Genomic DNA, 144179 nt, shown 5'->3' on the forward strand with positions numbered 1-144179 from the left:
GCTGACAGCAGGAATGTCAACCAGATCTGTCGCCCGTGCATTGAATGTTCATTTCTCAACCATAAGCCGTCTCCACAGGCGTTTTCGAGAATATGGCAGCACATCCAACCGGCCTCACAACCGCAGACCTCGTGTAACCACACCAGCCCAGGACCTCCACATCCAGCAGGTTCACCTCCAAGATCGTCTGAGACCAGCCACCCAGACAGCTGCTGGAACAATTGGTTTGCACAACCAAACAATTTCTGCACAAACTGTCAGAAACCGTCTCAGGGATGCTCAACTGCATGCCCGTCGTCCTCATCGGGGTCTTGACCTGACTCCAGCTCGTCGCCGTAACAGACTTGTGTGGGCAAATGCTCACATTCGATGGCGTCTGGCACGTTGGAGAGGTGTGCGCTTCACGGATGAATCATGGTTCACATTGTTCAGGGCAGATGGCAGCTGAGAATGTCCCAGTTCTTGCATGGCCAGCATACTCACCGGACATGTCACCCATTGAGCATGTTCGGGATGTGCTTGACCGGCGTATACGACAGCGTGTACCAGTTCCCACGAATATCCAACAACCTCGCACAGCCATTGAAGTGGAGTGGACCAACATTCCACAGGCCACAATTGACAATCTGATAGACTCCATGCGACGATGTGTTGCACTGCATGAGGCAAATGGTGGTCACACCAGATACTGACCGGTTCTGGGTCCCCAGACCCCCAATAGCGCAAAAAACTGCACATTCCAGGGTGGCCTTTTGTTGTGGGCAGTCTGAGGTACACCTGTGCACTACTCATGATGTCAGATCAGCATCCTGATGTGGCACACCTGTGAGGTGGGATGGATTATCTCAATATAGCAGATGTGCCCACTACCACACATTTGGACTGATTTGTGACCACTGTTTGGGAGGGATGGTTATATTGTGTATCTGGAATGAATTTTAGGTCTCTACGTCCATCCCATGGGGAATGGGAGCAGTAACAAAGGTGTTGCGTTTATATTTTTGTTCAGTGTATATTTTCATAGGTTTTACAGACATTTTTGTTTTTTTTACTGATGCAGATCTTCCACAGCCATTCATCCTTAACCAAAATAAATAAATAATAGATAAATTTTTACACATTTACAACTTCCAACTTTAGGCACTAATTTAAGCCTAAAGAGTCGCCCTTACAGATTTCTTTCATTTACTACAGCAGCTTTTCTTTCAATTGCGATACCTTTTCTTACATTAAAATATCCCAGAAATTAAAGGTGTTGTTAAGCTTCTGCACACCGACAAAAAGGATTTACACTGGTCTGGCACACATAAGAGCAATGTCGACTGTATGTGGCCTGCGATTTACATCTCAGGCCACGTCCCTGATCTAACGTGTCATGATCAGTAGGTGAGCGACCAAACTTGGCAGACAAGTATATCTCGGAACCCTAAGAGGGTTCTTATCTAGATCGCACATCATGATCATCATCATCGATTTGCCATGTATCAGAAATTATGCTCCTTGCCTAAAAACTAAGCATACTCACAATGCTTTCTGTATATAGAGACTGAAGTGGTTCAAACTGTATGTAGCATGTTGCCATTGCACGTTGCCATGGAAACATATCTACATTTAGTTGGATATGTATAAATGCTCTTTTATATTTTGTTCTGGTTTACTACTGGCGATACTGCAGACTAGATTCTAAAGTAATTGATTAATCTATTGGTATTTATCAGAGAAAATATTAAATTTCTCTTTTCACTTTGTTTTAATAGAAAAATAAATTTTAAAAGGCTACCAAACAAGTCCTTTTGGGTCTGACACAATTCCATAACGAGGGAGAAATCAAAATCACTTCATTTTTAAAGAGCTCTAATATGCAATGTCAGAATTAAACAACAACATTAAGAGTGGATTAAGCGGTACAACAGCGTTATTTTTTGACCTGATTTGCCGTACAGCTTTATATATCCTGTTCTCCTGGCTGCGGTACATAACCAGTCCATTGTGTGCAAAAAACAGTCAAATAATATGGTTTTAGATTTTATCTAGTCAGCCAAGTTAATATTTAGTGCAGCATTTTGTGCAAACATAAATTATTTGACAACAACAGGTGGGATAAAATGTAAAACTCATCATGATATTGTCTAAACTGGACAAAAATATGGAATGCATGACTCTGACTGACATTCCATAAGCTCTTATGGCATTTATCAATTTCTGTACTGCTACTTTATTTATTATGTTTATGTAAGATTAATCTAAAATATCTCTCCCTTATATTTGGACATTTATTTAAAAAAAACATTAGCACATCACGTATTTACAGTCATGAGAAAAGAAAGTGTTATTATTGTCATTGACAATGAAAAATAAATAAATAAATAATAATAATAATAATAATAATAATAATAATAATAATAATAATAATAATAACAACAACAACAACATGGTCTTTATCAGGCCTTTAAAATTAGATAAATACAATAACAGATGAGCAATAGCACACTAATCTGTGTCTTTTAATCTGTGTCTATACCTTGTAAAGCACTTTGTGATCTCTTATCTAGAAATGTGCTATATAAATAAAATTTTACTTACTTACTTACTTTACTACAATTTTTTATTTAACAAAAACCAGAAGTGTTTGACAAAATGACGTACACTGTCACTGCTTCTCTAGGAATTAGCAGTGTAAGTACCAGCGAAGTGCGCTTAAACAAATGCACTTTCTTCTTACTTCTTGACTGGATGAGATTTCTAGATAAAAGAAAATATTACTTATTCCTGACATGCAGCCTCTAATGAGTCTTTCAGTAAACACAAAACCAACACAATCTCACCCAAAAATCACTTTCCAATTGCAACTGCAGTCTTGCTGTAACAGCATAGCACAGTTCATCAATCAACTATAAATGAGCTGGGTTAATTAATAGGCAGCCAAAGGGTATCTATAAACATTAATATTCTTCACAATCACGACTGCATCCAGACAGCCAATTGGAAAGTGGTGAGATAGATGTATTGTAGCTGCCTAAGGGTTGTCAGGGGGAAAATGCAAGGTAGAAGAGAGGTTAAGCACCTTGGGATATTTGCAACCTCAACCTTGGGTAGTTAATTGAGGAGAAAACACAAGTGAAGTGTGCGTAACAGTTTCTAGTCTCACATGTGACTGTTGTCCCAAAACAAATTAAACCCTATAGGTATTTTTTTCCATGCAGCGTACCAGTTATTTTCAAACTATGGAAGAACATGTCAGTCACAGACAATTCACCAGAGACCTGCAATTCTCATATGCATGTAATTAGACATGACTTAGACTTTGTCATGTCTGATAACAAGCTGATTAAAAAAATTATCCAATTATGTCCTATAGTTGAGGTCTTACATGGCTCTAGGTAGAAGAGCAGCATTAAATCAGTGAAACTGGGCAAAGATGGTGGAAACAAATGTCTTATACTTGCTCTGTCTGAAACTTTTTGTCCTACTTTTATGTTAACATTTTGTGCAACTGGATCCTGATCACATTGCAAATTCATAGAGATAAGAACTGAATCCTTTTACTATTTTGACTGAAGTTAAAGGCAATTAGACATGAATTACTTAGCTTAATTAGAGAAATACCTCAGGTTAGCCGGGGGGTGCATAATGATTTAATTTCAAAGATGAGAAAGAAAAAAAAATATTATTGATGAGCACACACACGTGTGCACACGCACAATGCTTTATTTTCAAATAGGCAGTTGCATTCATTTATGCACTCATCTTTCATTCATATAATAAGGATTTAGCATTTGATGAGATACTAAATGACAGGCACCTGTCTGAGTTTTGGGCAGTTCTTTATTCATCTCCCATTTGATGGAGTTGTTGATGTGACAAACATCACTAGCACCATTGTTTAGAAATGTCTTTTTGCACCCCCATCTCAGTTTCATTACAAGAGGAAGCAGAAAGTTGATCTTGTAAGACAGCCTTCTGGGTTGCTTAATTTAATCAATAGTAGTTGATTAAAACCTTGCTCTCTTATCTCATACCCTGCACTTGTTATGATTGCCTTTGGGAACTGAAACCATATCTGCATATTTTCAGAATCTCAGAGGATGGATAATACAGTAGATAAACAGCAATATTTTGAAGTACATTTTAATTAAATATCAATGTTATAAATTATAAAATACCAAATTCACTAGACAGTTGCATTATTATTTTAGATAACTGCATTCAATATTAGGCAGTGGGTGTCTTTCCTGTTTATGAAAATAAATGCTATTGATTCAGCCCAAGTGGTTTATATTAAACGAAATCATGAATGTAGAGAGATGAAGGAAATTATATATGACATATTCTTAATTTATTGCTAATGAACAAACAGCCAGATGTCAGTGTAGCTGACCTTAAATGTGTAAAAATATAAAGTCACATAAGGTTATTTGTTTTTAAATAAATACCACTGAGTATTCATGCGCCTTCCCTTAGTCAGAAATGTGTTTTTTCTTTTTCAGTGACATTGAGTAATTTAATATTATCTCTAAAGTGCTGCTGTTGATTTAACTTAGCCTGCCAATATATTTCCAGATGTTTTCTTTCAGACCATATGTCATAATCTCAGATGTATACGTTATGCACAACGTGACAGGGCTGTATGTAAAGACTAATAAAATAGCCTAAAAGTAAGATTTGTTTTAAGTTATATATTTTCAAAGGGAAACTCTATGACTACTTTAAAAAAAATAGGTCAACAAATTTCAAGAAATAACGTAACACCATCAGTAGTTTTACTTTTCCTACTGTTTTGTGCTCAAGCATTAATCAGGTCGCACAATATAAACATAAACCTTAATGTGGAAAATGACTTTTTCATTTTGCTGCATTTTAGCACTTCAGTTGGAAAAGCAAAAATGTGCTTTCATGGGCTTTTTAAACCAACTGATTACTAAGTGCAGTAGTTAGTAGTCATAGCATTCGGTGCATTTATCTGGGATGGAGTCAACATACTCAAGTCACCAGGTTCATCATAATTAAAAATAAAATATGTCCTTCAGGGTGACAGTGTGCCTTACTGATTTGTTTTTAATAGATTTGCACAAAAATAGAAGTAAAATAAGCTGCATCAGGCTTTGGCTACTGAAGAAATACTTGTTTGTTTGTTTTTTTAGCTAAATGATAATGATTATTATTATTATTGTTAACTTTATGAAACAAGTAGTACCACTGAGGCTGAGATCTCTTTTTATATTTCTCTTTTCTTTTATCTACCTACTAAATTTAAAGTGGGTCTATAATGCTTGTGATTCATGGTTCAAACTAACTATTTATATACCTGTATCCTTTAACACACATGTCTTCTCTGTCTTGACTGCTCCATAAGTCTCCCTGTTCTCATTAAGCTTTATTTAAAGAACTGGAAGCTGTGAGTAGGAGGGAGGATTGCAAAAAGGCAAGCAAAATAAAAAGTGTCATATGTGTAAGTAGCCCAGCATATAATGTGTAATGTGTTGCTCAAACTAGAGCCACAAGATGGCATTAGGATTTGTGCCTTGTATTTTGACTCTCCCTCATAACCTTTATTTAACCAGGTAAAAACAAAACTCTTGGATTAAAAATCTCTTTTACAACAGTGTCCCCGGACACAAGGACAGCAGTACACATACATACACATACAAATCCATAAAACAGTTAAGTACAGGCAAAGAGTAGAAATAATAAATAAGTAAAGCTGTCAGGGGCTGGGTCTTACTTTGTATTGTTGATTTCTCATGTTAATATTATATTAAAATCATGTGCTATTCTTAAGTTAAGGGTCGAGTTGAGTTATTTTGTATAACTTATGAGATAATGATATGTTCTAGTATTATTAGTAATTGAGTTGAGTTTTAGTCTGGTTTTTTCTGTGCTTCCCCGTCTATGTAGGTTCCTTGTGTCTCTCTCCTCTGTGTTCCTCTCCCTCTCTCTCTCCCTCTGTCTCTTGTGTCAAGCTTGCATGTCCCAGATCATGTCTCTCCATGTTTCCTGTTTTATTTTGAAAGCCTTGTTACTATGTTCATTGTGCTTTGTTTTACTTTCCCCTGTGGCGTCATGATCATTTGTGTCAGCTGCGTCTCCCCAGGTGTTTCCACTTCCCTCATTTCCCTCCTGTCTATTTAAGTCCTCTGTTTCTCTTTGTTCATTGATGGTGTGTCTGTTTTCCTTCCTCCATGTCATACTGGATTCCAGGTACCTCATGATGCTGGTCAGGTTATGTTCATATTTCATGTTCACAGGTTTTCTCATAATAGTTACTCTTGTATACCTGCTCAGAAGCATGTCCAAGACTCGCTTATCATAGTTTTCACAGTCTAGCTTTTCCCAGTTTAGGTTTTACTTTTAGTTTTGTCTCTGTTCATTTTTGCCTTGTTTTGTATTCGTGTTTTTGGCGAAATAAACGACTCATTTTTTGTTAAGATTCCATTCCGTCTCCTTAAGTGTCTGCACTCCACTAACACACCGGCTGCTCTGCTATGACATAAAGTATAGAAACAACCAAGCTCTAACTTTAATGTCAATAATTTAATATCCTAGTAAAAGTAATTGTCTAATGCCAGAAACAAAATGAATTATAATGAATTACGCAAAACATTTGCTGCCTGAATTAACTGCATTCAAGTTTAAAATGTAAACTAATGTGAGTGTGTAAAGATGCAAAACTGAAGTGCTTGTCACATGTCAGCACAGTATCTGTGCTGTTCCTAGGACTCCACCCTTCTGGACACAGATCTCAGATGTTGCTCCTGGGATCTGCTGGAACCACTTGCCCAGTTTGGAGGTAACCATTCCAGTTATCATGAGGACTACTCCTGCCTCCACCTTCCACATCTTTTTCTATTTCTTCTCTTTGCTCTTGGTATTTCTCAAGCTCCTTGTGTTCCCACATCCTGATTTTACTGTTATTACCTGTGTCTATCACTACAGCCTTCTTCCTCTGCCTGTTATCACCAGTATATCTGGTTGTATACCCTGCCTGCTAGCACCTTGCACCAGGCTATTATGTGCTGGATTGTCTGAGGTTTTGCCTGGTGTTATAGACCTCAGTTTGTATCAGTCTTAGATGTTAAAGCTCATTCCTGTGCTGCCATGGTTAGTGCTTCTGTGCTGTCTTTCAATTTGGCTTTGTCCAACCATTGGTAGGAGAAATGGTGGATATTGAAAAATCCTATATGTCAATAGTATATGCCGTGCAGAGGCCTGTCCTTCTATGACAGTAGTTCTTGCTCTTATTCTTTCGTTCTGCTGCCTGAGGTATTCAATTAAATTTTATTTATATTATAAGGCAGACCCTACAATAATACATACAGAGAAAAACCCAACAATCATATGACCCCCTATGAGCAAGCACTTTGGTAACAGTGAGAAAGAGAAACTCCCTTCAGTGCAGATTCAGTGCAAAAAGGTCTATTAATACAGTGAGTGAGAACAGTGATTGAAGAAGAAATACTCAATGCATCATGGGAATCCCCAGCAGCCTACACCTATTGCAGCATAACTAAGGGAGGATTCATGGTCACCTGATCCAGCCCTAATTATATGCTTTAGCAAAAAGGAAAGTTTTAAGCCTGATCTTAGACAAAAAAGTAGAGATGGTGTGTGTCTCCTGAATCCAAACTGGAAGCTGGTTCCAGAGAAGAGGCCTGAAAACTAAAGGCTTTGCCTCCTATTCTACTTTTAAATACTCTAGGAACAACAAGTAAGCTTGTGGCACAGGAGCGAAGTGCTCTAATGTGATACTATGAAGTCATTAAGATAAGATGGGGCCTGATTATTTAAGACCTTGTATGTGAGGAGCAGGATTTTGAATTCAATTCTGGATTTAACAGGAAGCCAATACAGGACAAATCTGCTCTTTCTAGTCCCTGTCGGGACTCTTGCTGCAGCATTTTGGATTAGCTGAAGGCTTTCCAGGGAGTTTTTAGGACTTCCAGATAATAATGAATTACAGTAGTCCAGCCGAGAAGTAATAAATGCATGAACTAGTTTTTCAGCGTCACTCTAAAATTAGAAATATCTTGAGATATTGCACAAACGGATTAAAAGCAGTGCTACATATTTGTTTAATATGTGCGTTGAAGAACACATCCTGTTCAAAAATAACTCTGAGTACAATAACCTGAATTTAGAAGCAGAAAACAAGAGGTCATCCAGGTCTTTAGAACATTCCTGCAGTTTAACTAACTGGTGTGTTTTCTGGCTTCATGGATGGATAAATTTGTCATCTGCATGGCAGTGAAAATGGATGCTATGCCTTCTAATGATGCTGCCTAAGGGAAGCATGTATAATGTAAACAGAATTGGGCTTAGCACCGAACCCTGTGGAACTCCATAATTAACCTGAGTGTGTGAAGAGGACTCTCCATTTACATGAACAAATTGGAGTCAACTAGGTAGAAAACCACTGCAGCGCAGTACCTGTACTGCCTGCAGCATGTTCTAATAGAATATTATGGTCAACAGTATCGAACGCTGCGCTGAGGATAAGCACAGAGATGAGTCCACTGTCAGAGGCCATAAGAAGATCCTTTGTAACCTTCACTAAAGCTGTTTCTGTGCTGTGATGAGCTCTGAGATTCTTCAAAAAAGAGCCCCCTGCAGATGATCAGTTAGCTGTTTGACAACTCTTTCAAGAATTTTTGATATGAAAGGAAGATTGGCCTATTAGCTAAGACCGCTGGGTCTAGAGAGGGCTTAAGTAACAATTTGAGGTCAACAAACAAAACCACCGCTATTGGTCTGACACTAACCCACATTGGATGGATCCCTCCAAGACTGTTGGAACAACAAAAGTGAAGGTTTGGTGTGGTATATGGGGTACAACGATAGTGGGTCCATTCTTCATCAATGGAAACCTCAAGGCCACTCGATATTTGAAATTGCTACATGATGTGTTTCCCTCTTTATGCACTGAAGCTGGCACATTCCCTGAGTTTTTCCAGCAGGATGGTGCACCACCACATTATGGGTGCCAGGTCCAAGCATTCCTAGATGAACAGTTTCCTGGAAAGTGGATTGGTCGTCGTGGGCCAGTTGAATGGCCCCCAAGGTCTCACGATCTGACCCCCTTAGACTTTTATCTTTGGGGTCATCTGAAGGCAATTGTCTATGGTGTGAAGATACGAGATGTGCAGCACCTGAAACTACGGATACTGGATGCCTGTGCTGGCATTTCTTCTGCGGTGTTGCTATCAGTGTGTGAAGAGTGGGAGAAGAGGGTTGATTGACAATCCAACACAATGGGCAGCACATTGAACACATTTTATAAGTGGTCAGAAACTTGTAAATAACTCAATATAAATGGCCCACCCTGTAGTTCTGACACTCACTAGTCCTCAGCTTCCCTTCATCTGTTTAGTGTACAGTTTCAGGATTTGGGATGAAAGCCTCCATGCACGTAAGGAGCTTTATTGTCTCTTACTGAATAACTACAAAGCAAAATGCTAATAAAATGCAATGAGGAACATATTTTTAACCTTTACTGGTGAAGTTGACAAACTAGAAGAAGACATGGCAACATAATCATTCACAGATTGGTTCACTTAAATGAACCAATATGTGAATGATTGTACTAAGAACATTATTATTATTTTTTTTTTAAACTAAAGTAAATCCTGGCTACCAGTTTTTAAGTGACATAAAGAGAAATAACATAATCCTGATGAAATAAATAATGTCACTGCAATTTATGATTTATTAATTTTCATTTCGTTTTATTTATTTACTTTAAATCGGTTTCTCTAACTGCCCAGAAAAAAATGGAATCTCTAAATTAATTTTCCTCAGAGGCCACTGGTAATGATCACTTTCATGCAAGGTTTCCCTTTAATTCTGGAAGTACTACAGTAGACTTTGGCTCAAAAATACATAGAGAAACCTATTAGACAGAACTGTTACATTTAAGTTATTTTAAGTAATTTCTGTTCTTGCATATTATTACATATTGCTAACTTTTAAAAACTTCAAATGGATGACTAATGTACATTTTTTTTTCTCTCTCTCTGTTGACATTACATAAAATTTAACTGATTCTATCATTAATTGTTTTTTCCAACTATGATATTGTTGTGGTGTGGTGGCATTTTGTACAGTGGATTATTTTTTTTTTTTTTTTTTTTACACCTGTCCATATAGGATACAAACTGGACTGCACTGCTAACAATGACAGTTCTGTTCTACTCAAGTGTTTCAGAAATGCATGAAAATGCTACATCAAGCCAGCATCCGCAAGCAGTTGAGTGTGAGGATACTGGCTGAGCTTTTATGCTTCTGCTAAATAAATTAATAAATACAATCCAAATGGCTTTTAAAACATGTTTTTCTTTAGTAATAATGGTAACTCAATTAATGAGAAGTATAGTCCACTCGGTGTAAGCTGATCACGAATGCCACAGTTTTCCTTTGCCTTGGCTGACAAATTGAAGTCATATGAAGACAAATTATAAATTTGTTAATCCTGTGTACTATTGGCCATCAAGTGGTATTGTTAAATGGTAAGACAAACCCTCTCTGTTTGTTAAAGGTGTTACTTTATTGAGGTGCGGGCTCATGTTGTGGTCATGCTGGAGAAGTTGGTCATTGCTCATGTGAACTGTAACACGAACAGTGCATTTATACTATAACCATTTATACTGTTGCTTTAGGTGCATTCTACTCACTGCAATTGACTCTTAAATGATAGGTGTCCCAACTCAACCTTTTTTTTTTTTTTTAAATAAGTTTGTTTCAGAATTTGAAAAACATTTATACAATCTGTCTTTAATCCATCTCAGAATCTATCCCTCTCTACTCACATATACCTAAAATGTATTTAAAGACAAACTACTCGTGCACACCTGCTTTCAGCCTATAGCTGCCAGGCCAGTTCCACAATAAGCCAAAATGACACAAAGAGTGACATAATTTATAAAAAGGATGACAACGGCAAACACAAATTTCCTGTCAGCCTGGTCACTTGTCATCTTTTAACCTTGGATCCTATGAATAAAACTATGAAATTATAACAAGGAGAAAGTATTGGATGTTTTAATAGAACTTTAGCTTAACGTCTGTAGAGTTATCAGAAGGAATTCAAAATAAAGACAAACTTTGCAAAACTGACGGGCAAAGTTCCAACAGCCATAGTTACAAATTGACTGTTGGACAGTTTGCTTTTTGAAACCCACTGCTATCATTCTACCTCACTGATTTTGACAGACCGGTTCCATATATTCTCCTCACAATGTGCACAGACCTATTGTTGTCACAACAACCTTGGTTCAGCAATAAAAAAAATAAAATAAAAAAAGTATATAGTTGACATGGCTCTGCTGTCCAGGGCATGTCTGTGGAAGACATGGCCAACTGAAGTATTACTGAATCAAACTTAATATGAAACCCATAAAAATTGTGAAGTTATGTGTTTGCTTCCATTTCCACTCTGGCCTTGATATGAATCTTTTTCAAAAAATCCTTTAAAGTTGTGCTGAAACTGGATAAGCTGTCATCTTCAACACTGAGGTTTAAATTGAAGAAGTTGATGATAAAAATACTGTAGGAAGTTTGAAGTCTTAATCTTTATTTATTCTTTTTTTTTTTTGTTAAAGCAAATTAACTTAAACTTTCGTTTAATTTTAAGTTTTAAGAAGTTATTTGGTTTTTTGTTTATAATTTTCCACAAAATAAACGGCATATGATTTTTAAACAATGGAGTCAGAAGTGCGTTCTAAAATAAACCTCCCGTTGCCACCCACGGCCTTTTCTTGGACGTGTTTGGAACATAAAAGACCGTGACAATAGTTCTCAATGTCTTCATACAATTTGTTCAACAGAGGAGATGCCCATGGCATACACTGCCCACTCATCTTCTCAGTGTTCCAACTTTTTCACACACAAAGACAAAGCTTTAGTTTTGGTCAAATTGGTGCAAGTATCTGAGGCTGGGATATCACACCTATTGTTTATTTCTTAAATATTGCCCATGACAATATAATGATAACTTTTATAGAGAACAAGTAAAAAAAAATAAAGAATCCATATAGCATTATATTACTCTTCTGTATACCTCTTTTGAATGCTGACATTTCACAGTACTTTTTTGTATAATATCAGGAGAAAGAGACGTTAAATGCAGACCCCAAAAGATTCAGTGGGTCAAGGAATACACCACTAAACCTATTAAAGCAGATTTAGTTTTAATAGCTCTTCTAATGTTTTTTTTGTTTTTTTTATGTTTGTGTTCCTGGCTGTTAGGTTTGTAAAAGTGGTGCAATGTGCTGGCAATACAGAGCTTGAGAATGTTCTTTCAATGCAATAAAATGTTAATGCCTGTGTAGGCTAAAATGAACCACCATGGGTCATTCACAATAAGCCCAATCCATTTGAGAAAGGCAGCGCTGCACACTCTCCATTCATAATATACCACACCATTAGTTCTAATGGATGTGGGAAGATATCTGCGCTCCAACAATAATGAAAGAGCTGTTGTGGAAACATTCAACCATTGCAGAACTTGAGAAATAGATTGCAACAATGAAAATCTCTGTGAAGTCTATTTGACTCAACAAATCAATCACCATTTTTAACAGCACAGTACAGTATCTACGAACACAAACCTTTTTGTGCTCTATGAAAATCCAGATGGATCCATAGAATAGAGGCATTAGCGGCAGAAATGAATATGTCACCATCTGTAATGTCCAAATCTTTATATCCGCTTCAGAGATATGAGTGGTTTATATCAAACATGACTGCCACTATCCACTCTTAAGTATTTTTAACTGTTGCCGTTGAACAACACAATTAACCTCCAACTGTTACATTTAAATTTCACTGGCCACTTCCTAGTTGTTTTGTGCATGTCTCACCTCAGGCCCGAGATGCTTCCAGGCGGCTTAGCTGGATAAATATGTCAGTATGCTCCTTTTCCCTGAATATTCAGTTTGTGACAAAACATATTAAATAAATTGTACATAAATATCCTAAATGACAGTATACTGCTGACTGTTGGTCAGTATTCTCTAATACAAACCATATGAATATAGTGGTGACGAAGTCCTAAACAACAACTAACCCTTTATGATGTGACACATAAAGGGATGTTTTCATCCATAAGAACCACACATTGAAGAAGGTCCTGTTAAAGTTTCAACACTGACTCTCCCAAAGTTTCCCTGACATTAAAAATGGGTCTGGGCTTTTATTAATTAGGTTTTAGCACAAAAACATTTCTCCTAAGTTTACAGTCACACTAAAGAAAAGTCAGTGGTTGCTCCTTGATTGCGTTTCATTTTTTTTTTTTTTGCCCTTGGAGACCAGCTGCAAGTAGGCTGGCAGCAGTCACTCTTAGACAGCTTACTAAAAGTCTGAAAGTAACTGAACTGCCACCTAATTTATAAATGTTAATAGATTTCCAACACACTGTAAGCAAAATCAGCCTATTCACACTAGTGAGTGCATCTCTTTGCAATGGGAGATTTGTCTCAGGTGATTTCCAGCTGGTTGTATTCTGGTTATAGTCCTATATAAAAAGCTGTCAGGTACTAGTGTAATTTCCCTTTTAAATTGTCCTCCTGCAGCAACTACTGTATGTCATTATTTGCAGAAGAAATTCATAATTCTGTTTCAAATCTGTGAGGTTCTGGTTGAGTCTGAATGTGATCACTTAATGTGGATTTGTGTTTTAATGTGAATTACTCTGTATATATGCAGCAACAGAAGACAACGAATTTGGATTTTTCTCAGATTTACGTAGTTAATCGCTGTTTTACTCCAAAAGGCGACCTGACTCCATCTTCTTGCTGTTTTACTGCCATCTTAATGCACCAGACAACTGGCTGTGAGTCACAGATGAAGCAACCATTTGAAAGGCAAAGAAATTTCAGGTTCATTGCACACGGTTACAACACTTTTGGTTGTGCTGCAGTGTGTGACTGCAGGATTGGAAATGAATTGTGAAGGTTTAAGTTGATAAAAGTACTGTACACATATGATCTTTATCTTCATAAGTACCTTAGTGAAACATGCTGTTAAGGTTTTGAAACTCCTGTTAAAATAAACAAAACAGTCAATGACAGTCAGTTGAATTAGGAATGCATTTAACACTATGACCCTTGTTCAAATCTGATGTTTTTACAACCCATCAAGCCACCCTGGCATCCTCTTTTGGTTCTCTCATAATCACTAGAGAGTTTTTGTTCAAAACACGTTTTTGTTATTTCCCCAAATGATTGATATAATCTCCAATTATTGAAAGCGCATAGAATCTAAGTCATCTCTCCTTAAGCCAGACCTTCCCAAAGTGTGGGGCCCACCCCCCAGGGGAGGCGCAGAGCCATTGCAGGGGGGGGGGGGGGGGGCGCGGTATGAAAAGGGGGGGAAGAAAAAACAAAACGCTTGGACACTGCTAGCACAGGGCGCCCACAGAAATGCAAAGCAGGAGATGAAGTATCGCTGAATATGTTTCCAAACCAATTTCCTTCTAAGCCAAAGACTAGAAAATATGGTGAAGCATATCTTCCCTTTGGCTTCACCTGCACAGGGTCCGAGGTAGGTCTCCCCTGCAGAATTGGTTTTCCCTGCGTCGGGAGCAGCGCCGGGCTGTTTAAATCACGGACAAACAGCATCCTACAGTTGTTTATGTTTTTAAACCCATTTTGCACAGAGAGGCATTTTTTGAAAAATGCATTGATAGCAATGTTAAATATTATTACTTATTATTAAATAATCACACCGTGACGCCTCTGCCTTTCTAAATGGAGGGACAGTAACTGCGTGTGTATATGTTAGCGTGTAAAACCTGAAGACGGTAAGATTAACAGTAATAGCAATTCATCTCGGTAAACAATGACGTGGCGCACAGTGTGACGTGAAAAAAGGCACATACCTTTGACGTTGCGTGACGAACTCTGTACTCCTCGTCCACATGTAAACAGGAAAAAGGAGTTTTAAAAAATCTCCGTTTTCGGTGATTCGAAACGGCGTTTACGTGTGGACGAAACAGCTGCGTTTTCAAAAATATCCGTGTAGGTGTGGGCGTAGCGTAAAAGAGTTAGTAGTTTACTTTCTTACTACCTGTAATTTATTACAGATTACTTGTATTTGCTTAATTGTTTACTAAATGTTTGAGGTGTGAAAGAAACCGCAATGGAGCAAAATATTGGTGTGTGTGGTTGGAGGATGTGGTTGTGCGTGTGCACGCGTGAGAAACGAACATTTTTCTTGTAAAACAAAGGGGGGCCCAGCAAAAAAAGTTTGGGAACCACTGCCTTAAGATAAGTTTCAAACAATGCAAACACTAACTTCTCCAGAGATGGCTATGGGTGTAATACAAATATTATACAGTTCATGTTGCAATCACAAGTAGCCCTTGTGATCTGCGATAAGTCTGACCCCTTTCCATTATTACTGTGTGAAATGTCTCAAAGCAGTGGAAGTGAGAAGCATGCGTTTAATGTGGTTGCACTTTACTGGCTTAGATTAATCTACGTCTTTCAAAGATGCTGATGGTGACAAAGGATGAAAAATATAGATTCAGCATTTACTGAGGCTGCACTGTCCTAATTGCAAACCACAAAGCACTTTTGGAGCATAGCAGCCTGTTTCCTTGACCGTCCCCTGACAACGTGAAACTTGTGCCACTGTTACCCCAACCCTCAAAAACACTTTTTTAAATCCAACTTCCCCTGATCCCTGACTCTCGTCCCTCTTTAAAATGTACTAAGCAAAGGGCAGATCACCAAGCAGTATTTTAATAGTTAATTTGGGAGGACATATATACAGTTTATTCTAATTTTTTGTAGCGCAACACTGAAATACTGTAATTTTGTATCTAAAGGTCATTATTTGACTGCTCATCTTGGATGCTGGTGGCCCATGTAATTTGAACTCTATTATCTTGTCAGACATTCTTAGAAGTCATAGGCACAGGTCAATTATGTACCCTGACACTTTTCACAAATTGTCTGGATTTGTGAAATTTCCTGTCAAAATTAGACTTTAGTGTAGAAGGAGTCGCTTTGTGAATTGCAGGTTGGATTTTTCTGGAGTTCCAACACACACAGAAAGATTTGGATTGGGCGTCTCCCAAGGGTATATGACAACATTACAGGAAATGCAAACCAAATTTATCATGGGTATATGAAATTGAACTGCACTTGTGACTTTTTGGAGAGCGGTCCAAGCTCTTTACAGGTTTCTGTCTTTTTGTCTCATCTTTCCCAGTGTGGACTTAGTATCTGTCAGGTCATTATTTACCACTGTTTCCAGTCATGGTTTGTACTTGATGTATCATGCACTTTTTATCTGATGTAATATTGAGGTATTGATGTAGTATTTTGTGGGATAAATGCTGCAACCCAAGATGCAATAAATGATGGATGGATATCATAACTGAATTCTTTCATGTACAAAATGTTAGAATTACAGCAAAGTGTTTTCCTTTATAGTTCCATTACTAGTTATCCAAAAAGATCTTCTAAAAGCCATTTTTACAGATATGCAACTACTGTAGTGGACATCATGAGTACCAGAAAGGAAATACACCTAAACGTTTGTTTTAATGTATGATCATGTATGGAAGGATCAATGGGGGGGCAAAATAAATAAAATTATATATAAAAATTCCCCTCTCACCCCTGTGGGTGCTCTTTTGTCCTTCAAACTTTGCTGTTCCTAGGACTGCACTCTACTGGACAGATCTCAGATGTTGTCCCAGGGATCTGCCAGATCCACTCGCTTAGCATTGTTGCCTTCACCCTCCACATCTTCTTCCTTCTCTCAGCCCTTGGTATTTCTCGAGCGTCTCGGGTTCCTTCTTCCTGATGTTGATATGTATGTATATATTTATTATTTTTGTGTTCCGCTGTAAGACTGTTGAGAAAATCAGTACACATCCAGCAATATAAACACATGCCAGAATACCCCATACTGCCTTTGTTGCTGTTGCCACATTAGGTGTATCCAGGATCACACTTTGCCATACTCTCTCTCTAACCCACGCACGCACGAATGGCTGGCAAAGTTAGTAAATGCAGTGTCACCAGAGAATTTTAAATGCCAGTATGAGCTGGAATTCACCTTGAATTAGCTTATTTTCTTTATAAATATTTAATCACCTTAAGCACTGATCTCACTTGTTTTAATATAACGATATTTTTACAGCCGAGCTTGCTCTGAGTGACACCTTGTAAAATCAAACCAGTTAACCAAAATATCTCAGTTACATTGTGCGTTTTTCTTTATTTATCTTGAATCCTGAATAAGATGCGGTGTGAGCACAGACTAATAACAGGAAGACATGACAGCTGTGACATGCAGGGCAAACCAGATTTGAGCACACAAGAATACTAAAAATCTTTGTGGCGGTTTGGGATTGCGAATGAGCCAGAGGGAACAGACTAACATGTTTCTGCATTCAAATATGAGACAGGAATACTGATCGGCTCTTCACACTGCAGCTTAGTTTAGTCTCCTTAGTGCAGTTGCATAGTCTTAAGTGAGAAGCCCTATCATTAGGCATACATTTTACCATGTTGACAGGAAGAGAGTGACTGGAAAGCAGCCTCAACTCTGATTCCACAGACTGTCTATGTGGTCCAAGAAGCAAGCACAGTTGGGAGTGACTGAAAAGCAGATTATTACTTTCATCCTCCTCCGAAATCTTTGAAGCTATGCAACAGTAGGCACAGTCCTTGAACCTGAGACGCAACAGCCAGCTTTAAAATGAGAGAATTCAGTCTGCTTTGTATTCACACAAAGTATCTCGTAGAAGAAATGTAAATTTCAGATGCACAAGACTGCATCATTATTCCGGTCGGCACATTGTTAAAAGCAGGCAGACGGATGTAGATAATTGGTTTGCTTTGCAGTTACAGTATTTAAAAGCAAAGAATTGCGTCAAAGAACAGCAAAAGGGTTGAGTTTTTAACTTCGCTTATCTCAAGGTGGCCAGGCAATTAAAAAAAAAAAAAAGATAGTCCAAGTTTTCTGGAGCATCTCAATGATCAAAATCATGGGGTAAAATCCATACAAGGTTCCTAATGGTGTCAGAAATCTGAGATGAGCTGTGAAATTGTTCTAAATTGTTGTTACAATGACAGATGAAGAAAAGGTTTGTGACACAGTTGGCAAGAAAGACTGAATTTAGGCTCAGTTACTACAATAAATATATTGTATTACTACTACTACTGCTACTATTTGTAAGTTTGTTTTCTGCTTTTTTGCATGTTATTTTAAACATTTGGCAGTTTAAACAATATCATACAATATAGTTTGTTTATTAAAATAACTAGAACTTAAAGTTCAAAATCTCATGATCTCCTAATTGCAAAACTCAAATATATCAATGAATTTGCAGGTACTTGGTCCAGCTCTTGTAGCTGATCTATATTTTGTTCTGGTGGATAGAGCTTAATGAAACTTCATAGCCTCTCTCTTACATGAGTAAATGAGAAATTAAGCATCAGAGACAGTTTCTCATTTCAGCCTAATTAAAGTTTTAATTGCTTGATGTTGAGCACAGCATGTTGTGAAAAAAGCAGACTCACCATTAGGCACACCAAGAATCAAAAGAAGCACTGAAAATACAAACAAAAATATTACACGGCAGCTCTTTTGCATAATTGGTCATGAATAGTCAACTCCCCCGAATTTCTTGACAAAATGAAAGGGGTGGGTCCATGTTTGTAAACACATGCACTTTGACAGCTGTGTTATGTGCATGTTTATCTATTATGATTGAGCAGTGTATGTATAAGACGGCAATACTGAGAAATACCATAGGTGGACAAAAGACCTGGGAGGCTAATCCTATTAGTTTTGCCATCTCCAGGAATCTACATTTCACACGGCTGGGTTGAAGCTAATGGCTGCTGGGTGTGCATGCCAATCTCATTAGAGCCAGGTGTTGGGATTCAGCTCGCTATTCCTTCTTTTCCTTCTTTGGCAGTGTGTATGTGCTCTCTAATGCTAAGACCTGACAGTGGCTTGCTACAGTTTCTTCTCATCCTGAGCCCAATGGACACCCGTTGTGACAAAAATTGAAGACTTTCAGATCTTTTGTGATCACTCAGCCCCATCTTCCTGCAGCTACTGGTCACCCTGTAAAGGAAAACTGCAGCAACTCATTTATGTTTTCCATTACAAGTGCACCTGAACTTATGGCCTACATTTGGAGTAACGTTTGCTGAATTTATTATTATTATTATTATTATTATTATTATTATTATTTTCATGTTATGCTTTTTGGAAAATCAGCACATTTTGCTCTGAAGCTGATTTGTTCTTGGATGGATGGATGGCAACAATACTGTCATTTTTAAAGCAATGTTATTCATTTTGCAGAGTCTGTTTTATATTTTATCCTGACAACTCTTTGTGGCTTTCATGTACATCTAAACTCTTGTTTAGTTAATTATTAACATTTCAAATTTAGTGATGGCACTAAAACTGATTTATGGATGTTGACTGACTTGTTCACTGATATTAATCTTGAAGTAAAAAATTTCTAATCCTAAGGCAATCTAGCACATTTGAATAAAAATCTTCAATGTTGTGTAAAAGGTGAATGCTGCAGTTAAAATTAAATTTCCTGATGCAACACTGTAGACTGCATTCATTCAAGGCCATCTGTCTTGAAATGTAAATCTTAGTCTGCCTCAAAGTAACTGAGTGAAATCTTTTTAGCCAAGGCCTAAAATATATATCAATCTAGTAGTTGCATGCTACTGTACAGGCGACACTTAGTTTTGGTAATATCTGTTGTAAATTTGGAATATAAAACCGAATATTTTCTTGCAAATAAACCACATAAAAGTAGCAACAATAAACTAAAATAATAAACTATTCTGGCAACAAAAAGATAATGTGTTAGATAATTCAGTGCTAGCGTTACTGGTTGCTTATCTTTTTTGTAAATACTGTGTTTCAAAGTTTTGGGGGAAAAAAAAAAATCCTGAGTCTTCAAGTCAAGGAAAGCATGCATGCTATACCACTTCCCTCGTCACCTGTATCTGAGTAGAGGACAATGAATTGAATGTGCTGACAGCTATACGTAGACAGCACCAGTTGTCATAGAGATTAACTGTCAATCCAGCTACCATCTGGCATTAAAGTCTGATGTACTATACATCCCTCAGTGACTTCCACACATTTTAATGCGCCACATAAAGGCTACTGCAATTCCTATACTGGCAAGGGCACTGAGCATATACAGGCACAATAGTTCAGTTGCTGAAAGATCAAACAATAGTAACAAAAGCACCTCAGCTTTTTCCTCCAGCTTCTGCTTATTTTCATCGTAATTAATTGCACTTCAAGAACAGCCAAAAATAATAGAAATGTGATACGTACATTGCTTAACAAATTTATTTTTATGACCACCTCCCATAAAAACAAGACAACACAAATACTCTAGAAATCTTTTATAAAACTAAAATTAAATCTTTTATTTATTAGGCAAATAAACTAAATTTTGTGATCATACCCAAATTTGAGCCTGCACAATGGACTTCTCTGAGAAGTCGGAAGTTAAACAAGCAGAACATTTAACCACTACAACTATTTTCAGGAACGTGAGTAAATAGCTGTAATTTGGCACCTTAGTAAAAAACTTTTTTAAAAAAAGGTAAAGTATTTTACGTTTTTAGCTGTTCTTCTTCTTTTTTTCTTTTTTTTTTTTAAGGCACGTTTAACATTCAGCAACAATTATGTTTTATAAATGGAAAATATCTAAAAATAGGGATTGGGCATACTGGTGGATTGTGTTAATTTAAGAAAAGTGTGGCATTAACCTCACACTGGGCCTGTGGTCTAATCAGTGTGTTAAGCACTATATCAGTTTTAGATTTAGCAGTAGGTTAGACCAACATTATCCTTATGAATGTTACTTCACTATTGATGATTTAGAATGATGAGTGCCAAATTGTTGTGCTGACATAGTTTAAAGGAGCACAAGATGAATATTGTATTAATTCCTTTAAAGAAAAAAAACTTTCTGGAGGTTCATATGTATGATAGATGTTGTTTACTTGGTAAATAGGATTTCTAACTACATTCATAGCAGTCTATCCAAATCACTATGAATGGGCTGTACGATGTAGCTACTGCATGTCAAATGAGCACCATTTCAGGACTGCAGACTCATCGTCCTAATGCAGTCAGTCTGCTAAGTAAAAAGTGAGGAGGAGTTTTCCTTGCCTTGCCTGACACATCTAGAATATTACCATGAATTCCAGCTGGAAGCCTCATAAATCATCGGGGCCTATAGGACAAAGGGGATCACATGGCACCCGAGTGCAGGAGATGCTAAAGGGTTCAGCTTTAGTAACGATAAGAGCCTCCATTCAGAGAGCAGGGTTGTGGGAAGTAGATTATCAGTACAAGTGAGGTCAGGGGATGGAAGTATAATTAATACTGTATGAGTTAAACCTATGACATGCTTCCCCTGCTATCCACCACTATCTGATTTAAGCAGAAAGGACGAAGGAGAAAATGTGGGTGGAGAGAAAGCACAATGGGTGGGTGAGAACTGGAGGGTGGGGGACCCTGCGAGTAGTAAGGAAATGCTTCTCTCTCCCTTTCCAGAGCTCAGTATTGCTCTGTCTCTTCTTATTAGAAAGCTAATGCAACTGTCTGTTCTAATACTGGAGAGCAGCTTTTATTCTTTTTTTTTTTCCTCCTTCACAACCTTTTTCTATTCCGTTCAGCACTAATCTGTGCTGTGGCAGCAGATGATAAGACGGGGCACATTCGCTTACTCTCTGTGCTTTTTACGAGCTTTGTCTAGGCACAGACCGTACAGTCATTTGTTTCAACAACTTTACAGTAGAATTTGAGTGAAAAAGGTCAAAACTTTTTCAGGTGAATTTTTCTGTTGAGTTTCTATCCTAATTCTTTAGAGGTTTTCTGTTGATATTGCCCTCCAAAACCTGAAAGAAAGTAGGAACTTCTTTGTTTTAAGCACAAAGAAGCCACAGTTTTAAGGCTTCTGAAGTGCACAAAGTGTTGGAGCTTATGGAGGTATTGTTCTCGGAGACAGAGGATGAATTTTAGAGTGAATTTAAATCTTCAAGCTTAACTTTTACTGGCACTTGTATTGTAAAGATCAAACATGTCTTACTGGACCTTGAATGCAAACTAAGAATCCCCATCCAGAAAGAAAGAAGGGATTCATGAGGACTTGTCTGTAGATAATTCTGATGTAACTCCACTTCTGGCTTAATGGAACTGCAAAGCACTGAGAAAAAGACAATTAGCTGTGATAAATTCACATTGTGTGCATTTTCTAAGTTCTTCTTTGTAAGAACAGAAGCGTAATACCTTAAATGTAAATGTCAGTTTCTCTTCACAGCTTTAATGTTTTTGCCTCTCCATAAATGACTGCATTGATTAACATGCAATTATGAGCAGCAAATAAGGAATTAGGCTCTTGATAAGAAAAAAATAATAGGAATGGAGTGATGTGCCACATCGGGGAGTTCATTGTAGCTAGTTCACTCTGAAAATGTCTTCCGTGGCACTGTTTGTGAAAATAAAATGGTGTGCCATGTTAGTAATAAAGAGGAAGCACTCTTCACAGTTCAGCAGCAATGCTGACAAAACAAATGAATAATCTGGACTGAGTATGTTGTTTGTAGATTACCAAGCCTCCCAGGGAATAAGGTTTATAGTTTTCAGAACAATGTACAATTTAGCTTTTTTAAGTAAACGCAGACCTTTTCCAATATACTTTCCATTTGGGTTTATTGCTTGACAGAAGAGAATACTTAAGAAGTCTGTCACTAAATATCACCTTATGGGGAAAAACAATGAAAATGCCATGCGATTTATATTGATGACATAAGAGGCTTCTGACCGGAATTCACTGCCAGAGGTTGCGAACAAGTCCATGCACAGCAATTATGCACAAAAGAACACCCCACGAGACCTGAAAAATACAGCACACCCTGTAAGTGTCCTGATCAATCACGTTACAGATGTTAATGCCTGAAGATAAAGTCAGAGCTGATTCAAGGTGAGAACACTACAACGCTCTGTCAAGGCCACACAGCACTGCGAGGTGAGGAGGAAATATGCTTTAGGTAAGATCTGGGACAGCCAAAGTTGAAATATCTCATTGATTTAAACTAATCCTTGCTACTTTTGTGATCTGTTAAAGGCAGTGTTGACACGTGGGTTAAAGCTGTAAGTCAAAGGTACTGCAAGCAAACCTTGATGACATTTGAACACCTTCTAGAAATGCATTCAGTGGTAACAAAAGAAAAATCCTTATTCAGTATAAAACCTACAATATATTATATCCAGTGGCCTTTCTTACAAGTAAAAAAAATCAAAAGGTGTCACTTAATGTCGTGGAAGCAACATTTATAGGGGCAGTCTGTGGCCAGCAGACACATTAAAACTTTGATGTCCTGTTGTGCAAGACATCCAGGAATCATGAGGCCCTCATAAAGAAACCAGTTTGTTGAAGTGGATACCCCAGCGTGTCATTTGGTACTCGTCAGGTCCTCTCTTGCCCTCGTGGCATGATTAAACTTTGGAAGAGTCATCAGATTTGCTGGCACTTGGAGATTAAGCTGATCTCAGACAATCCCTCAAGCAGAGGCAACCCTCCGCCATTGTAATTTTATGCTAATAGAGAGATAACTTTCACATTGTAGCAGGCAGAAATTCAAAATTCTCTCTCACTCATTGCTTCTTCCTCTCTCCTCTCAAAGTCTCACTTTGTCTTCCCTCTCTTTCCGCTATTCCTCCTTTAGATTTTGATAAAGAACCCCTCTGGACACTATTTAGTTTCAGTCAATCTAATCTTGTGTGTGGCTCTATATGATTGTGTAACACTTTCTCAACCTTTTGTAAATGTAGTGGATATACAGGATAGTTTTAAAGGATCACACAGGAAGCTTAAAAGCTTTGTTCCTTTATATTTGTGTCTCGTTTGTTTCCTTGTACATAAGCTCCAGTTGCTCTCTCATTCAGTGTGTTTTGAACTTGTGCATTTTCTGGATATCAGCTGGTTTCCAGGTTCAAAAGAGTTCATTCTGTACTAAACAGAGGTTGTTTTTTTTTAACAGTTCTTTGAAGTATAAACATTGCTATTTTTCCACTGCAGTGCTGTTTTCTTAAGAAACAATTGTGTCTGTGTTTAGAAGTTATCACTCAACATTGGCCACGAGACTGGCTAGCAACCGGTTGCTAGGGAAACATTGTTCTCAGAATGTTGGTGACTGGTTGCTGAAGATTTTTGGTTGGTGCTGGGTGAAATCAGACAACCAAGTGCATTGTCATGGTTGCAAGTAACTCTGACTTGACTCTGACTCCCTAAGTTTAAAAAAACAGGTGGAGTTCATGACAGTGATGAGAATGTAATAAGTTTGGTTCTCCTCAGTGATTTGAAATGAAATGGAGACTTTTTACAGATTTTGCAATTCTTATGGCTTTTGGGAAAAAATTCTATGGATTAGCACAAGTTTTTAGGACGTTTGAGTCCCATTCATTGACTGTAGAAAACAGTCAATGGTCCCATTACATTTGGCATAAATCTAACACAGCGTGTTATAAAATGAATATCATATCAACGGTCAAACACAGCGATAGTACTTTAATGCTTTGGCTGCTTCATTCCATCTGCTTCCAAACAATCCTGAAAGAGTCCAACCATCAGTTTGTGTCCCGAGATTTAAGCATGCAAGTCCACCTTTGAAAGGCAAAAAAGAATATTTTCTTTTTCTCCATTATTTATTAAATTGTGTGCGTCTTTATAAAAAATCTTTCCCTGCATTTTCACTGCTTTTATTTTAGTGCCGGTTATTTAAAGCATAAAAATTGTCAAAAAAAGACTAACTAATTTAGCACTTCATGCAACATGCATAAAGTCAAACCCAAATGCTGTCTGTAGGTATGTTAAGCCAAACTAGCACAATTCTGCTGCTAAGAGAACAATAATACTATACTGTAGTTTGAAAATCAATTCATCATATGTGAGGGAGTCAAGACAGATATCTAAACATGGGCATGTGTACTTTTCTTTTATTTGCAAAAAAGAAAAAAAAGCCACACAAATGCTTTCACATTTGTTGTAATGATGTCATTATTGTTAAAATGACTGATAATAAAGCCGATCGGTGACAGATGTGGACTGACACAGCTTGGGGGAAAGAAGAGATAGCTGAAATATTTTGACTTCTCTTTAAACCACCTGTAGCGTCAGCCAGATGGTGGAGTTGAAAGGGAGGGTGTGTTGGGAGGGACATCTCACTGATTATGTCCCTATTCACTTGAGGGTGCATCTGGTGTATAAAGAGTCTGTTCATGCTGCCTCTCCTCAAGCAGTAACCACTACTTTTTTTTTTCATTTTTAGAATGTCGAATATGAAGCGCTGTGTTTTTGCAATAAATTAGGCATAATGAGAGTGTCCACAAAAGCTGTCATGAAATAGACTTTGTTGCATTCTTTTGTTGAACAGTAAGCTATCTCATATTTAGAGCTGAACAGCGCCCTTTTTTTTTCTTTGTTTTTTTTTGTTTTGTTCTGTTTTTTGTCATTCATGATTGTAGTGTGTCTTATAGGTAATGCACAACTGTATTCATTCATTCACTTATTTAATTTTTTTGTAAACGTTTGCTGGTCTTCTCAGATCAAAAATGAAAGTAATAGTATCTTCGGTTTCGAAGATAATTCTCGACATTAGATATAGCAGCTAATAAAATGATAGCACTGATGTAGTATGACTAGCTGTGTTTTTGACCTTTATATCCTTTCACACAGTGTTATTGTATGACCGTAATTTATATCTTTGTAATAACAATGTTTCAAATGTCACTGCAAAGGAAGTGTTAAGGTGAGAAAGGGTTCACACAACCTACAGACAATAATTACTTGAACTGGGAGCGTTCCAATCTCTTATGGAGCTTAATGCTGAATCTCAGTTTATTGTTACATTGTCCACATTGTATTTTAATGTTAACTCAGCACTAAAATAAAAGCAATAGTATTTAAATAGGGGTTTTCTGCTCTCACTGGCGACTGCAATTCCTTAACGCTTGGTGATTTCTGCGGCAGAAGAGACACATGTAATGCCACTGAATACATAACAGTAAATAACAAAGTGTTTGCTAACAGCGTTGTTATAATAATCTAAAAGGTCAGTGTGTTTAAAAGTTGTTGCAGAAGAAGAAAAAAATATCCTGCCTTTTTAAAATCCCCTCTACACACGTTTTAAGACATGATAATCTGTTTAGAACAGTAATTTGTTGTTTTGGTCATTTTCCACAGAAATATTCTATTAACCTCTTTAATATAATCAATGAGCAATTTTTAATATGAAATGGGTCTACCAGCCGGGGGGGGGGATATGCAGTGTTTCAACTAACCCGTCTCACTAAAAAAGCCCTTTGCATAGCGGCTGATCCCACACACCCAATGCAAAGCTTCTTCAAGCTGCTGCCGTCGGGGAGGAGACTGCGGAGTCTCCAGGCCAGGACCAGCAGGCTGAAGGACAGCTTCATCCATCAGGCTGTCAGGAAGCTTAACTCCCTCCCGATTCTGCCCCCTCTCCCCTCTCTCCTCCACGGTCTCACTGAACTCTGTCACACACACACAAACACACACTCTCTCTGACTCACTCACTGGCCTGCACCAGTTACCAGTCACTTTGTGGAGCATTGGACTGCCATTACCTCATAAGACTTTGTTGTTACACTTTCTCTTACCGTACATTACCAAATCTCCATTTGCACTATTTGCCTATTTGCACTACTCTGCCTGGTTTATTATATTGTATATTATATAGCTTTCTTGTTATATGTAAAATTGTATTTATTTAAATTTTTACTTTTTAATTATTTTACTTGCATTTTTTAATCACTTTTATATTTAAATATATTTAAATGTTCATTTGCTATTTATCTAGGGAGTGAAGAGTAACGCAATTTCTATTCTCCGTATGTCCTGTACATGTGGCAGAATCGACAAATAAAGTTGACTTGACTTGACTTGACTTGATAAATTCAAAAGTTTCTCAGAAAAAGATGTGTCCCTAAAAGAAATGTGTTTGGTTGAAAAATCTCATACACACACACACTATGAAGGAATTGATTCAGTTGTAAATGCAGACCTACCACAGCTTCACATGGCAACAGCCCACTCCAGTGACAGCAAAACAATGCACCCAGCAATGCCACCACACTGCAATAATGGCTCAGGGAATGAAGCTGAGATGGCAAACCCATCAGATCACAAGGAACCTGAAGCAACTGTGCTGAAAGAAAAATCTGCAGGCTCCACCCTGACACCAACAGCTCCAAAAGAATCTGAGATGGCTTACTATACAGCGTAAGTGCAACAATGCCTATGTCATGACTGCTTGATGGACCTCTATCAGTCAGTTGTTTTGCCACAAGGGGGACCTGCAGTGCACAGTGTTAGGCTGGTGGTTTTAATGCTGCTAATCAGTGTGCTCTACACAAATATATATATATATCTGGCATAAAACAGCTGCAGTGATTTAAAGAAAAATCCAACATTAAAAAGTCTTTTTCAAGGGGGTGTTTCTTACCATGCAGGTCTAATTATCTGATTCCACATCGTCCGACTAGACAAAATATTAGCACATCTTGCTAGCATTGCCCTACTTTCCACCATGTCATCAGGGTTGAAAAACGATTTCATCTACATCTCCCTTCATGAGTGAAATGGGAGCAGAATCAATTAAAGATCATAACCTTCAGCTTATCAGTCTATTTCATCGGACTAGCAGGTGGTCCTGATCATCTTTACTTTCTGTATACTTGAGAAGCAACAGACGGATGCCAGGCATAAACACTGCAGCTTTCTGGATAATTTGTTTTTTAGGTCTAGAGCTACAGTAGAACAGAGGCTCTAATTTGTGATATAATGAAAAGAGAAGCCTAAACTGCCCCATTGACAGTAGAGGTTGCTGAAGCAGTAGATAGCATTTCTGGACTTCTAAAAATGACGCCTACAATTTCATACTTAAATGAACTTTATTATATTATGGGGCACATTCCCATCAATCATAAAAAATATGCATATGCATACACACCCTGAATTAATTTGTGAAAAAGGTTTTCTATAGATGTGTGTAGATTCAATTTAAATATTATCAGTAAGAAGTTTGTGAATGTGCAAAGTATATTTCAGTGAATGTAAGAAGTTGTGTATTTTTTCCAGTTCAACATGGGGGACTCAAGCGCAGGACTCCAGAATCAGCTGAACACAAGCATTTAAAGAGTTCACCAGGTGTATATACAAGAAGTGCAGGGCAGTGCTATATATAACAATGTGGGGAACGGGGCTGCAGGGGAATCCAAAGGGGGGGAATCACTCGTTCTCCAACTCTCCACACTCACGACCGCAGTTCCTTTCTCCACACTTGACACAAAGATTCACACTGGAAAGGTTATCCAGGAGGTCTGTAGGCAAGGAAACGAGAATGGGTTACAACATTCACAATAGACACTTGAGTTAGCTTGAGCTGTAGCTTGACTCTCACTGACGCATCGTAGACAACGATCCAGCGAAGACCAGCAGACTCCTCCTGGCTTAAAAAACCGGATTGACTGCATTTTTAGGTAAACAGCTGCAAAAAACTTTGTTTGCAAAACAAAAAAAAGAGAGAAAGTTGTGTTTTCAAAATTGGAGTTCAAGTTATTTTTTCTTCCAATAGTGTTAATATACTACACAGGTCATAAACAAGATGTTTTTAAATTTTCATTGTAAGTGGGCTAAAGCAGTTAATTAAAAGTAGTCTAACATAAATGTAAATGCTGTAATTTGATTATTTTAATAAACAATGTAACTTGGATGGGTTCGATGCTGGTGTGACCACAGTGCACGCGTCTAATGTTGCTCACAGTGGTCCAAGGGATCGCTCAGGGAGTTTGTTTGTTCGCTCAGACACATGAAAAAATAGAGGGAACATTGCTTGGCACCTTACACTCAGTGAGTTGATTCTGAACTCTGTTCTAGAGCCAAGGTCTGAGCTGTAAACCATTTAGTTACAATATTTAAAATACAGTTAAGGAATTATCAGTAGATTAGGCATAGAAAAGAGAAACTTACCAGGAAAGAAATGAGTAAGAAAAAATATTTCCATACACTGCTGCCCACAGATATTATGGGATACAAAGGGTTAAGACTTCACTTTTTTAGACCCAGAAGGTAAGTAAGTCTGTCTGAAAATTATTTAAACAGAACAGTATAATGGACTGGTCTAAATAAAACAGGTAGACAAAGGGAAGGGATTTAGAATTGCTGTATGCGGTTAACTGTCTTACAGGTTTCAGTTACTTGCTTTTTTTCGCAGAGTGAATACTTGAACATTTTGAGTACACTTCTAAACTTGTGAGGATTCATTTTTAAATTTAAATCACTATTATGGAATGTATACACGAACTGAAGCGTAAAAGAGGAAGTAGAAATAGAAATAAAGGAAAGGTAAAAAAAAAAAGTAACATGAAGCACTTGAAGAACATGAAAGGGAACACAAACACAGCCCAACATCACACAGGAAAAGGTGCACGGTCAGAACTTTTACTGACACAGTAAGTACTACATCAATATCTAACACAAGTCTACATTGCAACATGGGCACATTTCACTGGCCTCTAACCAGCAGGCCATCCTGTCATCCCAAGAGAATACAGACTTCAGGACTGTCTGGACAGTACAATTGTAAGAGATGAATAATAAGGTCATCACAAGAAGAAGAACAGGACTGAAATGACAGGTACATAGGTCCTTGCCTCTCTGGACTTGTCACTTTTCCTTTTACGTACGGAAATATCACACATCTCTCTTCTGCATGTTTGGATCCAAAGCTTTGTATTTGTTAGTTTATCGTCACGTGTTTATGTTCAGTTGTGTTGTCTTGAGGATAAAGTTTCAGGGAAAGATTAGTAATACTCCCTCTAGAACTCGCACAATAACCAGAAATCAGATGTGAAATAATCAGTTCCTGTTGGAGGTTTCCTTCTATTATAAAGGGAGTTTTTCCTTCCCACTGTCACCAAAGTGTTTGCTAATAGGAAGTGGTATGATTATCTGGGCAGTGTTGTGGTGATTTGACACAATATAAATACAACTGAATTGAATGTGAATTGTACCCATCAAGCAGAAAGATAGCAACTGTTCCACACCACCTTGTTGCTGATTGGTGGGCTATACACAAGGCTAGGGCTAGAAGGCTATAGTGAGCCGTTAGGGGGAAGAAAGTTATTGCAAAGATTATATACAGTGACATTCACTACATATTTGCATTTAGCACAAAACAAAATGCTGTCTTGAATGCCTACATAAATTTCTTATCTGATAAGGGTCTAAGAAAAGTGTAAATGTGCACTGACGGATGCGCACTGGGTTAACAATATAACCAGTGAGAGAATGCAACATTTAATTACATGCTCTGCTCTTTCTCACTCAAGAGGGGTTATTGCCTTTTTTAAGCAATAAAAAACACAAATTGAACTTTAATCAGATGTAGGACTTAATTTTTCTAGTCTTAGTTACACAGATCAAACTTGTTGTTTAAATACAGACTTGAAAATTTCATCCTCTAAATTGACTACCATAATATTTATGAACTGATATTAGTCAGCCTGTTGTATAGAGATATTTTCTAAATCCACGAAGTGCTTTGTGCTCTGCAAAAAGGAGTGTTATGTTATAATATGTATACTTTATTATGGGCTAAAGCACACAGTTACTGTTCAGTTGTTGGAGCAAAGAAAAGTGTAACACTTTCATTTCCAGTAGAACGGAGTCGTCATGACTTTTTATCCAACAAAACCATTAAGGATAAAACATAATTTTTGCCCTTCTGCCTGTGCACCTGTTAAAGTAAAACATAATTTTAGCCTCTTCTGGAATCCATTATCAGACTGCTAAAGAATGCTTAAGAAATTTCAATGAGAGAAAAAGGTCAAATGGGTGATGGGAAATTAAGCAAACCTTAGGCGTCTTGGAATTACAAAAATAATAGTGTCCACCGTATAGTGATAATTATCCAAAAATTAAATGGAGGGCTCACATTGACTGCCATTCCTTTAAGTAGTCAGGCTAACACTACGCTGAAATCATTTATTTTGCCACAGGTGGAGCATAATACTATGTGCATTAAAATTTAATATTATGAATTAAAAGTTCCCTTTGGTCCTCAATAAATTCTTTTGTTAAAATGAAATTAATCAGTTTAATTAAAGTTAATATAGAGCTATGGATTCAATCATTAACCCATCCAATGGTAATGTCAAGGATTCACTTCCTGTACTTACTTAATGATCAGCCTATATAATTGTCTTTCATGATTCATATAAGAGAGGTGCATTTTAAATTGTTAAGTACTAAATTGAATTACAAGAATAGTAATGCTTATATATATATTTGGGGCTTATGTCATGTACTCAAACAAGAACCAGGTCAGTTTTTTTCTTTTCTCAAAAAACACGAAGGAAGACAGCTAGAATTTCCCCAAAGGATGTTTAAAAGACAAATACCCACTGATTCTGATTAGGATTCTTGGCACAACAATAAGAAACTGTCCTTATAGCTGATATCTGATAAAGCCTACCCATCAGGTAGTCCAAGTGACTGTTCCATTACATACCAAGCATTTGACCATCATTTCAGTCTGGTCAGTTAATGTGATGATGCTAGAAATTTGTCAACACCTGTGTGCCACTGTCTTGGCTGTGATCACACAACTATTTGTTAATTTACAATGCAATTTCCAAGAAAATTATGAAGATTTTTGTCACCAATTCCCAGTGCGAAGCTCAGCTATTGTCACTGCCAGCCCCTTAGTAAGCCTTGGCAAAGTACATACTGCCATTTGTCTCCTCTAACACAAGTGAAGTTGCCAGCTAGTGCTTTTCATTTGACAGTGTGGGGTTTCAGTGGAGGGCTTCACATCAGTTACTTCTATTTTGTCATGACAACCAGCACAGTTTATACGTCTTTTCTGAAAATAATGTACTTCCCCTAATTTTAAGGAAGGTGGCAAAAGCATGTCAGGCTGTAGTCGACTCAAAAAAAATGGCCAGCATTAATGGAAAATTGTGGGTTGCTCATGTAGCATAGTTAACCATGAGTATGCATACTCATGGTTAACTGGTGAGAGAAGCTAAAATCTGAGGTAATATCAGAGAATGATATCCTCAGATTGTTGTATATTGTTCACCTGTAGCAAACATGGCAACTGTAAGCTATATAATTCCAAATGCCATTTATTTTATAGCAAAAATGTTATGGATATTAATTAACATTTTGTTTTAGTTACATTTACACTCTGTTTAAATGAAGAAAACTAATAGGCTAAAGGTGTTTGATTCAAACAGAAATATGAGTAAATGAATAGTTAATTAGAATTATGTATAAAGCATAACTGTCAAGCAAAGATTCACAGCCTTGGCTAACCAATGAAGAGGTATACTAAAGATAGAAGCCTGAAGAATAAACCAGCATTTTTTTCACTAAACCATCCACGGTGTACTCTCAGTGGCAGGGGAACAATATGGGGGAAAAACCCACCAAGGCTACAGACAGAGCGGTACTGGAAGAGCAAATGGGAGAAGAATGCAACACGTAACATTGCTCAGTAGCTAGTGGAGCTAAAAGCAGACCACAGCAATCTCCCTGAACAGGATCCAGCAACCATCACAGCTGAATTGAAAGGAATTGGCAGGGATACCAGAGGGGTAAAACACCAGCTACCAATAGATATAGCAGTCTCTCATGACTATAAGCTTTGTACTAAGGCCTGTGTACTGCCTGAATTGACTACAAGGAAGCCTATGTAACTCAATGCCCCACACATGGATCCTGGAATGCCTAGAACTGTATCCATGGAGATGTGGCAAACAAGCCAATAGTATGAGTTCCCATTATGTGCGGGATTTACCAAGGAGATGCACTATCCCCACTGCTGTTCTGCATAACCCTGAACCCCCCAGTAAGGTCATTAATAAGGCTGGCTACAGATACACACTACAGAATAGAGCAAACATCAGCCATCTCCTCTACATTTATGTCTTCAAGTTGTATGCCAGGGGTAAACGAGACATCGATTCATTTATCCACATGATTAGGATTTACAGCAAAGACAGTGGAGTTTCATTCAGACTAGAAAAGTGTAGTCGGAAGCAGGGCATGTGGCAGACAGAAAGTGGACCCAGATCCAGGACTTGGAGTCACAGCTTTATTTGCTAGATACAGGCAGAAACAACTAAACATAAGGCGGAGCACACTAACTGAAAAACGAAAGGCTGACGGACCAACGGGAGACCACGCAACATGAGGGAGAAAACAGACTGATGGAAGCCGCACACACAATGAGGGAGGACGCAACAATGAACAGAGAGATGGACAATATTTACATAGGAGGGAATTAGGGCAGAGTGAACACAGCTGAACAGAATCTGACTCACAAGACAGTGGAAGCAAAACTGAAGATAACTCACACGAGACAAGGGATTGGAAAAATAAAAGAGGGAGTGACTAACACAGAGACGACTAATTCAAATCAGTGTTATTTACATAGTGCCAAATCACAACAATATATTACAGCATATATCATATATCATCATTTGTCTAAAAAAGCTTACAGTTTCTTAACTGACAAAAAAATCACTATCAATTAGATGTTACTGCCTTTGCCCTTTTTATGTGTAAATGGTCAGAAATCGTTTCCTGTTTTGACATTGTTTATTTAAAAAAAAAACAAAAAACTCAGGGCCACAGCCAGCAGGTTTTAAACAAGCCATGCCATGGTTGAAAAAAGCAAAAGAAAATCTAGATCAATTATTGTTGTTGTTTTTTTAAAACATGCATGATTTTCATTAAGTATCACACCACCATTATTAATAAAACTAAAGAGTGTACAAAATGAAACCAGGAGTAACAATTAATTTTTTTCTTGAAATGCTTAGATCACAGGAGTATTTGAAAGAGTAAAGTGAAGCCATTATCACATCCAGGAGGCCTTGCTTTGTACTTTAAAGAGTTAGTTGATGTCTCTCCCAGTACAGAGGAACTCCAATTTTTCATCTTAGAAAACATCACCACCAAATCGAGATGTGGAGGGAAGAACTATTCAGTGAACTCCCAGGCACCTGTCCAACCTCAGTTTAATTGAGATGGGTTTCAATGACAGAGTATTACGTTACCTTGGCATCCTTTGCGTGGTGGTAATTGTGTTGTTTGCCATATGAACAGAAACCTAGTCACGTAATTGTGACCACAGTCATTCTCTCCAGCACCATAACAGTACACTGACCCATGATGCATTATCACATTAATGCCATTGGTCATGTCTGTGCAAATCAATCTAATCAGAGACTGGTGGTCTGGGACAAAGGGAAACCTGCAGCGTGTTTAACCATATTAGTTATGTCTACCTTTTAAAGTTTAATGGTCATGAAAGCTATTATATGCCCCTATGCTTCTTTTGGTCTGCTGTTATTGTGTACATGTGTCAGCCAGTGATGCCCTGCAGCCAACAGTTCTAAGGAAACATATTAAGGAAACAGTCAATGCTTTTTTGCGGTTCATGTTTTTTTGCCATCACGAAATATGCAGCACAGTTAATAGATCGTATTCCAATAATGCTGTTGCTTTAGTTTCATTAGAATATAATGGTTGCTGCTGGATAATAATGCTAACGCCAGCTGCTTATTGATGCAGCAATAACAATTACTGCAGTTTTCTTGCTTCATATACAAACATATTTGCATTCATTTGACATATACTGGTCTTTCTAGACTTATGTAAAGTCAAATTTCAGCAACACCAATATGTTTTTTTTTTCTTTGAAGTCAACTCAAACTTCTCTCCAAACCCATATTATTTCTGAACAAAATCATATAACAGAGTGTGAAATTACCCAGAGGCCCTTACTGTCTGCGTTCTGGGACTGAGCAGGCATTTGAGGGCACTGGTGCATTCTGAATGGCTGCATGCTGGGCCTGTGCCATCTCTGAGGATTACATGAATTAGAATAAGGTTTGCTGAAGATATCCGGGACACTGAAGAAATTTCACACAATAAGTGTTTCTGCTCAGTGGGTGCATTTCGTTCCCGAGTGAATGTACAAGCAAAACAGTCAAATGGAAAACAAAAGAGAGATTAAACAACATCCAACATCTAAAGTGACTCTAGAGGTTACACTGTACGTACAGATGTTTTTATGATTATTAGATATAAGGCATTAAGTCCCTCTAAACCCTCTAAGCTAAACTTGGTACTCACTTCACAGGTCCATGGGGAAAAAGATGATTCTGGGATATTAAAAATGAAGAACAACATTTTATTTTTTTTATTTTTTTCTGGATAAATATTTACATTTATAATTGAGAGTTTTTGGTCATTAGTAAGGTAAATATGTACCTATTTGTGTACTTATTTGTCAGAGTAGTTGCCTGTAGCTCACTCTGCACCCCATATCACAGATCTAGTGTTACACTTGTGATAATTATAGTGAAGATTCTCTCTGACCAATCAGTGGTATGCAGCTGAGCTTGCTTTGAACCCTGGCTAAGGTGCATTGTAGCAAGATACACTCAGGAGTCATAATGTAAGGTACAATTATACAGTGGCTTATTAACGCAAATATCTGATATCTAAATATCAGCCAATCACATAGGAGCAACTCAAGATGCAACTTGGAGACACAGGACAACCTGCTAAAATGTAAACCAAGCATTAGAATGGGGAAGAAAGGTGATTTAAGCGACTTTGAATGTTGCATGGCTGTCTGTACGGTTTACAGAGGATGACCTGAAACAGAGAACATATCCTGTGAACTCCAGTTTTTCTTGTTCATACCGGAGGTCAGAGGCACTGGACTGATGAGTTCATAGTAGGGGTGGGCGATATAAACGATATACGATAGAAACAATATAAATGTGGCCAACGATAGAGCGGTATAGTCAAAATCTCTATCGCGATAGCGCATGTTGATGATGTCATCAAGCTGCGCTTGTTTTGGTCGAAAGTATTGCAGTGGCTACAACCATTATCATCTGCAAATTATGCCGATAGTCATAGCAAAGAGATGAAGCACTTTTGAAATATGGGGAAAGCCAAAAACTGCGCTTCCTCCACTTCCGTAACATTGATACATTAATGTTGGCCAAAGGAGCTTGCAAAGAAAAGCATCTGGACTTCTTTAAGTTACTTGAAGACGTTTCACCTCTCATCCGAGAAGCTTCTTCAGTTCTAAGGTCAAATGGTGGAGAGTCCCAGATATAAACCTAGTGGGAGTGACCCCCCACAGAGGGACAAAAGGACCCCCTGATGATCCTCTAATCGCCTGAGCCAAGGTGTGAAACTGGGTGTGGGTCCCAATCAGCCAGAGTTTCGGGTGACTTCATCGTGAAACCTGGCCCCACCTTAACATGCGAATTCCTGAGATCAGATGGCCCAGGATGTGAGTGGGCGTTAAGGCGTCTGGGAAGGGATCTCAAAACTGGATTATAGATGGCAGAGAGTTGGTGTCGTAAACCCCCGCCTCTGTTCAAAGATGGTCGCTCACAGTGGACATAGATGGCTTCTTTCACTCCTCTTTCAAACCATCTGTCCTCTCTGTCCAAAATGTGAACATTGGCATCCTTGAAAGATTGCCCTTTTTCCTTAAGATGCAGATGGACTGCTGAGTCTTGTCCTGTGGAGGTGGCTCTTCTGTGTTGTGCCATGCGCTTGTGAAGTGGCTGTTTGGTCTCTCCAATGTTAGAGGTCTGGGCATTCCTCGCTGCACTGTACAGCATACACCACGTTGTTAAGTCTGTGTTTTGGCGTTTTGTCTTTCGGGTGATCCAGTTTTTGTCTGAGCGTGTTGCTGGGTCTGAAATGCACCGGGATGTCATACATTAATGTTGAATTCTCTCGCAGCTGTTCTATTCCCATGTTGTTGCAGTATATTAATAACTAACCTCGTATTGTGGATGAATAATCTCAGTTGTTCCCCTGACTGAAGTTTGGCCCGTGTACAGCATCCTGCTATGCGATTGCATTTGTCCCTGACCACCAGAATCCCTCACGTTAACTTTTATCGAGTGGAAAAAAGGTTGGCGTTCATCCTCCAGCTTCACTGTGCTAATGTTATGCTAACATATCTGTGTCACTAGCAATCACGTAGCACAACATTATATACCAGGTAGTCCAACTACAGTAACCCTGCAAACGCCACTGCTGTTTAGTTTTCTGTCTTCATTTATGTCGGAAGTGGTAGCAGAGCTGTACGTTTTAATTAGTTTCAAAAATCTCTCAGTCAGAACATGCTGTGTCATGTTTAGGTGGAAACTAGCGAGCTAATTTCCTGTTAACTTCTAACTCCGTTAAATTTAATAAATTCTGTTTTCATGGATGTTAAACTTAATTGATACACCCGATAAAGCAGCAACGCTGATGATTTTATTAAAGATTAAAGAATCCAGACCGTTTTTAACTCTTAGTGTTCGTTTGACATTGGGACCTGAAGAGGACGGAGTTTTGGACCCAGATTACTCCGCGAAGCTCCTCACTATGGCAGCCGTAATGCTCTGACAATCCATCAAGCAGTGCGGCTTACCAAAGTTGTACTAAAACATTTAACAGGTTTCTGCACGCCCAAATCGGTTCGAGGTCAGTAAGCACAACCAGAATTCATACATAAGGCACACTCTCGATTTTTGAGAAAATTAAAGGATTTTAAGTGTGCCTTTATAATGTGGGAAATACGTTATACAGAAGAAAAGAATATATCGCGATATATATCGTTACCGCACATGCTTCAAATTATATCGCCATATGAATTTTAGGTCATATCGCCCAGCCCTAGAGAGGGAAAGAAACAAACACAAAACAAGGCACATGGTAACCGATGGGCTACAACAGAAGACTACGGCAGGTGCCGCTCCTGTCATCCTGGCAGTAAAGAACAAGACACTAAGGTTACAATTTTAAAAGTTTCATTCAAAATTGTCAGGCTAAGGAGCTTTGATTTCTGCTGCAACATTTGGTAGTACAGGGTAAGTCAGAATATGGTATAAGCAAGATAAAAGTATGGACCCCTCCTATCTTCTGTCAGTGTTTCTGGCTGGTGTCAGTAGTTTAATGGTATTGGGGGATATTTTCTTTGCACACTTGGGGCCCTTTAGTACCAATCTGCATAGTTTAAAGTCTATAGCCTACCTGAGTATTGTTGATGAGTATGCCCATCCCTTTATGACCAACGCGTACCCATCTTCTGATTACTTCTTCCAGCTGGATAAAGCATCATGTCACAGAACTCAAATGATCCCAAAATGGTTTCTTTGACGTGGTAATGACTTCACTGTATTTAAATAGTCAAAACATTTAAGTCCAGTTAGAGATTTGTGTCACAGATGTGCAGCCAACAAATCTGCACCAGCTACATGATGCTATCATACCAGATCCTCGTGAAAAAGGTAAAAGGGTAGCAGCAAGTGCTACCTAATGAAAGGTACTATCCACACTGAAAAAAGGAAAGTAGAATGACTGTAGTCAAGTCATTCTATTTAGTGGAAATGAGGCTCCTCAATATTGTACTGTGCTTCAGACAATTAAAAAAACAAAACAGAATAGACAGACAGGGAGCAGAAGGCTCGTAGGCTGATAAGCACTACCACTAGTATTGTGGCCAGCTTAATTAGCCAAGAGGAAATTGGGCTCTAGTCCATATCAGTTAGCTCCAGTGAAGCCAATCTTCTAGGCACCCCTCAAGGTGAACAGCCATGGTATTGGCTGTCTATAACTGACAGCCAATTTATCAGAGTGGGTTCAAGTGAAATTTGGTGGCAAAGTATCTTGGTTACAGCCATTTGCAATTTCATTTCTTTATTCGAGCATCAGGATTGTTTATATTATACATATCACAGTAGAACAGTATTGTAAAGCATTTACAACATCTGCATTGTCTGCACATGCAGGTAAGGTAATTTCTTTTTTTGATCAGAAGCAGTTGGGTTTTGTTTTTTTTGGTTTTTTTTCATCAAATGTTACAACACTGCAAAGTAGCAAACAAGCTAAAACCACACGAGGGAATAAACAAGCAGCAGGTGCTCAGGGCTGTTGGGCAGTCTGTGCTTTATTCGTTTTATTATTCAATTTAGTTTTTTTATATGCATGTACATGTAAAGAGGAATGAAAGAAATGCAAATTTTGCAAGGAAGACAAAAACCCATGGGTCTTTAAAAAACAGTTCACTTCAAAAGGGAATTTATGTATTAAGCTCACAAATCATGACACAAGTGAATTGGACATCAGTAACTGAATCATGGGACTCTCTAAGCTTAAAGACACAGTGGAAGAAAGGAGTGTGTGGTGTTGTTCTTCTTAAAAATTGGAGTGCAAAGGGAGTGCAAGACTCAAAACTAAAGAAAAGCAGTGAATCAATATGGCTTGATCAACAAGCCTTTCAACCCCCCGCAGACATAGCACAGTCATTTTGTGTCATGGGTGAGTAAATATTGCACTTTTTGTTTCATAAAGGCCAGAAAATGTGGTAGTGCTTTGTTCTTGGGTGCACCTCCAAGGTCCTGAACCAGCTGGGAGAGCACTTTCCCTTCCAGCTATTCAGCTAAATCTGGACTGTGGCAGAAGCATTGTGGAACAGCTGTAACTAGTGCTTCTTGGCACACAAACCCTCAAGAAGTGCTTGTTAAACGAATTCATTTAAGGGAGCGGGACCAGCTTAAGATGCACAATAAGGATCAGTCCTTGTTTTCTAAACCCCACCAAACAGCTGAAAATAAATGCTGCTTCCCCACTGGAAAATCCAATATGCTGGAAGCCACACAGGGCAATGCTGTATTAATGAACTGTGGAACATATATAATTTCAGGCATCAAAGTGTTGACATTTTCATATGCATCAGAATAGATTTTTTTTTTCAGTTTTAGGTTTATGAAAGTCTAAAGATGTATTCAGATGCAGCTTGCAAAATGTGTAGTCAAAAATAATAAGTTATTAAGCTAGGAAGCAGGCTGAAGCTGAAAGAGGAGGAGTGAAGATCCTCTGCAAACATAGACAAAGTAATTGGATTGTGACAAGTGAGCTGTGGTAATCCTGTGAATTTTGCAGGTGTTTACATTTTTCCGTGTTATTTCCCTGCAGCACAGTCTAATAGGAAGGACATTATTGCCGACTATGGATGACCAGTTGATATTTCCATGAGCATTCATCGCTAGAGCAAAGTTTATTATGCATTTACATTGATTGTTTTGACTGAGGGCAAAGAATATTAAGCAGTTTGTGTGTCAGTATATATGTTAAATGTAATGGTCCTTGGGTTACAGTTAAGAGTTTTTGTTTACTTAATTCTAGTGCGTTATGTACTTGATGTTTGTTAGCTTTTTGGACTCTTCTTATTTAGTGTAAACCTTCTTGTGCGCATGTTATGAATCCATCTCCTGGTTTGTTTCCTGTTTTACTCTAATAGGTTTCACATTTATCTTCTTCCCCTCCTGTTTCCAATCCCCACTTAGCGCTCAATATATAACTAGTCCTATTTTCCTATTTGGCTTTGTCCAGTTTTCGTGTGGATTTGTTTTTATAGTTTGAAAAGATCCAAACAAATCCAAAAGACACAGTCTTCTTGCTTTTTCAATTATTTCAATGCCGTTTGTTCAGTGGTACTTTCAGCAGAAATCAAGCACGTAATGCTGGCTGTGTTGTCATCCTCCAGAAGCTTTGCTCTGACAGTTTCGTGCTAAGTTCATGTGCTGTGTAAACATTCTAGCACACATGCAATAGCGTTTTGTAAGTATCCACAAAGTATAATAAATATGTAACGGTAGGGCTGCATTCAATCTTGTCTCTTCCACAAGATGGAACCAGTGTGACAACTCACTCAGACTCTCTTTGTTTCATTTGACATTGTCAGGCTGTCAAAAGCATCGCATAGGGATCATATGCTTGTTTTGTGTTTGTATTATAACACAACGTAGTTCAAATTAAGTCTGTACAACACATACGCAGTTGTAACTGAAAATCACTACAGCATTTCTGAAGTTTTTTACTGAGGTCCTTTACTGATATTTTCTTTTAGTCCAGTTTGTCCTAATAACTAACATTTCTTCTTTAAATCCCTCATATTCTCAAGAAAAGTTTATTAGGTAAATGAGTTCCACAGTAAACACCCTGTCTTCATTAAGATGTCCAAATAAAGGACATTTAGACTTTAGCTAAATACTGTATATGGATGGCTTATGTGTGTGTTTGGTATTAAACTCAAGCTTTCAAGCTCATTTTGGTGTGTTTTTGTTTTCCGATGTTCACATTCTTCCTTTTCGTCTGATGTCTGGTAGTGTTCAATTACCATCACACCTGTCACAAAATTAGATGACTCCTTGTTGAAGACAACACGAAGTATGATGCCGTTTCTGCTTCTCCGCTGCTGATATTACCCAATTACATTTCAATCAAGGGAAGCATGTGTGGAGTATAACAGAAAATTGGCACTGATTAGCATAATTCTTTTTATTGAGATTCCCTAGAGCTCAAACAAAGTAAGCTCATAAAGCAACCTGCATAGCCAGAGCTAACGTAATATACTTCTCAAACTACTTTTAGAGAAAGCGACCTGGAGTGAATTTAAAGGAATTTTAAGAAGCTTGTTCAGTTTAAACCACCTGGGACAAAGTTATTCTTGGTAGGCCAACCCAGACTGTAAAAGCTGAAGCCTGTAGCGTTTTCACCATTTGGTTAAAATGGGGCCATTGGCATCAAAAGACACAAAAGGCGAAGACTATTCCACATCACTGCACAACATTTCATGGGAAATATACCTTTGTTTTCAGCTGAAGGATTTTCCCTTCGTCTTTGTGTCTTTGTTTTTTTTCCCCACTTGTTAAAAATTTAAACAATTCAGACAAAGCCTGAAAAGCTCAATCTACCATGAAAGAATTGAAAATGCCCACTAGGAATTCATAAAAGGTAGCCTGACAAAAATAAATAAATAAATAAAAAACACTGGGGAAAAAACCCCGTCATGTATACACATATTAGCTGTGTGATTTTCTGCATCTTTGGGACAGGCAGCCCTATAGATGGTGTATATGTAGAGTCTTTCAAGCAGAAGACACACCAAGGAAAAGAGAAAAGTGTTGCGAAGGTGGTATCTCACCTACACAACCATCCATACAGAAAATGCTTCAGAAAAAATTATTTTTGTTACCATCATGCGCAAAAACAAGTTGGATGTCTTTGTTTATTGATCCAAAAATCCTATTTCACAAGTAGATAAGCATCCAGTCCAACTGAACTAAGATATGTGCTGGGATGAAAACCTTGGGTCAGTTATTCAGCCTGTGACTGTGGGAATAAATATGGCAGACTCAGGGATCTGGAAAGTAATTGTCAGTCATACCAGGTGGATTTCTGTGGTGGCAGGTGGTCTTACACCTGCCCACATAAAAGTGCCTAAAAGAAGCTGATTTGGCCTATTTGGGATGATCAGAAGAGACCAGCTGTTTTCAGTGTCTTTAGGCTTTACAGATGTCAAATTATTTGTATCATGTTGAAAATATTACCTTGCACATGTTTGCATTATCTTGCAGCATAACATAGACAACAAAAATAAAGCCAGAGTAAAAAACAACAACTATATATTTCACTGGCTTTTTTCATGTTAAATGAGAGCTTTTTTTTATAGGGTGTCAGAGAAAGTAAAACTATGTACATATTCTACATTTGGCAACTGAAACAATTGATTTTAATATTATTGATATGGTCCCTATTTATGAGATGCATATATATATATGTCCTGATTTTGGACCACTCTGATTATAACCTTCCATACACCTGACCAAGCAGCTTCTTTCCTACTTCCACTGTATTGATTACTTTTGTATGCCAGACGTATCCTGGAAGAAATCCTGGTGTATAATGGGCATTGCATTATCCTCAGTATGTGGTGTCTTCATCCATGTTGGGTCCTCCCCGTTGAGGCAGGAGTAATTGTTTTTCAAAATGTAAAAAAAAGATACACCACAACTTACTATATGCTTTATATACAATTACATTTTCAAGTAATGATGGCGGTCTGCAAGTTTTCATCATCACCATAAAATCGGGCATGAGTAATGGTAAATTGCTTTTTAGCTCTCAAGATGGAATTGCATAATTATGCCAAAACATAAAAAAAACAAACACTGAAGGCACACAGGTTCAATATTTCTACTGCAGATTGTCCTCTGATTACCTATAGAGCAGGGGTGTCAAACTCAAATACACAGTGGGCCAAAATTCAAAACTGGAACAGAGTCGCGGGCTAACATTAATATTTATTGAAATAAATTTATTCCTCCAGATATAAGAATGAATCTTTTCTTATGGACACGTTTTGCTGAAAAACTGAATATGGAACATGCAAAGCTTAATACTAAACAATATATATATTAGCTGTATAATACCAGTAGGCCAGCTCTAATAGTAATTTGGTATGGCTTTGCGGGCCAAATGTAAGTAGGCTGCGGGCCAAATTTGGCCCGCGGGCCAGAGTTTGACACCTATGCTGTAGAGGCTTTAGAAAGGCAGTTACATTAGCCTTAAGCCAGACACAATTTCAAAGTTGACAGCTGATCACACTGAATGACAAGCATTGTGGAATAAACCTACCCAATGAGGACAGTGAGTTTCACTTTTCTACCTAAAGGCAATAAGTTACATATTGGGGCGATCGTGGCTCAAGAGTTGGCAGTTCGCCTTGCAATCGGAAGGTTGCTGGTTCGAGCCCTGGCTCTGACAGTCTCAGTCGTTGTGTCCTTGGGCAAGACACTTCACCCATTTCCTACTGGTGGTGGTCAGAGGGCCCGGTGGCGCCAGTGTCTGGCAGCCTCGCCTCTGTCAGTGCGCCCCAGGGCAGCTGTGGCTACAATGTAGCTTGCCATCACCAGTGTGTGAATGGGTGGACGACTGAATGTAGCGTAAAGCGCTTTGGGGTCCATAGGGACTAAGTAAAGCGCCATACAAATACAGACCATTATATTTTCCCATTTCTCCTGCTGCATTCACTGTAGCAAGAGGCAACAATGCTCACATGGAACCAACTGGATGAAAAAGGGTCGCCATGTGTTCAAAAAGATATAGGTGCCGTTCAGCAACAGCTTTAGATTTTCTTTTTTTTCCATTTGATGTTTGTCTTTGTGAAAACATGACATGCAGGTCAAGTGGAGACAGAACACGGATCATTTTCTGCTCATTCAAAAAGACCTCCGCCTGACATACACTTGACATAAAGGCACAATCTCTGATCCAGACATTAAAAGCTTCAACAAAAACATTCAAAAGGAAATGCTGAACTTATCACTCCCAAATTGACTGACAGGCTTTGCGTCAGCAGTATTTGGTTTTTCACAGGAGGCTAACAGAACTTACACACATTTCTTAACTCACAAAACAACTGTAGTCTTTATGAAACAAATATGAATTAGCATAAGCCAATTAAATATTTAAGCCAAGTCTAATATCCGTGTATCTGGCCTACAGAGTTGCACAATTTAGAGGCTATTGAAACAATGCTTCAGGTCTCCTGAAAAATGATTCAGTTGTCTAACATATACCTACACGCCTATAATTTATGATAGATTAAACCGATAAAAAAAGGGGAAAGGAAGTTGTTCATTTCACAAAGACATTCAAAAGGAATGCTAGAATATTATGGACTTGTTTGGGAGATGCTATTAATCTTTGCATTATAGTTATATTTCAGACTAAGTGTTTTATCATGATGCCAAGTGCCTTCAAGCTTTCACCAGCCATTCAGTCTATTTGAAGGTGAAAAAACATGCTGCTGTGTAGTTTGACATCATTGTGTGCATCACACTTAACATGGACCACAGAAAGCAAAGGAGATAGCTGTCCAAGGAGCTCATAATAGAATAGAATAGAATTAGAATAGAATAGAATTCAACTTTATTGTCATTGCACATGCACAGGTACAGGGCAACGAAATGCAGTTTGCATCCATCCAGAAGTGCTTTAGTGATATAGATATATTACAATATATATTAGCAATAATATAGATATGTAAGTATGTTACAGAAATGGGTCTATTATGGTATGTTATAATGTACACAGTATGAAGGTATGTTGAGAATATTCTATAACTATAAGTATGTACAGGCTGTAGGGAGTACAAGCTATGTACAGGCTATGAACAGGATATAAATATGAAATAAAAAAACTATACAGAAATCTGAGATATACAGTTATACAGAAATGTGAACTATGCAAGTTATAAACAGTTGTAGGATTAAAAATTATCGTATGTACAGAATGATTATTTACACAGAACTATACATAAGTGAGATATGTGGATAATTTCCACAGAGGCTATATAAAGTGCTAGTGGTTGTGAGTGGTGGTTCAGTCCATGTTATTATTGTGTGTTTGAGGGTACGGTTGTCCATTGTGTGTGTGTGTAGGTGGTTGTGGGTGTGTGTATGTCCAGTCCATGAGTTTAGTGTGGGTCAGATGTCAGGAGGCAGAGTTCAGGAGTCTGACAGCTGTGGGGAAGAAGCTGTTCCGGTACCTGGTGGTCTTAGTCCGGAGGCTCCTGTAGTGCCTCCCAGAGGGCAGGAGGGTGAAGAGTCCATGTGATGGGTGACTGGGGTCTTTGATGATTTTCCCAGCCCTTTTCAGACACCGCTTCCTGTAGATGTCTCATATATATATATATATATATATATATATATATATATATTGATATATATATTGATATATATATATATATATTGATATATATATTGATATATATATATTGATCCATGTCAGTGTTAAAGACTATAACCATCTCCAATCAGCTTCATTTTCCTGTGACCACGATTGCCAGTATTATTAAAAGGTTTAGGGTTCACTGGACTATATCCAGCCTACCTGGATGCAAGAGGAAGTGCAGACGCATACCAGGTGTTGACTGATCAGAAGGAGCTCCAATGACATCATCTAAAAGCAGGTCAGGGTACGTCACTTCTTGATCACACCATCCATCACATTTTGAAAAATACTGTAGTCCACAAAAGAAATATCCAGCTAGAATTCACTAAAATGCATGTTTACAAGCCCCCAAATTTTGGTGTGAATATCTTTTAGCCAGTCACTTCATAACAGCTCTATGTTTACAGAAGGAAACATGGAGCTTAAAAAAAAGAAAAGAAAACATACCTAGTGTCACATATCTGCTGCTTTGCTGCATCGGGCCAGAGAAACTTTGAATGTGTGCAAGAGACAATGAAGTGTCAGGAATACCAAGACATCCTGGACCAAAACATACTACTTAGTATCAGAAAGGTCAGTCTCAGTGACAGGTCATCGGTCCTCTAACAGGATAATGACCAGAGATGGGCAGTAACGCGTTACTTTAATCTGATTACTTTTTTAAAGTAACGAGTAAAGTAAGGGATTACTATGGTATTAGTGTCCGTTGTGCGTGGGAAGAGAACTTCTTTTTACAGCGAAAAAAAAAAACCCTAAACAAGCACCGAGTGCGCTACCACGTAATGGGAAATTCACAGAGAAACTCGTGGATTCTTCCACTGACCGCTGCGGCACACCTGCACCAGGGTAAACCTCCGCCTACCCCACTACTGCTTTACAGGTGAAAATAGAGCAAAAGGACTGCTAGTCTTTGACTTTATTTATTTTCTGCTGTGTTTTACTTGCATCTATTTGAAAGACTGAGAGTGGCTGTAGCTCAGGTGGCAGAGCAGGTCAGCCACTAATCAGAAGGTTGGTGGTTCGATCCCAGGCTGCCCCTTGGCTGCATGCCAAATATCCTTGGGCAAGATACTAACCCCGTGTTTGCCTACTGGTGGTGGTCAGAGGGCCCGGTGGCGCCAGTGTCTGGCAGCCTCGCCTCTGTCAGTGCGCCCCAGGGCAGCTGTGGCTACAGTGTAGCTTGCCATCGCCTGTGTGTGAATGGGTGAATGACTGAATGTAGTGTGAAGCGCTTTGGGGTCCTTAGGGACTAGAAAAGCGCTATACAAAGGCAGGCCATTTACCATTTTAAACACAAAAAATATTTTATTTTATGTGCTGGAATGTGCAGAAAATAGGTTTAAATGTTATTAAACTAATTTATTCAAGTCAGAGAATGGTGCATATAATTTAATTTTTGCTTGATGCATAAAGTTAAAAGATTAAAACTGATAAAACAAGTTTTAAAAAGAGACTTTTCCATTTGATTACAATGATGGATTATGTAGAAAAAGTAGAATTGGGCTGAAAGATCTATCGCTTTATCACCTATTCAGGTTGTAAATTGTGTTTTTAAAACTAAGTAACTAAGTAATTAATTACTTTTGAAAATAAGTAATCAGTAAAGTAATGGGATTACTTTACTTTTTTGGGGAAGTAATCAGTAATCAGCTACTGATTACTTTTTTCAAGTAACTTGACCAACACTGATAATGACCCATATCATACAGCTGACAGCGCTCAAGAATAGCCTGCCACGAGCCCAGATCTTAATCCTATTAAACATTTATGTTAAGTGTGGAGGTAAATAACCATCCCTGATGCAATGATTTTAATCTTATTAATATCCAATGGAAGTGCTTTACCTTCCACTTTAGTTGGGTAAATACAGCTAGTGACTGTTTTAGTTTCTGTTTTTGCTTGTTTTTTTGGCTGGACACTGTACAGTGCACATGTTGTGCATTCATAAAATGTTTGGACTCTTTTACTTTGTCTGCATTTTATGTCAGAAGCTGTGCTTAATTTTTTTCCCATAATGAATCTACACACATTACCCCATACTGTGCTTACCCCTATTTGACACTCATCAACAGAATATGCACTAATACACTACAGATATAAAGTATAAAACTGAAGTTTTTAGCCTTTAGGATAGCATGGCTTTTTATGCACTAAGTGAAAGCATAAGCATCTGTCTTTAACTTGTGAAATATGAATCTTTTTGATGATAAAAATGCAATTATAATTCAGTATTCAGTAAGTCCTGGATTATCATGTTACTATTAGCAGTGCAGGGCACAGCAGTATTCTTGAGAAAAGAGAAGTGTTAGCCAAGCATAAACTAGTAGCAGACTTATAAGAAGAAGAAAAAGAATAATTTAAAATCAAGTCTACATAGAAAGTTTTACAACACTAGAGAAGTCTTTCGAATGAGTTCAAATGACAAACCCCCTTACTCTGTTTCAATTAAATATCTGGAGCAGACAATGAGTTCTCAGGCTGTGTTTCACTTTCAAGCAAAAGTCATTAAATGAATGGAAGAATTCATGGTTACCACTGAACTCTATAGCCTTGGAGCCCTTCGACTGAACCCCACTGAATAAGACTTCAGAAAGAGTTCAATCGTTTTAGACTGTGTGAAATGAGCAAACTGCTTTTTCATATCAAGAGATTTTCTATCCTCTCCATACAGACCCATGATTTTGAGTGCCACAGGAAAAAAAACTTCTAATTTCACTTGTAGAATTACATCCTCTAGAACCTATAATTACTATAATCTCTTGAGGCCAGAAATGGTTTCTCCCAAACCATTAACCTTGGGCACCTAAGCCTCTGCTGCAGTATTTATACCTTTATTTTTCAAGGTTAATTGTTTTGCTGACCAAACATACTCTTTATCAGCACTCTCCTCCTGAACATACTGCCATGTAGTCTTTATTTTACCCCTCGCAGCCAGCTGTAAACGAAATGGGCTTTACAGCTGTGATTTCAAAATGGCCGATCAAGGGTTTTAATCAATCCACTGTATGTGTTGCCATCATTGTTGCAGTTAGAACAAAGATTTGATTAATCATTCTAAATGTAAGTTGTACCTGCATGTCTCAACACTGTACGCTTCTTTATCACAACGGTGAGTTGAATTATTTGACTATTCATCTGACTCTTGCTTCATGCCATCATATTTATTCTTCTGGCCCGCAGTGTATCTTCGCAGTTCATGAATGATGTGAAACTCTGACGTTTCAGTTTAGCCTAACTCAAATAGCCATGTTGCATTCTTATTTATTTTAACTTACACCAGCCAATCCAGATGTGTTGACTCCTCCAGATGCATCTTAAAATGAAATTAATCTCTGGGGATTTCCATGTAGAGATGAGTTGTCCATCTGCCATCGGAAATGTGCTTTATCAATCAAAACCACCATACTAATGATCATCTAGCAGAAGCTCCAGCAGTGGGGAATTGTAGTCCCCCTGGCGCAGTCATTTGCGTCGATCTATGACCACAAGCGCATTTGGCCTCCTCTGCAGCCCTAATGGCTGTGCTGCTTTGTCGCCCGCCGATCTGCTCTCCTCAGCTAAGATTAATTTTCCCCTTCACTGTTGAAGTTGAAGTGCCTGACAGTGTTTTCTATTTATCCCCAAATGAGGAGGAGCCAAAAAGAGTGGAAGCATGCAGAAATCATATATTGGAGTGGGAGCACTTTAAAAAAAAGCAATGAAAAAGTGGCCAAGATAACATGTAATTAGGGCTGCCACAAACAATTATTTTGATAGTCGACTAGTCACCGATTATTTTTGTGATTAGTCGACTAATCAGATCATCATCCATTGGACGTAAAACGTACAGCTTATTGCACCAGCAGCATCTGCTCTTATACAGTGGGGCAAAAAAGTATTTAGTCAGCCACCGATTGTGCAAGTTCCCCCACCTAAAATGATGACAGAGGTCAGTAATTTGCACCAGAGGTACACTTCAACTGTGAGAGACAGAATGTGAAAAAAAAATCCATGAATTCACATGGTAGGATTTGTAAAGAATTTATTCGTAAATCAGGGTGGAAAATAAGTATTTGGTCACCTCAAACAAGGAAAATCTCTGGCTCTCACAGACCTGTAACATCTTCTGTAAGAAGCTTTTCTGTCCCCCACTCGTTACCTGTATGAATGGCACCTGTTTGAACTCATCATCTGTATAAAAGACACCTGTCCACAGCCTCAAACAGTCAGACTCCAAACTCCGCCATGGCCAAGACCAAAGAGCTTTCGAAGGACACCAGGAAAAGTATTGTAGACCTGCACCAGACTGGGAAGAGTGAATCTACAATAGGCAAGCAGCTTGGTGTGAAAAAATCAACTGTGGGAGCAATCATCAGAAAATGGAAGACATACAAGACCACTGATAATCTCCCTCGATCTGGGGCTCCACGCAAGATCTCATCCCGTGGGGTCAAAATGATCATGAGAACGGTGAGCAAAGATCCCAGAACCACACGGGGGGACCTGGTGAATGACCTGCAGAGAGCTGGGACCAAAGTAACAAAGGTCACCATCAGTAACACACTACAACGGCAGGGAATCAAATCCCGCAGTGCCAGACGTGTTCCGCTGCTGAAGCCAGTGCATGTCCAGGCCCGTCTGAAGTTTGCCAGAGAGCACATGGATGATACAGCAGAGGATTGGGAGAATGTCATGTGGTCAGATGAAACCAAAGTAGAACTTTTTGGTATAAACTCAACTCGTCGTGTTTGGAGGAAGAAGAATACTGAGTTGCATCCCAAGAACACCATACCTACTGTGAAGCATGGGGGTGGAAACATCATGCTATGGGGCTGTTTTTCTGCCAAGGGGAGAGGACGACTGATCCGTGTTAAGGACAGAATGAATGGGGCCATGTATCGTGAGATTTTGAGCCAAAACCTCCTTCCATCAGTGAGAACTTTGAAGATGAAACAAGGCTGGGTCTTCCAACATGACAATGATCCAAAACACACCGCCCGGGCAACAAAGGAGTGGCTCCGTAAGAAGCATTTGAAAGTCCTGGAGTGGCCTAGCCAGTCTCCAGACCTCAACCCCATAGAAAATCTGTGGTGGGAGTTGAAAGTCCGTGTTGCTCAGCGACAGCCCCAAAACATCACTGCTCTCGAGAAGATCTACATGGAGGAATGGGCCAAAATACCAGCTACTGTGTGTGCAAACCTGGTAAAGACCTATAGTAAACGTTTGACCTCTGTTATTGCCAACAAAGGTTATGTTACAAAGTATTGAGTTGTATTTTTGTTATTGACCAAATACTTATTTTCCACCCTGATTTACAAATAAATTCTTTACAAATCCTACCATGTGGATTCATGGATTTTTTTTTTCACATTCTGTCTCTCACAGTTGAAGTGTACCTCTGGTGCAAATTACTGACCTCTGTCATCATTTTAGGTGGGGGAACTTGCACAATCGGTGGCTGACTAAATACTTTTTTGCCCCACTGTATAACTATCATTAGCTTTCAGCTTTAAGTGTTTAAGGTCTGTGCTAACTAAAAATAAAGACAAGATGATAGTTTATTAAATTTTAATGAAATTTGCAGATTGTTTCCGTGAAGTTTAATAAACTCCTTGCTATCTAAAATATAACAGGACACCGGAGTATATTCTCCAGCATCTCACACTTCTGATAATCAGCTGTCTGCTTGACATTTATCCAGCTGTGTAAAAACTATAACTTTAATCTCAGCCAAACCGATTTACTCAGGAACAAATAAAATACTAAAAAAGCCAAACAATAACATTTTTAAGTTATCTAAGTGACTTATGTATGTTTAACCTGAGTAGCGAAAGACGGCGGTGGGTTTGAAAACGATTTGCCGGGAGTCCGGTGTTCTCACGGCTCTAGTGACCTTGCCCCCGGCTAGCTATCGAGCTAGTGGGTAACAGATGTCTCCGGAAACGTCGGAGCGCTTTTGAAAATATGCGGTGTCTTGATAAACTGAGCAGATATTTGAGGTTTACACAGCTACATTCTCGCCTGAAAATATGTTAAACGTTTATTTTGTGACCCAAAAAGAATAATAAGAGTAATATTAAAACTAACTAGCTGCCGCCATTGTTGGAAACTGAACTGGGCGCTATGAATTCTGGGAAAGAGCTACTTCTTCTTCTTTGGGGTTTAACGGCAGCTGGCATCCTTGTACATGCAGTGCTGCCATCTTCTGTTTCAGTCCGTTATTACACTCTTAAATCCTACTACTCATTCCTGCGTCTTTTGGGATCTTACAAAGCTTAAAACGACGCGTCGACTATTAAATTAGTCGTCCACAATTTTAATAGTCGACGTAATCGTGACTAGTCGACCAATCGTGGCAGCCCTACATGTAATCGAGGTTGATCAAAGGTTTGTAACGTGCCATGTCATCTGTAAGTTAAAATTGACACTTTACTGAATTTACCAGCATATTTGAAGAAAGAACCAGTGCAAGTACAGAAGTAACTGCTGCTTTCCTGTTATTTATTTATTTTTGTGTGTTTTGGTTTAACTGTGACAACCACATAGTGGAAATTAAACCAAAAAAAAAAACAGGTGTAGAGGTCTTCCTTTGATTTTACTTCTTGGATTTCCATCTCAGTAGTCATGCTTGTACATAACCATGAACCCAATAGTTTATTGTTAAGTGCTGGTTTCTGTTGCGACTCATCTCAAACAATACGATTATCTTTCTGTGCATGTGTGTTTGCCTTCACCACTAGAGTATCAAGTTCTGTTTAACACAGTCGTGTTTTATTTGCGTAAGCAAGACCACAACGATTCTTAAATGCATTAACCTACCTTGATTTCGGTGCACTATAACTCTCTGAAATGTTTTACAAAATGGGCTCAAGCTAATGAGTGTTTATATGAAACAGACAGATGAATAAATGATAAATGAACAATGAATATATAAAACTTTCAAAAAGCTTTTCTTACTCTTTCAGTTGTTCTAAACCCAACCCTTTCAAGACATAAGCTATCACGTCTAATTAAAAAATATATATATATTCTGGGTAGACACTGGTAATTCAAATCAGTGACTATTAATATTTTGCAGTGATAGATTCAAATAGTAACAAGCTATGGCTTCTGCATTTTATTATATTTGTACAAAGAAAAAATGGCTATTTACATATTCTTACCCTGCTAAATGTTGTCGGCAGACATACGAGGTAAGTAAATTGGAAACTGAATCTCTTTTGGGTAACTGTGTTTGTCTCTATGTCATCCCCCTGACTGACTGGTAAACAGTCTAATCTGTAAGGAAGAAATGGATAAATGGATTTTTAGAACGGCAAAAATAAATTCTACATCATGTTTTGCCAACTGCTTAACTTATTGGTGGTGTTCAAAGCCTGGGTGATTTATTTTAAAGGTAAAGCAGATGTCTCATTAAAGACTGGTATCCTTATGTTCAGGAGAACGCTTGCCTTGTGTGGGCCATCTGGAATAAGACCAGATTTTCATTACTGTACAGCTATCATGAAAAAGTTTAGCAGTGTTTGAATTCTGTAAGGTGTAACCATATGTCAATGAAACATCTTAGTTTTTTGGTTTCAGTTGCTTGCAGTTTCAGTTGTGGTTTGGTCTCTGTGTTCAGTTGTCCCTGTGTTGTGGTTCATAATGAATTCAGAGAAAGTCAATACTGAGTCTATCATGAGCTGTTTTCAGGGTAGTCAAAACTTCGAAAAAAAACCTCTCAAACAAAGTTAGGAAAGTCAGGGTCGTTTCTGCCTGTGCATTGAGGGTGGTTTAGTTAACTCATCCTGACTCACTGCATATTGTGTCACACTTGTGATAGTGACTCTGTGGGCTGTTTCACTCAAACTAATTTAGTACTAATCTGCAGGCTGCTTTCTTCGTTTTTGCCAATACTGTGTCAATAAAATTGCCCTTCCTGAGTTAAAGTGGACATCACTATAGTTACTTACAAGCTTAGCAGTGCCAACAAAGTGTCAGGTTTTCAAGTAATTGAGTAGTTCCTGTGCACCCAGCTTCAGGCGGTGAGTCCATTGTCCTTTGCTTTTCTTTTGTTTTGTCCTCCTGTCTGTTTATGTTTAAATGGAATATTGTTTTCTATCCACATCTGTGTAAACACAGATCAGTTGGTAGCCCATATTTTATTAGTTATTGAAAATACATACAATAATACAAAGACCACAATACTTATTTTATAAAACCTATATAGTCCTTTAAATAATCCATAAACCACACTGCTTTTAGGAAGTGTTACATATTTAATAGGTAATTTATATGGTTTGGGTTCTTTGGTTTACAGGGGGTTGGAAGCCTGTGCCGATGATGAGGCACTGATGGCACAGTAATGAGAGCAAAAGGATACAGACACAGGCCTTGGGGGGAGTACGATCAGAAAAACACCAGACAACTCCTCTGTTAATGTGTTTCCTGTGCAACATAAGACAACTAATAAAGCTGAAGAGAAGCGACACCATCTGTGCCCACATTATAGGTGCAAGCCAGAATTCTGTACAGTTGTAAGGGATGGTCTCCATATTGAGGATGTGGTATATGTAGATATTATTGTTAATGCAAAAAATTTTTTTTTCTTAATTTCATTTAAATAGGAGGAGGAGGGATAGAGGAATTGAACTGAATTAGTAAATGTAGAGTATTAGATAGGAGGAAATGTTTTTCTAGAGAAACTGTGGTACTGCATGAGGGAGTCATGAGTGGCAGAGAGGTATCAGATGGTGGTGCAGGACATGCATGAGGACAGCAAGACAGTGGTGAGATGTGTGGTAGGAGTGAAAGATGTGGTCAAGGTGGGATTTCATCAGAAACTGGCTCTGAGCTCCTTCTTGTTTGCAATGGTGATAAGTTGACACATGAAGTCAAGCAGGGAGTCCATGGGTTAAGATATTTGCAGATGACATTTTGATCTGTAGTGAAAGTAGGGGGAGGTAGGCGAGAGCTTGAAGAGGTGGTGGAGGAAAGAAGAGGAATGAATGTCAGTGGAAAAAAGACAGAATACATGTGTATGAAAAGGGGGTATGGGCAGCTAGAAAGGGTGGAGTTGTCACAAATATGTGATTGAAAAATGGCATCAAGCCTGGTAGTGCTTTAATGTACAGGATGGGGGATTGACAAAAGATGAGTGACAGAGCTGGAGAAGGTAGAATTGAAGATGCTTGGTGACGTGGAAATAAGTATACCAGAAGGACAACTCGGGTTGAGTGGTTTGGAGAAAAAAAAGTTAGAAAGGCAAGGCAGATGTTGCCAGATCACAACAACAGTTGCCTCAAGCTGCTTTTTATTGTAAGGTAAAGACCCTACAATAACAATAGAATGACGGAAAACTACATCCGCTGCTCTTATTATTTAATGTTTGTTTTGGAACATCAAATAGAAAATGCTACTTTTGCTGCTGAAACATAGTGAATACATAGTGCCCACTACTGGACCGCACTTTGATCCAGAAAATGAAGTCAACTACTGTAGGTGAGGTAAGCAGCTTCACATTTGCTGATGGGTCCCTGTAACTATCTGTTACAATCACTGTTCTTGTTTAAGCCTTCAAACACACTGCCTATACGTATTTGTTAGCCACAGACTATAAAGTAAGATTGTGTCTTAGTTTCTTGATAGTGTAAACACATCTCATGTATACAAAGGATGTTGTGGTATATAAACACGTGTTTGTCTTTTATTGCTCTACTTGACTAGTTGCAGGTTATTGACTAAATTTAAAGGAGCTTTCATATTTGCATTTTTATTCTTATATTTGATATATTCTAGCTTCACTTCTCTCTAGTACCAGCTATAAACTTTAACATTATCAAACAGCTGCATATGGAGTTGTGCTATATAATGTTTTTTTCCATCATCGTTATTGTGTTTATTTGTTTATATTTTTTAGTTTCACTCCTGTTCAATTGTGTATGGTGGTGCAGCATAAATAAAGCTCTTGGACCTTGGACGAAATAAGAAATATTCTTTGCAGCAACTGAGAAAAAAAAGGACCAAGAAACTATATTCTATTTTTATTAGAGAATAGGATATTGGGGAGAGCTAAGCCAGCAGGTGAGTGAGTCAGATGATGTGCAGAGAATAGCAATTCCTCCTCTATATTAGATCTTAATTCTTAAGTAGGTAATGAACTTATAGTGGGGTTATTGTGACACAGTCTAAACAGTATCAGTATAATTTTTTTTTTTTGTCAAAGTTTGACTTTGACTTTGACTGATACCTGGCATGGCTGATATTGTGCTGTTTCCTGTCCCTTTAAAGTGGCATGTGGAGTTTTTGTGGCCTGGTAACTGCTGATGTTAGCAGTCCACTTAGTCATGTACTAGGTCAGTCAGGAAAACGGCTACAGAGAATTTAAAGGCTGAGAGAAATGAAAAAAAAAAATCCCAAACATTCACATTATCTTAGTGCATGTGCGGTTGGGACCGTTCTGCAATAGGAAAAAAACCTAAATGCAAATGCAGCTAGGAAGCGTTCTAAAGGGGAGGTGAATTTAAACACTTTCTTGCCAGATGCTGAAAAGGTATAATTACGTAAGGCACCACTAAGTGTAAATATGTCATCACGACCCCTGAAAGTAACCATTACAGCAATTTCAACACTTACTTACTATCATACTGATGGTAAGCATGCTTTTTTAGATAAATCCCTGATTTATCTTAGCCTTATTAATGCTAACACTGTGTCGGTTTGGAAGTGACATCAATCAAAGCCCTTAAACACGACTAAAATATTTGTCATTCACCAGTCTATGAATATTTTTTTCATTTTAAGAAAAGTTCTTGGCTAAAAAGCTGAATTATATGAGACTGATAAAAGCTAAATTAATAATCCTCTCAAGTGAGGGTAAATTAAGAAACAAAGGCAGATACGGGATACAAACTGAATAAAGTAAAAATGCACCTTTAATGGTGCATTTTTACTTTAATAAAGGTCCAAACAAAAGTCAATATAAAAGAACAGAAACATAATCAGGGAGAAGAAACAGCTGGCAACAGTATGATAACACAAAAAACAAACTGAGGCTTTAAATAGACACATGATGTAATTAGGGGAATGGGAAACTGGGCTACATGGCTGAAACTAATCACAAATAAGAAAGCAGGGGAACCAAAACTAAACACAACACACACAAGGACAAGCGCTACCAAAAATGAAACAGACCAAATGTTGGGCACACAAGCAGGAAAGAACACTGAAACTTAGAATACTAAATTACAAAACTGAGAATAAAATCATGAGGAGAAATAAGCTAGAGTAGAAAACTCGAAATGACCAGAACAAACAAAGCAGAAAATATATAATAGAAAAACAAAACTAAAAATTTAAACTCACAATGGTAGAAAACATGGTTCTGGCTCCAGACTTGTAAAACATTAAAACTGCTTGGAATTTACTTTGTAGCCCCCTTATAGTGCTAAAACAGTCCCTTTTTTGTCCAGTTCCACCTTTAAGCCATTTATGCTGTAGGTTCTGGGCTTAACTTCCATAGATGCACATTCCATAGATGCACATTCCATAGATGCACTTCTGGATTATGGTTTAGGGAATTTTGGAGGAGAAGTCAACACTTTGAGGCAGGGTCATGGTCTGTGGGTTTATTTTGTGAGATTTGAGATTTTGTTTTATCTTTGTAGTTTTTGGTTATTAATGTTATAAAAGAAAATCTTCTGTTCTCAGTGTTATTGCTAGGTTTGTAGTTATCAGTCATTTCTTCACTTTTGAGCTTTCACTCATATTTTAGTAGTATTTTTCTCTGTGGTTCCTTTTTTCTGCCCTACTATGTCTTCCCCCTGTGTCAAGTGTTTTCTTGTGTCTGTGTTTCCCTCTTTAGTTATTGTTATTTATTTCCTCTTTTACTTTACTAGTATGTATCTAATCCTGTCATTCCAGAGTCACAGTGCCTGTTTACCTGGTGTTTTCCTGTTTACCCCTTTTTTTCCATCTGTCCTCAACTTCTAACCCTCCACATGAGTCTACAAACTCTGCAGCAATGACACCTTCATGTCTTAGTCAGTGTATATTTTCAGCAGTTTACAGCTGGGCTGATCCCCAATCTCTTCAGTGCCTAAGCGGGTAGATGATCTTGGGTAGATGCTGAACCCGAAACAGTATGAGTGCGAGTTTATAGAAGAAAGAGCAAAGTATTAATAAATAAAAAGCGCCCTGTTTGATCTTGTCTGTGTGAGGCCCTCAGTGTAAAACACTAACTGGTCAATAAGACAAGTAAGAATGACCCACAATGTTTATTTCTCATACACATTAATGAGCCTTGACTGTTCATGACCCTGTCAAACCTTCAAAAGGGTCGTGAAAACTGCCCAGCGCATCGCCGGAGCACCACTTCCTGCCATAAAAGACATCTACAGGAAGCGGTGTCTGAAAAGGGCTGGGAAAATCATCAAAGACCCCAGTCACCCATCACATGGACTCTTCACCCTCCTGCCCTCTGGGAGGCGCCACAGGAGCCTCCGGACTAAGACCACCAGGTACCGGAACAGCTTCTTCCCCACAGCTGTCAGACTCCTGAACTCTGCCTCCTGACATCTGACCCACGTTAACACATGGACTGAACATACACACACACACACAATGGACAACTGTACCCTCAAACACACAATAATAACATGGACTGAACCACCACTCACAACCACTAGCACTTTATATAGCCTCTGTAGAAACTATCTACACCCTCACTTATCTTAACTGCACTACTGTATAGCTCTGTGTAAATAATCATTCTGTACATTCGATAATCTTTAATCCTACAACTGTTTACAACTTGCATAGTTCCCATTTCTGTATAGCTGTATATCCCAGATTCTGTAAAGTTATTTATTTCATATTCTGTATAGTTTTTCATATTTATATCCTGTTCATATCCTGTACATAGCTTGTACTCACTACAGCCTGTACATACTTATAGTTATAGAATATTCACAACATACTTCATACCGTGTACATTATAACATACCATAATAGACCCATTTCTGTAATATACTCACATATCTATATTATTGCTAATATATATTGTAATATATCTATATCACTAAAGCACTTCTGGATGGATGCAAACTGCATTTCGTTGCCCTGTACCTGTGCATGTGCAATGACAATAAAGTTGAATTCTATTCTATTCTATTCTATTCTAAAAGTCGTTCTTGTGCAAACCACTTTGGTATATGCTAACTGCTCCATTTCAGAAAAACCCCACAAGACCTCCCTTTTTGGAAATTCTCTGACCCAGCTGTCTAGCCATCACAATTAGGCTCTTGTCAAAGTCGATCAGGTCATTATGCTTGTCCATTTTTCGTGCTTCAACACATCAGTTTCAAGAAATGACTGTGCACTCGCTGCCAAATATATTCCACCCCTTGACAGGTGCCACTGTAACAAGATAATCAATGTTATTCACTTTACTTGTCAGTGGTTTTAATGATGGTTGATCAGTGTATACTCAAATAAATGAGGAAAAACACATACTCATGAACTGAGAGTGGACATACTCGTTAATTCAAAGTGGGCACATTTGGGAGACAGGCTGCATTTTTAATTTAAATCTCACATACAGAGTGCAAAAAGCGATGTGACAAGCACCATTTACAGATCAAAACATTATCTTGACAAAAAATGTCCATCCTGAGTGACTTTCAAATCGTCAAGTGAAAATGTCAGATTATTAGAGGTAGATGTTTAAAATGAGGAGACGATCCTGTTTACTCACTGGCAAAGTGCCTCTAAACTTGTAATACCTCACTTCCCGTGATATAACAATAATTTCTTAATGGTTTAAAGTGCTGCGGACATGATGTAAACATTTTTACATACATATAACTCCCATAGATGTTATGTGAGAAAATATGATGAAAATGAAAAATGCTTGTATTTGTTGTGGCACAACTGCAGTACACCTTTGGCATAATGGTACTGTTTGTCTTTCACTATATGAGAATGTTTCTTTTATTTGTAGAGTCACATGACCAGCATGGCATTGACTGATACATTTTCTCTGATCTGCGAAAAGGTTGCTTATTCAGTCTTAGGTCACCTAATCTACATAAGTATATACACATGCAAACCTTGAGAAGTTTGAATATTGGCGGACTTTTGTAATTACTCAAAAGATTATGTTCAAAACCTTGTGTCGTCTTATCACATTCATTTCACCCAGAGTATATAATTTGACTTTAGAGACTGAAGGCTATATAAGTTTAAAGAATAGAAACATTTGTAGCCAAGCAGTGGCTAGATGTGAATGGGCTGACCTTAAATTTTGCAACCATTGTGACTTACAGAGTAAGAATTTAAATTATTTGCCATTGCACTGACTTTTGGTATTCAAAGAAACATCTTTCAAACTACCAAATGATCATTTTCAGCATAGCAGACTGTCATATTTCCCACAGGATAAAATGCTGACTTTGGTGTTCCTAAAGTGGATTGAGTAAGAATTCCAATATCAGGCTGTGTGATGCTTGATTCTTTGACAAACTACTAACATTAGCAGATCCTAGGCCTCAGTCACACAAGCCTAGAGAGTGCCTGCCAGTTGGTGAATGGTTGGTGGACATTGCTGTGTGTGCTAAAAAAGTTGCACCGTTTTGAATCAAGTGATAAGGCACAACTTTTACTTTGAAGGTGGCTAATAAAGCATGCACAAAGAGGGTTTTGGCACAGTACCTGTTTTATGATTAATTCCACCCAGCGATGGCCATCAGCAACCACCCACCGCTGGTTGGGGGATAAACATTTTTTCTTAGTAGCCTGTGATCATCAGGGTGTCTCTGACCAGTATCTAGAGCGATGACTAATTGAACAGTTTATGAGTAATAGTCTGTGAACTGACCTGAATCATCTTCATTTTATTTTTTTTAATAAGCAAAGTGATTTTTAATTTCTACTTTTTTCCCATTATGTGTTATTATCCACAGGAAATAACTGTTTTTGTGTAGTTGACACATCAATGACTAGTTTCTTCTTCTTTTTTTTGTCTGTTTTTGTTCTTCAGTCTGGATTACAATACTTTCTTGCACAAAGTAATGTTTCAAATGAAGTACACCTTGCCTTTTCAACCTTCAGTCAATATTTTTTTCTGCAATTCCAATATATTCTTTAGGCCATTCATTTGAATATTTATTAGAGGTAATAGAAAATAGAGAATTCCCCACTGCTTGCAGATCTGCATCTTAATCGAGGTCATGCCATAGTTTGGCATTTCCTTTAGTGCTTAATAATATAAGTGTTCCCACAGCTTTTGAGGGCTCGACCAGAAACTCTGTATAGAAATGACCAATTGTGTGCTGCCAAATACTAATAATATATTTAAACAGTTGTTTTAAATGAGACAAGGTCGCATTCAGAATGTATTTTGCTTTTATTTTATTAGGTTCTGTGATAGTATATGAGCTTTGGTATTACAAAATTACAATTTTATATTGTTGGGCATCCATGTTGAAGATGGTCAAAAGTTCAAATATTGAGGTCAGTGTATCAGCAAACCTCTGAAGACTTATGCTCAGGCGTCAGAAAGCTTCAAACACGCAGTTTCAGACAGTTTCACGTAGTTTTGTCTGCCCTTGGCTGCAAAAAGAACTAGAATAACTGTGAATAATGCAAAGCAACTCTAGTAGAATCTAAGAATAAAAATATGGAGCTGGGAATGAGCACAACACATTTCATTTATGGCCTGCTAAGCCCAAGTCAAAAGGTTGTTTCTGTTTCTGTTTCCATAACAGCATTCTTATACTGACCTTCAGTGTGAGCTTATATATCATCTATAAATCTGGTTAATAGTGAGTAGAATGAAAATAAATATGTTTCCCCAATACCTGACCAGCATGGATTAGCTTTTCATGAACAGCTCATGTATATATTAGTATCATGTGAAACATGCATATTCGTCTTTTAGAAAAAGGGTTCATCATGTTATTTATACCATGTGTACTGCATCATTGACTCTTGGAAGCCAAACTGTATAATGGAATGATTTCCTGAAGCAAGTATTGATTGTATTATTTTTTTATGTTTTATTTTCTTTAAGCAAAAAAAAATAATAATAAAATTGCATGTTGACCATTTCAGCTGCTTGCTTTTCGGAAAAAGCTTTTCTTTTAATATAATTATTTATTAACAAATGTCTTTTGCAACTGTTTGCTTGCTTCTGACCACTGGAGAATTTTAAAAGCAAATATGATCTATATTAGATCTGTTTTTAAGGGTGACTCTTTTCTGTAGCTCATTTCCAAGTTGTATGAATGAAGATTTTCAAGATTATTTTGGGTTTTTTTTTTTACACCTTAAAAATATTCAAATGAAGCTTAACCAGCCTCTTACCAAGTCATTCAGAAGGTTCTGAAACTGCTTTTCTAACATAATTCAGCCTTTGAAAGCAATAATTATTCTCAATTAATTACAGTTTCAGCACCATAAGCTTTGAGATTGTGCGTTGGTCTGTCAGTTTCCAGGTTCTGCGGTCCTCAGTGTCCCTTTGCCGGTTCGAGCCCCGGCTTGGACAGTCGCGGTCGTTGTGTCCTTGGGCAAGACACTTCACCCGTTGCCTACTGGTGGTGGTCAGAGGGCCCAGTGGCGCCAGTGTCCGGCAGCCTCGCCTCTGTCAGTGCGCCCCAGGGTGGCTGTGGCTACATTGTAGCTTGCCATCACCAGTGTGTGAATGTGTGTGTGAATGGGTGGATGACAGGTTGTGTAAAGCGCTTTGGGGTCCTTAGGGACTAGAAAAAGCGCTATACAAATACAGGCCATTTACCATTTTACCTTATTAAGCCTGTTAGATTTAAATTGCTCCACATATGAAGACTTTTGAGAAAGTAATAGCAAAATGAGACCTTTCACCTTGGACTGATGGAAGAAATTAATTCTGACCTAAAATAACTACATTTGATTGACAGGTTAATTGAAGATCACTTCCCACCATGTGCCAATGTGGTGGAGTATTCAGGATAAACCATAAACATTATATAGTATAGTATTTATATAGTGTATATTGTTATTATCTGTGGATTTAGATAACTGCGCACTTCAGAGTTTTTTCAGCATCAGACTAAATCTGAACTCTGATCACTTAACTGCTTGAATATTTCAAATATTTTCAACCTGGATAAAATAATTATAATTATAATTATTATTTTAGAAAATAACATCACTGTCTGGAAAAGTAGCTCCACCAACAAGCTGTACGAGTATTTACAATCCATCACTTACAGTGCACTCACTATATGGCAACGAGTCACTCTTGCAGAGCTTTGTGTACTCCCATTCTCATTTTATAGCACGGTGGCACGGTGGTTAGCACTGTTGCCGCACAGCAAGAAGGTCCTGAGTTCAATTCCAACATCAGGCCGGGGTCTTTCTGTGAGGAGTTTGCATGTTCTCCCCGTGTTTGCGTGGGTTCTCTCCGGGTACTCCGGCTTCCTGCCACTGTCCAAAGACATGCAACTTGTGGGGATAGGTTAATTGGATAATCCAAATTGCCACTAGGTGTGAATGTGCGAGTGAATGTGAGTGCGAATGGTTGTCTGTCCCTGTGTGTTAGCCCTGCGACAGACTGGCGACCTGTCCAGGGTGTACCCCGCCTCTCGCCCTATGACAGCTGGGATAGGCTCCAGCGTCCCCCTGCGACCCTGAAAAGGATAAGCGGAAGCAAATGGATGGATGGAACATCAAAATTTGGGGGAAAAGGGGGGAAAACACATTACAGCCCACTTTCAGTGTTCATAAACTAACTTTATAGCCTGTATTTCTTTTGGGACTGTGACTGTATGCAAGTGGAATGAGGGATGCAGTCCATTTCTAGCAATTCTAAATATGTACTCTTTTACAGTATGTACCAGTATACGCCAGTTGTTTTGTCACATTTAGTCCCAGAGAAAATAGTTCATACTGTCACCTATAAATGTGGTGAAATTCCAAGTGCAGGTATCTGACATGTGGTACAATTTAATAAAAATCAGGATTCCACCGAGTGAAATATGTAATGCTATTGCACATTCAGTGGCGTGCACTGGTTTTCATCAACTAAAGCACATCCTACTTTCTCATTTTTTTTGTAATTTCCAGAGCTAAGAACTCCCTGTCCAAGTACCACAATGTATGATTTCGCACTTTAACAGTTATTTGAAAGACATCAAAAGAGATGTAACTGAATTTCTGGACAGGACAGATAGGCCCAGTGGATGGATTTTTTTTAAGGCGATAAAACATATGTGTATCTCCCAGTTCTTCTTAGAGTCTGGTTTAGAGGAAAAAGGGAAAGTGCCCAGACCTTTGCTCTAAAAAAGGTGTGTTGATTTAGAAGTTTAAAGATCTTATAGAACAAGGCATCTTCCTTCCTTCTTCCACACAGAAGAAAGATATAAGTGAGCGTCACTAGAATAGGAACCCACTACAGAAAGAGATGATTAATTAATCTCTTTACATTAAGGCGAGTCAGTGGAAAGAGATGATGACATTTACATTTACAATTACAGTTGCAATGGCTCTCACTGTAGATCTTTGCAGAATGCAGGCAGTCCTAGGTGCAAAGAGTTTCCTCAAGATGCTACACAATTACAGCTGTTCCAGCTAAGTAATTACATTGCCTGACACAGCACACAAGGTTGATCCAAACCTAATATACTTGAGGATCTTAAGCAGCTGTTTAGCAAATATAACAATAATATTTGTTGAATAGCTTATAAAAACACGATTGTTTTGGAGAATGCCATAGTTAGTAATAATAATCATTTGCAACATACATGTTTCTATCACTTGTGTTTCAAATTCACAGACGTTTAAAACATTCAAAGTGCATTTGCCCAGCCTAGGAAAGAGATTTCTCTCTGAACATATGTGCAAGGGGTGAGGTCAGCGCTCTCACAGCAGCACCATGGAGCCCCATGGAACACACTCAGATGCACCCGCACACACACACAGGCCCTGGTCTTAATCACGGCAGCAGAGAGAACTAAACATTCGGTGTGATTACACTTAAATCCCTGGGTACATTAGAGTGAAACCCTGAAGAACATGTTGCTAAAAGTTCTTCTGAGAAAGTGCAATACAGGTCTGTCTCCATATTGCATTAACTGTAAAATGAATTTATCAGTCAGTGTAAACATTTAGTGACACCCTAATAACGAGTAGTTAAAGTGGGATAAAGATTTAAAGGTTTTGCTTTAACTCTTTATTATCAAATTATTGTGTTGTTCTTTGTAGCAGCTTCAGAAAAAATGACAGCATCAGCATTTGAATTGCTTGTCTATATTTTTTTTCTTTCATTGCAGTAATGAGACTGGAATTGTTCTATGTGCCTGTGGCACAATTTCAAATGGGTAGAGGGCCAGAAATGATCTATTGTAGGTATTGCAGGTTTAAATTAAAATAAATGAAATGAACAGTACAAATTAAACTAATAATATCCAATAATATAAGCAAAACTGACTACAGTAAATAATCTACCCAACCAGCCGTTGAGTCTGTTCCACTTATACTTATCAGGGTTGTGGGGGGGCTGGAGCCTGTCCCAGCTACCATATGTTAGGAGGTGAGGGTACATCCTGGACAGGATGCCAGTCTGTCGCAGGGCTAAAGTAAGCTACAGCAAAATATAACTGTTGATACAAAACAGAATAATTTAATTTACAATGATAATATTTATAACCACATACAAAAAGCACATAATTATAGATATTATATAAAAATCAGAGTAAACACACAGTCTGCAGTTTCTCTAGCCTTCTTGGCAGTCTGTTGCAATTCCATATACATTTTTTGCATTATTTTATTACTTATGTTAGCTAATAAAATAATGCAACTTTTAATAGTTAAAATTCTAAAGGACAAATAGGTTTAATATGCACTTTCAATTTGTGTATTACTCTTTACTTTCACAATTCTGAATGAATCACAACCAGTATATCGTATTCTTTGGTGGACTAGAAAGGATAATGCTACAATTATCTATTCTATTAGTTATAAAAAAGCATCCATCATGTCTAACTTTCTATTGTGGCTAGCACTAAAGTTGTCAGTTTGCTTTTAAGTTCACCAATACTTCTGAGTCAAGCTTTGTCTCTTGATAGATATGAAGTCTAAGGGAACCCATTAAAGACAAGACTGCTAGCAAGTGTTACACCTTCAGGATTGTCGGCATAGCAACTGCAAAACCTTTCTTGTCTCTTTTTAGAAAAATGTGACCCCAGATCTAGCTTTGAAATATGATTGTTCTGTGGTTAGTGCATCTGCTCTGGTCAGTCCATCTGACTTCATATGCTATCATTAATGCCTGTGCAATATGCTGGATGTTTATTATGTCTCATGGTCCCTTTTATTGGTTATTTTTATGCATTATTATTAAAAATAGATTTGAGGTCCTACAGTCTGGAAGATCTGACTGTGTTCCATTTTAGTTCAACCACAACCCCAGAGCATTTTCTTTTTAAGAAACCACAAACATATACAAAATTCTCCATGCCAGATTTCCACCTATAAGATCTTTTATGAATCTCTCAAGTAGACCAAAGTTAATTATTATACAATTAGAAATCACATCACACAAATACCCATATCAGCTGTTGGCAGTGTGTGAAAGCTCACACCTTGCAAGAGCTAACTTAAAGTTCAATTCAGTCAGATTAAAATGAACTTACATTTACTGCTCACTATGTATAATTTTTTCACCACGTTTACCAGGCCCAAAAATGCGCTAGTTCCTATTAATTTCTTACACTAAGGTATAATAGTCTGATCTGTATTCATTATCATTTGAACCTTTCTCACATGCTGCCCACCAATCACCGCCGGTTCCCAGACCAAATAAAATAGTATTATGGAAACACAGACAGATTTAATGGGTCTTGGTATTAGCCCTTGGTAATGATTGCTATTAGCAATCATGTGCAGATATTTTTGCAAGACAGACCTTGCATCAACTCAAATTGAGTTGCCATTGTAAGATTTTTTTTCCTGTCAGAATCACTTTGGATTTTATTCATTAAACAAAATCCTTTTTCAGTAGCACCTCTGGGACCTGCACTGTCTGGAACAGTAGCTCCACCCAACAAGCTGTGCGAGTATTTACAGTCCATCACTTACAGTGCACTCACTATATGGCAACGAGTCACTCTTGCAGAGCTTTGTGTACTCCCATTCTCATTTTATAGCTAAAAAGGTATTTTTTTTAGTTCACTGTTCAACAGAAAAAATGAAGATTTCAGCTGTGGCTGTTTGTTCTTTGAGTGTTTTTTGTGAGTATGAATGTCCATTTGGAGAAAGCGATTAAAAAAAATCAGTCAGTGTAACCTAACAAAACAAAATCTATAGTATCTTATCAGATAACAAATTTCTGTTAGAGTTCCAGAAATCTAAGAGGAAGTGGAAAGGCTAATTACCAGACAAGCTTTTTGTAAAGTGGTGCATGTTGCTAAGCATGCATTTTAACCTAAACCATGATGTTGCCCTTTTCAAATGCCCAACGAAAGAGAGTTGGCACAGAGCCCTTAAGGCAAACTTCTTCTATGTATTAGCAGTCAAGGATGAATTGATACTGTTTTGGTTTTTGAGATCACTGACGTCATAATTCTTTTAACAATTCCGAAGCAAATTAGGATGAAATGTCGCACAAATTACCAGGTGCCTATTAGAATAAAAAATAATGAAAGGGATGATGTTTTATATAAGTCGGAAAACTTAGGCTGGCCAAGAAAATCATGATCTTATCTCTACAATCTTATTTCTCTACACAAATCAACATTTATCAATCTAAAACGTCAAAGTTGTAAATTAAATTGAACAAGGAATGGTTTAAAGCAAGGGCGATAACCCCCCCCAAATGGTTTGTTCCAGCTCGCCCCTCCCCTGCTCTGGCTCTAGCCCTTTCTGCCAGATCGATGGTGGCTGAGACGCAGCGGAGCGGAGGTGTAAGTGCCTGGCTTAAAACAGGACATATTAGCTGCATTTAACCTTCAGTTACTCTTTATATAGTTAAGTAGGAGTCAGACCATGTTTCTTTTTAGCTGAAAAACCTTACACCCAGGTAACCTGCAGTGTTGGAAACGTGTTTTCCGACGATGTTTGCTACCCTACAATCCGTCCTGCTCTGTAGTAAAATCAGCGACATTTGACCGTCCTGTTGCTCCCATTGAAATTTATATAGCCTATTTAAAATCGAAAACTTAAAATTGTCTGTAGCCTGCTGTTGTTACCACTGTCCTGTTTGAAATGGAATGAGAGAAGTTGGTTATTTTGTCATATGTGCATGTGCCAAGATTAAACCGAGGAGCAACATTCAGGTAAAAGTGTAAGATCAAATGATCCGTCAATCAAGAATAATGTTGGATCAGTGTTTCAGTATTTATATATTTTATTAGATGTTCATGTGGTTTGGTTATTTGCCTTTTGGTTGAAAGTACACTGAGAGAGGACTTTTTTTTTTTATTAGTGGTCTTAATAGTATTTGTTTTTTCATATTAATGTAATTTTTTACATCTAATTGAATACAATCTATTTGTGTATGATTGTAAGTCAAAAGAGGGAGAGAGGAAAGAGGGGAACATGAGGAGAAAGTACAAGGTCAGGAAGAACCAGGTAAGAAAACAGACAGGGAACAGTGACAGGGACAACAGAAACTGTTAAACTGCTTGAAAGACTTGATCACCAAAAAGTGACAGACAGATTTGCCAACCTCAAGGTGAGCCGACATAGGTTAAAATAAAATAAAAAATCTGCAGAGCCTGCAGTAAAGATCTTTTCATACATTGTACCATAGGCAAAGTTGCCTCCATTTTTATAATTTTATTTATCAATATTTTGTACATTTTTACATTTCAAGGACTCTATTTTTGGAGTGTATTTTTATATATCTGTATTGTACTATACATACACATTAAAAGTGAATCTGTCCAAAAAATGCACTCTGTTTACTTCTTACTCACTCATCATTCATCATTTTCCCCCAGTAATTAAGGTTGGGATATGTATTTTTTTTTAATCCATTCTTCGTTTGCAGCATTTAAATAACCTTTATCTGATTTGATGGTTTTGTTACTGACTTTTAAAAAAGTGTTTTGCTTTTCTTTCACAAATATGGGGATTAAATTGTGTTAAAATGTACAAAACAGTGATGTCATGTTTTGTTACGAGGACCCAGGCACAGAGAGACTTGATGAATTTAAGAATCTTGCGATTCAATAAAGAAATTTGCAGACTTGCACAGAGATGGTAAAATTATGATGACTGATAACGGAGACGAAGACAACAGACGACGAGGACAGGGAGGAACAGGGGTTTAAATGCACCAAGGAAACAGTCATAGAGAACTTGGGATAACTGGAGACATTTAAGGACGCAGGGACTGACAGACACGGGGAAGACGTCTCATCGTGACGAGTAAAGTTTATCTTGCCTGGCTGGGCAGCTCTCTGGGTGCTCAGCACCCCCAAAGCTCTGATCCTAGAATCGCCCCTGGTTTAAAATATAATAGGATTGCTGCTGCTACTGTATTTTTAGTTACATCTGAATCTACAAAATGAAGAGCAAAATAAGATTGTATTTTCACTTTGCTATCTCAAAGTTCCATAATTTACAAGCGATAATCTACAGAAGATATTATCCCCCCTGGTCAACACATCCCTGCCTCTGTTAAATTTTATTTATTTTCTTTTTATTCCTGGAGGGGATAACAGTATACACATTTTTATCCCCACTGATAAAATATGTCTTACTTGAGGGATAAAAAGATACATATTTGTATCCTCCATTGATAAAAATATAGGCTACATTTTTATCCACCTGATTTTTAGGCTGAATCATGAAATAGACTAACAAACCACAAAAAAAAAAAAAAAAAAAAAAAATCAGAAATTCACTTTCTGCACTTTCTTTTAGATCTCCCTGCTTTGATGATGAATGGATTCCATTTCATTCCAACTATTTATTAAACCATCTCTGCAAACTACTGCTAACTAAAATGAGAAATGAATCAGATTTAGATAGACTCACAAAAATCACACTAGAAGTGCTTCCACTGAGTGCCATAAACGTGGTGGTCATCTATAGCAGAATTCTTTTCAAAGGTGAGTTTTGCAGCTCATTTCAACTTGGTGAACTGCAGTCATGCACTAAGGCTGCTGTCTCCCACCAAACAGTTAGAGAGTCTAAGTTTGCTGTAAAGGGACTCTGAAGCTTGCTGATGGTGCAGGGTGTGATGGGCCAATTTATTGCCTCTATCACAAGTTAGGACCTACAGTTCACACTGTAGGCTCTCACTAGTTCTAACAAACTGCAGTCATTTTCACATATTTATTGACTCTCAAGCTCACAAAGTCTGGTGTTCATCTCAGTAAATGGAACAGGGTGCCAGAGAGTTGCAGATGTGGGTACAAGTGGGTGATGCACTGCAAATGACGCTCTGCAGGAAAGCAGAAATAGCCCATCATCAAAGCAGATTGCTTTCTTTGGAATCTATTGTAGTGGAGAATTAATTTATTATTATATTAAAAAAAAGTCATATTAAATATTGGAGTTAAATGGCACAGCTGGTCAAATAGCACCCAGTGGAAAGGGGTTTTAATTCTGGCATGTTAAACTGTTATTATGTTTGATTGGATCATCTGTGTCTGATGTGGAAAACAGGAGACATTAGAATATTGTGCATATTAATTCCAATTAAAAAAACAAATCTAAAACCAAACCAAAAAACAAACAAACAAGCAAACGTTTTGTTAAGTTCCTGTTTTCATGAAAAGAAAACATCTCTCCCCTTTATTTTTTTCCTACAAATTGCACCTGTATTGCACCCTGTGTGTGTGTGTGTGTGTGTGTGTGTGTGTGTGTGTGTGTGTGTGTGTGTGTGTGTGTCTTTGTTTATGTTTATCATTGTGGATTCCATAAATTGAAGGTTCAATTTTGAGAGTTGAAAGATTACACTCCAATTTTTTCCACCTTCATTGTAAGCATTTGAGTATTCGCTTTGTGCCTTATGTGCTTTTGTTTATTGCTGTTTTTTTTATAACCTTTTGTCCAGACTGCCATTATATATAAATGATGAATGGAGGATTCAATTTTAAAGTGATAGGATTAATAAAAGAGTTCTGTATTCATAGATTCACATACAGCATTTGATGAAAAGAATATATATAGTTTGAAAACTGCGATTCTACACAAAAGTGTTTCCATTTTACACAACATTGACTGCACTCTAGCAAAAAATACACGTCAAATTTTTTGCATTTTTACAAGATTAGTTTGGGTTTGGATAAATAATTTTGTCCTTGTAGTTATGTAGTTATTTCAGTGCAAAACTTTTATAGTGTTTTAAAGTTTGCATAGGTGTTCTCTACTGAGATGTATAAAGGATAGTAACTATATGCTTCCACTTTTACAGACAGCTTTAGGACTATGAAAATCTGATAGAAATGACTGTTAAACTTAGCGTCTACGTTTGTCCTTTATGCCCCCTTTAAGTATTTAGAACACAGAAGAAAGTAAAACTGATTGAAATATTGCAAAAAGGTGAAGAAAAGGAACAATCTTGTTTTCCCACAGAAAATCTTTCAAAGGGAGACATGCACAGCTATGTCTGTTTGTCCGCTGGGTGCTTCTTTCTGCAGTCACACATTTCTTTTTCAGCGATAAGACATTTCTCCTGCAACTTCCTAACAATGCTGAGTGACTTCATAAACTGAACACAGTGGGGGCTGAAAGTAAAAAAAAAAAAATAATAATATATAACACCCAAATTTAAGTAAAGGTGCCATGATTCAACTGGGTTTTCTGTGGTTGCATAGCAACAGTGGGGGCTGAAGTCTAGCACTTTCCCCTAAGCACTCCTATTTGGAAGAGAGGGTTTTGTAGCAGCACTGCGTAAACCCTTTACAATGCACTAAAAAGACAGACTTGCCTTTTTATGAAAGAAAGTAGTAAGAAAGACTCAGCATCGCACACAAAAAACTTCTGAAACAACTAAAAGCTTTATGAAAGATGGAGTTAGAATTGCTAGATTCAAATCTCAGTCACATCCTGATGAACTCTTTACACAACAGGGTTTTATAGCTGTCCACTGGTCCCCTGCTTATGAAGCCAACATTGTCTCCAACAGTGAAACTCAGTGTGACTGAACACTGTATGTATCGACAGAATAAAGCATCTGTGTTTGGATAATAAGCAGCTTACCCAGTGAGGCCATCAGTTCAGTTTCCAAAAAATTTACATGGAAACTAAAATGTTTTTGTGTCTGTGACGTTTTAGCCACGTGAATGCTTTTGCCCTTTTTTTCCAGCTGTTTACACATACAAGGCCAACTGTGCTAAAGACATTTTGAAAGAATCCAAACCCAGGGCTAAAATGGTTTCAGACAATATTCTAATTGTTTCTAGCAGAGCGTTCTCAATATGAAACCAAACGCCTCTTCCAGATGGCTTCCCAGTCTCACCTGGCTCTTCTTATGCATCTCTCAGCACTTCTAAAAGCGTTGGGAAGGAGGCCAAAGCCCCACATCTTTCCAGGAAGAGAGAAAATAGTTAGCCTTGGAGTTCAAGTCCACAATCATCCAATCTGTGTACTACAAAGAAAACACTTAAGGTAAATGAAGCCATGCACAGACAGTGTGATGAATCGTTAAAACAACAACTAATAAAGAGTAAACTTAACAAGGTAATGCCCCCCTGTCTGTATATAAAAACCTTTGATCAATCACCCCTCTCCATTGCTTTCCAAGATGCGTATTCTTATTTTTCTTTTCAAATTTAAACCTTACCTCACAGAGAAGCTGACACACAACATCCTCTGACTACAAAGATGATATAAACCCAGTTTATTGGTATATCCACATTTCATTAGGCTTTAATTTTTGAGCCCTTAAAGGCGGTTCATTAGACTTTTTTTAGACGGCTAAATTTAATTAGATACTGCCAGCTTCTAATTCATTTAAGTAGCCTTAGGAGACTTTTACTTTTTCTTTACATGGTTTAGTTGTTTTCTGGTTATCAAATGACTTGAAATGAAATTTGTGTCCAAAATGCTAAATTACATATAGGAGTAGCTTTTTTTATATCTTGTTATAAATAAAGATTATTGACTATCTGTATAATTGACTGCTGAGTTTTATAGAACAATCAACCATATTTGTTGGTACATCAAATAATCAGTAGTCATTAGTCATTAGTTATGTAAAAAACTTGTTTGTAAAATCTTCTTTGTAAGTTTAATCTGTCGGACAAAGAATGCATGTTGTATTTACTCTGGTTATCTTTCTCTAATATTAAAATTTGTTACTAATCTCCATGAGAAACATGCAAGAAATTAAGAAAGCAAGAAGGGGAAAAATATTTTTTCACAGCAATATATGTGTAAAAATAGTTTAATAATAATGGATTGGATTTATATAGCGCTTTTCAAGGCACCCAAAGCGCCACTATTCATTCACTCTCACATTCATACACTGGTGGAGGCAGCTACAGTTGTAGCCACAGCTGCCCTGGGGCAGACTGACAGAAGCGAGGCTGCCATATCACGCCATCGGCCCCTCTGGCCAACACCAGTAGGCAAGTAGGGTAAAGTGTCTTGCCCAAGGACACAACGACCAGGACAGAGAGCCCAGGGATCGAACCGGCAACCTTCCGGTTACAGATGCGATTCCCAACCCCCTGAGCCACGGTCGCCCTAACATACGGATCAGTATCTAAGGTTTGACTCTCAACATCCACTGGAGTCATCATTTAACTCCTAAAAGTCTGCACTTCAGACACAATTATTGATTCTTTGATTTGAAATCCTCTGTGACCGTGTGCAGAGGCAAAATAGCACAAACTGTGTTTTTATCCATACCTCACTCCCAGGATACCCTCACTAATTTCAAATATCCATCATTTCATGTGTATTTTATTCACTTATAATGCACACAGCATTTTCTATGAGCTGCTGCGTTGCTGAGAAAATGAGTCTCACTTATTTACTGTACTTGTTTGAGCTCATTATCAAAGCATGCTGGGTGAAAAGGTTATTCAGGTATCTGATCAAAATTGTCATGGAGCACACTGTGTTCACAGGTACAATATAATGCACACTGCACTGCACATGTTTTGTTTTTGAGCTGGAACTGGCCCTTGTGCCAGCTCTTAAGCCAAGCTGCTTAACCACACTCCCACACACTGTAAATTCTGTTAGGAACAACAATTATCATCTCTGCAATGAGCTGCTATATATTGTTTTTCTTCTTGGAGATTTTCATCAACAGAGAGCAAAAAAATCTTCTGTACTGGTTATAATCCTCACATTACAACAGTTGCCTCCATCTAAATTTTATGCAAATCAACATCGGTTCTCTGAGGGGGTTTATTTACCAAATATTGGGAACCGTCATCCAAAAGTACAGAGGTCTCTTCTCCTTAGAGTTGACAGTTCGAAGAGTTTACAAAATTGCATAATTTTGTGTCACCTTTATATATATATATATATATATATATATATATATATATACATGTATATACATACATATATATATGTATACATATATATATATACATACATATATATATATATATATACATATATATATGTATACATATATATATATATATATATATATGTTTAATTTACCCCTCTAACCAGCAATTCTCCAAATGTGACCTTAGCTAATTAGCTTGCAATTTTGATGTGCACAGTAATTGAAAAATAGCATTTGCCTTTCATGTAGTAGAGTTAAATACTTTATAACTAATTATCATTACACAGTTATTTAATGGGCTGGGCAATTTAAGGGAAATTTAGAAGCAGTGTTTAAACAGCACATTTATTTTGAAAAATAAAAGTGTCTCTGTCTCACAAAACGTAGCACCACATCTGCCTTTTTCTGATTCATAGAGCGTCTCTACAGCATGTACAGTACAAAATAAGATGTGAAACATGCAAATTCTCAGAAAGTGAGAATAAGATTTTAAATCACTACATACTGATGAGACTCATTATATTCATTTTCTTCAATAATATGACTAAATATTTCCATTCTGGGGATTTAATTGTATAATTGACACTGTCATTTACAGGAAGTTTTAAGAGTGCAGCATTGCAATAATTCGTCGTTGAAACAGGAGAGCATAATGATTTAATGTGTATATCTTTTTTCCCGTGTAAGTACACTATCCAGCCCTCCAAAAATGTAAGGTCAGACGTGTTTTTGAGCAACTATAATGTTTCTCTGGGAAACAGGTCAAAACAGGTCTTTAGTCAAAGAACAAAGGTTTTTGGGGTTTTTTTTGTTATCTGCCTCATACATTATGTTCTAACAACTTCAGGCTACTACCAAAGCTCTCCAAGTGGAGATAAAAACCTGACCTTATACCCCTATAAAAAAAGTAAAAGTAGAAAAAGATAGTAATTAGTGTTGTGCATTAAAACATAAACAAGACAACTGGACAACTGGATTATCAGTACTAGTTTCCTTGATAAATATTTACTAACATAGCAAAACTGAATGACCCTCCTGTTAAACAAATTTTACAGTAGAATAGCTTCGGTCAGCTGCTACTAATAAATGGGGAAAAAATTACATATGCTAACAGCAATTGTTAGCAAATATAAGCCATTTAGATTTAAACAAACATAATCTGGGCAGCATTGCCTCGCTCTCAAAACTACACTGTATGTTATGTGAACTCCGTTGGTGTACATGCATATTTGTCTTAAAAGCCCCAGGGATAACTTCCTTTGCAACCATGAACAATGCATAAACACTGTTTGTGTTCTTTTCCCCCAACTACTCTTATCTAAATTCACAGATTTAGTTTGACTATGAATGAAAAAAACTATTTACAATAACACTTTAAATTAAACCCTTAAAAGGAACAGTGCATGAAAAGCATGCACCATAATAATTGTTCCCTCTTCCCTTCTTGATGTACTGTTCTTCTGCCTCCCTGGCCGCTGTGTCTGTGGGGATGGTGTTCGCTCTGTGTTGTAGCGTCCTGATGACACCCAGTTTGTGCTCCAGTGGATGATGAAAGTCAAACCTTAGATACTGATCCGTATGTGTAGGTTTACGGTACACGTCAGCCTTTAGATGTCCCCCATTACTGATGGAAATCTCACAGTCTAAGAAGGCTAACCTGCCACTTTTCATATCCTCCCTGGTGAATTTTATGTGTCGGTCCACCGAGTTAATGTGATCCGTGAAATGTGGTACGTCCTGAGATTTGATTTTCACCCAGGTGTCATCCACATATCTGAACCAATGGCTTGGTGGTGTTCCAGGGTAGGATAGCAAAGCCCTCTTTTTTCCACTTCTTCCATGTACAAATTGGCCACGATGGGTGAAACTGGGGAGCCCATGGCACACCCATGTTTCTGCCTGTAGAACTGACCCTTGTATGTGAAGTAGGTGGAATGAAGACACAGTTCCAAAAGCAAACACACTTGGTCGATGCTGAGAGTGGTCCTGTTGCTGAGGTTGGTGTCATCCTGTAACCTCTTACGGACTACCTCCAGCGCTTCCATGACTGGGATGCAAGTGAAGAGAGATGTAACATTGTACGAGACCATGGTTTCATCTGCCTCCATGATGACATCTCTCACCTTCTCAATAAAATCCAGGGTGTTCTGGATGTGGTGTTCAGAGCTGCCCACCAGCGGGTTGAGGATCAAAGCCAGAAACTTGGAGATGTTATAGGTGACCGAGTTGATCGTGCTGACAATCGGTCTTAAAGGTGCACCCTGTTTATGTATTTTTGGTAAACCATACAGGCTTGGTGTAGATTCCCCTGGGTATAGCCTGTGGTATGAGGTCCGGTCAATAGCCTTGTCTTGTTCTAACTGCTTCAGACAGTCTATCACCCTCTTCCTGTAGCCATTTCCTGGGTCTCATTTCAGGGGCTCAAAAATATTTTCATCACTGAGTAGTGACAAAATTTTCTCATGATAGTCTTTCTGGTTTAGCAATACTGTGCACCTACCCTTGTCTGCCAGAAGGATGATAATGTTGTTATGTTGTGATTGCAGCCATTCACCAACTCTCTGTGAATGGTACTCATGGCCATTGATCAGTGGTCTTTGATCAGTGGGTTTTGATCAGTGGATTTTGATCAATGATCATGAGAATTTGCATAATTATGATTAAGGAACTGACCTCCCAGCCCATCGTTCCTTCAGTGGGTTGGTTTCAGTCATTATGCAAATGCACTGTTTATACGATTTGGGGAAACCTGCAGTCAGCTGAGACTGAAGAAGTCACCTGGATGAGTGACGAAACGTTTCTCCCACAAAACGCTACGTCCAGATGAACAGAATCAACTATTGGAGAGTTACTTTCCTGGATGATTGAGAATGCATCAAGACACCTGTAACTCTGTCATCGTTGTTTCATAAAAAATACATAAACATGGCACATAGAGTTACATTTTTAAGATTGTCTGAAACCTTCATTTTCCTTTATTTGATATACACTGGCAAATGAGGCTTCAATTCTAGCATTTGTCCAACAGTATAAATATTTTTATAGGATAAAACAGGATAAAATTTTTATTTTTATCTTTTTGTATTTTCATTTTAAGACGTCTGACCAAAAGCATGATATTTACATTATTTTTACTATCTGCACAATCTCATACACACGCACACCTTCATACATCAAGTTACTTTTTGCACAATGCTGTTTTTTTGCACAACCCACTGACATTGGTGCGCTTTTCTATTGCACTGTTGTATCTGCACTGCCTTGTGTCTGTATAGTTCTGTTCTGCCTGGTGTTGCACTGGGGTTTTTTGCAATTTTTGCACACTTGAACTTTATGTAGTCCCGTGTTGATTGCCTGTTATATGTAGCACCATGGTCTTGGAGGAACATTGTCTCGCTTTATTGTGTACTGTACCACTGCACATGGTTGAAATGACAATAAAGCCACCTGACTTGACTTGTCTAATTAGTTAAAATTTGACATGAACTGTATGCAAGGGTTTAAATAGACTGCTATAGTGTGGAAATAAATTCCAAGTTAATTTCCACAAAAAAAAAAAAAAAATACCCTAAGCCTGACTTTAAAGACAATGTGACAACAATGAAACTCTTTAAAAGGAGTCAAGTTTCTGGTTATCATTTTGGTTGGCGATAATTTTCTGAACATTTTATAAATAAATAAGGTACAATTGAGAGGAGGAGGAAAGACGATAAAAGATAAAGATAATAACCTACAGTTAATCGACACTTCTGATTTGTAGTCTATCAACATAGATTGTTACAAAGTCTTCCTTGCCTCAAACATTCAATCAGCAGTTGGTTTAACATAAATCTTGAGTGTCAGTCCAGGATATGCATAAGTTCAAAAGAAGAAGAGGAGTTTAATCTAAACAAACACCTTGTTCTGATGGGAGCCAGGGTCACACCAAGTTTTCAAAACCACAGGCCCTGTATAATTGCCTTCATGCTCAAGCCTCTGCCAATAAAAATACCCAGCAGTTACTTGGAGCAGCAGCAAATGTAGTTCATCTCAGTAGCTTTTGTTGCATTGCCACTGCAGATTCCCCCAGCATCCCCTTTTGATCCCAGTGCCAGAAAAAGACATAAACACTAATTCATATAAATGCCACTGTTATTCAGACCATCAAAGTTAGCATGGATTCTGTGTGACAGTTAAACATGTAAAAGTGAGCTTAATCCTCAAGATATGAAAAGAAAATTATTCCTCTATAATGAATTGTTGTGTATCAACCTTTCTGTCTGGGGTTTGTTGCCTCTTTTACAACTATTTCAGATTCACAATTAGTTTATTTATTTGGTTCAACACATCTAGCCATAGTAGAGATGGTAGATATTTACACACACTTGCCCATAAAAATGTCCTGCATGCAGACCATCTCATGAAATAAGCAGCAACTCACTCACCAACTGTCTGATAATCTAGCAGCTGGTAAAGTGCGCATGTGACTCAGCGAAAAGGTTTCTATCATTTTAGATATAACACATTCCACCTACTTCTTCTCCTCCAGTGCCTTCTGACAAAACTACTACAACTATATTATACTGGCAAATGTATGAAATGTGCTCGGGAGATTGATACCAGCTGACAAACAAAATCTGTCATACAATTCATGAAATATTAAATAAATTATTCTTTTTACACATTTTACCTGCAGTGTTATGTGTTACATGTTCAGCTGCTCAAACAAGATGCACGAAAATGAAAAGATCTTTCAAAATTTTAAACTATTCATTATTAAACATGTGAAAATTTAAAATATCGAATTTTTTTTCATAAATTAATGACAAAAGCAAATTAATGTTTAATTTTCATCATACTTTTGTTTGTTTGTTGTTGTTTTTTTTTTTTTACCATTGTGATGAATATTTTCTTCAGTGTGCTGCATAATAAAAATCTGTGAGGATCAGTACTATGGTGTTCAGTTCTCAGCTTGAAGGTCACGTCTGTCTTTCAAATAAGGGCCAGAGGGCACAGAGTCTTGGACAGCAAGACACATCCAAAGGGAGTTACCACACATAATGGGCTCTAACACCCGCTGCTGAGAGAACGGGAGTATTTGCTTTATTGACTGACCTTGCACCCTCTTATTCCCTGCAGGACAGACATTGATTGTGTATGATCTGTTCTGGCACCCGAGCATCTTGTTGACTGACGCCAGGTTAAAGAAGCAATTAAAATGTATGTTATCTTAAGCTGATAATTATTAGTATATGCCATCCTTAACCCCAGAGCCACAAGGGGGTCATTTGACCCATTGGCGACTTAAAAATTGTGCAACTCTGTTGAATTAAAACCCCACGATCTCACTTTTAATGGTGTTTCCCAAAATGAGGTTATTGGTCAAATGCTGAAATTTGAGTTGTGCAAGATCAAAAGAAGAAAAAATGTGGCCACTACCTAGAACCTCCATGTACATCAGGTTGACCCCATAAAAACCCCATAATGTAAAACCGCTACCACTGTTGACTAGCAACATGATTATTTACACACATTTTGATGTGATTTATAAATAAATACATACAGTTAGGCTAAGGGTGGGATTTGAGCGAGAGTGGAGCGAGGTAGTGCGAAACATGTGGAAATCTGCACAAGCTAGCTGTTTTGAGCAGCGGGGGAACTGGAGCTGATCTGCACAGTCTAGAGTGTCTTTAACTAATCAGAATAAATGAAAGGTGTGAATTCCAGAGCAGAACAACCAAATGGGTTGGACTGAGAAGAGTTGAAGAGGAGGTCAAGAATTGCAGACAGAGGTGTAGCCATGTGGACGCTGGATGAAAGACTGCAGGTTTAGTGATCAAAATTCTACTCACATAGTGCATTGTTGAATTCTTACACATATTGGCATATTGCTTGGCTTTGTGCTGCTACAGTGTCTTTGTGATGCCATAATAAAAAGAGCTGTTTCTTGAACCATCACATAGAGGAAAGAAATGAAATTATTCATCCAACACATATAACAGATGTTGGAATCCTTAAAATCACAGTAACTTAAAATAAAATAAAGGTGTGCCTATAAACTTGTGCATGTACATGCCTGCTTCTAAGTAAAATCACTGTGACTGACGGAAGATCAAACACTTGATTACTGACTTAATGTATTTGACCTATGTTCAGTTAATTATTTGTTTAGTTACAGTCTTACGCTCGTTCTTGTTGCTTTCCAGTTCCTATGTACATCTGCACCTCTGTAATGTTTCCTTTGTTGAAAGTAAGTTTCTTTGGATTAGTTTTTCTTTATCATCTTATGGCCTTTTGCTGTATTGCACCTTGGCTACTTCAGTTGCCGTTTGTTTGGTGTCTTTGTTTAATTTAGTTCCATTAAGGTTTATCATCTTCTTGCATCCTGTCCACATGTCTCTTTGTCCTTTTTGGGTTGAACTGAAATTCCCTTAAAGCCCTGTTTCTTTTGTAAGATCAATTCTTAGCAGCTTGGGCCATGTAGAAAAAGTTGATAAAGATAGTGTGTGTGCAGACATTGATTACAAAAAGCTGTACTGCTCTTGGATTCCTTGAAAATGACAGCAGTTGCTCTTGATTTATGGGGAATATTCAGATACTTGACAACATTTTCCGACAGCTTTCCAAACTAATGCAGCACCAGAAGTACTGACTGAATATCTGCATTAGCATGGAAAATAAAAAAAAAATAGCCTTTGGATTTTGTAATATAAAAACACCTTCAACTACATCTGAGAAAGCTTTAAAAAGCAAACAGCAAGTTCAGCAGATTTGACAAGAAGGATAAGGAGCATGATAGATTACATTGAGAAAACAGCACAGCTCAGAAATCTATTGAAATGCATCAGCCACTGGATTTATAAATACGAATGTAAATTAATTTTATTCTTTTCATGGAAGCAGAAGTAACAATAATGTGTACGGTATGTATTTCACATGCTTCAGTTGTATTACATGCTGTTAAGGCTTTTTTCTTACTTTCTCACAGAAAACTAATTAATTCAAAGATTTCATTCAATTTCAGACCAATATTATTTTTATTCATTTGTTTTTTTTTCTGCCCTGCTCTGATTTGCTTTCCTGGGCTAGTTCCATAAAATAGATTAAGAAACTCTGTGTTGATTAACTGTGAGATGAGAAAATTATTTTTTTGTTTTAGAACAAATGATCAGACTAAATTAAACAACCCCCTGTATGTTCAAAGTAAGTTAAGCACATGTGTGGGGAATTAAAAAAAAAAAAGCCATTGTCAGCGGTAGTTTGATCCTAGGATTCACCATGGTAACCTGTGAATAAAGATCAGTCTCCATCATTTTAATCCAGCAGAGTGAGAAATATGAATGTAGGTCAGTATGGATAATGATGTACATCTTGTAGACAATTTGCAGTTAAACTCAGTAATCCAGATTTTAGATACTTCTAGTGGAAAAGATGTCTAAATTCAAACTTGAAATTTTTGATATCTATGATATTTATCAAAATGTTAATTGACAATATTTAACACTTTACCCACCAGACAACTGTTCTGAACTTGTCACTCAGGTTTCATGAATCATTTAACTTCATTAGTTACACCGGTCCAGCTGATCTCTAATCAGCATGGTAGCAACTCAACCCAGTTAGGCATGCAGTCGTGGTCAAAATGATCTGTTCAGAATGGGGTGGAACGGTGATTAAAGTGTCTTTGAAAATGGCATGGTGGCTGGTGTCCAGTGAGGTTGTCTGAGTATTTCTATTTTAGAAAGTACTGATCTACTGGGATTTTCCCAAGCAAACAATCTCTAGGGTGTACAGAGAACGCTCTAAAAAGAGAAAACATACAGTGAGATGAGATTCTCTGGGGAAAATGCCTTGTTTGTGCCAGAAGCCAGAGGAGAATGGACATACTCCTTTGAGCTAAGAGGAAGGCAACAGTAACTTAAATAACCCCTTGTTGCAAAAATGGCCTCCAGAGGAGCATCTCTGAAGAGCCAACCTTGAAGCAGATAAGCTACAGTAACAGAAAACCACACCACATGACACTACTGCCAAGTAAGAACAGGAAAAGGAGGATTCGTTGGTCTGATGAATCTCAATTTCTCCTGCAACATTCAAATAGTAGGATCAAAATTTAGTGTAAACAACATGCTGTTGGTGTGAGGATTATTTCTTAGCAGACTTTGACCTCTTAAATCAATTAAGCATCGTTTAAACATTAGACCTTACCTTAGCACCATATTCATCACCTTCTAAGCACAGTGTAACCATCTTCTGATGGCTGCTTATGCCAAATAACACACCATGTCGCAAAGCTCAAACCATCTCAAACTGATTCCTTGAACATCAAAATGATTTCACTGCACTTAAATGGCCTCCACAGTCACCAGATCTCAATGCAAAAGAGTTCCTTTGGGATGTGGTAGAATGGAAGATTTCGATGGTTGATGTGCAGCTGGCAAATCTGCAGCAAGTGGCACGATACCACTTTTTTATGTCCGATACCGATGCCGATATCATAAATTTGGATATGGGTGTCGGGGGGTTCCCGGAGGCATCTTCCTTGGGGGGCTCAACCCGGGGTAGCGGTCATGTCCGGTTAGGGGCTCTGTTGGCTCTCAGGTGACTGTTTCCTCGTGGCTGCGTGCAGCGGGGCTAGGGGAGGGTCTGTGCTGACGGACGTGGGTTACTGAACTGGTAGCCTGGCTGCCCCTGGGTGGGTCCGGGATGGGCGTGAGGTTCTGGGGGAGCTCCGTCTGTGGGATGGGGTCCTGGCCGGGCCTCGGGGGCTTGGGTCCTGGTTGGTGTGTTGCCGGAGTTGTGGGCGGGTGGGTGCATGGGGGCCCAGCCCTGGCGCAGGGTGCCAGGGTGCAGGGTGCCGCCGGTGCGTTGAGCCACCTGAGGGGCTCTTCAACTGGTGGGGGAGATTGTCACATCTTGCAGGAGCTTTCCTCTCTTCAGGAACTCTCTCTGCAGGAAGGGGAGATACAGGAGAGGTGGAGGAAGATCTCAGCCTGGGCGTCTATTGTCTTATGTAGTCTGGAAGATGAGTGGATGGTGGGGTGGGTGCAGTTTTCTCTGTGGTGGGGTTGGGTGGACTGTCCCGGGCTCTGTGGGGCCGGGGGGCGCTGCTGCACTGGGCCCCAGTCTGGATGGGCCTGGGCCCCCTTCCCCTGGCGGGTCGCGGAGTATGGGGGTGCCTACTGGGGTCAGCGGGGGAGCTGGCCCCAGGGAGGGGTCACTTGCCCCTCCCTTCCTTCCCTCCCCATCTCCAGCTGCCTCCCTCTTCCCGCTCCACCACAACCACCCACACATGCAGGGCCTTGGAGTAGGGGTATGTTACCAGGGTGCAGAGGAGGCTACCCCCCCCCCCCCCCTGTCCCCTTCTGGCTGCCTCTGCCTCAATTTTATCCCACAACTTAGACATTCACATTACTCACACTCTCATTACACATACATATAGGATCTTGGGGGTGGGCACGATACACGGAGTCCAAGTTACCATCAGGGTGTACACCCCACCCCTGGCGTCGTTGCCCACCACTTACCTGCTGCTCTCTGGCAGGTAGCTCCATGCCCTCCTGGGTTTTAAATGCACCTTAGAGCACACATGCATCAGCACTACAATGAGCGGGTGGAGGGAGGTTTGGAGTCTTCTCTCACCCCCGTTCTCTGCGGCCTGCTGGAGCGGGGGGGCTAGGAGGAGGAGTTGGCCGTCCGACTGCGGTCTGGAGTGTGGGGCCTCCCTGCTGCTGCGGAGTCGGTGCGGTCTGCCTCTCCCCACCGCAGGGAGAAGGGTAACACCACCTGGGTCTGGGTGCAGTTCCCCCCTCCAGGGGCAAGGGTACCTAGACCCGGTTCGTAGAGTACGCTTGGGGAGTGTGATCGTGTGTACAGCGTCTCTTTATGTCTGTCTCCACGTTGGGTGAGTGTTGAGTGAGTGCATATGAGAGCATGAGGGTGGGAATGGATGTTTGTGTCTGTGTGTGCCTGTATGTCTGTCTCTATATGTCAGGTTGGGTATCAGACGCCACCTCTCTGGGGACATCTCAGGCCCTCCAAGGTTTGGAGGCCTATCTCCCCCCACCACCACTTCCCCTGCCAGTGGCGGACTCCCTCAGACATCAGTGCGTTGGTGGTTCTTTGTGTCTGGGGATGGGCGTCCAGGTACACACCGGCTCACTCCTTGGCGGCCGCTTATCGGGCCCTGGAGCCTGGGGCTCGCTCGGGCCACTTCGGAGGTGGGGTGCCCCCGGCCTCTCGGCCTGGGGCTCGGTCACTCAGGTACAGCTGGCTGCCGGCGGAGCTCACGGGCGCGTCACTGCAACTCCCCCTGGCTTCTGCTCCGCGGCTGCTGAGTGAACCCTCATCTGGGACTCTCCTCAGCTCTCTCTGGGATAGTGGCGCGGCTGCCCCTCTGTTGGTCTTCCTTGGTCTCTTGTGTCCTGGGGGCCTCTGGGTGTCTGGAGTTTTGATCTGGGGTATATTAGACTTAATAGACTTGGTCTAGAACGTAATATTAAATAAATTCTAACAACAGATTATCAAGCTTAAACGTGCTGCTGTTGTTCAGCCGCTGGTTTCCTCTTTCTGGTGCAAAGTGGGCCAAAAACAAAGAAGAGAGACGGACTCGCGGCAGAAAAGCCGATCAGCTCATCATTAATCAGTTTCATGACTGAAGTAGCAGCAGGAGAGGGAAGGAGAGAGAAGAGGCAGCTGCTCCATATATCGGTTGTTTAGCTTAACGTGGGAATGCTTTACAAACATTCAGAGATGAACTTACACACTTGCTTTACTTCTCTCTGGGATAACTTCCTCTGAGATGAAATGCCGGTTTGGTAGCGAGGCTACAAATACACACAGCTGCTCTATCATGTGAGCACACTGCTCCTACGTGCTACGTTTATGGGCCGAGTTACGCCGTGTCGCAAGTTTTGTGAGGTGCTTTTTTGATATTTAATGGATCGGATTACATTTTTTATTTCTCTCCGATATCCGATCCAGTAATTTACGTCAGTATCGGACCGATACCGATACGTAATATCGGATCGGTCCATCTCTAGTTACTATCGCACCAATATGGACCAGTATATCTCAGGAATATTTACAGCACCTTATTGAGTCTATGCCATAAAAGATTAAGGCTGTCCTGAGGGAAAGGACATTAACCTGCTACTAGAAAGGGGAACCTAAAAGTGACTGATAAGTGTATAGAAAAAGAAAGGGGAGAACATTTTGATTTCAATACTACAGCATAACATAAAAAAAAATTGTTTGCTGGAGTTATCTGTCAATGGCAAGGATTGTGTTAATAATTGGATATCAATGTGTGAACTCAATGCAGCAAAAAATTCTGTTAGAAAACATTCAGAATATCTGAATATCTGAGTTTTCACTAAAGCTGCATTCTGGAAAAGACTTCCTAAATTGAGGCCTGCTGATTACTCTCCCAAAACAGTTGGATCAATAGTGGTTGCTTTAGAGAGGGACACGATTGTTTGAGGAATCGAACTCGAGAGGAGTGAACAGTGTTGCCAACCTAGCGACTTTGTCGCTATATTTAGCGAGTTTTCAGACCCCTTTTTTTCTAAAAAAAAAGTCGCTAAAAAAGACGTGAAAGCGCGTATCGCTTTTACTCTCAACAAGCAGCGGGTGCTGTAACGCAGTCAGTTCTTCTTTTACTCTTATGCTGTTTTGTGGATCACAAGGTTTAAAACTACTTATAAACACACACACAAAGTAACTCCACCAGAGTGCCTGTTTCGGGTCACTTTTGCCGGTCCAAGCCCGGGTAAAGGAACAGGGTTGGAATTGTGACATTAAAAAAAACAATAATTGCTAAAAGAAATTAATTTGTAGTTCTAAATAAACTCTAAATGCATTTAGGACGTTTTTTACTCACTTTATGTCTCTTCCACAATGTTATTTCTCTCTCCAACAACATAGGTTACAATTAGATTAGCATGACCAATTATGCAAATTAAGCAATGATGTCATTTAGCGACTTCCAGCGACTTTTAGGACAACCAATAGCGATTTTCCTTACTGAGGAGTTGGCAACACTGGCAGTGAAGTGTTAACTAGCTCCACACTTCTTTATGTTGGTACATAAAACCACATAAAAAGTTGTTAAATATATTTTTGGTCTTTCAGTACAAGTGTCAAGAGCAGAAACCTCTAGAATTGGGCCACACTAAATCAAACCAAATAAATCTCCCAACAATAAGCATAATGTATATATCTAAATATAGTATTGTGTTGAATTAACCCATTAACATTGGAGCAGATATTTGAGATCTTGGCAGGGGAAAAATATATATTGTCGTTATTTAGTAACATTAAAATACTTTAAAACATTTAATTTGCAGTTTCTTTTAAGTAAGATTTTACTGACATTCAATAATTCTTTATAAACACCACATCTAATATAAAGAAACGATAACATTTGGTAAGTGCAAGAATAGTATTTGCAAAAAAACAAATAGATAATAAATAAACTGGGCCAACATGACATACCAACATGCTACTGTAAGTTTCCTTGGGCCATTTTTAAGTAGAGATCTGTAGTCCAAATTGTTCCCGATTCACCCAAAAAAAGGAACTGCATCTGCTGAACACCTGCATGAACTGACATTTTTAATTCTTTATAACAGGAAAAGCACAGGAGTACCTAACATTAATAATGGCCCTGTGCCATGTGTGTGTCCCACCAAGCCTGCTGAATAACCAAGGCCTTTCAACCAGCATAGCTGAATGGATTGCAGACATTTTAATGTTAATAGCTACACCTGTATTTTTCCAGCTATAACATGTCAAAATATCTACTGTGAAAATGGCCTATTGTGTAAAGACTGCAATTACTTCACTGCACTGTTCCAGTCATCTCAGTAGAGCTTCAAATCCTGTGAGAGTCGGTCCAAGAGCAGCAGCATCTAACATTAGACTTTGTATTTCTATTTGCAATATACTATGCACATGCATTTTTTTCTCATTTGAGAAAAAAAAACAAACGTCTATTAGGACTTCAGCTGACAATATAATGGCTCATAGCACATCAGTAAATACACTATTCTGAACATTCTTCTTTCTTTCTTCGCTCTCTCTCATTCTTCTATCTATACTGCATTTCACTTTTTTATTCTAATAAGCTTATTAACATATAGTATTGTTATTTTTAAAGCCGAGAAAAACTCACACTTTCAAATCTGCTATAAACAGGTGTTTTTCTACACTTTCAATTCCAGGTGCAACTGCACACAAAATCTCATGATGGCATGTTATCAGCCAAGGGCAAAATACCAACCTTCTCACACTCTGCCTGTCTCAGAGACAAGCTGTGGAATTGTTGAGGTGCACCAGAGTGGAGGCCAATATCACACAGCCACGACGAGAGAGAAGATGCCTCCTGACATACCTGGCTATTCAAGTATTTCCTGTCCCATATCCTAAACATCTGAAATCTAAAAACACACTTTCCAGCTGAATGAATGAAGCTTGCAGAGGGGATACTGATCACAGCAGGAAAAAAAAAGTGAAAAGACAATGAAGCTTTGTGTTAAAAATTGTGTTAGTTAATCACTGAAGTGTGTTTTCCCATGTACTTTCATAATGTTTGTGTGTCATACTTTCATTTCAGTTGCTAGATTGGGAACCTGAGCATTTTACAAAGTTTGAAAAACAGATGTCTCATTAGTAAAATCTTGCACGATTCAAGATTCATTCAAGATTGCTAGACTCATTCCACATCTCATGAGAAGCAATTTTATGAACAACTACCCAGCCAAAATTTAATAGCCTACATTATCTGACAAATGATGCAGTAGTAAATGTGCGTGTATGTGTCTCTACATTTCTGGAGATTTATCTTGATTACTATAATAACTACATCCATTACGTTCATTGCTAAGTATTCAGTAATAAACAACATTTTATTTTTATTGACCGGAGCTTCTATTTTATTCTATTGACCTGATTCTGTAAGGGAAAAATATCTGTAATTATTAGATATTATCTTTCAAGAATATGTATGTCTTGGAAAATGTCTTTGTTTACATCAAAGTGATGTAATGACAGACTCTCTTCATCACTAGCAATTAAAAGGATTTGATTTCATACAATAACAGTGCACAATTATTTCTGGTGAATAATGACTGTAAATCATTTAAAAATATAAAAACAATGTTTCCCAGAATTTTCACAAATTTCAAACATACTTTTCTATTTTGGTTTTACGGAAAAATCAGGTGAAAAATCTATTTAATGAATTTTTGAATAAGACTGTAACATCACAGGACAATTGAAGCCCTGTGAATACTTTCTGGATGCACTGAATATATAGTAAGAATCACCAGAATTGTAGCCAGATTATTGGAATCAGCAGAATGAGAGATCCATAGAGATCTATAGAAATGACTCCTATGCAAAGATATCATCTTGCTCATCGTTTTCATCTGCTCTCATCATGACAAACCTGGCTGGTGTTGAGTGGCTGAGCACGTTCCAGTAAGTAAGGGCAATCTAAGACACTGGGGCCAGGACTGATTTTAGCTGACACTTGTAGTCCAGTAATTCTGCATCATCTTTCCTGTAGCTAATCTCTTTGTCACCTTTAATGCTGAAGCGGCCAGATTTTTCCATATTCTGCATGGCTGGTAACTCAATTATATGAGGTGCCGTAAGGGACATTATTACTGAAAAGCTCTCACACACACTACTGAAATGCTCTCACACACACTACTGAAACGCTCTCACACACACTACTGAAATTTTACCTCTCACACACACTACTGAAATGCTCTCACACACACTACTGAAACGCTCTCACACACACTACTGAAACGCTCTCACACACACTACTGAAATTTTACCTCTCACACACACTACTGAAACGCTCTCACACACACTACTGAAACGCTCTCACACACACTACTGAAATTTTACCTCTCACACACACTACTGAAATGCTCTCACACACACTACTGAAACGCTCTCACACACACTACTGAAATTTTACCTCTCACACACACTACTGAAACGCTCTCACACACACTACTGAAATGCTCTCACACACACTACTGAAATGCTCTCACACACACTACTGAAACGCTCTCACACACACTACTGAAACGCTCTCACACACACTAATGAAATGCTCTCACACACACTACTGAAATGCTCTCACACACACTACTGAAACGCTCTCACACACACTACTGAAATGCTCTCACACACACTACTGAAACGCTCTCACACACACTACTGAAACGCTCTCACACACACTACTGAAATTTTACCTCTCACACACACTACTGAAACGCTCTCACACACACTACTGAAACGCTCTCACACACACTACTGAAATGCTCTCACACACACTACTGAAACGCTCTCACACACACTACTGAAACGCTCTCACACACACTACTGAAATTTTACCTCTCACACACACTACTGAAACGCTCTCACACACACTACTGAAACGCTCTCACACACACTACTGAAACGCTCTCACACACACTAATGAAAACCAAGAGGATTTCAATTGAACAGGAAGGCATTTTAGCTGCACAGGAAGGTGAGGAAAAACAAATAACACATTAATGCACAGCTAACACCGCGGTGACGTCTACAACAGTCTGTTAGAGGTATAATTGAAAAATATTTTGCCTTCATCAGTGACTATCCAAACATTGTTGTAGGGTAGCAGCCTATTGCAACAAGTCGGGGCATCCTGGCTATGCTAGCTGCCCGTATAATCTGGAAAGACTGTGTCTGACAGTACCTCATCTACAATGAAATTACATCAGATCCTTGTCATTTTTTACATACTTTCTTTGTTTTTTGAGGTGAGAACCAATGAAGAAGATGTTGAAAGATTTTTTACTTGTGCTCTGCAATGTATTGGGGCGCTCCAAAATGAAAATTCGGACAATATCAGACAAGAGCGGCTTTATAGAGAGCTAGATGATCATACACGAACTCTATCAGAATTTCTTGCTGCTGTATCTCGATATGATCCCAATAATAGGGTTGCCACCAACCTACTACAATCCTTGTATAGATGCTTTTGCAGCTTGCTACATGAATATGATGCTAGACAGAGATCTGCTTATGTGACCCACAGATTGTTACCCCCAACCACCTTGAGTGGTCATCCAGGTCGGCCACGATACACTATATCTGCTGAACAGATTTCTCACTTTGTTTCCATTGGTATGACATGGCAGAGAATTGCATCATGCTTTGGAATAAGTCGAAGAACCCTGTACAGACACAGACAAACTTTGGGAGTTGAGCCATTAAGCTATGTGGATATTTCAAATCAAGAACTGAATGGCCTTGTGACGGATATCCTACAGAACACTCCAAATGCAGGGGAAGTATACATTCTTGGAAGTCTGAGATCTCGTGGCTTAAGAGTTCAACGTTGGAGGGTCAGACAAAGTCTACAGGAAGTGGATCCTATTGGACGTGCATTTAGACGTCGTCATGCGATAAGGCGAAGGATCTATAGTGTTCAGGCCCCCAACCACTTATGGTAAGTTCACTGGTTTGAAACAAATGATCAGGCCTTGTGTTTAAAAGTATTAACACAATACATCAAAATTAATGGTCCTTCATTCAAAACATTACTGAAGTTAATCTATATGATCAGCATAAGATAATAATAATAAAAAAATAACAATAACCAAAAAAACTGAAATTGATATAAGTATGTTAAATATTTGGGGGATTCATAGTACATCAATTTAGATGTTGTCTAATGTATATACTGTTGAGTTGTTTAATCCTTTATTTTACATCACAATTTTAATCTCTAACATCAATTGTGCCAGGTAAACGTAGTGTGGAAAAAGACATTTTATGCCACTGTGTGTATGTGTGTGCACGTGTGTGTGTGTGTGTGTGTGTGTGTGTGAGAGACAGAGGTGTGCTGTTGTTGAAGTAAATGTACAAAATGAAACCTCTAGTTTTTGTTTAAGTACAGGGTCAGGAATTCACTACTAAATAATATGAACAAACATGTGGAACTGTAGTAATGCTTTCTGATCTCTCAACAGGCATTTTGACGGCAACCACAAATTGATTAGATGGCGCTTGGTCCTGCATGGCTGTGTTGATGGCTTCAGCCGAACTATCATATACTTACGTTGCTTATCCAATAACAGAGCCTCAAGTGTCTTGTCATTATTTTTGGATGGAATACAAAACTTTGGTTTGCCCTTAAGGGTCAGGTGTGATCATGGTATGGAAAATATACAGGTTGCTCGTTTTATGTTACAGAGAAGAGGAGTAGGCAGTGTTATTACAGGTGTTTCAGTACATAACCAAAGAATTGAAAGACTGTGGGCAGAACTCAACAGAGTTGTATCAAGACACTTTATAAATATCTTTAACTTTATGGAAGAACAGGGTATGTTGGATTCACTGAATGAGCTACATCTTTTTTGTCTGCATTATGTTTATTTGCCAAGGATTGAAAGAGCATTAACAGAATTTGTCAATCAGTGGAACAACCATGGTCTCTCTACACAAGGAGGACAGACCCCTCTTCAGCTGTGGCATACAGGTGTCACAAACAATGTGGGAATCCTGTCGTTTATAAATGACATTTTTCATGTTGATAACTATTATGGCGTTGATGAAGAAGGGCCATTACCAGAACTTCAAACAAACAATAATGTCAATATTCCAGCTATTGACATCAACATAAATGAGACTGCAATGAACATAATTCAACAAGTGAATCCATTAGAAAATGATGGAAATCATGGAATAGATGTGTTTTCTTCACTTTTACACCTTCTACATTAAATAAAATATTTTGCAAAAAATAAAAAAAAGATATATAAAAAAAACATTTCAGAAAACATATGTGATCGAAACTAACATATTGAAACCATTTTCTTTAAAATGATAAAATGACAGCTCTGTTGTCAAACAGAAACTGACACAGGCAGAAGAATAAACAGACACAAAGACAACCAAATCAAAAACCGATGGACATACACATGAAATGAGTAAAGTGACACAAATTTTGTATATTCAAACTCAACAATCTAAATTAACTTCTGACGTGCTGTTAAACAATTGGTATCTACCTGTATGAATCCTGAAGAACAATCACTTCTTGTCAAATTGATGTCTTAAAACATCAATTTGACTGAAGCAGGTAAATTTGGAAATATTAAAACCTTAACAAGTTAATACTCAATACTCACTTTGAATCAAAAGAGAGACCAATACAAAAGAGAAACACGCAAACTCCTCCAGCATAATGTGTTCATACCCTGCCAAAGCCGTAAGTGTTACCTAATGCAAAATCAAACTTCTCCTTGAACAGCTGGTATGAAACATGCAGTGGCAGCCTAATGCAGTTAACACACGTGTTGGCAAGAGGGAAAATTGGTGTAGAAGAGAAGTCATCGTCTCCTCTATGAATGAACTCAATCGAGGGTGCTGGGGAAAAGCCAATAGGTGGCACCGCAGTTGCTCCAGTTGCAAAGGCCAATATCTTCTGTAATTTGGAAGGTCCTTCTTCTTCTGCATAAAACAGAGAAGGAAAAAAGTGTTAAAAGGTTATTTCATTTGGCCAACATAAATTGTCAGTGAGTACAAATCTAAAGCAAGAATCTTAATGACTGTTATTGCAATGACTATAGAGCATGCTTTTCATCTTTCAATAGTCTCAAAGAACTATGTAAAAATGTTACTACAACCAAGAGGGTAATGTGGTGTTATTGTTATATGAGTATGTTATTTAAAATAAAGATTTCAGAAATGCTAACCTATAAATCGTTACATCTATTTATTGTGCACTAAAGTGACAATTACCTTCTGCATCTTGGAGATAGTCTCTCCAGAAGGTAACAACTGTCTCCTCAGCAGCTCTTCTGTTGCTTCCTTCTGGAGATAGATGAATGTTGAAAAGATCATCCACCTGGTCAGCAGTCAGCATATGTGGCTCATAGCAGAACAGAGGGCGAAAACTGTCTGGATGCCTCCTCATTTTATCGAGAACCCCAAGAGTTTTCAGACCTTCACAAAATCTGGATAAACAGCACAAAGAAATTTTATTCAATAATTCTGCAATTTCATGCTTCTAAGTTAATTGTATATTATCAATTTGGCACAATCAGTTATACTAGGTTATTAACTGGCCATTTTGATTAATAGGTAAGATTTTTATCACATTTTAATTAATCTGAAAAACACAGAATACCAAAATACCTTTGAAATGGACCTTGAACCCTGTGGATGACCTGAAACATGACAATATCATGTACCAGCAGATCCCTGTCTCTTAGTGAACGCATAGGCCTCAGGCATCCTGCATTGGCCAAGTAATCAAGCAGAGGTTCTTTTGACTTTTCAAGGTCCTCAAGGGTTGTACTTTGAGATATCTAGCATCACAAAGAGCAGAGGAAGGGCTTGTTATGGAAGTTACTCAGTAGTCTTATAACCTATTAGAAGGAACCCAGCCACCAGTGGTCTACACAATCACAATATGCCCGCGCGTACATTGGACTACACATATTTTTTTAATATGTTTACAATGTGCTTAAAAAATGATAAAATATACTCTTTCGTCTACCCTTATCTACTGAATCTTAGTTTAATATAGCAGCAAAATATAAAAACTTGGCATTCAGCAATGGCCAGACTGATCCGGATAAACATTCCCTACAAAAGAAAACTGGAACACAAACTATTTTCAATTCACTATAAGATTTATAAAATAAACATATAGAGACCTTTTGGACTTTTTCAAAGAGTTCCAGGTCAGCTATGTCTTCCAGGGCTGGATTTGCTGAATTTCCAACCAGAAGGGAAAATACTGTTGGTGACAGAAAGTTAGGTGGTGGACCACCATGTACCAAGCTCACTGCAATGGCTCTCCCAGAGATGTAGTACCAGTCCCCTCTGAGAGCTGCAAAGCAACAGAATAAAAGGAAAAGCAAAATTGTCAGTAATGTTGCCTGTAAAAATAAATATCAGTTAAACAGTTCCCACTATTAATCTTAGAAAAATAGGTAATTACCAGTACTGTCAAGAGCCAAGTTCTTGCAGTTTTCTTTCCCCTCAAACATGGCTGACCTGGCAATGGTGTCCATCAATAGTCTCAAGAATTCCCTCCTTGGCCCACCTAAATCAACCCCTTCCTCATTTTTCCCCATATCATCTGAGAATTTCACACAGATCATCAAGTTGGGATCATAAGATAGCCTTTGAAAACCACGCAAGGCTCCCTCCCACACAGCAGAGCGATTTATATTAAATTTGCACTGCTGTTTTGTGCTAATTTTGCTTGATAGTTCCAGCAGTATCTCTTGAACAGGGACTTTTTCTGCACTAAAAAAAGAAAATAAAACAGAAAATAAAATATATCAGCCATGTAGTCATGTTACAGAATTTGAGAATATGTGTCACACTGATCATAGAGAGTTAAAGCTTTAAAGGTTTATATTGATTTGACAATTCTGGAAAGCCCAAATTATGTCTCAAACTCAAATTCTGTATGTTTGTTACTCACATCTGATTCTCCAAGCTCGCAATTATAGCTTGATTTAAATCCTCATCATCTGAAGAATCGCCAGAAAGCGATGCCACGAGAGTTAAATATGAAGAATAATCTTCATCATTAACGCTCATGGCAGGGATGTCTTCACTTCTTGCATTGAAATCTCTGCTGTGACTGCTTGTGCTAGGTTTGTCATCACTTCTTGCCATGTAGCCTTCATCACAAATGCTGTTCCCATCACTTCCTTGCTTTGCTCGTTGCCTTTTACCAACACTCCTTCGAATACAGTTGGTCCCAGTATCATCTTCTTCATCACTGCTAGTGCCAGGGTTATCACCTTTAACATGACTTCTTAACCTTGTAGTGACTTGGCTGCTCATGTCTTGTTGGATTTTTGAACTATCAACTTCAAAACAATCATTGTCACTGTCCTTATCAGTTGCACAACTGCTTAATGCTGATTTGGAGCTGATGTGGGAAGGATCTTTGTCTTCATCTGATTCACTCTTCAACAGAAAAAGACCAAAAACATATATCAAAAGCAAGTAATTATAGCTTATCTTAAAAAGATTAAAATAAGAAATATCCATATTGATTGCTCCCAAACACTTGTTTTAAATAAATATATTCTATTTTGTTAGAAGCCCAATTGTTGACATGTTTTTTCCCAAATCATGATTACTTTTCATTCTTTTAGTAACTTACTAAAAGTGTCCTTGATGGCCTTACATAGAGGGCTTTGGTTTTAAAAACCTTTAGGATCAGCATCCCATTCAGCTCCTGACCAACTTGGAGCTTTGGAGACACCAGCTTATTGCCACAAGCCATTAGAAACTCGAGGCTACAAAAAATAAATAGGGACAACAGCAATTGCTAATTAGTTAAATATTTTAAGTATTAGTTAAATATTTTATTATATATTGTTCTGTTTGTGTGTATGCTTTTATGACTTAAATTCTACTGGTATAGTCATATGTTTTTATAATGATGAATGATATTTTAAACTTCTTTACTTTGGTATATTATCTTTAAATACAAGTCATTACATGAATACACACAGTAACAATAAACAATAGTATTTTACCTGACATCCTCTGGAAGGCGTTCACCAAAGCTTTCCTTGAGGTGTTTCACGACAGTTTGGTTGTCCCAGGTCTTCTGGAATTCAAAAGCACTGAGGATGTGCCCATGTTTGTGTAACCATAATTTCGAACCTTGTTTGCACACTACTCCCCATGATGGAGTTGGAAGTAGTATAACATCTTTGTTGAAATGGTCATGCTGCTGGGCCATAGCTCTGAAATATAAATATTAGATACCATAAACAACAGCAAGTGATAACTAATAATACTGAGATGCAGACAGCAGAACACTATCCAAACCCCTACACAGAATGCTTTCATAGACAAAATTGTTGTAGTTAGGCAAACATAAGGGTTAATTTTATATACTTTTTTTTATACTTTTCCGAGAATACGTGCTTCTTTTGTGGTTCGGACTCCTTCTGACATTTCTTTGGAGGTGGAGGAAAACCAAAGTAATTGCTTAAAGGAGCTTCTTCGACATCTTTAAGAGTTCTAAACAAATGTCTGTCCTCCTCCAGAAAATCCTATGTACGCAAACACGCGTTGCAACTTCTTATCTTGTGCGTGTCTTTTGTTTTGACAGCGAATGCGCACCTGCGGACCACTTATGTGCAGCCCTGGTTATTTAGCTCGTCATTGCAGCCACAGAAATTATTTTGTCCATGAAACCATAAAGCTGCACTTTCTTTTTGCCTTATAGTCTGATTTGTCATAACTTTTCCGTTTTGTGGTAAGTTTTTCTTTGGCTGTCACTTCTTCACCCTGACCTGTCTTATTTGGCTCAGCAGAACTAAAATATAAATCCTGCTGCTTTTACACACACACACACACACATAACGCTCAGCGATTCTCTGCGCAATCAACCTCTCACATGTTTAAGCTGCGGGAGATTTCACTTGTCATGTTTGCATAGTAAGCTAACGATTGATAAGACGATGTCAGAGGAATTGGTGCGCAAATTATCATCACTCACCAGTCAGTACTGTTGCTCTCTATACACAGTTGCATAACACATAATTGCAAAGTGAAAGCAAAAAACAAGCGCAAATTCAAACGCGATTTCAATATGTCACATATTGACAGTGGCTCACCGATGCCAATGACATAATTACCCAGCTACATTTCCGAAAGAATGCAAAAGCATAGACATATATTTTTCCTTCCTACGATAGCCCGACGGGCAGGGCAGAGATAGATTTTGGTAGCCTGGAAAAATCGCTAGCCCCAGGACGTCGGGCTAGCGATTTTGCGAGCCCTGCAGTATATTATTAAATATCAGACTATTACATATGGCCCCATTTCAGGCAAGTGAATACAAACTCATTAAACTTTGTAACTACCTTTTTCTTCTGGTGCCTGATGTCCAGCTGCCGAAGCATTGCCGAGTTTGATAACGTGGTGCAGGTGCACATTCTCTCCTGACTGTAGATGTCGCTGGCATGGGCAAGCTGCTACGTTGACGTGAGGGAAAGAGGGATGTTAAGTGACTATCCAGTCCGTCCACACTGGTACTTGCAACAGGTTGCTGCCCCACGACTGTGGCATTTGACAAAGTTCTGATGGTCTCTGCTGAGGATAATATACTGTTGAGTAATGCGGCTGCTTCACTTAGGCTACTAGTAGGTTGCTGAGTAGACATCTGTGTAGTGGTTTGAAGTGTACCACTTTTTCCTTCACTTTCCTGGTCTGGACACAACTTCCTGTTCATCTAAAACTCCTTCCTGTTCAACTGAAATGCCTTCCTGTTTAACTGAAACGCCTTCCTGTTTAACTGAAACGCCTTCCTGTTTAACTGAAATGCCTTCCTGTTCAACTGAAACGCCTTCCTGTTTAACTGAAATGCCTTCCTGTTCAACTGAAACGCCTTCCTGTTTAACTGAAATGCCTTCCTGTTCAACTGAAATGCCTTGGATTTTCAGTAGTGTGTGTGAGAGCGTTTCAGTAGTGTGTGTGAGAGGTAAAATTTCAGTAGTGTGTGTGAGAGCGTTTCAGTAGTGTGTGTGAGAGCATTTCAGTAGTGTGTGTGAGAGCGTTTCAGTAGTGTGTGTGAGAGCGTTTCAGTAGTGTGTGAGAGAGCATTTCAGTAGTGTGTGTGAGAGCGTTTCAGTAGTGTGTGTGAGAGGTAAAATTTCACTAGTGTGTGTGAGAGCATTTCAGTAGTGTGTGTGAGAGCGTTTCAGTAGTGTGTGTGAGAGCGTTTCAGTAGTGTGTGTGAGAGCGTTTCAGTAGTGTGTGTGAGAGGTAAAATTTCAGTAGTGTGTGTGAGAGCGTTTCAGTAGTGTGTGTGAGAGCGTTTCAGTAGTGTGTGTGAGAGCGTTTCAGTAGTGTGTGAGAGAGCATTTCAGTAGTGTGTGTGAGAGCGTTTCAGTAGTGTGTGTGAGAGGTAAAATTTCACTAGTGTGTGTGAGAGCATTTCAGTTGTGTGTGTGAGAGCGTTTTAGTAGTGTGTGTGAGAGCTAAAATTTCAGTAGTGTGTGTGAGAGCGTTTCAGTAGTGTGTGTGAGAGCGTTTCAGTAGTGTGTGTGAGAGGTAAAATTTCAGTAGTGTGTGTGAGAGCGTTTCAGTAGTGTGTGTGAGAGCGTTTCAGTAGTGTGTGTGAGAGCGTTTCAGTAGTGTGTGTGAGAGCGTTTCAGTAGTGTGTGTGAGAGCGTTTCAGTAGTGTGTGTGAGAGCTAAAATTTCACTAGTGTGTGTGAGAGCATTTCAGTTGTGTGTGTGAGAGCGTTTTAGTAATAATGTCCCTTACGGCACCTCATACAATTAACTTGCTCCTTATCAATCCACGAACTCCTTCTAAATGCATTTTATCATTTAGATGAGCAAAGCACATCACAATTTGATCATTTTAATTCAATAGTTTACATGTATCAGAATGAAAAATCCCTGTGCTGTGGTTCATTCAGCTACTGTGAAGGTGCTGTTATATTACAGCTGAATTAATTCATACATATAACTACATCATCAGAAACATGCTCTTAGATATTTTGGAAGACTATCACTCCAAGCAGCATTTTTCATGCCATGTAGGAAACATCAAGTCAACATTCAAGCAAATCCTCCTTTTCTCAAGCTGGAATTTCAATGCGTCTGAATACTTTGCTACACCACAGTGAGGTATAATTGAGTCTACCTGTCAGTTCTGATGCCAGTGCATGACTATCATACAGAACCAGAATCAGAAACCATGCTGCAGTTTTCAGTTTGAGACAGGAATGTTTAAAATCACAACATGGCATCTCAACCATGAGGAGATTTACACAAAGCACCAACATGTGACTTGAGCATTGTGTTCACTCTTGAATCACAATTTCTCTATTTCTTTGGCTCTCGGAGGAGGCGGACGACTTTTTCTCCTCTCCCTTATCTTCTCTGCTTATGTCCTTGTCTAGTCTCGTGGTTTTTTTTGTATTACTTTCCCTGGAACACACTCTCATAGTCTGTTTCTAAAACCTAAAGAGAATTATGGATTTGACCAATTGGTCTCTGAATCAAATCAAATCAAATCAAATCACTTTTTATTGTCACATCACATGTGCAGGCACACTGGCACAGCACATGCGAGTGAAATTCTTGTGTGCGAGCCCCACAAGCAACAGAGATGTGCAAACACAACAACACAAACGAGCAAAATACAAGAATGGCCAACCTGAAACTAATAAATATATGTACAATATATAATAGAGTATGCATTTCTGGATGTGTATACTAAATATTTTCCTACGTGTGTGTGTGTGTGTGTGTGTGTGTGTGTGTGTGTGTGTGTGTATACACATTTTTACAAATTAAATAGTAAAAAAATAAAATAAAATAATAATAATAATAATAATAATAATAAAATATATAAAATATACAGAGTTGAATATGTGCAAAACAAGTGGCATTTATATACAGTGTGGAGTGCATAATGTTGAAGTTCCAGTAGTGAAGCTGAGGTGTCTATGACGTGTTCAGCAGTCTGATGGCCTGATGGAAAAAGCTGTCTCTCAGTCTGCTGGTACGGGACCGGATGCTGCAGAACCTCCTTCCTGATGGAAGCAGTCTGAACAGTTTATGGCTGGGGTGACTGGAGTCCTTGATGATCCTCCCCGCTTTCCTCAGGCAGCGCTTCCTGTAGATGTCTTGGAGGGAGGGAAGCTCACCTCCAATTATCCGTTCAGAGCACCGCACTACTCGCTGGAGAGCTTTGCAGTTGTAGGCGGTGCTGTTGCCATACCAGGTGGTGATGCATCCAGTGAGGATGCTCTCAATGGCACAGCGATAGAAGGTCCTGAGGATGCGGGGGCTCATGCCGAATCTTTTCAGTCTCCTGAGAAAGAAGAGGCGCTGCTGCGCCTTCTTCACTGTTTTGTTTGTGTGTACTGCCCACGTAAGATCCTCAGCCAGGTGTACGCCAAGGAACCGGAAGCTGCTCACTCTCTCCACAGCAGCGCCGTTGATGGTGATGGGGGTGTGTACTTCTCTGCACCTCCGGAAGTCCACTATCAACTCCTTTGTCTTTGCGACGTTGAGGGTGAGATGGTTGTCTTGACACCAGTGGGTCAGGGCGCTGACCTCCTCCCTGTAAGCCGTCTCATCACCGTTGGTGATAAGACCCACCACTGTAGTGTCGTCCGCAAACTTCACAATGATGTTGGAGCTGTTAGTGGCTGTGCAGTCGTAGGTGTAGAGTGAGTACAGGAGAGGGCTCAGTACACACCCCTGTGGAGCACCAGTGTTCAGTGTGATGGGGGATGAGGTGATGCTGCCCAGTCTGACCACCTGGCGTCTGTCAGACAGGAAGCTAAGGATCCAGCTGCAGAGGGAGCTGCTCAGTCCTAGATCCTGCAGTTTCCTGTCCAGCTTCGAGGGAACGATGGTATTGAATGCTGAGCTGTAATCTACAAACAGCATCCTCACATACGTGTCTCTCTTCTCCAGGTGTGACAGGGCAGTGTGTAGTGTCAGGGCTATGGCATCATCAGTGGACCTGTTGTGGCGGTATGCAAACTGTAGAGGGTCCAGTGAGTCGGGTAGTGCAGAGCAGATGAAGTCCCTGACCAGCTTCTCGAAGCATTTGCTTACGATGGGGGTCAGGGCTACAGGTCGCCAGTCGTTCAATGAGGAGATGGTGGAGGATTTGGGTACAGGGACGATGGTGGCCATTTTGAAGCAGGCTGGGACTACAGACAGAGAGAGGGAAAGGTTGAAGATGTGCGTGAACACTCCAGCCAGCTGAGCCGCGCATGACCTGAGGACGCGGCCGGGAATCCCGTCCGGACCAGTAGCTTTGCGTGCGTTCACCTTCCTGAAGCACTTCCGCACATCCTCCTCAGACACAGTGTGCGCACTGACGTCATCCGCGGTGCGCACACTGTCCGGTCTCATGGTGTTCGCTGTGTCGAATCTAGCGTAGAATACGTTTAGATCCTCACACAGAGAGGCCGTGGTCTGCGGTGTGCTGGTTTTCCCTCTAAAGTCTGTGATCGTGTTTAGTCCCTGCCACATACTCCGAGGGTTGTCAAACTGTTGTTCCACCCTGTCCCTGTACTCACGTTTGGCTGCTTTGATCGTCTTCCGGAGTTGGTAATGTGCGTGTTTGTAGTCCGATGTGTTCGCGGAGGCAAAGGCGGTGTTCCGTGCCGCCAGTGCCGCGCGAACATCTCCGTTAATCCAGGGTTTTTGATTTGGGAAGGATTTGACTGTTCTGGATGGGACGACATCTTCCACGCATTTCCTGATAAATCCACAGACTGAGTCTGTGTATTCATCAATGTCTCTGGCGGCCACGTGAAACATTTCCCAGTCCGCGTGATCAAAACAGTCCCGCAGCGCAGACTCCGATTGGTCCGTCCAACAGTGCACCGCCCTCCGGGTTGGAGCTTCCTGTTTCAGCTTCTGCCTGTAGGCGGGCAGGAGCAGGATGGAGCAGTGATCTGATTGGCCGAATGGGGCGCGGGGGAGGGCTTTGTACGCATCCCGGAAAGAGGTGTAACAGTGGTCGAGTTGCCGGTTTCCACGTGTGTTGAAAAGGATGTGTTGATGGAGTTTTGGTGAGACTTTCTTCAGGTTTCCCTTATTAAAGTCTCCGGCTGTGATAAACGCTGCCTCTGGGTGTGCGGTTTCCTCGCTGCTGATCGCGCTGTACAGTTCCCTGAGTGCACGGTCAGTGTCGGCTTGTGGGGGAATGTAAACAGCCGTAATAATCACTGCTGTAAATTCCCTCGGTAGCCAGAATGGCCGGTGCTATTGCTATTGATGCTATTGACACCCTTTTCTCAACGAGAAGTCTGGGCTCGGGAGAGCCCGAGTGCCCTGGAGGGACTTTCCCTGCTGGATGCACAATGGATGAGTGGCAGACATGGAGGATCGTGTGCCTGGCGGGACTGTCGATCGAAGATGCTGAAGATATCTACCTATTCGGAACCATGATAACAGGGTTCTTACTGATCGGAGCTGGCTTGGCCCTGGCTTATCAGAGAATTAAGAAAGCGGAACCGGCTGTTCAAACACCCCCAAGGCTGCCCGCTGGGATTGAAACGATGGGACGAGGTGCAACTTCTCAGAATGGGCTCATTGAATGCAGCATGGTTAAGAGCTTGGAGGCGCTAACGGCTGCAGTGAAGGCTCAGAATAACACCTCTGAGCGTATATTGAATTACATCAGGGAAGAATCCACTTGGAACAACACCTCTGGGCGGAAGCTGGATTGCATCGCGGATCAGTTGGCTGCAGTCGTGAGGTCTCAGAATCTGCTCTGTGAGCAAAAGAGTGAAAAGACCACGGAATTGAAGGTAAATAACATCATGGAGAAAATCGCAGCTATCCAACGGGAGATTTAGAGACCAGTGTCAGTGCCGGAGTGTTAAAAACAGCATGAAATTCTCATGAGTTGTTTGTAAAAGAAAAATCACCATTATAATGCGGCTACCCCTTCGGCGGCAGCTGTGGGCTCAAGGCCGGAGCTGAACAAAAACTCCCTGATAACGACTGTGTTGAGTCTGTTCCTTCCCATTCCATGCAAGGCCACCTGGGTTGGCTGGTAGTCTGTTTACTTAGCCTGGCAGGGCGAAGGACACTGTCTCAGCTGAACTCTGGACACGCACACACATACATATACTGATACTGATAAGCACTCACTGACGCATCACCCTCCCTACCCCGGATCCAACGCCACCTCCAACGCTTACCTCCCCTCTGATGTGGACATCGGGTCAGTTGGAGGCGCAGTCGAAAGATTGCAGCGGTCCCAGATCAAATGTACACACTGGAACTCTTTCCCATGTTGCTGTCTGTGTTTATTGTGCTATGGTGTGTTGATATCTGTGCATTCCTGTATTATCCTTCTGTGTTACATATTTCGATGTTTTTTTTCCTCGCTACCTAGCCTGACCTGTCTCCCCAATGTGATAATTGTGTATTGTATGTACGGTCGGCAAGGTCTGTCATCTCGGTTGTGGGCAAAACACCTGCAACTGACAAATAAAGGCTATCTCATCTCATCTCATCTCAATGAAAATATAACGATTCTATCACGTAGACATTTTGAAAGGAAAATAACCAATACTATGCTTAGTCATCTAAATATAAGTACTGGGTCACCTACACATTTCACCTACAGGAACCACTCGGCCATGGAAACCCATGCCATGAAGCTTTTGTGCTGATGTTAATATCAGAGGAGATTTAGAATAGTGCTGTTCTTGAGTCAGAAGTGTTGTCAACATTTACACAATAAATGTTTTGCACCGCAGAGCTTGGCATTCAGTCTGTAACCTTACATGGTCTGCAACTTTGTGACTGAGCTGTTGTGGATCATTTAATTTCAGCAACTGACTTGCTGCGTTGGTGGTAGTGGTGGGCGGATCGATCCAAATATCAATGGTATCTGTAACTCCCTCCAAGTTGAAAAACGAACACAAGGCGTTCTTGATTTACTGGCATTTATTGCACACGGGCGCCACCAACGATGCCACCAGAGATGCCGTAACGATGCCGTGAGAACTGTACAACAACATAAAATAATCAATTTCCGCCGTACATTGTTCTCATAGAGAATAAACAATAAGGTACATCATTAAACAACACAAATGCTTACAATTTACCTTCACAAAATGCTAACATATACACGTGGTTACCATAAACTCGCTCGCTCTATCACAAACAAACATCTTATTTTCTATCACAACATATACAAATTGCATACCTCATTGGCCGCATTAACTTGCAGGGGTTAATGAAAACGCTTCTTGTAGTGTCACTCTTTCCCATAGTCGGACACTCCGTTGCATGCGTCTACATGTCTCGTCTCTACCACCACCAGAGAGAGACGAAAGCATGCTGCGCTCTACCGAGTGTAGCGTGTACCAGAATATGCCGTCGACCTCAAACAACAGACTAAACATTGGTTCCACCCCGGAAACATTCTGTAAACCCTTGTAAATGTATTTACACCAACAACATACATTACATCACACACATATATTAACAATAAAGTATTTCACTTATTCATTGTAACTTGAACCATAAAATTGTCTTAAATTGCATAACTGCTGCTGACGGCAGCCACAGTATCGATACCAAGTCGGCATTGGTATCGGGTCAATACTAGCCTGGCGAGATCAATTCTTTACTTTAAGTTCCACCCTTGTTTGCAATGCTGCGGTTTCGGCACAGACGAAACAGTCAGGCCGCTCCTGTGTCAGCGCAGAGCAGGCACACTTTGCTCCCCCTCCCCCTTCTTATATTTAGATGTTGCGCCGTCATGTGACATGATTTAGATGCTTTGGGGGTCGTTAAGTTGTTTACATATTATTTATATTTTCACCAGTTGTTGTTTTTGTTGTTGAATTTTAATTGTAATTTTTGTATTATAGTTTCCAAACAGTACTTGTTTGTTTTAATTTGTTTACTGGTTTGAGTGGACTTTTTATTTAAGATTTAAAAAAAAAACCACAATTTGATAATATTAATTTTCTATAAGCATTTTCTATTTAATTATAAATTCTGTATAATTATGTCCTGGGTTTTAACTATTTAATAATAAAAAAGGAAATAACACAACAAACACCTAAGGTCATGAAAATTAATTGAGATTTAGCAATTCAATGACGCATCCAACTTATTTATCGAAAAGTATCAGTATCAGTATCGGCGATACTGGCCCATATTTACTTGGTATCAGATCGATACTAAAATATTCTGTATCACGCACCACTAGTTGGTTGTATCCAACCAAAGTACCACATTTGAATTCAGTGAACTCTTACAATAATCCATTCTTTCACAAATGTGAAGACAGGCTGCATGGTGGCTGAATTTATACACCTCATGGAATGTGACTGAAAACACCTGAATTCAAGATTAAGAGGTTTGGCCCAATATTTGTCCATTTATTGTGTATGGAGGTTACAGTTGTATCGTTGCAAAGCTGTGTAATAGTGAGTCAGTAATGAGAGAACGATATTCACTAATAACTTTGTTTTATTTTTATAGAATCTCTGAATGCTCTGATATATTTTATAAAAACCTTACAGGTATATTGTTTTTCATTGTTGCGCATCAAAGCACAAATTTGCGCGTGTTCATTTGCTCTGCAGTAAAACATCACATTTGTGTCATCTAACATGACACTTAACAGGGAGTGGTCAGCTTTGGGCCTCCAGCCATGTGTTACTGTGGTTGCATATTTTATCCTCACTCACCTTTAGTCATTATGGAGACTCAAAATGTCACAGATTTATATCGCGCAACCCTCAAAAGCCATATTATGGACATTATTGAAGAAAAAAAAGCATCTTACACCTTAACAGAAACACACCCATGGGTTTACTGCACACCCTTGTGATCTCTATCACAATTAGAAATCAAAGGTCTCCCTCTGTGAAAAATGTCAGTTGGGTTTGGAAAAGTTCTAGGCTTTTTTTTCCCTCTTTGGTTTGGAAAAGATAGAAAAAGGGTAAATGGAAATTATTCTTTCAAAAGGTTCTTGAGCTCTTTCTTGATCTCTGGAATGTTAATCTTGGGGTACAGTGGCACATAGTTTTCTTGTGGTTTAATTACTCGCACAGTTGCAGAGACTTAGAAACAAATATGGTGGTGAAATAAGGTTAGAGAGAGTTCCTTGAGGGGATTAACTAACTGTCCAGTTTATTTGCTTGTTGTTCAGCTTACTGTTCATTTCATCCTACATGGCTGATCTAAAATTCAAAATTCTCCCAAAATTCTGTCGTTATGGTGTGTACATACAACAGAATAGTAAAAACCATGCCTGTGAAAGCTAAACATGTCTTTGATTGTCAGTCAGTCAGTTTGCTTCCACTGACTGATGCTATGTGTAACATGAACATAAAGACTTAAGATAAACCAAAATAAATTAACATATTACATTCATAATAGTATGATATAATCATATAATCAGTGATAATAACAATCATTGTATGTTATGATGATATGACAATGACAACCTGGCCTATCAGAACAGTGATGAAGTTGAGTATAAAAAGCTATATAATCATAAAGATTAAAAAAAGGTAAAATAAAATAAAATCTTGTTTAATGTTTAAACATTGTTATCACATATTTCATTATAGGCCAGTGTGTCCTAAAAATATGATGTACATTATGTGGAGTATTTTTTTTATTCTTATGGTATTATAGGCAGACCTTAAGTGACTAGTTAACAAGATGTGGCTCCATGAAAAAGCAGTGTATCAGGGAGGGAAAAAAGAACAGAACTGTGTCTTGACAGGTGATTTGAAAGAGAGCACTGTTTGACTGGGTGTAACAAAGCCAGCATCGATAGAGCCTGGAGCTCTACGGCTGAACAATGGCTCATAGATGGTTAAAAGGTCCAAAACATAGCTGGGAGCAAGGCCTTGACAAGCACTAAAAGTTATCAATCAAATTTTTAAATCAATCAAAATGACAAGCAACCAATGCAGGAATGCCACAGAAAGAGTTATGTGGCCTTATGTTATGTAGTCTCTGGCTCTCAGATTATTCAAGTCTTGCAGCACCACTGATTTTGATGCTAGAAAATTCTAAATGTATGAGCCAGCTAGGTTATGGAAATACGCGACTAATGTAATATTAACAACGTCTATAATTCGAGATAGAATAGCAGAATCACTCAAGCAGCAAAATTTGAATGGAGTTATAGAGGTGCACCATTTAGGACTCGTCTAAAGATGAAGAAATGGTTACATTTGTCAGGTTATCCTATTTTTACTCACGCCAGCCTTTAATGCCTGTCTTGATATTTTTGAGTTTTAGACAGGCTTCTGTGCCACCAGTGTACTCTATGAGATCACTGCTTTGCTCAAGAATGTAACAGGGTTCGTTATCTTGTCACTGGCACTAGGTACCTTGGAATAAATTGCAAAACGACCCTTTGTTTTTTTTTTATAAAGCAAACCTTGCATGGGCTATTGTATTCATCTTTGAATAACATCCTTTCAGTGACCTTTTGTGTGCAGCAGTTTCTCTTGTACCATTTATTTTTTTCTTATATACTCAGTGTTCCAAGGTTCTCCCTGAATCAGCATCCATACTTACAATGAAGCTTTATGAAACTGACCAACCTGATAGCCTCTTACATAATGACTAAATAAGCTTAAGTATATCAGCATTAGTCATATCATCATTTGTCTTTTTTAATCATCAGGTCTGCCTTGCACCGATTGAACACGCTTTAATTTCAAAGTTAATTGAACAGTAAACCACTACAACATTCAAGAATTATATTTTAATCATGGGATGGATTCAGTGAACTCTTAATTATTTTAAAAGAAAATACAAATTAATTTTCGGTCTAGTAAGCCATATGATAAAATGATTCTTATTATTATGGAGTTCCTATTTATTTTGCGTTTCTTCTAGGTAAGCTTCTTTATTATGAATTATCTAACTACCCATGTAATTGAAAAAGCAATGCTTCATGTAGAAGTGACTTTTAGAGCTTGACAGATATTTTATAAATTGAATTTGAAGAGAAAATTAGGTGAATACCCCCCCCCATAAAATTCATTAAGTATGTTAATAATAGTAATATTACAAGGACAAGGTAAAAATACTTGAGAAAGTATTGATTGAAGAAGTACTTATTTCTTCATTATGCAATCTTTATCTTTTAAGTATCAGTTGTTGGGAACTCACAGTTCATTTTTTATTTTGTGTGTGTGTGTGTGTGTGTGTGTGTGTGTGTGTGTGTGTGTGTGTGTGTGTGTGTGTGTGTGTGTGTGTGAGAGAGAGAGAGAGAGAGAGAGAGGCAGAGGTTAAGGTTCGTTCAGATTATGTGTCACTTTTATGTCTATATCTGATTCTCTTATTGCTTTCACCTGTTTTTTCCCCCCATCAGTAATCAGTCTGTAATCAGGCACTTATTATTCTTTATTCCACTGCAATTTTATTGCTAAACAGAGTAGCATCACTTTATAGTTTTGGTATTAGTAAGATTTGATTTTCTGAAAGACCACTACTTTCTATTACAACAATAAAACTGAGTAGAGCCTAACTTCATGAAATATGCTGGAGTGGACTGAGATAACCTCTCTGCTCATGCTCACAGTAAACTGTAAGTTTAATGACTGAATGGCCCATAACACCTCAGGCTACAAAAATCCCCCACCCCACCCCCCACCTCTCAGTACCTATTTGTTCATTTTAGAGGCACGTGCTGTAGAAAATGTGGGAACTAAGAGGACACTAAATGTGCACTTGCTAAGTAAATGCCCTATCTTAAAAATCTAGGTAAAAAATTCAGACTTTGAGAATGGAAGCGGTTACGGTTCAGTAAATTACGGTTGGAAATACCACTCTAAAAACTGCCTGCACACTTAGTATATCGAGAAGACTCTCAAAGGAATTGTTCCCCAAGTTTAAAAGTAGTACTTAAAAGTGTTCTTTGAGTTAAAAAAGAAGCCTAAGGATTTGGTGCACTCGCTAGAGAGCCATCAAGATAGAGCCTTGGTCTTCTCCTTTCCGAAAGTGTTGTATCTGTTTCACAAGGTAACAATTAAATTGCAGCTGTCAGCAGAGGAGATATTAAACTCGTTCCCTGTTCTGTCTCCGTTTCTGCTGACGGTGACCTTGGTGGGGAGACGGAGGCTGGCCGCTGAAGCCTCATGCTGGTTGAGAGGGTTCGCGTGCTCTGTCTCGTGAAGAGCCAGCCATCTGGGATAGGGATATTCATCACACTGCAACAGTACACACATAGCCACTGGCACAGACGCCATCATCATCAACACTTGCCGGCATGGTCACATGTTCTCAGGCTCTGTGAAAATCCCGGACCGCAAGCCTTACTGTCTCACAAGCTGATGTCACACAATATCATCACATCACCCAAGGTGATTTTAGGGTGAGTGCAAGGATTATCTCTATCATTCTGCTTTCAAATTAATGTGACTACTCAACATCGGGATACATAGTGATAAAAGATTGCTGAAATTTTTATGTCAAACTATAGATGACCATTTTTCAGAATCACAGTTTACAAGTTCATCATACCTATACAGGTAAATCTGTACTGCATTACTAGTGAATTACTAAGTTGTGTTATGTTTTAGTACCTACCAACAGATGACAGTCAAATGAAAACAGGAATTAAATTGATATTTTCATATGAGTTCTAATAAGGGGCTACTGCCCGTATGCTATACTCTAGCAGTAAGTATAGTATGTTGCTGTTAATATTTATGTCAGTGGTTTTCTTTTACATATCACTTAACGATTGTTTCAGCAGAGTAGTTTGTGTGTTGTTACATCAGATTTTTCAGCGTGTTAGTGAAACGAATGATTAGTGATTCATACTTTTAGACTGAATGGGGTAACAGCAGGCTATTGGGCCTTTAGCTGGAGGCATGGGAATTTGATTGGTTGCACAGACAGCATCAGACTATATACAGAGTCTGACTTATGAGCTTGTTCCTGCTTGCCTATGATCTGGCTACACTGACCCTCTTCTTTTGCCGTATGGGGATTGTTAAAACTTGTACATCTCTTTTGGACTTCTTCACTGGGGGACTGTATGTGTAAGCTGCCTGTAGCATTATTGTTGCATTCTCCAGTGATGTTAGTTTTGTGAGTAAGGAAGTGCATTTGGATTTTTAGTCTCTTGCTCAACATGTTGGTATTTCGGAGGATGATCTCATGCCCTCACTATTATATTAGTAGCTATTATATTTTACAGAAATAAAATGTACAAAAGTGTAGTTTTAAATGAAAACTACCCCACAAACTAACAGAAACTCATATATTAATCCTCTGAGGTCTAACTCATCACATGGTTAAGGTTAGGTCTAACCCTTTATACAGGGGTTAACATGGGGGTAAAATTAGTAGGTAGGGTAACTCTAAGCTCTTGTGTAGAAGTGCAGGGTAGGGAAAAGAATCACTTAGAAATATTTATTGTTAGCTCCAGCAGATTTTTCTTTGTGTACATGCTATTTACAATATATATACTATCCAGGATGAAAGGACTATGAGCCATGAGTGCATCAGGAAGATGGCCACAACTGATCACGTGGTTAGTGATCAGGCAGTAGAAACACGAGAAAGGAAAAGAGCAAGAAGATGAACCATCAAAGGAGGACAGCCCCCTGCACAGCATGTACAACTAAGAGATAGAAAGAGTGGCTGATATCGAGAAATCTGACCGGTGGCTGGCGAAAGCTGGACTGAAAGACAATACAGAAGTACTAATCATGGTAGCACAGGAACAAGCTCTAAGCACAAAATCGACCAAGGTTGTCTCTACCACACCAGGGAAGACCCCATGTGCAGGCTGTACGGAGACAATCCAGCACAAAACAGGATGGTGCAAGTTGCCAGCAGGCAGGAAATACATGGAGCGCCATAACCAAGTGGCCGGCATAGTATCCAGGAACATCTGTGCCAAGTGTGGCCTTCAGATTGGGGTAAAACCCAGTATACACCATGGAATAAACTGTAAATGTTCATGAAAATAATGTGATGTATAATAACTATTATGTCATATATTATTATTTTCATATTCATATTTCCACTCGTGTTTACCAGCAGAATATTAATAAAAACCAGGCTTAAAAAGCTAAACAAAACAAAAAGAAAAACACAAGAGATATATGTATTAACCAATGTATAAATTAATAAAAATCCAATTATACGTTAAAAATATGGACAAAAAAAACCACATTTATGTCGTGCCCTTATGTGCAAATAAAATGTGCATGTATGATGAGATGGAAGCAAAAAAAATCAGGTGATTTAATGGGAAATAGAAACTGCCCATACATATTCCAATGACCCACCTTCCCTAGTGAGCCTATTCTGTCTGCTTGAATGGTTGGCTATGAAGGGTGTTTACTGGTGAATGACAATGGCTCTAACAGAATGGCACCCTGAATCACATGCATTATTAAAAAATGTCAGTCCTGCCTGTTTGCTTTCATCTAAAATTGTGTGAGAGGCTGAGTGCCAAGATACACTTGTCATGCATGATCATGAACTTGTTATGAAATGACCAGAGATTTGAAGAAAGCTGGAAAAGAATATTCTCTGAATGAAACATCCAGAGAATGGACATGTGTTTTTTTTGTTTTGTCATCAGCCTTCACCGCAAGTCTGCTTACTATGTCAGCCTGGGTGGATGTGATGTAAATTTGGCAGAATAATTGCCATTTAATTTTGTTTTATTAAATACATTCATAAGCTATCCCAGCTGACATTAGCTAAGAGATGTGATACATCCTGGGCAACCAAAGCCATCCCACGGTTAATAAAAAAAGACAGAGCACGCATGCTTAAACTCAAAGCCAGTTTTCAATCACGACTAACCTATGCATGTTATCTTGTACAGGTTATCTGGAGAAAGTTACACAGGAAGAGGGAGTGCATGTTTTCCATTGAGCATTTTTTGTTTTGCTAAACAGCATGTTCTCTGAATGCTAACAACATTGTTACCTTCTACTACATTTAAATACCATACCCATTAATTATTGGATGTATTATGGGTATTATATGGAGCAGTCATAAATGGCCTGTATTTATATAGCACCTTACTAGTCCCTACGGACCCCAAAGCGCTTTACATATCCAGTCATCCACCCATTCACACACACATTCACACACTCACACACTGCTTTGCTTGACCATCATCCAACACCTGCACTATAAATTTCTTTCAGTTGAAAAAGAGGTTTTAAGAGGAAGATATTTAGAGAGAGAGCATTATTTAAATTAACATTTAATTATGAATCAGTGAATAAATAAATAAATAAATAAATAAATAGTGATCACATAGAGTTCTGAGATTAATGTTAAAATTCTGACATTTTTCTCAGAGTTTTTTGGGGGAAAAATCCAAAATATGCCCTCTTTTTTTTCAGTGGCCCTACTCGTCACTCGTAAACAAGTCACTGCAATTGGAAAGTACTTAAAAGTAGTGTGTAGTAAATTGCAACACCATTAATGACATTGAAAATTTCCCCTAACTGTCCACTAATGTACCGTCCACTTTCACCTAAGTAGGTCTATGTTGTTTGGCTAGTTGCACTCGAATGCGAAAATCCACCTTCTAGCTGTAATGTTCGGGTTTGTAAAGCACTTTAGAAATGAGGACTTGTGTCATACTAACATGATATGATTGGTTAAAAAGTTGGAGGAACCACAGTTTAAACTTAGGTCTACTGGCACTGGGTCTGGTTCATGGCTCATCTTACATCTTCACTCCAGTTGGGCTTCTTTTCCCTGAGAAGAGAAAACAATGGCCTACTTACACACACCAGAATCTATGCTCTATGCATTTGTCCAGTAATTTTCAAGTACAGGCTTGTGTTGTATGGGTGTGGCATTTACTTTAAACACTCTACATTATCCTACAAAACAAAAATGTGTAATAAAGATAAAACATAAATGAGGTAAATTCCTAACAGTAGAGCCTGTTTGAGTCAGGTGACGGGTGGTACTGTAACCCCACAAGCTGAAGTCCGAAACTCTTAATTTTTCCTCCCCTGGCAGACTGTGCCAAGCATTGCAATCAGCTGATGCAATCAATGCTATTTAATGCAATAAAATAATCTTTCGTTGCCCAAGAATATTCAAATAATTTACTGTAGCACAACTGTGATTCCCATCAGCAGCAGGAAAAATAGGTCTACGTGTGAGATGGACAAAAAAAAGTGTCTGAAGAAGATATGCCACACGATATGGAGACCTTTTTTTTTTCCTCACATCATCTCACTGACTGGATTATTTCATATTAGAAGTGAGGAAAAGCAAAGCCTAAATGTAAGTGAAGGAGAATGTAATGCACGGATTTTTTCCCCCTGAGGACATGCTGATGGATGTTAGGATTTTTAATCATCTTTGATATGAAATAGTTGCGTGATGCACATGTAGTAGCCTGTTATGTAGTAACTGTTTGGTGGTGACTCAAACAGGCTCTCTTTCACACAGTCCTTATTCATAAAGTGCTTTACAAACCCAAACATTGCCGATTAACATTAACAAGTGGATGTTTGAGTGCAGCTAGCCAAAATACATAGAACCACTTACTGCTACAGAGACAGACAGTGAAAGTGGACGGTATGTCCCTGATTTCTTAACATAAAATTTATTGTTGAGCCAGGGGCGGCCCAAAAGTGATCCGCTTAAAATTATTTTTAGCATTAGTGTCTTATTTTTGTCTGAGTTATCAATTCTGCCATTAGTTGGCTAACATAAACGGATGTAAGTCTATTAGCCACAACCGACCAACCACACGACATAGCTAGGTACTGAAAGAAGATGACACTACACATGTTCTCAAAACTTAAACTCTAAGCACTCCAGCTTCGCAGACAGTGTTATGTTATTATCTATATCAGTTTTTGAGAGCAGGGCTCCATTTTGTAAATTAGCCTTTATGTTTAGTGTTTCATGTCCTCTTTAAAGGCTGCTCTGTAATGATGGATTCTGTTTGCTGTTCCACCAAGACACTACCACACTGCCCAGATTCAGATGTTTCTGATGCCAAACAGTTACCCGATGCCAGTGAGCATCAAACCAAAACTCAGACATCATAGGATTCCTTCCTAAACCTCAGGGCCACATCGCAGGCAGTCACTTTATCTCTAACGTCCGGTTTCTCTTTATATTTTCCATTTCCACAGCAGCACTATGAACAGATCATGCAGTCTACCATATTGCTCATCAGTAACAAATGTATCTCACCATTTAGCTGTATGGTTCGATCAGTCAGTATAATTATCTGAATACTGCTGAACAGTTTATATGATTTCAATAAATTTTGTCTACACCACACAGTGAATATGTTTTAGCTCCTGTTTTAAACTTGTTGAAATTCATATAGGTTAGTTCTTTGTTGCGAGACTCTGGGTGAGAGGTAATTTCCGAGATGCATGACTTTATATGTACATGCAGACGTGTAGTGTGTGTGCTTCATTAATATAGGTGTCACACCTTAGGTGTAGCAATGTCAGATGTTAACATTTATACTAAATGACTTTATTTATAATAGAATATTTTGCCACAGCTGTACCTGGCTTGCAGCCTGCAGGCTCTATAGACTACACTGACATTTTTCGAGATATGAAATCAGTCAGAGTGTGATTCATGGAGATGATTGCAGTTGGGTTCTTTTTAATTAGACTCTCTTGCAAGTTTATTGCATCAGTATGACCAATGTGGATTGTTGAGAAATTCTGTAATTAGTGAAAATGTTTAGTATAACTTATGCAGAGGGTCGTGTCCCAGTGTCCCAGAAGCTTTGTAGAGCTTTAATACAAACAACCAACCTAAGACTGTTACTTTTTTTTTTTAACAAATCAGTGTAGTCACACTTGTGAATATTTTACATTGCATTAAACGTTAATTCTGTTATCTTCTTATTGCTCCATCTTGCAGACATATTTGCTTTGTTGCCTTGGCTGACCTAAAAGTTTTATAACCACTTATGCTGAGATAGTTCCATAAACTTTTGATACTTATAGAGTGTTTAATTAAAGGCATACATGAATGACGACCTTTGCCCAGCAGTACTTGCATTTTTCTGTCTTCTGTTTATATTTTTCCATGCCTATTGCAAGTCATTTATCATTATCAGTCTTTTCTGGTTTGGGGTGTGATCAAAGAATCAATAGTGTATTGTTCTCCATAACAAGCTCTGTTGAATGGCTAAATATTAAGACATACTGTACTGTATCAGTCAGAAGCTTCAACTGCATGCTTAAATGAATTCTGAGATGTTATGGATGAAAGAAGCTACTAAACAAAAAAGAATTTAAGTCATTATTATTTGTCCTTTTAGTTATATATATAAATCTGAACCTCATTAGTGAAACAGCCAATAGACAGCTGTCTGTAGAAGCATACTGCAAATATAACTAAAATCAAAACGACTAGCCATGACTGTACTGGGTAACACATTTCTTCATTGTTGCATGTTTCATTGCAATCTTGTTTATCTAAGTCATATGGGAATGGGAATCGAAAACCGGTTCTTGTAGAGAACCAGTTCCCAATATTTCAATTCCTTTGAAATCTTAATCTGCCTTCCTGTTGATCCCCCTTACTGGTACTATTTGCGCTTTCACTACAATCACCTTATTTCAGTTCGAGGAGGAAAATAGAGGAGCCATCTGCAGGGTGGATATGGTCAGTACTTTTACTTTTATTGCACAAAAGGATTTGAGCGTGATGATAAAGTAGAAACAGCATCCGGGACAGAAACAACTGCATATGCTGCTAACACAACTTTGACTCTTTGCAAGCTCAGATAGCACGCTAACGCTAAGCTAGCCAAGAACAAAGAGTGATGTTAAAGCTAAGGGAAAGCTAAACCCAGCCCAGCAGCCACAGCCTGAACTGCAGCAGGCAAACAGATGAGCAGGCAGGCTACCTGTTCATGTTTCTGCAAGTAGCCTGTGGTGATTACTTTGTGCTGGTTTTCATCTTTGCTCTGTGCTATCAGCTAAATACTAAGACGTGTGTGTTTCACATTAGGATAGGGATTTGTGTTGGTGTGTGGGACTGTAACCTTAGGTTTATATTGTTAAATAGTAATTATGAGATAGTGTGTTTCATGTCATTTTACAGAGTGAAATGAAATTTAATGAATAGTATAATGAGTTACTTTCTCCTAGGAGCAATTAAGTAACATACTACTTTTAAGAAATGTGCCCTTGTAATATGTGTAATAATTGCTTTTTTTGAGTAATGACCCCAACACTGATCACAGCAGAGGGGAAACACCTCCAAAGTGCACAAACATTTGGTCATACAGCATGCAATGCGGTCGTTAAGTCTGACGTCACTAGCCGTGTCTGGGCCTAAACTCCGCTGCAGGTCCATATATCAAATGATCACTATGGCATTACTGAGAGTTGAAAAACTGTCTTTCATCTTTAATAAAATGATCAGCGTTCTGCTCTACCAGGTGTAACAATTGAGTTAAATAGAAGAAAATACAAAACATTAAACATGTTAACAACACAAAAGCCATATTAAACGCAAACTACTTTAGGACCGGAAGTAGGATTCGTCACGTCATCACTTAACGCCCGGATTAATTTGCATGAATAGGAGGAGTTCAATAGAATACAAATACTTGCCCAAATGTATAGCCTTGAAAGGATTGTCAAAGTATAAATTTAAATATCATCTGAAATGCATTTTTATGCTTTTAAGTTTATATTCACCTCCATCAATGGATTTATGGCATAATTAGAATTTTTCTGAGGCAAATTGTTTGCAATTCAGATTCGTGCCAAAGAGCAACATACTCTATTCTCATGGGTAAGGAGGTATTTGCTCTGAATACTGTAAATATTAAAATTAATCCTTTGTATGATAAAAGCAAGATGATTCCTTTGTATTGTCATTTGGTATTGGTTGAGTGGTGGCAGAATAAAAAAATTAAATGTGGTTTTTTTTTTAACGTCTCACGTGCTAATCAGAAAACATTTCCACAAAAAAAAAATCAAACCTAGAATCATGTGATCATTAAAATGTTTTTGTTTCCTTTTTCTTTTTGGAAAACAATAGTACAGTACCATAAGCCACTTGTTTCCTTTAGAAAAGAGAAGGCTCAGCAACACAAACATGGCTAATAACAGGGGCACTCAGAGGCTCTCTTGCCATGATGTTGGAAAAATATTCTACTTGAGTGCCCACGCTGCTGTTGCTCTCAAAGCCAGCTGAGCAGTTCCAACCCCCCCCCCCCCAATCTGTATCCCCACTTCTATCCATAGCACTTTCTCTGCCCCATTCTATTTCCTGTGTCATTGCTTCACCATCTTCTCTTTCTTTCTCTCCTTTCTGACACCTCATCTTCTCTCTTTCGGATATCTACTCTGCCCCTCTCTCTGTCTGTGCCTAGACTTCTGCCTTGCTCTCTCCAGTAAGGATGCTTTGAATCGGCATTATGTGTGGGTGAGCAACCCCTAAAAGCAAAGGGCTCCTCTTGCCACAGGTGAATCACTTTGCTTTGCTTTTATCTGGCAGCCACTAAGTCCCACAAAACCAGACTTTTGTGCATGAACAGGAGCATAGGGTTTCAGATGTCCACATGTTAAAGTGAAACAGCTATGAATAATGAAACAGAGGTAAGATTTATATTTAACCTGTGACACAGTTTCCATAATTTTTCGCTCTGCACAATATATTTGAAATGAAACGACTGAGCTAAAATTTAAGTACTGATTTTTCAAGCCGTAATTAAAGTCGTCAAACAAAAATATGTAAACGGTTTCGACCTTGAAACCATTATATTTGCCTTTTTCCCAGAACTTGAGTGTTATTGAAAATTTTAATATTATGTAAAAATAATATGTCCATTTTAAACACAAATGCTCAAAATTGGTCTTTGCAGGCAATTATATTTAGAATTATCAAACTTATAGGCAGTGTTGGGAAGGTTACTTTTAAAATGTATTCAACTACAGATTACAAATGTATTTTGTTACGTATTCCATTATGTTATTCACTGAGAGTAACGTATTCTGAATACTTTGGATTACTTAATATATTGTCATGCATACTACATGAATGTACTATTGTTGTGTGATTTGTTACTATTACTGAAGGCTACTCACCATATCAATACCAACTAGATTTTTTAAATCTTAATATAAAATGAGTAACAGTAGGGTAGACATTAGGTAAGGCTGCCGAAAACTAGCTTTACTTTGTTGTCTGGGTCAATTTTGCTAGCGAGAGACAGAGAGAGGTGCTCCAACGGAACTTATTGTTATTGAGGAAAACACGTACACAGTGTACAGTTGAGCATTAAAAGCTTACTTACAACTGGGCTCGTCAGGCACTCCTTTTGGCTGCTGCGGTTATTATTATATTTACACGCTTCCATCTCCCGTTTCTGGTCGTTGACAACTCGTACTTTTCGATTCTCCTTTTTCTACCTCCCTTGCACTCACAGACACATAACGGGTATGGCAGGCCATTCTCCCTACAGCACAGACTACACTGCCCATGAGACTACATTATTTAGGGCTATGCCTGTAAAACTCTGCCTATTGCCTTCATATTAAATAATTTCCATCCATCCATCCATCTTCTTCCGCTTTATCTGGGGCCGGGTCGCAGGGGCAGCAGCCTAAGCAGAGAAGCCCAGACCTCCCTCTCCCCAGCCACCTCCTCCAGCTTATCCGAGGGAACACCAAGGCGTTGCTAGGCCAGCCAAGAGATATAATCTCTCCAGCGTGTCCTGGGTCTGCTCCGGGGCCTCCTCCCGGTGGAACATGCCCGGAACACCTCACCCAGGAGGCATCCTTGTCAGATGCCTGAACCACCTCAGCTGGCTACTTTCGATGTGGAGGAGGAGCGGCTCTACTCTGAGCTCCTCCTGGATGTCTGAACCTCTCACCCTATCTCTAAGGGAGAGGCCAGCCACCCTTCGGAGGAAGCTCATTTCCACCACTTGTATCCGCAATCTCGTTCTCTCGGTCACTACCCACAGCTCGTGGCCATAGGTGAGGGTAGGGACGTAGATTGACCGGTAAATTGAGAGCTTTGCTTTTACACTCAGCTCTCTCTTCACCACGACGGGCCGGTGCAGCGTCCGCATCACTGCGGCCGCAGCACCAATCCGTCTGTCAATCTCCGGCTCCCTTCTCCCATCACTCGCGAACAAGACCCCGAGATACTCCTCCACTTGGGGCAAGAACTCATCCGCGACCCGGAATGGGTACTCCACCCTTTTCCGGCTGAGAACCATGGCCTCAGATTTGGAAGTGCTGATCCTCATTCCCGCTGCTTCACACTCGGCTGCAAACCGTTCCAGTGCGAGCTGGAAGCCATCACCCAATGAAGCCAACAGAACCACATCATCCGCGAAAAGCAGAGACGAGACTCTGAGGCCACCGAAGTGAAAGCCCTTGGCTGCGCCTAGAAAAATCCTGTCCATAAAAATTATGAACAGAATTGGTGACAAAGGGCAGCCCTGGTGGAGCCCATCACCCACCACACCCCATACTGCCGCAGCACCTCCCACAGGACACCCCGAGGGACACGGTCGAATGCCTTCTCCAAGTCCACAAAACACATGTAGGCTGGTTGGGCAAACTCCCATGCGCCCTCAAGTACCCTTGAGAAGATAAAGAGCTGGTCCAGTTTTCCGCGACCAGGACGAAAACCGCATTGTTCTTGCTGTATCTGAGATTCGACTAGCGGACAAACTCTCCTTTCCAGCACCCTGGCATAGACTTTGCCAGGAAGGCTGAGGAGTGTGATCCCCCTGTAGTTGGAACACACCCTCCGGTCCCCCTTCTTAAAGATGGGGACCACCACCCCGGTCTGCCAGTCCAGGGGTACTGCCCCTGATCTCCACGCAACATTGTAGAGGCGTGTCAACCAGGACAGCCCTACAATGTCCAGAGCCTTCAGGAACTCTGAACTGCCACCTAAGTGCAGATGACAGTCAGGACCTGTTCTCCAACCCTAAGACGCAGGGAACAAACCCTCTCATCCACCGGGAAGAACCCCAACGTACCAGCAGCAAGCCGAGGGGATATTAGAATACCCACCCCAGCCCGCCAACTCAGGCTCCTTCCCCACTAACTCAGGCTCCTTCCCCACCAGAGAGGTGACATTCCATGTCCCAATTGCCAGTCTTGGTAGCCGCCCAGCACACAATGCACCTGACCCCTACGGCACCTCCTGCAGATGGTGGGCCTGCGGGAGGATGGGCCCATGTCCCCTTTTCGGGCTGTGCCCGGCCGGGCCCCATGGACTAAGGCCCGGCCACCAGACAATCACCCTTGGGCACCCTCCCCGGGCCTGACTCCAGGGCGGGGCCCCGGTAACCCTATCCCGGGCAGGGTAAACTGTTTCCTCGATGTTTTCCTCATAAGGGTCTTCTGAATCACTCTTTGTCTGGTCCCTCACCCAGGACCAATTTGCCATGGGAGACCCTACCAGGGGCCAAAAGCCCCCAGAGAGCATAGCCCCTGGGATCCCTGGGACACACAAACCCCTCCGCCACGATAAGGTAGTGGTTCACGGAGAGATTAAATAATTTTCTGAATAATAATTTTTAAAGATATTTCTTCATGTCATTATGCGGGACGCAAGTAGAGGTGACATGGGCCACGAGATTGAGACACAGGCATTTGAGCCTCTTAATGTGTGTTTTGTTTGGGTTTCCACCGGCGTGGAATTACCAAAAATAGAGAGGGCATAGCCTGACATATGAAACAGGAAAAGACCGCCGTGTAATCCCTTTATTTCAGCAAAGTAACTGTATTCTGAATACCACCTTTTTAAACGGTAACTGTAACGGAATACAGTTAATCATATTTTGTATTAAATACGTAACGCCGGTACATGTATTCCGTTACTCCCCAACACTGCTTATAGGCATTACTATAGAATGGGTTTCCTCCTTTTGGTCCATTTCCAGTTCAGCCTTCAGTTTAAGGGGTTGTTGTTCTCTGTGTTTGTCTTTTTAAATTATTCTCTCTTTCTGCCTTCAGTTTATCTTCGTATGCTTCTGATAGGCATAAACCAGACCTTTTTTTGTAAAATCTAAACTGGTATGTTGTTACATCGAGGTTTCCTTGTTTGCACTTGTGGCAACACTTCTGTGTTTTCTGTGAAGTCAACTTTTTATGTAGTGATACTTTTTCTTTGGTTGGCTGAATCTTGTGAAAGATTTTTTTACTAACCATGGAAAGGATCCATTGTTATTTGCCATTGTCCAGGCCTTTTGTGATTAATTTATCAATTTATTTATTTATCTCTGGTGGATTTATTTTATTATGTCTGACTTGCATTGAGAACTTCTTCAACTCAGGCTCCAAAGCCTCCAAATGCAAGTACCAGACCACTTCAAGCTCTTTTTTCCTGCTTAGATGATTATGATGAAATAACACAAGAATAGTCTATATCGTTCCATGATGATTTTTTAATTACCACTGGACCCTTGAAAAAGTGTGGTTTATATATTAAAGAGTTATAATTCCTAACAAGTTTCAATTTGCTGCAAATTGAAAACTTAGTCTCTTGTTTAAGCCCATATTAATTATCTGACTGTAACTAGCTGAAATAGCAAACATTATACCATTAACCACATATAATATAATTCCAAGAAGAGACATTCAACAGATTTTCAGTTAGATTTTTTTTGTCTTTAGACAGTTTGAGGAAAATGTTTGAAATGAACTTGAACACAGTTTTACTAATACTATAGGGAGTACATGTATATTACTTTAAATGCAAGATTAAATCTTACTTTGAGCTCCAGAGTGCATTTTTTTCTTTCTTTTGGTGAAGTGAAGCCTCTGAGGTGGCCTATTTAAGAAACCTATCCAAAATTTATTCACTCCACAAAATTCTGATTCATCCTGTCAACTTAGTCTGACATTTCTCTGAGCAGGAAAAAAAAGTCCTGAGTCCCAGCTAGCTTCCACAGTAATACTTGCCTTCGATATTATGGTAGACATCTCAAGGTCTACCAGAGCAGCTCTCTAGGGTTGCCTAGCTACCAGGCAATTGCGTGTCTCACAGCTCCCACTCTTTTCTTGTGTCTTGTTCAACATGAACTGGATGTTTGCATCTCTACAGAGAGAGAGGCCAGCTGCCAAACACTACAAAGGATGGCACATCAACACATGTTAATCATGCTCAATAAAAAACCCTATTTCTTGTCATACAAAAGGGGTCTTTCACTACATAATTAAAGGCTGACTGGGATTGATGAAGTCAGTATAATGTCAATGCAGCCCTTAATAAACACTCTTTTTCATATTTTGTAACTGAGTGCCCCAGCAACACATGTCAGGAAGTCATGATTGATATTGGATAGGCACACTGATTTTTAATATCGAGCTATCATTGTGAGTGTCATTTATTAGCTATTTGTGTACAATGTCTATCTATCCAATTGCAAGTACAAACTAATGATTAAATAATAAATCATACTGAGTAAGGATTACTTACTGCGTTGGCCACTATGTTGTCATTTCAGGTAAGAGAGCACTATGTGTAGTGTAGAGCAGCAGTCCCCAACCCCCGGGCCTCGGACCGGTACCGGTCCGTGAGTCGTTTGGTACCGGGCAGCGAGAGTTGAGGCTCAGGTGTGAAATGTATGATTTTCAGGGTTTTTAACGGTTTTTATCGGTTTTCAGCGTTATTTTGTTATCGCTTTTATCGTTAACTCTGTTTTCCTGGGTCTTTTCAGGTGTGTTATGAATAAATCTTCTTTTTTCGGTACCAGTACTAGTTTTATTTTGTTGTTTTTATCCGCGACACCTTAAAGGCCGGTCCGTGAAAATATTGTCGGGCATAAACTGGTCCGCGGCGCAAAAAAGGGTTGGGGACCGCTGGTGTAGAGTAAAATGAGGTGTTTGTAGTGAGACAGTATCATAATAAATCTACAGTAAATGACACATTTCTGAGAGGTTTGTATGTTGCACACACTTACCTAGCAGGTTTCTGTTATTCCCCACACACACCACACTCGTTTTCATATCTTAGTGGGGACATCTGATTGACATCCTAGCTGCTTACGCTAACCCTAAACATCAAGAATGAATGCATAAACCTAACTATAGCCTGACACTAAAAGCACATTTTGAGCCGACATTTTGTCCCCATAAGTGACTGTTGATCCCCACAAATGTAGTATCATTCTAGTTTTTGGTCCTCACAAAGATGTCTAAACATGTACACACAAACACACACACTAATACACACACCTTCCACATAGAATCTATGTTGAAAATTCACAGTGAGTGATGTATAGTGTAGGGAGCGACACGTGTCTCACTATTGATGTAACCCATTACCACCACAGACAGGAGAGGATGTGACGTGTGTACATTTTTAGGTGTCAGTGGCTTTGAAAAAATGGCAGCATGTTATGGGAATGAGAGTGTGTTAGACTCTAAAGCTATACAGTGAAACCCTCTAATGGGCTTGAAAAACTACAATTCACACAGATTCCAGCCTCCTTTAACCCTCAAGAACAGTTTTGCAGATCTCTGCGTTCTGCACTTCAGTGTTTACTTTTTTTTTTCTAGGTGCCTCTGAATTCACCCTTTAATCACAGGATTAAGCTGCACACTAGTAAAATAGATTGATACCGCTCTGTATTGCTGCATGCTAACTTAAGCAAGCATAATTTGAATCTATGCAATGTCTCTCCCTTTTTCACCTATGCCAACAATGGTCTTGATTTTTGAGTACTCTTCTGTGAGGCCATTATCTGTTACATCGTGTGATGTAATAGTTTGTGGCATCAGTGACGTGTCTGGTCGCATAGGGAGTGCAGTGGTTAGCAGTGTTGTATCTTAGGTAAAGTTCTTAAGGTGCATAGAATAATGTACTGCATCAGTGTGGCTTGCAGTATAGAACACTTTGGGTAGTAAGTAAGTCTAGAAAAGCACTAAATTGTAGGTGCAACTAATTAATGAAGAAAATGTTGCCTGGTTAGTCTGAACATATACTTGATAAACTGATGTCACTCACTGTAATATTTACCTTTGCTGATGTTAGCATGATTTTAGCATCTAGTTTGCACTAGATGTGGCTGATGAGCATTTATTGATATCATCTCATCATCATGTTCTTATTTAAGCCTTATTTGATATTTCAGATTAATAAAATTGAAATGCCTGCTTTAAATGTTATCACATGTGCTCATTCCCATAATTCAAATAGTTGTCAAAAACAGGGAGTGCACTACTAGCAGGACATATGGTGTAATCAGCCATATCTGATCACTGAACAAAACCAGATTGCACAGACTATCTCTTGTGGTAACTGAATAAGTACACATTTCCACTGCTGTCAGTATCATGCAAAAACATGTATTAGTCCCATACTCAACATCAGCACAGTGTACCATATCCGAGTTCTGACTAAAGTAAATTTTTGTCCTAAACCCAAATCATTATCTTTCTAAACCTAAGATTCTACAGTGTTAATCGTGTCTTATGTCAACATTATTTTCACCATTGAAAATGTGTTTTCTTATTATTTAAAAGATTGATACGATTTTTCAAGGGAATTAAGAAACTGCTCCTTTGAACAGATCAGTGTTCTTTTCCTGCTGCTTCAAAAGGTCTTTAGTTGATATTGCTAAATATGTGTGTATATGTATTGCACATATACAATTGTGTATCTATGTTGGCAGCAATAAGACATTAAATGACTAGGAGAACTTTGGGCAAAACCACTGCAGACTGCAGTATTCTATTTGTAGATCTGCATAACCATTTATAGTCATGTGGAAAAAATAGCAGAGTATCACCATCCATATGATGGACAGTCTCAAATTGCATGCTGGCAGTCACTCACTTTTATTCTGTGGCACTCTAAGTGGCTCTTTCAGTTTGAGTAAACATTTTCAAAGGGACATCCAATTATCTGAATGAATAGCCCTGGGCAGCAAAGGCCAATCAAGGGCCCTGGATACCCTCCTTTGATAACATAGTTTTTAGCAGAGTTTGACTTCTTCTGTAATCCAACCAACAAAAAACCAAAGCATAAATGAGAGGTTCATCAGAATAAAGTGTAAGTGCTAAAAGCTAAAAAGCAAGGCAAGTCAGTTTGCTTATGTAGTGTATTTATAGGAACTGCAGGGCTTTCTTTGACTATCTCTAATGTTTTTGGAATAAAAGCTAACAACCTGGAAATTTCCAATAATCATGCCAATAGGGCCCATTTACAATTTTTGACTCAGGGACTCATCATGGCTTGGAGGAAGATCATTTATAATATATAGATAAGAAAAAAATGAAGAATATCTTATAGATTTCTGTTGGGCTGATTTGTGTTAAGCCCCAATTTGCTTATGTCAAATTTCAGTGGTTTGTTGTTCAAAAAGTTTCAGTCAAGGTATTAAAAAATAATAAAACGTGTATTTAGGCCAGTTACTTGCTTGACTTGCTGACAAAAAACGAATAGTGAATAAACCTAGATAATATTATATCCTGTACCATTTTCTGTCTTCTCCTATTGTTATGCTCCCTTTATAATTAGATGAGACCCTGATCTAGTTTGTGTCTTGTGCTTTATGTCACTGCATGTCTCTCTCTGCATGCAAGTCTTTCCTTGGAAGTGTAAAGTACCTAGACATGAGTTGTGTTGTGAATTCGCACTAATACTTTGAAATGAATCTTTAGCCAACTTTACCAAGTGCTGCTTGTGACTGTAACTGCCAAAAGTACTCTACTCTGTGGTTGCCAAACACTGTACTGAGCAGAGCATATATTGCTGGAAAATGTGTGACATAGCTTCTGAATGGAAAATTGGTATGTAAACTTAATCTCTCACACAGAGGGATGGCTACTTACTGAAACTTGATGTAAATCCAAAGATATGAAAACTGTGCAAGATGTTTCCAAAATCAAATGTCATGAAAGCTAGGTGGCTGCTGCAATTAGCTGCCACTCTTGATAACTAGTATTCAGAAATGTAGAAAGATTTATAACAGATTTTTATAAAAACAATAAATTGTAATATGGTGCAATTTTTGTGACATTAGATTGTTTTGCTTTGTTGTCAATGTTCACTCCAATAATACATTTTGGCATAAAAACAGTATATATATATATATATGTATGTACTTTTTTTATGTATGTATGTAGTCATTTAATGTCTTATTGCTGCCAACATAGATACACAATTTTATATGTGCAATACATATACACACATATGTATGTATGTATGTTGGATGTACCACGCAATGCTCAATTGGTGGGAACTAGTGTGTTAGCGCAGTTAGCTCGTTGACGTGTTGGCCGTCCAGCCCCACGCACGGGGCGATCCACGGTAACTCGTTAACGGAGATTTGCCGTGTTGTAGCGTTAACGTCACTTCAGATTAACGCTGACAGCACTAGTGGGAACACAACGAATATGACTGCACATTTACTCCGACATCATCCTAGTGCAAAGACAAGTGGAAGCAGACAAAAACAACAAGCACGCATGCTACAAACTTTACCCGAGTCATTTAGACAGCCGTTAGCACATGATTCTCCTTATGGAGACCTGATATGTTTAATATGCTGCTGAGTATATAGCCCAGAAGAAGCGTATAGTATAGCTTTTATTTTGGAAAGAGCCATTTCTCTGTAATAAACTCTCTTTTCCAAAGATGAGTGATTTCTCGATCAGATAGATTTATTTATTTTTTATTATTTTGTTGTTTCAGCAACATTACATTTAAAAACTGTACTTTTGAGTTAAAATATATATTTATAATTTTAATAAATGACAAATTAAAAAGCATGAACATTTTTTTGTATCGAAAAAATATCGAACCGTGACACCAGAGTATCGAATCGAACCGAACCGTGAATTTTGTGTATCGTTGCACCCCTAATATATATATATATATATATATATATATATATATATATATATATATATATATATACTATATTTGTGGTGTTATGTAAATATACTTTCAACTTAAACACTCATTACATGCACAATTCAAATATGATCATTCAGATTAGACCCATCAGCAACCCAATGCCCACTATTTTTAAGAACACTGAAATGAATCTGAGTTTCTGTCTGCTGTGAAACACTGATTTACTGGGACAGACTGTTTGCTCTGACTTGTGCATTAAATTAGATCTATTTTCCACCTTTTGTAAGCCCTTGGAGAACACAAGCAGATGACAGACAATATGCTTGTGAGTGGCTTTGAAAGGTACATCAAAAGAGTGTATCCAAATTCCTAAAACATAACAATGAGGTGCCTGATTTTCAGCCAGCTTTGATGTGAAATTTCTTGATGTGTCCTCATATTTTCTTATATAATACAAAATGTCTGCAAATAGTGGTAGACTTGAAAATTATATGATGGGTTGTGAGTTTTCTAAACCTGCAACTCTCTTAAACCTTTGTTTGCAGGTCATTTGTGAAAACATGGCACCTGCACATAGGGATGTACATAATCAGTAGCACAAAAATATCAACAGTATCAAGACAAAGAATTATGATTTTAAAAACTTTAACTAAATACAAAGTGGGTTTTTTTTATCTTAAATTTGCTCTGTGTACTTTCCTGTTAGCTCTTTAGTGGAATTTGATATTTTAAAATTAAGATACATTAAAATGTTTAATTGGGCACTTGATACAAAATCATGAAATAAGGGTATAAATATTTATCAAATCCTCATCACAGAAGTATAAATGTACACAATGGAAATGAAATCTGAATGATTAATTAATCAAACAGATCTTGGTGGGATAGAAAATGGTTTGGTATTGAAGATAATATCATTCAGTCATTATCAGCTCATGAAATGGTAATGGAGCAGCCAGTTTTCAGCAGACGATTCTCTCACTTGCAATAAACCAGTGGAATGACCTTGGTCTCATACTCAAGATAATTATCTCCCAAAATCAATGGTGGAGCCTTTGACAAATGTGATCATCAAGACCACGCAGCATGCATGAGTACCACTTCCGATTTCAATCAGATCTTTTCTCACCAGTTTGGGATCCTGGTGCTGGAACTGCAACTATCTGTTCTTGGTTATATTAGCCAAGACGATGCTAATTTGCTTACTTCTTCTCTTTCTAAGTTGAAAACTAATGTGACTGATGGCAATCCCGTCTGTGAGCAATGATGATTCTTCACCAGAGCTTGTTCAGCAGGCAGAATGGCCGACCAGATCCCCTTTGGTAGGATTTTCTTATCAAGAGTTCAAACACTTACACACTGAAGGCCCTACTAATATCTGGGCTGCTGCTGGACCATAATTAGTTCATAGTGATTTTAAATAAAAAGTCCTCCTCTATCGATGCACCCAAATCTCCTCCACAGACTTTGTGGCTCGATTAAAAAGCATTCACCTGATTTGTGTCTCACACAACTGCAAAGATTGCTGAAATCAAATGTGTGGACTATAATCAGCTGTTTGTAGAAATAACCAAAGGGTAAATGCTTTATGGAAGGTTTTATATATAAAATTCACTCTAACAGTCAACACCTTCAAGTGTGCGAGACATCTAAACCAAATAACAACAAGATAACACTAATGAGCCAGCTGCCACACACAGCATGAGCTACGTGTGGCTCATGCTGTGAATATCAAAGCTCTTGTACCTTTTAGGTGATTTTTTCCCCCCGCACACCTACTTGTACTTCTGTGCACCTGTACCCTTTACATAGCCACTTCAGCATTGTAGCGATAATAACTGGTAAGACTTCCTTCAAAGGTGTGGTAGTGTTGCTGTAATCTGTGTTTGATTAGCATGGCTCACTCCACTGTAATTTTCAGTTTGTAACATTAAGTAAACAATAATTATGTTGATTTTGGGTTTAAAGGGGAAAAAAGTGTTTTGTTAACAAAAATAAAAAATAAAAATGAAGTGTAGCTTGTCCGTGTGCTTCCCCTGAACCACTGAACTAAAAGACTGACTTTTATAGCTCACTTTTATTGGCAGCACTTTTATTTTTATTGTTTTGTTACTGAAGTATTTTTACAGCTGGAGAAAATGCAATCAACCGTCTAATCCAATTACTGTCATCATTATGATATATTAAAGGCAATTTTGTATCGCTTGGCTTATTACAGTAGATTCTAGGGGTCATTTGCTGCTTAATTGACTTGCCAGTGAACAGGAAACCACATAGCCAAAGGGTTTTCTTGCTGTTTACATTTCCCTTGTGGCACTCTCGCTGTTGATCGTGCCAGTAGGTGAATACCGCAGGATGACTTTCAGGTGATATGGATAGCCTTGGGAAAGTGAGCAAGAAATGGGCTTTGAAAGAACAAGAAGTAACTGTGCAGTTTAGTCAACATAAAAGTGAGAGAGGGCACCGAGGAGTGGTGTGCTTTGCTTAGCAGGGGCAACTAGAAAATGCTGAAATAGCTCAGTGACAGTCGGAAATAATTTACTGCGCGCCACAAAGTTGTTGTGGTACGTGATAGGATTTTCAGAGAATGCAATTGGTCTGTAGGAAATTACAAAGATTGGTATAGCCAGTCTTGCAAGTTTTAAGGACAATTTAAATTAACCATGATCCAACCTTAGGGTAATGAATTCAGTCTAGTAATAGTGTTTGCACCAATAAAGAGATTTTAAAGCTGGAAGAAAAAAAATGGAATAATGAATAGTAACTTTAAAATAACTTAAAAGCTGACAATAAAGCAACAATTTAAATGCATAAAAAGTACCCAAATTACCTCGAGAAGTTGTTGTGTAAATAGAAGGAATGAGTCTATTTTGCCAAGTCTGAAAATATTGACTATTTACCATTTTAATAATTCATCCACACAAAGTGTAAATCTCAGTGTAATTATTGCATAATGAGTCTTAGAATGCCTGAACAGTATTGGATGCTGTGTGTCACGGGAGAGAAATTAATTATAAAGAGGATGAGATATCAACCAGTGGGATGCTTCACAGAAACTCTGGGGTCCTCCAGAAGCCTAATCACATCACTTAAAACGTCTTCAGATAAGATTTTTAATGAACTTCTGAGAATCACTTCAGAAAGCCCTTTTGGCATTATGTTAGATGTTCAGTCTGGTATCGCTGATGGCTCCATGTGAGTAGGAAGAGAATGCTGTCAAGGGCATGAGTGTGGATGTGTTGTCTCGACCTAATAATCAGACAATGAAGCAAGACTGTGCAATATAAACAGTGTACTGCCTTTTCTTCCCCATTTATCATCTATTTTGCCTTCTTAGCCTTGTACTTTGACAGTGTGAAGTGTTTTTCCTTATTTACTGAGCTGTTTGAAAACACACCATCTGTGGTGGCTATAGCTTGAAGAATAGAATTGCTCGTCAAGTCAAAGCATCTAGGAGCAAGATACTGACCCCCAAATTGCTCTGTGACTGATAAAAAGCATCTTAAACGTGGAAGAAAGCATCTACGAGTCTATGTGTGAATGGGTGAATGCAGCAAGTGGTGTAAAAGTACTTGGATGTAGGTCAATACAATGACCCTGAATTGTGGAGCACAACAGTGCATCATAATCCAATTAAAACGACTCCTCGTTTTCAGGGCCTCACGTTTGGTAGGACAATTCATTCCAAAGCTATTCCACGGGTAGACATGAGCCACTTCTAGGAAGGTGAAAGGTCTGAAGTTTATTCCAAGCATAGCATTTCCATTTTGAAGCCGTTTCTGTGAACCCACAATATGTCGTCAAAAGAGCTGTCAGATCAAATAATTATATAAATAAATATATACATGGGCTGCAAAATCAAAAGAAATTCATCACAGAGAGAGATAAATTCTTAGGAGAGGCCAAAACAACAGTTTGGGATATTCTGAGACCAAAGAAAAAGCCTTGTGAGCTCAGCAACATAAAAAGTCACAAAAAACAGTAGCGAACAATCACAAAAAACCTTTTTGCAACGTCCAGCCAAGTGAAGACCACTTGAGGAAGTAGGCATAGCGAGTATAAAACTGAGGTTCACATAAGGTGCAAACGATTCATAAGCCTTGAGAACAGAGAGCCCAGATCAAACTCTGCCAACAAAAAAAAGGAAAGGAAAAACGGAAGAAAGAAAAGACCAACACAGCCAGAAAAAACTCTGTATCAACATTCTTTGGACAGAAGAAACTTGAAACAAAAGTAATAAAAGTAAAAAAGAAAAAGTTTTGATACGGTATTGCCTTCTTATATTTCTTTCTTTGATTGTGTGAATTTGTTTTCTGTTTTACTGAGCCATCTGAAATCAAGAGTATAACACCCCATATGGAAAAGAAATAGTAAAAACTTATATGTGATTACTCATGAAAGTGGCCACTTTCATGAGTAAATCATATAAGGCTTACATGATTTACTCATGAAAGTGGCCACTTTCTCATTACTTTCATACATTGTTTTAGTAAGTATCCAAAACATACAAGTTTCATTATATAATTTTTCAAGGGATCTTATATCTGTTTTCACTCTTGTATGCTTTTCATACAAGTTTCACACAAGACAGATACAAACTTTATAAGATTTATATATATCTTTTCCATATGGGACAGTAGGGCCTTTTCATATAAATCAGAGAAAAGGTTCCCCCCTGAAACACCCAGAATGAACTCACTTCTGTGTTCATTAATTTTAACTAATCTAATGAAGCCATGTCACATTTCAGCTCACAACTATGTATTCCAAAGGTCTGTAATGTGAGAGTTGTCATAGTATGAACCGATTTCTATGGCTTCATTACATGCCAAAGTTATTTAACACACACAAGTTGATTCTGAGGGGGTGAGGTAGGAGGGCACTCACTGATTTTCCATGAGATTAACAAGTAAGCCTACATTGTTCATACTGGCTTGGCACATAATTAAAAATATTTTACATGACACTGAAATTGAAGCGCAAACATTTTGTGCAAGAGTAGAAAAAAACACAGTTGGAAAACTACCCCATGTAGTGCAGTATGGATGCAACTGGCTTTGAATATCTTTTCCCTTAGGGAGTGGCTCTTACATCCTTAGACAGGCCAAGATCCACTCAGCCCTGAACATACTCAGCTGTTTTGAGTAAGTATAAGCCCTGTAAGAAGCACCGAACTGGTATACTGTCCTGCCAAATGGAAAGAAAAACAAAATGCACCTTGATTATCCCATTTTACATTACTAATATATTTGGGTATTACTTTGAAAAAAATAACAAGTGCTGCATTGCTAATCCTCATGCAAAGCACGAAAGAGGGAGAATTCAAAAGGAATGGTTTGAATAATAAATGCCCACAGCTGTAGAGACAAAAAAATGTAGAAAGGGAGAGAACTGCATCAGCAGATCTGGGACAAACAAGTAGGACAGGGGGGCTTGGCACAAGCTGCAAATTTTGACTAGTCACCCTGTTTTCCTACAGGCTATGTGAGCAACTGAAAAACAAAGAACTCAGCACTTGACTTGTACCACTGAAGCACCCAAACTAATTTGCACACTGCCTACTATATCGTATCCATGTGCTCTCTCTCCACCCTAAGAGATCTCCGCTTCAACACGAGCCGCCAACCTCCCTCCGACCCGAACACCTCTATCTCTTCCTGTGTCCAGCTTTCATCCATTCACGTGACAGCAAGCTTCCACGAGCCCTGTCCTAGTTGTTGCAGATGTGATTGTACTTCATAAATCTATGCCTGCTTCTTGACCTTCTTGACAAACAAGAAAAGCAAAGTGATTTTTTTAGACGCAGTTTCTACCATGTTTCATTTTCACACAATTAAAGGAGATGTCCATCGCATCTACAAATCCAGAGCATTTCTTGCACATAGCAATTCTGGGCATCAAGTACAACGAAGGAAACTTGAAAAACTACTATACCATTTACTATAAAACAGCACTGCAGTTCAGTAACTAGCTTAAAGTTAATGGCAGCAGTAGCCAATACCTGGGAGTCACTGTACTGGACTTCTTGACAGTGTTTGTGCCTCGTGGGGCATTTTGCAGCAACATGGATTTATCTGACAAATCTTCAGCTGTGGTGAGTCAAATTCTAAGAGTTTATCAGTGCTGCCTGCTAATCAAGTTTGCTACTATTCGTTTATTACTGCACATTCTAAATATGGCAGTGGCTGAAATTCTAATGTTGAAGCTTCAAAGTGCAGGTTTATGAAGCCATGTGTACACACGGTTCTCTTATGTAAATCTTAGTCAGCAGCACTTCATATGCATATGTACGAAGTTGTGAACAGAGAAAAACTGAGGGGAAAATGGAACAGGGATAAGCTTTAATTTCTTAGCTCAAAATAATTGGACTTCAAACATGAGGTAAAAAAAACCTCATCAGTTCACACAAGAACATTAGCCATAGCCATGACTATTTATAGCACAAATAATTAGATACCAGTAATAATAGAGACCAAATAACATTTTGTACAGAATAAATCTTTTTTTTTAAAAGGTTGTAAATGGAAATTACATTCAAATGTTTCTCACCTTATTTCTAATTTCCATTCCATTGCACTAGACTGGACTTACTTTAGAAAAAGTACATACATTGGATTACGTATACATGAGTTTAGCACCTTTTAAAAATATTCCTATTAGAAAGGGTAGAAACACTTAAAAAAAAATACAGCACATTTCATCTTTGGTTAGCTATATGAAATAAATGTTTATAGTGCTTGTTTTAAAATAATACCAATCATAAAATATATTGTGTTTATAATATAGTCAATAAAATGCTAGCTGTCCCATCACATTGTAAACCACTAAAAACAAACCACTGCTAATGCGGATGAATATGTCATTTCAGTAGCACAAGCTGCATGAAAAAGAAACTATGAATAACTTACAGTTGAACCAGATATAATTTAATGGCAATTATACAGTGCTTTTCTAGTCTACTAACTATTCAAAGGGCTTTGGCCTAGAAGTCACATTATATCCATAGATTCATACAGTGCTTTATTCTGCACAATTAAACCAGCTTCTACATATCCCTCACATCCATGACCAATTCAGAATCTTAAGCTAACTTAACATTCATGTCTTTAGCTTATGGGAAGAAGCCAGAGAAAATCCACGCTGGCACAAGGAGAACATGCAAACTCCACACAAATGGGTCCCAACTGGGGTTCAAATCAGGAACCTTCTTGCTGTGAGACACCAGTGCTAACCACTATGCTGCCCAGGCGTGGTGGAAAATGAAAAATTAAGAGATCACAACAGCTAAGACAAATCATCCTGTGGGAAACATTCACATCAACATCAAAGAAAATGTTTTATTTAAAAACCACACATATCAACCCCATGGCGCTAAAGGAAAAGTCGGGGAATCATTAACGTCATTAAGATTTGATGTCTAGGAGCCATGCATGTCACTAAAACATATGATAGCGATTTATCCAGTCACTGTAGATACATTTCTGTCTAACCCACAGTGGTGGACGTGCTGAATGACTGGCATTGACATCCCTGGAGGCACATTGTGAGCATGACTGAAAACAAGCTGGAGAAAGATTTTGGCAGTAGAGTTACACAGAGTAGATATAAAGCTATTTCTATAATATGTGACTGGCAGACACTTCTTGGCAAAAGTGAACCACTTAAATATTACCACATTTAGTACTTCTCTGTGCTAAAAAATACAGAGAGAGAGAGAGGCATACATAGCAGGGGCGGAGCGTGGGGGTGGCTTACGGGGCTTAAGCCCGGGTTGTTTTGTCAGAAGCCCGGGGTATTTTGGAGTGTAATTTTTTCATAGTTAGATGCCTGGCTGACAACTGTATAAAACAAAAAGTACACACAATATTCGAAGCACATAGTGCACACTGTGGGAATTTACGACTGTGCGTGAATCCCCCCCTGATATTGGTATGATCCAAGCTCAGGCACTAAGCGACTGAGCGAGGGGGCGGGGGGAGCTGCTGCCCGTGAGTGCGCTGTTGGAGAGACGGAGCCAGCCATACTAAGGAGAGCTTAAGTTTGAGCAGGTACCAAAGCAAATCATTCGTACCGTACAAATAATGTAAATATGACGGTGTATCACGAAAGATTGATATGAAACTGATCACTTGACCAATATTATTTTACTTGCTCTTCAAGTGAATCAACAAATGGCGAAATGAAAAGCCGAACAAATGCTATTTTTTAGAGAGTCTTAGCTTACGTGTGTTTATTTCATATTTTCAGTTCTTACCCTCCCCGACTAATTCGGTTTCAGTTATGTACTGAAATATAAGAATGGACATTAGAGGGTTCTTTCAAAGAAAAAACTCAGGTAAATGTTATTTTATATATTATGCTTTGTATGTTGTTCAGTATATTTCTATGCAAAACAAGAGGGATTTCAGTACACAGCAGGATATTCACATTTGTAACCAGATATTTACATACACTTTAGGGAGAAAACATAAAACATTTTTACTGTACAACATCAATTTAGAGTAAACTTTTGTTTTAGATAAATATTGAAATATATTTTGAATTAGTTAAATGTCAGAATAAAGAGAGACAGAGCTGTCTATTTTTTATCACTTTCATTAAATTTAGGAGTACATGTACACTAAGTTTATTGTTAATTAATAAGAAAACTCCAGACGATTCCATTCTGAGCTGAAGAAGCTTCTGATAGGTTAGTAGAGTCCATGTGAGTAAATTGGTGGCACAGCTGTGGATGCATATAAGGCAAAACACAGAGCCTGTTTCTTTGACATGGGAAAATCAAGAGATGTCAACCAAAACACCAGGAAAAGAATCGTGTGGCTCAATTTGAATACAATTTGGTGCCATTTGCAATTAAAAAACACAGACAGTTTCTCTCTTTACTCTTAAAGTTAACAAATATGTTTTTATATTTATCAATCTAAAAAAATAAACATTTAGTCTGATTTGATGTTACAATTAAAAAAGTGTTTGTGTTTTGATCTGAAGAGTTTGTAAATATCTGGTTTCAACTGTATATTTGATGATTGTCAGCACAAAGAGGGAGAGAGAGGAGCAGAGATTGAGATGGAGAATGAGGACAGAACAGAGATGAACAAGAGCAGGTGAGACACACATGTTAGTCAAATGGTTGCTTACTAAAAGTATCACTGTATCATAGGTACTCATGTATCTCGTACCTAGTGTTTCTTTTTAGGTTTGCTATTTTTCAAATTCTATATTTATTAAGTTCTGCAGGCTTGTTTGCACAACAAGGCTAAATAATTATATAAACTTTTCTCAATCTAAATATTGTACTTTGGTAGAATTAAATAAATAAGTGTAGTGCAGGTCTATGATGATTTTTAGTGCTACTATCATCTAGTTCTGATTGTGGTTATGTCTTGGTTAAGTCCTCAGTAATCCTGCTTTTGAACTGTTGTAGTCCTGTTTTAATTCTGGATCAGTTCTGCGTCTGGTTGGGGTTTAGTCCTCGTGTCTTGATACAGCCCCGACTTCGTTCTGTCTTGCTGCTCAATTAAAAAACTAGTTTAAGGTGTCCTGCATGTGTGATATATATATTTCCCTATATGAAGTCATTCTTTTTTGAACAAAACTCAAAACAGAGCCTATTAATCTTTCAGTCATTTCTACACCCCCCCCCCCCCCCCCCCCTCAAAAAAAAAAAAAAATCCCACATGCATACTACCCTTTAGGGCTAAGCCCCGGGTGTTTCAAATGTCTGGCTCCTCCTCTGATACATAGTTTTGTATAACAAACAATAAAGTTAAAGCTCCAGCAACACTGAATGAGTTCAGGTTTTGGCATCACCTTATGCTACAAATGTTGATTCTGCAGCTCTTATTCCACCTCCACTCTCTATTACAAATAATCCCAATCTTACTTCTGGAGTACATCAGCAAGGCACATCTATACAGTTGAAACACTCACAATAGACAAAAGATAATTATTAATGTCAGCTCAAATAAAGGAGGGCTGTCATCAGTACCCTGTGAATGCCAAGGTAGCAAAAAACAACAACAAGAGGAACAAAAACAAAACGTACCTTTGTTTAAATTTGTACTTTGCCTCCTGAAATTGATTGGGAAAGCTCTGGGGTCTCAGAAGTCCACGGCTCTCAAGTGTCATGGTCCTGCTGACTCAAGTTAGCCAATATCTGGTTTAACTACTACTCAATGAAATACTTTAAACAAATTTACAGATAATTATCCAATGAATGGTTAAATTTGATGGTTTTCATTAAAATCATCATTTTGCCCCTCTGCTCAGGGCCACACTTAGCTAATAGTCATTAGATGGGCTTCATTAATTATGTCTTCCTGCCAAAGTGAAAACCATTTGCAGCTGGTTGGTTTCATGCCAATGGACCATGGTTTTAAAGAACTATGAAAATACCCCTTCATCCAAATTCAAATGGTTTCAGAAAGAAAAAAGAAAAAAGTCATGATAAGTAGTCGGACGTTCAATTTGGTCCGCTGCATTCCCTTTTTTGTCTTCTTCGAATCACTCTTTGCTTTCAGTTCTCTATCAAGAATGGCCAGACAAGGTCATCATGCAGCTGTGAATTTTGTCATTCTCAACTGATTTCCATAACTATGACATCAATCAGCAGTCATGTACAGCCTGCACATATAAAACATTCTGTTGAATTTATTTTTTTCCATAAACTAGATTGTCTTCACAGACTGGATAACACAACTCCCTGTCATGACAAGGGAAGAAGTACTGTTATTTGATGTATTCTGTTATTTTTATATAGCGCCTTCATTGCCTTTTTAGTGTCTCCTAGTTGGTCGCCAAGATATTGTTTTTTCTTTATCACGCTTTATCAGATTTATTTTCCTCCCAGTTGGTGCTGTTGGATGATTTGTTTGGTTTCTTTTTTCTTTAGCTTTATATTTTAAGTTTGGAGCAATTTTCCTCTTCTACAATGTTGCCATTTTATTGATTCTGTATAACCGCGATATAGGTTTGAAGTCTTCTTTTTAATGTAAGAATTCATATTTTGACATAGCTGCTCAATTCTAAGGAAAGGGAAATATTCAACTATCCTTCATTCACAATTTCATTAAAATTCAGCTTGACTGTTCAAGTATCTGGGGTTAATTTTTTAACTAATGTTTAAAGGAACAGGCTTGTTAAGCACACGACACTAAAGGTACTGGTTAGGTATAGGAAGCACACATTTATAGTTAAATTACCCCATTTACAATGTAAAGCACTCATTACAAAGCTGTATTTGAGAGTTTGCAATGACATTTACCACTGAGTGTTAGAAATTCCTATAATCTGTGGTACTCTGTTTTTTACAGATTACAATGGATGATAACAGCCCACTGAGCTGGCTAGAAGATAGACACACCTAATAGCGATAAGTATAGGACTGATAACAACTGATAATAGTCATTCTGTGTGCTGATAACATTCAAATCAGGTCAAAATAAAAGTCCGTGAGTGTTATCAATTTTAGGAACACGTAAGGATTGCATAATGACTGACCCCCAGAATGTAAGTGCCAATTAAGTGGTAATGCATGCCACATCTCCTTGTTAATGGAATGTTGGATGCTGACTTGTGCTTAAAATAGATAAGTAAAATCGTAGCCTACTTGAAGATGTTGTTTTGACAGACGCGTCAGGCTCAACAACTGCACTGCTCTCTGACTTTTTTTAAAGGAAGAAATGAAACCAGTACAGTTGAATTCTTCATGTTGTTTGGTTTTATGTGGATGTTCTCATTTGCTCACTTTCACAAAGAGGGTTCAGATGTGGAGGATTTATCTTGGAGATGGAGTACTTCATACGCAGTGGTTGATGTTGACAATTTTGCTCTGCAATGTTGTTGTATTATTCAGATCTGGTAAATATTAAACAGCATTTCACCACTTACTGTTGAAAACTGAACATGTTTTGGAGCATGTTTCTGTCCACAAGCTTATTACAAGTGAGAAAACACACTCATCTCTACATCATCCATAGATGTGTTTTTTTTCTTTTTTTAAATGAGCATGTGGTGACTTTTGACTATACTTCAGGGCTTCACATTGATTTGATTCCTGGTCTTCTCTTTCTTTTTCTCTTTTTAGAGAAACAAGGAGAGAAGAAGAAGGAAAACATAAACATTTTATCAAGTTAGTAGCACAGTAAGAAAAAACAAACAAAAACAGATTCCTGACAGAAATGCAAGTAGTAGTGAACATTGCAGTCTGGCAAAGGGATGGATGGCTCTAATCACAATTTGAACCTGCACAGAAACCAGCTAAAAAAGTCATTTGTGATTGATGAGTAGATCTACCAAAATTACAGACCGAGATAAACTCCTGCCTTATACTACTACTACTAATAACTATAAATAAATAAATAAATATATATATGTCTACGCATGGGACAGTGTGAAACGTAATTTCAATTCCTTTGTATGGCAAGTACATTTGAAGAAATTGACAAATAAAAGTATTCTATTCTATTCTATTCTATTCTATAATAACAATAAGCTAATAAGGTGGCATTAACTGGCTGTTAAACCCATAGCTTGAAAAGTGTGCGGTCACTGTAAACAGTGGAACATATAAAACTGCCTTCAGCCTGAAACCACCCTCAAACCTAACCTCCCGTCTGCATCACTCCCAGCAGCTGGAAACAATAATACAATCAATAAAGCACAATGAACTATGAGGTGCCGTAAGGGACATTATTACTGAAACGCTCTCACACACACTACTGAAATTTTACCTCTCACTGAGAGGTAAAATTTCAGTAGTGTGTGTGAGAGCGTTTCAGTAATAATGTCCCTTACGGCACCTCATAATGAACTGCGTGTTGACTCATCACCACCACTGATGTAGTTGAAAAATGAAGTCACATCTAGCAACGACACTTGAGTTAAAACAAATCCTGTGAATCTAATCTAATAAACCTAAACATCCTCTTTTCTGTTGCTGTGGGTGAACTGAAAGTCTTGGTCTCAGTTGCTCTGGAGGCAACTGGAAAACATTTGAATGGACATTTTTTTAAATTAAAACAGGGAAAGCTAGATGAAGATTTAATTTGAATTTGTAGTTGAATTAAAGACTTAATTAAAAAAAAAATTGTAAATAAAAAAAATCTAATAAAAATAGCTGAACCTGAACATATATATTTGTAGGTCAGATCACATCTATTTTAACAGTTTTTATAGAGCCCCCTGCTGATTTATGAAATGTGAGGAGCAGTCAGTGCTTCCTAAAATGTAGAAAGATGTAGAAATATAGCACATGTAATACAGTTTTGTGTTATGACAGTGAGACAATAATATAGAAACCAAAAGGTAACAGTAACAAGTTATTACAAGGCAGTAACAAGTTATTACAACTCAATTACAAAGTAACACTGGTAATATTGCATTGAAAGTGGATATTAGGCCAACAGGCTGAGGTTAACTGTTATTAATGTGGAAGCAAACATATGCGTACCAGGCAAAAATAATAAGTAATAGTACAGTGATATACTGTATTAGTAAGAAAATTATAATCTGCTTATGGTAATTGGTAACAACTATGTATTAGATTTTTTTTTTGTTATATACTCAATTGGGATACAATTTCAAGTTCTATCACAACTTAATAAGTACAAGTGACATATATAGTAAACTTAATCACTGTATAAGGCATTATTGGTTAATGCTTTAACATCATAAGGATATTATAGTGGAGGGTTGTATGCCTCTTAAATACCTTATGTCCCCAGTACTCTTCTTTGTTTGAAGGTAGCAATTTAAGGTACAGATATATTATTAGGACAATTATGACAATGATGTTTATGATTATTATTAACGATGATGTAGTAGCAGTGATAGCTATACATAGTGTAACAGTAACAGATGGTTAAACATATCCATGTATGTATAAATGACATGCTAAGAAGGAGTAATTATATATGAATGATGAATTAAGCACATGCTAACACCTCACTAATGCTTAATAGTGTGACATTATTATAAAGTGCTACCAAGTGTGAAAATGTTATGTTTATTACCTGGAGAGAAAGTATGGTAGTGTAATAAGCATTTTTTGGATACTATATATAGCAGAAAAAAGAATTTTTCAGTACCTTTTAGAAACAAGTGTGACCAGGTTGAGCAGTGATAGGCTATGTAGGCCAATGGATGGGAGGGTGAACTGCTAGGGAAATATCTCTCAAATTATTGTCATTAAACTCAAATTCCACATAAATTTGTAGTACTGCATAATAAGAAAATTCTTACTTTTCATGTGGTGAATGTTAACTGACTGAATGTTTCTGTTCATTTTTTTTGTTATTTATTTTTCTTATTTCTTACATAATCCGTCATGTAAAATGTAATCAAATGAAAAAGTCTCTTTTTGAAACTAGTTTTATTAGTTTTAATCTTTTAACTTGAATGAAGCAAACATTAAATTATATGCAACATTCTCCGACTGGAAGAATTTTATTTAACATCCATCCATCCATCCATCCATCCATCCATCTTCATCCGCTTTATCCGGGGCCGGGTCGCAGGGGCAGCAGCCTAAGCAGAGAAGCCCAGACCTCCCTCTCCCCAGCCACCTCCTCCAGCTTATCCGGGGGAATACCAAGGCGTTCCCAGGCCAGCCGAGAGATATAATCTCTCCAGCGTGTCCTGGGTCTGCCCCGGGGCCTCCTCCCGGTGGGACATGCCTGGAACACCTCACCCAGGAGGCGCCCAGGGGGCATCCTTGTCAGATGCCCGAACCACCTCAGCTGGCTCCTTTCGATGTGGAGCAGCAGCTGCTCTACTCTGAGCCCCTCCTGGATGGCCGAACTTCTCACCCTATCTCTAAGGGAGAGGCCAGCCACCCTTCGGAGGAAGCTCATTTCTGCCGCTTGTATCCGCGATCTCGTTCTTTCGGTCACTACCCACAGCTCGTGGCCATAGGTGAGGGTAGGGACGTAGATCGACCAGTAAATTGAGAGCTTTGCTTTTACACTCAGCTCCCTCTTCACCACGACGGACCGGTGCAGCATCCGCATTACTGCAGCTGCAGCCCCAATCCGTCTGTCGATCTCCGGCTCCCTTCTCCCATCACTCGCGAACAAGACCCCGAGATACTTGAACTCCTCCACTTGGGGCAGGAACTCATCCCCGACCCGGAGTGGGCACTCCACCCTTTTCCGGCTGAGAACCATGGCCTCAGATTTGGAGGTGCTGATCCTCATTCCCGCTGCTTCACACTCGGCTGCGAACCGTTCCAGTGCGAGCTGGAGGCCCCCACCCGATGAAGCCAACAGAACCACATCATCTGCAAAAATCAGAGATGAGATTCTGAGGCCACCAAAGCGAAAGCCCTCCGCCACTTGGCTGCGCCTAGAAATCCTGTCCATAACAATTATGAACAGAACCGGAGACAAAGGGCAGCCCTGGCGGAGCCCATCACCCACCGGGAACGAGTCCGACTTATTGCCGGCAATGCGAACCAAGCTCTTGCAACGGTTGTATAGGGATCGAATGGCCCGTAGCAATGGGCCAGACACCCCATATTCCCGCAACACCTCCCACAGGACACCCCGAGGGACACGGTCGAATGCCTTCTCCAAGTCCACAAAACACATGTAGACTGGTTGGGCAAACTCCCATGCACCCTCAAGTATCCTGGAGAGGATAAAGAGCTGGTCCAGTGTTCCGCGACCAGGACGAAAACCGCATTGTTCCTCCTGTATCCGAGGTGCGACTAACTCTCCTTTCGAGCACCCTGGCATAGACTTTCCCAGGGAGGCTGAGGAGTGTGATCCCCCTGTAGTTGGAACACACCCTCCGGTCCCCCTTCTTAAAGATGGGGACCACCACCCCGGTCTGCCAGTCCACAGGTACTGCCCCTGATCTCCACGCAACATTGCAGAGGCGTGTCAACCAGGACAGCCCTACAACGTCCAGAGCCTTCAGGAACTCGGGGCGGACCTCATCAACACCAGGGGCTCTGCCACCAAGGAGTTGTTTAACTGCCTCAGTGACCTCGCCCCCGGAAATTGGCGGGTCATTCCCCTCATCCCCAGACTCTGCTTCCTCCTCGGAAGACGTGTCAGTGGGATTAAGGAGGTCCTCGAAGTATTCCTTCCACCGCAGCGCTCCGCCAGCACTATACACAGTGCAGGTAGAGCACCGCTTTCCCCTCCTGAGACGTCTGACGGTTTGCCAGAATCTCTTCGAGGCAGTCCGAAAGTCTTTTTCCATGGCCTCTCCGAACTCCTCCCACACCCGAGTTTTTGCTTCAGCCACTGCCCGAGCCGCATTCCGCTTGGCCTGTCGATACCTGTCGGCTGCCTCCGGAGTCCCACAGGCTAACCAAGCCCGATAGGACTCCTTCTTCAGCCTGGTGGCTCCCTTCACCTCTGGTGTCCACCATTTGGTTCGGGGATTACCACCACGGCAGGCACCAACCACCTTGCGGCCGCAGCTCAATGCAGCAGCTTCGGTAATGGAGACGCTGAACATGGTCCATTCGGACTCAATGTCCCCAGTCTCCCTCGGAATGCTGTTGAAGCTCTGCCGGAGGTGTGCGTTGAAGATCCCGCGGACTGGGGCCTCTGCTAGACGTTCCCAGCACACCCTCACTACGCGTTTAGGTGCACCAGGTCTGTCCAGCGTCCTCCCCCACCACCTGATCCAACTCACCACCAGGTGGTGATCAGTTGACAGCTCAGCCCCTCTCTTTACCCGAGTGTCCAGAACATATGGTCGCAGGTCTGCTGATACGATTACAAAATCGATCATCGACCTACGGCCTAGAGCGTCCTGGTGCCACGTGCACTTATGGACACTCTTATGTTCGAACAGGGTGTTTGTTATGGCCAAACTGTGATTAGCACAGAAGTCCAATAACAAAGCACCGCTCTGGTTCAGATTAGGGAGGCCTCCCAATCACGCCCCTCCAGGTCTCGCTGTCGTTACCCACGTGAGCATTGAAGTCTCCCAGCAGGACAACAGAGTCTCCAGGTGGAGCACCCTCCAGCACCCCCCCCCCCCCCCCCCCCCCCCCCCCCCAGGGACTCTAAGAAGGCTGGGTACTCTGAACTGCCACTCGGCGCATAAGCGCAGATGACAGTCAGGACCCGTTCCCCGACCCTAAGGCGCAGGGAACAAACCCTCTCGTCCACCGGGAAAAACCCCAACGTACCGGCAGCAAGCCGAGGGGATATTAGAATACCCACCCCAGCCCGCCGCCTCTCACCAGGGGCAACTCCAGACTGAGACAGAGTCCAGCCCCTCTCCAGGAGACTGGTTCCAGAGCCCAAGCCTTGCGTAGAGGTGAGCCCGACTATATCTAGCCGGTACCTCTCAACCTCACGCACTAACTCAGGCTCCTTCCCCACCAGAGAGGTGACATTCCATGTCCCTATTGCCAGTCTTGGCAGCCGGGGGTCAGTCCGCCAGGGCCTCCGCTCCTGGCCGCCACCCGGCCCACAATGCACCCGACCCCTATGGCGCCTCCTGCGGGTGGTGGGCCTGCGGGAGGATGGGCCCATGTCTCCTCTTCGGGCTGTGCCCGGCCGGGCCCCATGGACTAAGGCCCGGCCACCAGACGCTCGCCCTCGGGCACCCTCCCCGGGCCTGGCTCCAGGGCAGGGCCCCGGTAACCCTATCCCGGGCAGGGTAAACTGTTCCCTCGGTGTCCTTTTCATAAGGGTCTTATGAATCGCTCTTTGTCTGGTCC

General features: G+C 39.1%; 2 protein-coding genes and 1 long non-coding RNA gene across 3 annotated transcripts; 2 read left to right on the plus strand and 1 right to left on the minus strand.

The window, feature by feature from the left end:
- The first annotated feature begins 27113 nt into the window (after positions 1-27113).
- Positions 27114-92946, plus strand: LOC147338251 (uncharacterized). Its single transcript, XM_086309458.1, has 2 exons — positions 27114-27316; positions 91154-92946. Exons 1-2 carry the CDS (start codon positions 27114-27116, stop codon positions 91905-91907), a joined length of 957 nt encoding a protein of 318 aa, XP_086165584.1. The 3' UTR covers positions 91908-92946.
- Positions 91322-97439, minus strand: LOC147338252 (uncharacterized). Its single transcript, XM_086260196.1, has 9 exons — positions 97040-97439; positions 95699-95911; positions 95320-95455; positions 94627-95120; positions 94135-94445; positions 93848-94023; positions 93324-93496; positions 92928-93142; positions 91322-92636 (listed from the first exon to the last, which is right to left on the minus strand). Exons 1-9 carry the CDS (start codon positions 97405-97407, stop codon positions 92377-92379), a joined length of 2346 nt encoding a protein of 781 aa, XP_086116322.1. The 5' UTR covers positions 97408-97439; the 3' UTR covers positions 91322-92376.
- Positions 97440-134230: 36791 nt separating this feature from the next.
- LOC147338253 (uncharacterized) lies at positions 134231-135916 on the plus strand. Its single transcript, XR_015125059.1, has 3 exons — positions 134231-134541; positions 134741-134828; positions 135527-135916. It is a non-coding gene; the product is annotated as an uncharacterized LOC147338253 (long non-coding RNA).
- Positions 135917-144179: the final 8263 nt, after the last annotated feature.

This window comes from Aulonocara sp. 'chitande type north' Nkhata Bay, linkage group LG2 (assembly GCF_057382095.1).
Source record: "Aulonocara sp. 'chitande type north' Nkhata Bay isolate Kocher_YH1m ecotype deep benthic linkage group LG2, A_spYH_male_GT1.1, whole genome shotgun sequence".
Taxonomy (NCBI): domain Eukaryota; kingdom Metazoa; phylum Chordata; class Actinopteri; order Cichliformes; family Cichlidae; genus Aulonocara; species Aulonocara sp. 'chitande type north' Nkhata Bay.

Bases quoted from the DNA above. Each gene is read 5' to 3' on its own strand.
- LOC147338251 (XM_086309458.1), top strand. From the start codon at position 27,114: ATGGCAACAGCCCACTCCAGTGACAGCAAAACAATGCACCCAGCAATG. The intron at 27,317-91,153 runs GTAAGTGCAACA...ATCTCTCAACAG, and splicing joins GAGATGGCTTACTATACAGC to GCATTTTGACGGCAACCACA.
- LOC147338252 (XM_086260196.1), bottom strand. From the start codon at position 97,407: ATGAACAGGAAGTTGTGTCCAGACCAGGAAAGTGAAGGAAAAAGTGGT. The intron at 94,024-94,134 runs GTAATTACCTAT...GTTGCTTTGCAG, and splicing joins CTTGGCTCTTGACAGTACTG to CTCTCAGAGGGGACTGGTAC. The intron at 93,143-93,323 runs GTATTTTGGTAT...CTGTTTATCCAG, and splicing joins GTTCAAGGTCCATTTCAAAG to ATTTTGTGAAGGTCTGAAAA.